The 136,018-nt window shown below is 61.4% G+C and overlaps 6 protein-coding genes across 6 annotated transcripts in view; 2 read left to right on the top strand and 4 right to left on the bottom strand.

Moving 5' to 3' along the window:
* Positions 1–31,194, top strand: part of GRK6 (G protein-coupled receptor kinase 6) — a 31,927-nt gene extending 733 nt beyond the window's left edge. The window contains exons 2-16 of the mRNA XM_065410012.1: positions 8,228–8,323; positions 12,341–12,453; positions 12,848–12,925; positions 13,220–13,320; positions 14,839–14,931; positions 15,333–15,396; positions 16,236–16,376; positions 18,894–19,084; positions 20,804–20,841; positions 21,024–21,113; positions 24,661–24,869; positions 25,503–25,640; positions 25,957–26,094; positions 26,438–26,572; positions 31,135–31,194. Coding sequence (XP_065266084.1) covers positions 8,228–8,323; positions 12,341–12,453; positions 12,848–12,925; positions 13,220–13,320; positions 14,839–14,931; positions 15,333–15,396; positions 16,236–16,376; positions 18,894–19,084; positions 20,804–20,841; positions 21,024–21,113; positions 24,661–24,869; positions 25,503–25,640; positions 25,957–26,094; positions 26,438–26,572; positions 31,135–31,185 — 1,676 coding nt within the window. The 3' untranslated portion in view covers positions 31,186–31,194. The remainder of the gene's footprint in view (positions 1–8,227; positions 8,324–12,340; positions 12,454–12,847; positions 12,926–13,219; positions 13,321–14,838; positions 14,932–15,332; positions 15,397–16,235; positions 16,377–18,893; positions 19,085–20,803; positions 20,842–21,023; positions 21,114–24,660; positions 24,870–25,502; positions 25,641–25,956; positions 26,095–26,437; positions 26,573–31,134) is intronic.
* An 18,783-nt stretch (positions 31,195–49,977) lies between these two features.
* On the top strand, positions 49,978–51,086 carry PRR7 (proline rich 7, synaptic). Its single transcript, XM_065410224.1, has 2 exons — positions 49,978–50,272; positions 50,707–51,086. Exons 1-2 carry the CDS (start codon positions 49,978–49,980, stop codon positions 51,084–51,086), a joined length of 675 nt encoding a protein of 224 aa, XP_065266296.1.
* Positions 51,087–52,475: 1,389 nt separating this feature from the next.
* Positions 52,476–80,622, bottom strand: DBN1 (drebrin 1). The gene is made up of 15 exons (XM_065409610.1): positions 80,537–80,622; positions 69,843–69,898; positions 69,467–69,579; positions 68,369–68,443; positions 67,309–67,455; positions 66,902–66,979; positions 65,554–65,705; positions 59,339–59,402; positions 58,949–59,011; positions 57,610–57,724; positions 55,054–55,194; positions 53,765–53,899; positions 53,093–53,673; positions 52,656–52,755; positions 52,476–52,546 (listed from the first exon to the last, which is right to left on the bottom strand). Exons 1-15 carry the CDS (start codon positions 80,620–80,622, stop codon positions 52,476–52,478), a joined length of 1,977 nt encoding a protein of 658 aa, XP_065265682.1.
* Positions 80,623–86,775: 6,153 nt separating this feature from the next.
* Positions 86,776–109,534, bottom strand: PDLIM7 (PDZ and LIM domain 7). Its single transcript, XM_065408966.1, has 15 exons — positions 109,495–109,534; positions 106,181–106,287; positions 97,934–98,085; positions 97,623–97,653; positions 96,487–96,653; positions 95,275–95,295; positions 94,453–94,530; positions 93,984–94,138; positions 93,445–93,481; positions 90,688–90,746; positions 90,210–90,450; positions 89,860–90,040; positions 89,344–89,464; positions 88,330–88,445; positions 86,776–88,036 (listed from the first exon to the last, which is right to left on the bottom strand). The coding sequence occupies exons 2-15, from the start codon at positions 106,283–106,285 to the stop codon at positions 87,950–87,952; spliced, it is 1,551 nt and encodes a 516-aa protein (XP_065265038.1). The 5' UTR covers positions 106,286–106,287; positions 109,495–109,534; the 3' UTR covers positions 86,776–87,949.
* A 7,751-nt stretch (positions 109,535–117,285) lies between these two features.
* DOK3 (docking protein 3) lies at positions 117,286–123,829 on the bottom strand. The gene is made up of 5 exons (XM_065409811.1): positions 123,039–123,829; positions 119,938–120,231; positions 119,104–119,197; positions 118,324–118,496; positions 117,286–118,140 (listed from the first exon to the last, which is right to left on the bottom strand). Exons 1-5 carry the CDS (start codon positions 123,093–123,095, stop codon positions 117,286–117,288), a joined length of 1,473 nt encoding a protein of 490 aa, XP_065265883.1. The 5' UTR covers positions 123,096–123,829.
* Positions 123,830–123,920: 91 nt separating this feature from the next.
* Positions 123,921–135,087, bottom strand: DDX41 (DEAD-box helicase 41). Its single transcript, XM_065409422.1, has 17 exons — positions 135,046–135,087; positions 134,857–134,955; positions 133,820–133,979; positions 133,647–133,721; positions 133,196–133,256; positions 130,881–131,017; positions 130,563–130,635; positions 130,206–130,359; positions 129,946–130,082; positions 129,434–129,596; positions 128,760–128,891; positions 128,501–128,572; positions 128,113–128,209; positions 126,278–126,427; positions 125,021–125,092; positions 124,446–124,556; positions 123,921–124,057 (listed from the first exon to the last, which is right to left on the bottom strand). The coding sequence occupies exons 1-17, from the start codon at positions 135,067–135,069 to the stop codon at positions 123,921–123,923; spliced, it is 1,854 nt and encodes a 617-aa protein (XP_065265494.1). The 5' UTR covers positions 135,070–135,087.
* Between the last annotated feature and the right edge of the window lie 931 nt (positions 135,088–136,018).

Below are 136,018 nucleotides of genomic sequence, written 5' to 3'. Positions count from 1 at the left end.
GTAGGGGATCGGGGGGGACAGGGTGAGTAGGGGGATGGGGTAGGGGACCCGGTGGGGGGGCAGGGTGGGAAGGAGGGATGGGGGGCAGTGGGTAGAAGGGGTGTTGGGTAGGGGATATGGGGGGGGCAGGGTGAGTAGGGGGATGGGGGTAGGGGACCCGGTGGGGGGGCAGGGTGGGAAGAAGGGATGGGGGGCAGTGAGTAGAAGGGGTGTTGGGTAGGGGATCTGGGGGGGGCAGGGTGAGTAGGGGGATGGGGTAGGGGACCCGGTGGGGGGGCAGGGTGGGAAGAAGGGATGGGGGGCAGTGAGTAGAAGGGGTGTTGGGTAGGGGATCTGGGGGGGGCAGGGTGAGTAGGGGGATGGGGTAGGGGACCCGGTGGGGGGGCAGGGTGGGAAGGAGGGATGGGGGGCAGTGGGTAGAAGGGGTGTTGGGTAGGGGATATGGGGGGGCAGGGTGAGTAGGGGGATGGGGTAGGGGACCCGGTGGGGGGGCAGGGTGGGAAGGAGGGATGGGGGGCAGTGGGTAGAAGGGGTGTTGGGTAGGGGATATGGGGGGGGCAGGGTGAGTAGGGGGATGGGGTAGGGGACCCGGTGGGGGGGCAGGGTGGGAAGGAGGGATGGGGGGCAGTGAGTAGAGGGGGTGGTGGGTAGGGGACCCGAGGGGGGCGGCAGGGTGGGTAGGGGGATGGGGGGCAGTGGTAGAAGGGGTGTTGGGTAGGGGACCCGGTGGGGGGAAGGGTGGGAAGGAGGGATGGGGGGCAGTGAGTAGAGGGGGTGGTAGGTAGGGGACCCGGGGGGTAGTGAGTAGAGGGGGTGGTGGGGAGGGGACCCGGTGGGGGGCAGGGTGGGAAGGAGGGATGGGGGGCAGCAGTTAGAGGGGGTGGTGGGTAGGGGATATGGTTGGGGATGGTTAGGGGTAGGCATCGTTAACGCCCTGAACACATGAATGCTGGGGTTTGGCCAAGCCACAGAGCACATCCAGGAGCAGCAATCAGCAAGGCACAGCTAAGGCCTGGGCATGTGTCTGTGGCATGCGTGGGCGATGCGGTGGGGCTGGGGAGAAGTCGTGTTTCTGCTGCAGGAGATGTATGGGAGGACTTGGGGTCAATGACAGGGTTACTGATGGTGGCGACGGTTGGGAGGCCAGAGTGGCTGGTCTGGGGGAAGCTCTTGTTGCACAAGCTTCTGCCTGTGAGATGCTATGCAGGAAGCTGAGCCCTAGCCACAAGCTGACATGGTTGGGGCAGGCAGAGAGGGGGGCATTCGAGGTGTCTGAAGAGAATCGGGGGGGAGTTAGCTAAGGGAGTTGTTGGGGGCTGTAGGGCTGTGCTGGGGTCAAGGATGTGCCTTGAATTAAGCATCTTCACTAGCAAAAAGAGGGTAATTATGCTGAGGGATCTGGGTCCTAGACCCAAAACCAGTCAGGGACGTTGAGGGGAAAAACCATTCCCAAGGGTTGGTGAGAGGGTGGTGGTCATGCTGGGATATAAGGTGGATAGTGGCACATTTTAGAGAGCCGGAGAAGGTTCCAAAGGCAAAGGAATTGTTGAGAGTGGAGACAGTGTAGGGAGAGGGAGCTGTGTTTAAATGACAGAAGAGGGAAGGGAGTTTGGAGAATGGATTATGTTGGGTGTGGCTGAGCATGTCGAATAGGTTGGAGTGTATATGGATAAACTGGGTGAGATTTATGGAGACATTTGTGTGAAGCCCCCGAGTGTGGGTGTCAGCCTGGCACTTGTTACCTGGGTTCACAACCTGGCATCTTGTTGGATCCTTTGCTGCTGGATATCCAGGTGCCAGTTAAGAGAACCTTTCATCACTTTTGCCTGGAGTCTGGGTAAGGGACTTAGCAGCAGGTATCTAGGGCTGTCATCTCGGAGTTGGGTCACTGCAGTGAGCTGTACATGGGCTACATCTTCAAAGGAGCCGGTTACGTTATGTTCAGCCCAAACTCTCCAGTGGGTGAACAAGGTTTTATTAAGCCTCAGACAAGTGGGAATGTTTGACATCTTAAAAGTCCAATGGAACAAGTTGTTTTTAAACAAATAACCCTTCTCCAGCAGCGTGTGCCACCCAAACACTGGAGCACTGAACTCCAGAGTGGGACTGACTATCATCGTACCAACTGAGCAAGCTGCATAAACAATGTCCAGATGTGAACTGACTTCTAGAGACTCTTTCCCTTCTGATAACTCTGAGTGCTGTTAGTAACACAAGGAGAGGTTTATTTCAGTCGTATGATTTTTGGTTGACAGTACCTTATCTGAGACCATCTGGAGATTGCAATTTATCCAGAACGTGGGCTTTCCCAGGGGAAGCATCTCTCACTGGTTTTCTGTGGCCTGCACTGGCTAGCAGCCCATTTTCATGGGATGTTTATGAAGTTGGCTTTGACCTATGAAGCCCTGGACAGTTTGGGTCTTGCCTCCTTTGGAGATTACCTTTCTCCTTGTATGATTCCACAGCAGCTGTGTTCACCAGGAGTGCACAAGCTCACAGGCCCATGGCTTAAGCAACAGAAGCCTAGGGCGGGGCACTTCTGGTGAAAAGTTCTTGACTTCCCTCTCCATGGTCTGCCATGTCCTGGGTTGGAGAGCCTGTCTGTATTCAGCCCAGGATTGCCATTGGGGAGGCTTTAAGGTGCTGCTGTGCCTAGTTTATCGTGTTGTCTTTAGTTTTTGTGCGTGTCCTAAAAAGGTTATAACTAAATGCCTCGAATGTCTGGGGTGGGTGAGGAAGGGGAAGGTATTAGGGATGCTCCGGTAGAGGAAATACCAACATGAATTGGATTTGTCAGCTTCAGAGAAGGAAGCCAACTCCTTACCCTACTTTTTCCTGGTCAGATGAATGTGGAGAAGAGGCTGTATGAGGTGGAAGAGGGAGCAAGAGTTGCAGCACTCTTGGCAGTGCTCTCTCCAGTCGGAGCTTTTAGTCTTACAAGCAGGGAGGCCTCTGTCACTGGCAGCCCACTGGAAGCATGCGTCTGCTCAGTCAGCATTGCAAACCTCCAGCTCTTTCTCCCTCACTGAGCTCATGATTGCATTATCAGGAGACCCCTTTCTAACCTGAGGTGTGAGGATCCTCTCCCCTCCCCTTCGCTCTCCCAGTAGGTTTTCTGCCCTGAGCCACTCTTCACAGGCCTTGCTGCATGGTCTGAGGATGGCTGGGATGTCGGTGAGCACAAGTATGCAGGTCAAAGCTTCCTGGCGTACAGTGCCACTGCGACCAAGCATGCACTCAGCTGCCAAGGAGAAGCAATAGTGCTTCTTTCAATAGGTGGCACAGGAGAAACTTGCACTTAGTGCCTAGTGGTCACTCTTGCCCTTCACCACTTGTATCTTGATGGATGCACAAACCAGCTACACAGTGAAATTCTGGTGCTGGGCACTCTCTCTTCATCCGCTAGCTGCGCTATAGGGGCAGAATTACTCACTCAGGGTTTGCTGCGGGCTGGGCATTATTAGATTTCCTCTGATGTATTTTCAGTCCCGGAGGCCAGCTGGCTTTTGGTTTCTTCATCACAGTCTGAGATACTAGAGAGTCTGAATATCTTATGCTGCTGGATGCTCTGATTCTGGATTGCTGCCTTGACATGGTTACCGAAGGAGAGGTGCAGTCAGGGCATCGTATCTGTTGATGCAGAGAAAAGCAAGAGCCAGACATGGCTAGCCATGTATATGGATTACAAGAATATGCAGTTATAACAGTTAATGCAACCAGAGTTTGGAAGGGATAAAAACTCATGGCTTTGAGGGTTAAACCTGTTAGGGACTAGGATGAGACCTACATGGTAGGTAGTTTACCTCACATCTGCTACTGCTGGGTTTCTTTTAACTTCCCTGAGGCGTCTGGTGTTGGCCTGTCAGAGGCAGGATACTGGACTAGATGGACTGCAGATGTGATCTGGCCTGGTGATGCCTTTGTTGCCAAAGATCAGCCTGGACCCTGGAATTTGAGTTCTAGACTTCTTGTATGTCATTCTGAACCCCGAGGATTGTGGACTTTACTGATTAGGAGGCTGGTGAACTCTGCAGGGCTGGTGGGATAAACTTGTCCCTAAATGAAGCCCCAGAACTTGGTGTCCAGTCCTGCACTCAAGTGGCTGTGAGACTGGCACACCTGTCTACTTGCCACTGTTCATTACTGCTGATGTTGCACCAGGAACACAAGCCCCTTTAGGGTTTCTGCATCTCTGCACAGCCGTTCCTCTGTCAGCAAAGCCATTTACACACCACACTGTGGATCTCAGTGGTTCCAGAGCCTGTCCCAGAGGCTGCTGCTGTCGTAAAGGCAAAGGAGCAAAGCCTGACTGCAGTCTCTTGGGCAAAATGGTAGAATTCAGCCTGACAATCCAACTGCCTCTGTAGTGGCTCTCCCCACCCCAGGGCTGACCCCAAAACTTTATAGGTGCAGGTCCCACTCCTTTGCTGATTCCTATAGTGACCATGGGCCTCAGCCCTCTGGAAAATGGAGCAGGCTCTGCCAGGTGCTGAGGCTGAATGCCAGGACTTCTGGGTTGGGTGGCAGGCTAGGAGCAACAGAATTGTGTGAAATGTGGAGCTCGCTAGAGGTGCAAGTTGACTGTGAGGGTGATTAGCCAATGGAACAGCTCACCACTGGAAGTGGTGAATTTGTTATCACGTGAAGCCATTGAATCAAGGCTGCTTGTCTTTCTAAAAGAGATCCAGTTCAACCACACACTACTGGGCTCAGTAGTGTCACTTATCGAGTGAAGAAGAAGAATTCCCTTCACTGCAGGAATGGGGGTGAAAGTCTCTGGCCTCTGTTATGTAGGAGGTCAGATTAAGTGAACAGAGAGTGGCCCCTGCTGGATTTAAAGTCTATGAAAAGGTTTTGAAGATGAGGGTTTTTGGGGGAAAAACAAAAGCTGAATAGGGACATGGGCAGAGAAACTTCTCAAGCTACTTGAAAATCAGGTTTGGGGTAGAAACCCCAGGCAAGGTAGAAGACTCAGGCCAGGTTATCCCAGAGCTATGTGCCGATGAGGTGGGGAACTGAAATCCCTTCAGTGTCAGACTTCGATATGGAAGGGTCCAGTGTCTGAAGGGAGATGCTATCAAAGCCTCCAGAGCAGGGCTGGGCACCCCGCGCCTGTCAGGGTAACGCACTGGTGGGCTGCGAGACACTGTTTACATTGGCCGCCCGCAGCTCCCATTGGCCGGGAACGGCGAACCGCTGCGGGCGGCCAATGTAAACAGTGTCTCATGGCCCGCAAACAGCGCATTACCCTGATGGGCCGCAGGTTGCCCACCACTGCTCCAGAGAAACTAGGTGGCAGTAATTATCTTGCTCCCCGACTCAAGAGACGTGAAAGGAACCCTGCCCTAAACGGCTGTCTTCCAGAGACTGGAGTCAGTTACTCGCACATGGGGGACTTACAGCCTCAGTTCTGGGCAACTATCCAGGAAGGAGCTCAGCCGGCCTTTCTGCTCTGCTATTAACGGTCACTTTCCATGGGCGTCTGGGTGCAGTTAAGCACACCCACAGAGTTAATGTCCTGTACAGTCTTTTATTAGAACCATGGAAAGCACCAATCCAGAGTTTGCAATATATGTGATTAGAGAATGGAAGATGCTGGGCTAGCTGCTTGGATGTGCCGGAGCAGTAGGGGGCTCTACCACCTTTCTGCATCCCCCTATCCTGGGGGTCAAATTGCAAAGCCCCCCTTGCGAGTGAGAGCAGCCTGTGCTGGTGGACAGAACCGCTTTGCTGGCCAGGATTGCTCGCCAGTCCAGCCCTCCCTGGAACACCACTTACACTGATGCAGATGGGATGGGGTGGCGCTGCCCTACCCCTATGGAACAGTGCGCTCCAGGGAATCCCCAGCTGCTGCCTGAAGAGCACTGCAAGTTTCCGTTGCCAGCAGCCAAGAGGGGCTGAGGATCTGGCCCACTGAATGTAAAGCTGTTCCCTACAATATCAACCCCTCCCCCAAATTAACTCCCCATCACTCACCCACTCTTGCCCCGATGCCTCTGAAAATAGGCCAGCTTGGCAGCATGCCCTGGAGCCCAGCTCCTTCAGGCTTTGGGTGGGGAAGAGCTCCTCCTGGAGAATGGGCTTCCCCTGGCTCCTTCCCCCTTAAGGCAGGGGCTGTTAGCTGAAGTGCCCCCACTGCTGGCTGCTGTGAGGCAGTTGTGCAGGGAGGGCAGCTAGAGCTCAGCTGGGCACCCAGGTGCTTGCTGTAACCGAGGGGAGAGCTTGGGGGGTGAATGCCACGGTTCCTTTTCTAAACAAACAAGTCAAAGGAAACCTGAGTTCTGCAGCTCTTCTCTTCTCCTCCTGCCTCCCCCAGCATGAAGTGGGGCTCTGGGTCTGCCCTTCATCAAACCCTCTGCATGGCAGGTGGGCTCTCCCTGGCTCTGTGGCCCACACCCCCCTCCCTGCCTTCGGCCTTGTCACTGATTTGTCCTTCACATTCGGTCACTGCAGGCTGTAGCTGAGAAGAAGGTGTCTGTGCTGCTGGCTCCTTCTCCCCCCCACTTGCCCGGGGCATTGAGTCACTTCCTTCCTGGGTTTGTAGAGTTGCACAGCGGAGCTGCTGATGTTGGGCAGATGCAATGCTGCTGCCCACAGAACATGCAGCAAACTCTGGCGTGTGCACCAGGTGCTCAGCTCCTTGGGCTCCAGCCTGCGTGGCTGCATGAGACACTCTGGGCTGGAATTTCGCTCTGTCCAGAGCCCAAGTAGTGTGTTGAGCTGGTGGCTCGTGCCTAGTACCGGAGGCAGCAGTGTCTCCTCCGGATGTTTGCCTCTCTGAAGCTTTCAGTGTTGTGCGTTTGTTGGACTGTGTGAAGTGAGCCTGGGGGAAGCTCTTTGCTGATTTAAACAGCTCTTGTTGAAGGCAGCAATACCACGGGCTGGCCAGAGCTGGAGGCACTTGGTCCTGCGCTGTACCTGGGGATTTTCTGCTGGGTACAGTCCCTCCCCCCACCCCTCTGCCAAGGCTTTTGTCTGTGTATTTAGTAAGTGCCCCCATCCTGTCCCTGTCCAGATGGTCTCTTATAGGCCCCCCAGTGGTGGCTGCAGGAAATCTGGCTGACGGGGGATGTGCAAACTGGCCAGGATCAACACTAGGGGTTGGCTCATGTGTTCAGCAGTTGTTGTTGTGCTGCCGCCAGCTGCTTTTTCACTAGCTGATCGATCAATCAGAAAGAAACATCTTCCCCCCCTTTTTTTTCTTTTGAAGAGTCCCATTTCTGTGCCTGAATCAGCTGGGTGTGGCTGAGGGGTTGAACACAGCTCAAGTGCACCTTGGCTGGCCTGGAGGAGAGACAGGTGTGCTGTGGGCTAGTTTCCAGAGTGGATGTCATACCCTGCAGCATTTTAATACTTGCCATTTACAGAGTATTTAGAGAGCTTCCCAATCCTGTCCCATGGCGCTGGGCAATTAACCCTAAGAGACCAATCTGCTTTTAACAGTATTGATGCTGTAATGATACCTGGCACTTGGATCCTGCTTTCCAGACATGAACTAACTCTCGCTCCCTACCTGGGAGGGAGGGAGGAGTTCGTTCCATTTGTAGGCGGGGAGGCTGAAGCGACTTGCCCAAGGCTACCCAGTGAGTTGGCTGCAGAGCTGGGATTAGAGCAGAAATTCTTGTCTTCCAGTCCCATGTGCATTTTTCGATAGCATGTTGCCTCCCTGTAGTGAATATATTTAGCCTTGGAAGACTAGGCAGCATGAACATCTCTGCTTGTGCTAGGCAGGAAATTCTGCAGTTGGGGACTTCATACCTTTGCAGCACTGGGTAAATGTTACCCTTCAGCTTACTTTCAGAGATGGGATCTGAAGACAGGCTTGGGAGCTAGAACTTCAGCTGATACAGGTTCTCTTAGGCCTTCTCCAGTCTATGCCTTAGTTTCCCCATCTGTAATAGCAGATAACTCCCTTGAAATGCTTGGATAGAAGAGCTCATTATTGTTGATTCAGTGACTTCCTGCTCTTCTCTAACGAGCTGGAGTGATTTATCTTTCCTTTAGCAGCAAGGTGGGGTCCTGTCATGCAGGGAGAAAAGCACCACTGCTGTCTAGATCCACAGCATGGGGCTCGGGTCCAGGCAGTCCGTTCCCTGATTCCTGCTGGCTGGGTGTGGCTCAGCAGGGGGGTGTCTCCTTCCCAGCTCTCTCTGCTGCCAGGTCAGACACTCTAGCTGGGTCTCGTTTGTGGCTGCCTCATTGTGATGTCTGTTCTGTGCCCCTGCAGGCGGCGGAGGGAACAGGAAGGGCAAGAGTAAGAAATGGCGCCAGATGCTGCAGTTCCCGCACATCAGCCTGTGTGAAGATCTCCGGCAAGCACTCGGTGAGGAATAGCTGTTTGTTGGATGTCGAGTGCTGCCCCCTGCCCTGTTTGCACGTGGGGCTGGCGGAGATACATGGTTGGCTTCCTTGGGATGACTCTTAGTTGCCTGGCGGGGAGTTGTTCATCCCTTGTCCTGTAAGCTCTGCCTAACTGCATTTGTGAGACTCAGTGTGTCATGGGAGAAACTAGGGTCACTGTGGTGTGTACGGGGCACAGACCTGCCAGACGGGGTAAGAGTTTGGGTGCAGAGAAAGGGGGAATGCTGGTAAGTCATGCTTTCTCCAAGCCCGCTGGACACATCCAGCAAGGTCCTCCAGGGTCCTCTAGACCAGTGGCTCTCGACCTTTCCAGACTACTGTCCCCCTTTCCGGAGGCTGATTTGTCGTGAACACCCCCAAGTTACATCTCACTTAAAAACTACTTGCTTACAAAATCAGACCTAGAAATACAAAAGTGTCACAGCCATGCTAGTACTGAATAATGCTGACGTTCTCATTTTTACCATATCATTATAAAATAAATCAACTGGAATATAAATATTATACTTACATTTCAGTGCATAGTGTATAGAGCAGTAGAAACAAGTCATTGTATGAAATTTTAGTGTGTACTGACTTCACTAGTGCTCTTTATGTAAAACTAGGCAAACACCTAGATGGGTTGATGTACCCCCGGAAGACCTCTGTGTACCCCTGGTTGAGCCACTGCTCTAAACCATGACAGGTTTCCCCAGAGACAGGAACTTTCTTTTTCATGTAAACAGCCCAAAGGGTGTAGCTGAGCCCCAAATCACATTTCAGGGCTTCCCCTTACATAGATGGAGTAGCCAGTGGATTCCTATGGCCAAGGTCCCATATATTCCCTGGCAAGCTGGGCCTAAATTCTTCACCACGGTCCCTGGGGATCTGATGCAGCAGCTTCATTCTGGTTACCAGTGGAGCTTTTCAGTGAACTGCAGCTGAGACAGTCACAGCTGATTTAGTAGCACTGGGTTGTTTATTCTGATACTCAGTTCAGTTTATTGTATGCTGTCCCCATGTTTTCAGTGCGTGAGGTGCTCAGGTTTTGGTACTGGCATTGCATAACTGCATCATCAAAGCCATGGAGGAAGCTGGAGGTTTTGGCAGTTGAGTAGGGGGCAGCTGGAGCTTTGGGCACCTGGGGTTGTTTGATGCTGTGGGATAAACGCCTTACAGATGAATATTAGTGAAATAGTGAAGTCACATTTTAAGTTGTCACCGTTAAATTTCAGAGTTAACAGCCAATTGAGATGAATTATGTAGTTCACCCCCCGGAGCTATTGTTTCAGGCTGTCTGCACACTAGGGCAGATGTCACTGCATCAGGTGCATTCAGGTCACATTAGGAAGGTTCTGTGTAACCAAGAGGCCTGTAAACTTGGGCCGTGATTCTGAGCACACTGGATGGTGGTGGCCACAGGGAGCTGGGTGTGGCTCCCTCATCGTGAGTGTGAGGCCCCACTGGAAGTTAGAGCAACAGGGGCCTACTCTAACTTCCATCCCGCGTGTGAGCTCCAAGCTTCTAGCTCAGTTCCATCGCACCCCGTCTCGCCCGGCCCTGTCTGCCGCACCCCCACCTTCCCCACAACTCCCTTTTGCTGGGGGTGGAGGGTGCCACTGCTGAACTTAGGACCAAATTCTCCTGTTTGCCTTTTTAAACAAAAGCTGAGATTTTGGAACAGTTCTGCCCCCCATTGCTGAGGATGGTAGCTGCCTTAGTCTCTAGCCTGTTCCATAGCCATCCCAATGTTCTGACTGTTGTGCTCGCTAAGCAGAGCTTTTTCTTCAGCTGGTCTCAGTGGTGCTCAGACCTCTATTCAGTGGGCATTACGAGGCATTTTGTTAGCAGTGCATTTCATCTGCTGTTGTGCTGCCTGTTCACTCAGGCTGGCTGTCAAAATTTAAATGTCCTTTCCACTGTCCTCTGGCACATCTGGCCAAGGCATTGCCCTTGGGTTGCTTTGGAAGACCTGGTTCCTGTCCTCCCTGCTGGGTCGCTCCCCGTGCCCCCTCTACTCCCTTTGGTGGGCTCCAGCTTTGTGCTTTACTGGCTGTAGATCTGTTCCAGGTAGAGACTCCTTCTCAGTTACAGTGAAAGGACTGAGGTACTGCTGCCCCTCTGGGGAGAGGTGAGGGGGATGGTAGTCCATGTTCAGGATGGGTCAGCATGTTTGTTTCCAGCAGGGGTTCCCGTATTTTCCCCTCTCACTAATGGCTTCAAGGCAGGTGTGGGCATTCTTATTTCCCTCTCCACACAACCCGAGGGGGTGGACAGGCCCCTCTACATCACTGAGCTAAAAAACCCACTGCAGAAATCCAGCCTCTGTGCATGCACTGGTAGTGCCAAGTCCTGCAAGCAGTGAGGCCTGTGCCACGCTGGGGCCAATGATGGCAGCGAGGAAGTCTCTGACCTTGCCAGGCTGCAAACCTTTCACCTTCCTCATTGGAGTGAGCTCATTTCCCCACAGAGAAGGAAATAGTGCAGCTAGTGAGGCAGCAGTGTGACCCCCTCCCCTGGGCTGGAGCTGTTGTCGCTGAGCTCTGCACCACTCAGGAAGCCGCAGCTTCCTCAGGAGAAACTGCTGCATAGGGGAGGGGAACGCCTACAATATGCCTGCCATGTAGGAGGGCGGGGCCCTGGCATCCTATGGAGCAGTGTGGGGACTTCTGTCCTGGGGATGGGCAGGGGGTATGTGCTGAATACAGTGAGATGCATTCTCCCCCCTCCCCCCAGTGCTACCCTTCCAGTGCCACCCTGCTCACCCCGTAGTGTGAGCAGAGCGAGGTCCTTCTGCTCTGCCTGGAGCAGGCATAGACCCCAAGGGCAAATGGAGCCCCCCTGCAGGCTGGGATGGCCAGGTGTCCTGGTCCCTGATGGCTGAGTGAGGGCTTTAAACATTACTGATTAATGGGGAATAAGCAATGAGTCTTGCAGGAATCAGTTCTCAGTCCACCCCTCAGTATTTTTACCAATGAGCTGAAAGAAAATATAAAGGCATTGCAGACTTAAAAAGAAATAAAGAAAAAAATTGCAGATGGCCCAAAGATTGATCGGGGTGGTAAATAAAGATGAGGACAGGTCACTGATACCGAGTGATCTGGATTGCTTGGTAAGTGGGGCATGAACAAATGTGTTTTGTTATGGTCAAATGCAAAGGCATACATCTAGGAATAAAGAACATAGACCATATTTTATCCTGAAATGCAGTGGCTCTGAAAAGGACTTGGCTGGAGTGGGGGAGGCAGTATGGTAGATAACCAGCTGAACATTATTCCCAGTTTAATGCGATGGCTAAGAGAGCTAACGTGATGCTTGGATGTACAAGCAGGGGAATATCAAGCAGATGTGGAGAGGTGACATTACCATTGTATACAGCATTAGTGAGACCGTTACGGGAAGAGTCCAGTTCTGGTGTCTGCACTCTAAGAAGCATGTTGAAAAATTATGAAAGGTTTATAGAATAGCTACAAGAGCGATTTGAGGTCTGGAAAACCTGCTGTACAAGGAAAGGGTTAAGAAGTTAAATAGATTGAACTTATCAAAGAGAAAGCTGTGGTGACTGGACCATGGACAGTAAATATCTCCATGGGGAAAAGATTTTGGATAGGAGGGCTCTGTAATGTAGAAGACAGAGGCAGACCAAGATCCTATGGCTGGATATTGAAGCTATCCAGATTAGATTAATGGAGGAAATAAGGCACAAAGTTCTAACAGTGAAGGGACTTGCTTGTTGGAACAGCTTTACCTAGGCTCATGTCAGGTGGAGTCTCTAACCAGGACTGGATGCCTTTTCCTAAATGCTACGCTTTAGTTCAGCTGCAAGTTATGGGCTCCATAGAGGAATCACGGGGCGCGATTCTTTGGCCTGTATAAGAGTAGATTGTTGCAGCGCCCCCTACTGGCCTGGTCTGTGAATTCTCATTGGCTGTGGCTATGATGGGCTTTGCTTATACCTACGTTTGAGGCAAGTGGCTCACTTCCTCCTTTGCATTTGCAGAGCGGGACTATCGCAGCCTGTGTGAGAAGCAGCCGATTGGGCGCCTGCTCTTCCGGCTGTTCTGCGAAACGCGGCCTGAGCTGTCACGCTGTGTCAAGTTCTTGGATGCTGTGGTAAGCACAGAGCTGTGTGCGAAATTCCTCCAGGACACTGTGACCCATGTTCGGAGAGTCGGGGGCCAAGGCCCAGTTGGCCTAGAGCCCTCAGTCTGTTGCTAAATGTAGGGCTGAGTGTGTGGGGAGACCTGAACTCTTGACCCTCCGCTTTATGCTGCAGCATTTCCCTGGGGAAAGAGTCTGTTACCTGCTGTTCTGTAAAGATTGGGGCTGTGCCCTGAGGTTGGGGGGCAGTTTGCAGGAGCCCCATTGTGCCAGTAATGGGAGAGGGGTATTATTGATGGCAAGCAGCTAATTCATGCTGTTCTGTGGCACTCCCTCTGCACGCACTTCCTGCATGTCTCCATGCCCAGGAGGGGCAGTCCTTACCAGCCTCGTTTTCTCTGTACAGGCAGAGTATGAAGTGACTCCAGATGAGAAGCGGAAAGAGTGTGGGCAGCACCTGATTGACAGCTACCTAAACCCCAAGGTAAGCGACCCGAGCAGGCTGCTCCAGCTGCTGGCTCCGTGCCGGCATGTAGAAGAGAGACGCTTGGGAAGCATTAGCACCCAGATGCTCACAGCGTGCTCGGGAAAGAGCACCAGCCACCCCCAATGCAGGGCAGAGGGGAGCAAAGAGTCCCTCCACTACCCCAGTAACAAACATCCTGGGGGCAGGCCAAGACCTGTGCTGGGTTCCTGCGGATTCCGTTCCCCTAGCGGCAGCCCATGGAGGCCCCTGGGGCTCAGCTCCCTGTGTCTGATTCAGTCCCTCCTCTCCCAGAATGTGGATCATGTGCCCGAAGTTCCCTTGCCGCTGGTGAGTGCTTGTTCTGAGAGGCTGGAGCAGGAGCCAGCCAAGGAGCTCTTCAAGGAAGCAACCAAGTAAGTTGGGGAGGGGCCCCAGGGCCTGGCTCGAGGTTACATTGGGTAGTGTGAATATTCCCAGGGGAATGGACATTACAGGTAACTGGCTGAGTCCAGTGTGGCCATCAACATATGCCCCTGAAGGAGCAATTTGGGTTGCTCCTGGGATTTGAGTCTTGCTCCCTAGCATTGCTAGCTAACGGGATCTGCATTTGCACTGAGCAGGCTGAGTCTAGCCAGCACTGATGGGGGAAGGAAGTGTGAGTGCAGGCCAGCTTCTGCGGTTCCTGCATTTCAGGGGTCCCTGAAGGCCACAAGGTGTGGTGCAGAATCTCTGTTCTTATGTGTTCTCTGTCTTTCTGGTGTTCGAGTCACCATCCTGAGTGGATCCTGTCTTATCTCCTATGGTCAGCTCTGGACTTGCTGACCTGCTTGTGGCTCTCGCTGGGCTCTCCAGCCTGTCTCTTTGGGCTGAGACTGGGACAGACCAAGAGTCAAATGCTCTACCTGCCCTAACGCTGTCTGCATCTGGATGTGGCTGTTGTGAACACATGGTAGCAACTGTGAGTCCAGGGACTCCAGGAGGTGGGACGTGCAGGGCCTGAGGCCTGCTTGATTGGGGGGGAACCACAGTGATGGTGCCTGGAGTTCTGTACCGTCTAAGTATGTAAAGGAAACCGTTAAGCAAGCCGATCCTCCTCCTCCTCCCCTGTGCTCTCCAGCCCAGACGTTGCCTGACTAAATATTGGGCCTAGCAGCAGGTGCGCCCGCTGCCTTTATGGAACATAACCAATGGTGTTGTATGAACAAGGAGTCTCCAGCCTGGGCCCTGCCATCTCTTGGCAGCCCCTGGAAAGGGAAGAGCCCATCTGCTGCTCTTGATGTGCGTCTGCAGTCCAGACGCTTTCTGCAGGGCTCATCGCTCTGCAGCCTGGCCTTGGCACCAGCCTCAGGAGCCGGTAATGGTTCAGACTGGTCCCCGGGTGGCCTGTTGTGGACCCTGCTCCGATCTCCGTGCCTGCACACAGCAACAGTGCCTCAGCAGCTGATTACGATGTCTGGGCGTGGCCTTCTGCAGGGGGCACCGCTGCTAAGGACGCTCTCCCAAGGGGCAGACAGCACCACATCCTCCTCGTGTGCATAGCCCAGTCAGCGCCTGGTCACAGGGGCCATGCTTGGATCTGAGCAGTGCCAGCCCAGCTCCATAAGCTGCTTTCCCCACAGGCGATGTCATTCCCAGGGTCAGCTTCCTCTTCCTGCAGCGGCTGCAGATCACTGAATGTCAGGACCGAAGGGCTGGAGTCGGTGGGAAAGGGCTCTCCTGGGGTGGTGATGGGTGCTTGGGGCAATGCCTGGCTGCCCTGCTAGGAGGGTGCAAGGGTCTCATTCGTCTTGGGTGCAGCTGTGGGGAAGGCCAGCTGCTGCTTAGATCAGAGGGGTCTTAGGCCCAAGTCTGGGCTGGCGAGCCTCTGGATCCTTTGAAAAGCATTTACAGCGTCCTCCTGCCATCGCTGAGTGGCTGTCCCTCTCTCCCAGGCTCATCCATGGCTATCTGAGCGTGGCTCCCTTTGCCGATTACCTTGACAGCATCTACTTCAACCGCTTCCTGCAGTGGAAATGGATGGAAAGGTAAGTCTGTCCCTGCTTCTCTCGGGGGGCAGTGCAGCCCAAGGGCCCTGCAGGCTCAGGGCTGGGGGGTGCTGCTCGAAGGGGACCCGCAGCCCTTCCTTGCTTTCTGGCCGAAGCCAGTCAAGTGGGAGCAGATGTTCTGATCCCTCCCATCAGCGCAGGGTGCTGTTCTCCTCAGCACCCACAGAGCCCTTTCCAGGCTTTAATTAAGGCAGCAATAGGCCCTGCTTTCCCTGTGGCTGCAGAGCCCAGGGTTAGCCCTCTGAGTTCCTGACTCTGTCGGCTAGGTCAGGCCAGGTGTGCCTGCTGCGCCAGGGTGGGTGGGGGACTTGTGCCACGCAGCCTGGTACCTCACTGCTCCCCCTCTCATCTCAAGTCAGCCTCTTCTGCTTTGTTCACAGGCAGCCAGTGACTAAAAACACTTTCCGCCAGTATCGTGTGCTGGGAAAGGGAGGCTTTGGTGAGGTGAGTGGCCTGCATGCTCTCCTGCATTTGAGTATGCAGGAGATTCAGGGGCCAAAGCTTTGTCCTGCCAAAGGGCCCCACCTGCCCCTGAGGATGGGACTGGGCCTTGCTTTCTGACCCAGTCCCCAGGAAAGCCTCACTTGCTGGGTGCACTCTGCTCTTGCTCTTGATCCCCTTTTCTGGAGCTGGGAGAGCACCTCATGTTGGACACTAGAGCTGCGTCTGGTGGGGAGGGAGTGGCTGGCATGGTGTGTGTTCAGGACAGGCAGTGCTGGGGGAGCACTTGTCACACCTGCCACTGCTTGGGCAGAGGGCCAATATCATTCTCTCCCATCTTACAGATGGGAAAACTGAGGCACACAGCTGGGATTCTCCTGAGTCGGTGGCAGAGCCAGGATTAGAACACAGGACTTCCTGACTCCCAGCCCCTTGCTTACGCCGTTGGGTTACACCTCTTTCTCGGGCTGTAACTGACTCAAGCATCCCCTCCATGGTGGCCAATGGGCTGCAGCCCTTGTCACGACTTGGTGACAGGTATCCAGGTTTCACTGCCATGTGCTCACAGGGGGACAGCTCAAAGTTGGGAGAAGTAGGTAACCAGAAGAGTCAGATGCACAGGCCACACTGGGGCAATGATCAGAGACCAGCAGGCAAGGGAGAACCATGTAAGCCCATCAGGAAAGGAGTTGATCTGGTGGCTTGCTTGGCTGGCAGACCCAGAAGTGCATGCCACTAATATTAGCAGTTTGGATAGGGGTGGAGTCTAATCCCTCGGCCTGCACCAGCTGGGTTCTGGGGCAGGGTTTGGCCTGCATGCTGAACCTGCTGGCTTCCTCCAGGTGTGTGCATGCCAGGTGCGAGCCACTGGGAAGATGTATGCCTGCAAGAAGCTGGAGAAGAAGCGGATCAAAAAGCGGAAGGGGGAGTCCATGGCCCTGAACGAGAAGCAGATCCTGGAAAAAGTGAACAGTAGGTTTGTAGTAAGTACATAGGAACTGCTTTCACTTTGCATCAAGGGGCTGAGAGGCAGCTGACCCACCTGCGGCCCACGCTCTGCGCTGCAGTGGGGCTGCACAAGGAGCCTGTGTGGGTCCCAGTGCTGCATTTCCCGAATGGCTGGACTGTAAATGTGCCATTACCCTGGCTGGGCATGAGATGGCATGGCAGCAGTGCTCTGAGGAGGGAGCAGGCCTTGCCCGGGGGAACCCTAGGGTTGCCAGGCATCCGGTTTTCACCTGGAACGCCTGGTTGAAAAGGGACCCTGGCGGCTGCGGTCAGCACCGGTGCCCGGGCTGCTAAAAGTCTGGTCAGTGGTGCAGTGGGACTAAGGCAGGCTCCCTGGCTCCTCATGGCTCCTGGAAGTGGCAACATGTCTGGCCCTGAGGCTCGGGGACGATCAAGGAAGCTCCACGTGCTGCCCCCACCCCCAGCCCCAGCTCCGCAGCTCCCATTGGCCAGGAACCATGGCCAATGGGAGCTGTGGGGGCAGAGGCAGCGCACAGAGCCCCCTGTGCCTAAGGGCTGGAAATGTCGGCTGCTTCAAAGAGTGGCGCGGAGCCAGGGCAGGCAGGGAGCCTGCCTTAGCCCCGCTGCGCTGCCGACGGGGAGCTGCCTGAGGTAAGCGCCGCCGCCCAGCTGGAGCCTGCACCCTGAACCCTCTCCTGCACCCCAACCCCCGTGCCCCAGGTCGGAACCCCCTCCCGCACCCAAACTCCCTCCTGGAGCCTGCACCCCAAACCCCTGTCACGGAGTGTGGGGGAGTCAGGGTCCTGCACCCCCGTTCCTGCGATTCACCATGACTCCCAGCCAGCCAGCCAGTAAAACAGAAGGTTTATTTAGACGACAGGAACACAGTCCCAAACAGGTCTTGCAGGTACAGACAACAGGACCCCCTCAGTCAGGTCCATCTTGGGGGGGCCCCAGGGAGGCCAGAGCCTAGTCTGGGATCCCCTCCATTTCCCAGCCAGCTCCAAACTGAAACTCCCTCCAGCTGTTCATTCAGCCTCCCCTTGGCTCCTCCCCCAGCCTTTGTCCATTTCCCTGGGCAGAGGTGTCACCTGGCTTCCAGCCCCCCTCCTGGGTTCTCATGTCACATGCTCAGGTATCCTCCCTCAAGGAAAGTCTCCATCCCCAATGGAGACAGTCCCAGCAAAACTCCCCTGCAACCTTCCCAGGTCAATACTCCCCTCTCCCTGCTGCATCACAGGCAAGCACATAGTATTCAAAGAACACATTAAGAACATTCCCAGTTCGTCACAACCCCCCCATCCCCGGCCCCACCCCCAGCCAGAGCCCACTCCCGCACTCCGAACCCCTCAGCTCCTGCCCAGAGCCCCCTCCTGCACCCCAAAACCCTCATCCTCGGCCCCAGCCCCTGCACCCCCAGCCGGAGCCCTCACCCCTCCTGTACCCCAACCCCCTGCCCCAGCCCGGTGAAAGTGAGTGAGGGTGGGGGAGAGTGAGTTATGGAGGGGCGGGAGGAGGGGGCTCGGAGAAGGGGTGGGACAGGGGGAGGGGCGAGGGCTGGGTTAGGGTTAGGAACTTGGCAACCTGAGAGAACCCAGAACCTGCTGATCTTCACTCCCCTGCTGTGGGGCAGGATAACGGGATTCAGCAGGGCTGCCCTTGCTGTTTGCTGAACAGGGTACAGTGATGGAGCTTCCCCTACAGGCTGGATGGTGTCACAGCATCAGTCGGGTTACACTCCGCTCACTTCTTTTTAAGGCTTTCTTCGTAACCCAAAGGGCTAAAGTGTTCTTAGCTAGAAGGGAAAGCTTGGCCTATGCAGGAGGCAAGCTGCAGCCAGCCCCACCTCTGAACTGCTGCAGCTCGGTGGGGGTGTGCGGCAGAGATCTACTGAGCAATTGGGGCACAGGAACGTGTGCTCAGTGGAGCAGGCAATGCGTGGTGTGGGGGGCTGCTGCTTCCAGTTGTAGGGAGGTGTTGGCCCTGTGGCACTGAGCAGTGTGACAGTTCCCATCAGGTAGAGCTTTGGGGTGAGGGCCCTGCATGAAATGCTTCCACCCAGCTGCTTCCTGTCCAGCTGTCTTGTTGTCCCAGCTGGGTAGCAGCTTTGGTTCTTCCCTGGAGGCGTCCCAGCTCCTTGCACAGACAGCACAGCCAGTTCCCTTTCAGTGTGCAGTGAAGAGGGAATCTCCTGTGAGCTGGGGATCTGCCTGGCTGGGCCCACTAGCTACTGCCCCATGGGAGACTTGGATTTGAATGGTTTTCCTCTCTGCAGTGTCTGCCCTGGCTGGCTGAGGGCTTCACAGCTGGAAGGCAGGTGAAGCCAGAAAAATAGGTGGGGTGCAAAAGCCCCCTGCCAAGAGATAATCCCCAATGTGTCTGATAGGAGATGGGGATATGAAACAGCTCTAACCTTGCCATCCAGGCAGCTGTGTCCAAGGCTGGCTGCCTGGGTGGGCATGGTGCCTGCCCGGGCCTCTATCTGCAGCAGCTCTGTTGTCTTCTAACAGCTTTTCTGCCCTGTCTTGCAGGTGAGCTTAGCCTATGCATACGAGACTAAAGATGCCCTCTGCCTGGTACTGACCCTCATGAATGGAGGGGACCTCAAGTTTCACATCTACCACATGGGTGAGGCTGGCTTTGAGGAGCCTCGGGCGGTGTTCTATGCAGCTGAGATTTGCTGCGGCCTGGGGGACCTGCACCGGGAGAGGATAGCGTACAGGTGAGTGACCATTTTCTGTGCTCCCAGGCAGGGGTATGGGCCTCCCTTACACTGGCAGGGCTCGGGATTTGTACCCCATGATGGTGGTGGGAGTAGAGGCTCACGTTTAGACACAATATGTCCTTTAGCGGGGCTGGTTCTTTAGCTGCAAAGGCAAGAGGGCTCTGGGGAGCTCTGCCTCTCCCAGCTAGTCCCCTCCCCATCCTCCATGAGGGTCACCCTGGAGCCCAGGTTAGTGGGAGTGGGGAAGGCCTTAGAGGAAAGCCTGGCTGTAAGCCTGCTCTGGATAGGTTTGGATGACTTCTCTACAAGAGAAGAGGGAAGCAGCCCAGTGGCTTTTCACTTCCCCTCTTTTCATGAGGCTTGGAGTCTGAGCTGTCAGCCACAGGGTGAACAGGAGCTGTGCTGGGCTTGCCTGGGGATGGGGATGTGACTGTAGGAAGGCTGCGCTCCTTGCCTGTGGGATGGGAGCTGCAGCCCATCTGCTCATAAGATGCAATATCGGCCCTTTGCACTGGGCTTGTGTAACAATGCTGGCTTCTGGTGGGACACAACTGAGAGTATCAATTCAGGGCAGTTACAGCCCAAAACTGGAGTTCCCTTACTATTAAGGCACCGAACCAGCCAAAGAGAGAGGACTTCGGTCTCACCCCACTGGCTAACCATAAGTCACACAAGCAATTCCCTTAGACACTCCAGTTTCCCAGTATCACCACCAGTGCCACTCGTTATGGGGACGAATGGTTATGAAAACCAATACCCCAGTAAAAGAAAAAAGGTTCTCCCAATCCCAAAGGACCAAGCCCCAGACCCAGGTCAATATACAAGTCAGATCTTATCCACAAATCACGCTGTTGCCAATCCTTTAGAATCTAAAATCTAAAGGTTTATTCATAAAAGAAAGAAATATAGATGAGTTAAAATTGGTTAAATGGAATCAATTACATACAATAATGGCAAAGATCTTGGTTCAGGCTTGTAGCAGTGATGGAATAAACTGCAGGTTCAAATCAAGTCTCTGGAGTACATCCACAGCTGGGATGGGTCATTCAGTCCTTTGTTCAGAGCTTCAGTTTGTAGCAAAGTTCCTCCAGAGGTCAGAAGCAGGATTGAAGACAAAATGGAGATGATGATGCTGCCTTTTCTAGTCCTTTTGCCATGTGGCTTGTGCTTTTTTTGTTCCAACCACAAGCTACCCAGCAGATGGCATGGAAAGACCTTAGAGTTCTGTCCGTAGGCATGTCCCTGCATACCTTGCTGAGTCACAAGGTGTATCTGCCTTCTCTCAATGGGTCAGTTGTATAGCTGATGGTCCTTAATGGGCCATCAAGCAGGCTAGGCAGAGCTAACACCAACTTGTCTGGGGCGTCACCCAGAAGTTTGAAATACAGAAAGTATAGAGCCAATACTTATGACTTTAAATATAAAATGATACATGCATTTTGATAGCATAATCCTAACCAGCAAATCATAACCTTTTTATAAACACCTCACACAACAACCTTTGTACAATATTTGCCGCAAATATATAACAGTTGTTGCAACAATGATCTATACAGTTACAGTTTATGTCAATAACGTCACAGCTTATATAGACAGTCAGACTGAAGTAACAGGCAGGGCCCTGGTGGGATGTTGCCTGTAGGACTGTCCCAGGCTGAGCTGAGGGTTTTGCTGCTTCAGGGCATGTCTAATGGAATCTGCTCTCTCCCACTCTAGGGACTTGAAGCCAGAGAACATCTTGCTGGATGACCATGGTGAGTCGAGGGCCGCAGGTGGGAGAGGAGCCAGGAGTGTGTGGCGGTGCTCTGGCCCTGTGCCTGGACTGTGGGTGCCTCTCTCATTTCCTTGTGTGAATCGGGGCTACTTTGTGCTCACCAACAGCCGTGGCCTAGCCCGTCGACTCCTGAGCTCCTAATGCTGTTGTTCCCGTATTCAGGTCACATTCGTATCTCAGATCTGGGGCTGGCTGTGCACGTGCCCGAGGGCCAGACGATCAAAGGCCGGGTGGGGACAGTTGGCTACATGGGTGAGTATCTCCTGCGACGGGAAATCTGGAAGCTTTGTCCCTGATTTGAAACGTATTCAATTTGCATAATACCTCCCTCTTCCAAAGTTTGCCCTGCCCCCCACAATGTCCTTCCTGACCATAGAGACCCTGCCTAGAGTATGGCCTCCAACAACCTGCCTATGGCCATGGAGAGATGGCTAGAGTGACTGCCTAGACCAGTGGCTCTCAACCTTTCCAGACTACTGTCCCCTTTCAGGAGGCTGATTTGTCTTGCACACCCCCAAGTTACATCTCACTTAAAAACTACTTGCTTACAAAATCAGACATAGAAATACAGAAGTGTCACAGCCACACTAGTGCTGAAAAATGTATGACTTTCTCATTACCATATCATTATAAAATAAAACAACTGGAATGTAAACATTCTACTTACATTTCAGTGTATAGTGTGTAGAGCAGTATAAACAAGTCATTGTATGAAATTTTAGTTTGTACTGACTTCACTATTGCTTTTTATGTAGCGTGTTGTAAAACTAGGCAAATCTCTAGATGAGTTGATGTACCCCCCTGGAAGACCTCTGCGTACCCCCAGGGTACATGTACCCCTGGTTGAGAACCACTGGCCTATACAATGCCACTCTCTTCATCACCCTGGGCTGCATTCTAGCCAGAGCTCCATGTCTGGGGGTGGACTGGGGGCTGTGCTTTTGAGCTAGGTGTCTATGGACAGAGCCCTGGAAGACCCTTGGAATCTCTGATTTAGAATCTTAGCAGTCCTTGAGGATTGCGTAACCATAGGGACATGGTGCTTCGCGCACACAGCTCCCCTACACTCCCAATGAAAACAGGAGACGGAAGCAGGGGTGCCCAAAACTAGGAGTCTACTGACAGATCTTAACAGCTCTGGTATCCTCAGCAGGGTTCAAGTGAGGGGATGGTGTGCGTGCTTACTGAAAATTAGACTGGAGACCTTAGAGCAGAACACTGTAGGCACTGGTTCTACATCCGGCCTGTGACCCGAGGTGCCTAGGGTAGCCCACACTGAAAATGCCAATGTCAGCGCAGGTTGCAAGGAGAGCAGATTCTCCCCAAACCAGTGGTTAACACCGTAGTTACATTCACCAACCAGTCACAAACTCTGCTCCTGATCCCCCACACTGGTTATCAAGAAGCCAAAAAAAGAAATCACACAGCCCCCTTTATTGCATTCCAGTCTCTGGCTCTTAATCAGCAAATAGGTCCAGTAAAGTGAGAAGTTATTTAAAACTCTATTTGCTGTACAAAATGTTCTTCTGATCCCCAAAGGGCCAGCCACATTCCCAGATCAATACTAGTTTGGATCTGACCCAAAATACCACGCTGCCAGCCAATCCCTTAGTATCTAAAACTAAAGGTTTATAATAAAAGAAAGGAAAGAGAAGAGAGTTGTTAAATGGTTGAAGTGGTCAGATACATACATATGACTTCAGAGTCCATATATCGGGTTCTTAGTGAGTTTGCTGGCTTGTAAAGTCCCTCTGGAACACACCCAAAGCTTGGATGGGTCTGTCAGTCCTTTGTTCAAAGCTTCAGTTTGTAGAGAAGTGAGTCCAGTAGTGAGAAGCAGGATTGAAGACAAAATGGAGAAGAGGCAGCTGCCTTTTTAGATCCTTTGCCATGTGGCTTGTGCATTCTTTGTCCCAGACACAAGCTCCCAGCACATGGGCATGGAAAAGCGCTTGGAGTCCCCTGTCCATAGGCACGTCCTTGTCCCTACATGTCCTGCTGACTCATCGGTGTAGCCCCTGGCTTCTCTCAGTGGATTCATTGTACAGCTGATTGCCCTTGATGGCCCATCCAACAGGCTGGATAGTGCTGATGCCAAGTTATCTAGGGATGTCACCCAGACACACAGCACAGGTTTGAGTTGCATGTACATCACACACACTTATAACTCGTGATACAAAGATACAGACATATAAACACGATTATCATACTTAGCAAATCATAACTTTTCCACTGAGACCTTACATGGCTATCTGGCAAGATTCATTGCAATATTATAATATTGGTATCTTCTAATATAAGTGGTCACCCATATTCATAGATTCATAGATTCTAGGACTGGAATGGACCTCGAGAGGTCATCGAGTCCAGTCCCCTGCCCGCATGGCAGGACCAAATACTGTCTAGACCATCCCGGATAGACATTTATCTAACCTACTTTTAAATATCTCCAGAGATGGAGATTCCACAACCTCCGTAGGCAGTTTATTCCAGTGTTTAACCACCCTGACAGTTAGGAACTTTTTCCTAATGTCCAACCTAAACCTCCCTTGCTGCAGTTTAAACCCATTGCTTCTTGTTCTATCCTTAGAGGCTAAGGTGAACAAGTTTTCTCCCTCCTCCTTATGACACCCTTTTAGATACCTGAAAACTGCTATCATGTCCCCTCTCAGTCTTCTCTTTTCCAAACTAAACAAACCCAATTAGAATATTCCATACAGCGTACCACCTACTGAAGATGATTGTAACATAGCAGTTGAGCAGTGGCACGCAGCCATGGCCGGCAGGTGGAGCCCCCCTTTGGGGAGGCTAGCCCCCGGCTCTGCCCACGCCCTCCCCATGGCCAGAGCCCTGAGACACCCTGCTTCCCCCCAACACCGGTGGCCAGAGTCACAAGCCCCTCCCCCACCCGGAGAAGCCCTGAGCTCTCCCCTGCCTCGGCTGGAGGAGCCCCGGGCTGGCCGAAGCTGTGCCGTGCCTCCCCTTCCTGGACCCAACTCGCTGTGTCTGTTAGAAGATGCTTTTGATCTGCCCCATGCAGGTTCCGGGGTGGCTGAGCAGGCGGTATGTGCCTCCTCAGCCGTCCCGGAACCTGCATGGGGCATAATAAAGCAAAAACTTTGTCGCCAAACCCCGCCACCAATGTCTGGTAGCAGTGCTGGGGGAGGCAGAGCCTCCCCTGGCCTATTCTACCTGCCGCCCATGCATGCAGCCCAGTATGCTGAGCACACCCCATCACAGGTGTCCCATAGCAAAACCATGCCCAGGTACTTGTGGTTGCATAGCCTCAGGGCTGGACAGGTCTCCTGTCATTTTTGACTGGTCACAAAAATCATGCTTTTCATATAGTGGCTATTCATCTTTTCCAAGATTCCTCCCAGACACAGGCAGGGCTGGGGCTGTGCCCACATACCCTGACCACGCCGCTCATTCTCAGACTCTGCGAGTGCCGCAGAGCCAGCCAGCTCCCTAGCTGTGGCCCCAGGACTTACCCAGGGGGGCTGGAACAATTTGTATAGTGGGGGTGCTGAGAGCCATTGAACCAAACTGAACCCTGGATATGATGGAAACCCCTTCAAGCCAGGGAGTGCAGCAGCCCTAGTTCCAGGGAGAAGAGCTGGGGAATTGCTAAGAGGTGGAGGAGGCTAGAAGCTGGCAGCCTGAAAGGAATCTCGCCCTGCTCTCCTGCCTGAGCCATTCCCAGCCCGTCTCTGACTAGCTTAGTCTCGCCCGGTGCCCTCGTGGGTCATTGTGCTGCATTCCAGCCTCATGTTCCACTTGTTTGCTCGCCCCCTTGCAGCTCCCGAAGTAGTGAAGAACGAGCGCTACACGTTCAGTCCCGACTGGTGGGCTCTGGGCTGCCTTGTCTATGAGATGATCGAGGGCCAATCTCCCTTCCAGCAAAGGAAGAAGAAGATCAAGCGGGAGGAGGTGGAGCGGCTGGTGAAGGATGTACAGGAGGAGTACTCGGAGAAGTTCTCGCCTGGCGCTCGCTCCCTCTGCTCCATGGTACCAATGCCTGAGTCCATAGGTGCCAACTCCATGGGTTTTCCAGGGCTGGAGCACCCACAGAAAAAAATAGTGGGTGCTCAGCACCCACTAGCCATAGCAGTTTGGCAGCTCGGAGAAGGGTTTGGGGGAGGGCGGAGAGCAGCAAGTGGGCAGGGGCCTTGGGGAGGGGGCAGAGCAGGTGCAGGAAGAGGCAGAGTGGGGGTGGTGGGAGCGGGGCCTTGGGTGGAGCACCCCTGGGGAAAATTAAGTCCGCCTATGCCTGAGTTTCCCCCCCCTTGCCCCTGCAGATGGCAGAGCAGCAGTGTCAGGCTCAGCTAACACTGCTCACGTACCTTTGGTTCCAGCTGAGTTGGCTGGGGATGGGGCTGCAGGCACAGCCTGCTGCCTGAACTTGGCGGGGGGTGGGGGAGTTGCACCCTGGCATCCAAAAACAAGGCATGTGGGGTGGCTGCAGGGTGCACTGACTCACCCTAGCACCTGCTTGGCTGGAGAGCCTGCCCTCTGGGAGGTCATTCAAAAGCCCAACCTAGCCCGCTAAGTGCTGCTGTTCCAGGTGTCTTCCTCCCCAGGCCCCTGCCGAAGGGTCCTGCCCTCTGCCTGCAGTTCTCACCCTGCTGTGCTGTGTTGCAGCTGCTGTGCAAAGACCCTGGGGAGCGGCTGGGGTGTCGAGGAGCTGGCGCCCAGGAAGTGAAGGAGCATCCCCTCTTCAGACACCTGAACTTCAAGAGGCTGGAAGCCGGCATGCTGGACCCCCCCTTCAAACCAGACGTAAGTGTCATTCCTGGGCAGATCAGAGGCCGTGGCCCTGTGTGGAGCTCTGCTCCCCATTACCTCTCTGTCCCATTTGTGAGGATCTTATCCCGGGTGAGCAGGGGCCCTGTAGCTAACGGGGTGGTCCCCCTGCTCCCCACGGTGGTTGGGGTGTTTCTGGAGCAGCTGCCCCGGCCTCCCCAACGTGAGGGAAGCTGTTGGAATGAGTGGGATAGGTGGGAAGGGAACTGCCTGGCAAATGGTGGGAGTTCTGGCAGAGCCCATGGGACTGGGCTCTGCTGCTTTGTGACTGCTGCCTCCGCTTCTCTCCCAGCCCCAGGCCATCTACTGCAAGGACGTGCTGGACATTGAGCAGTTCTCCACAGTGAAGGGAGTGGAGCTGGAGCCCACAGACAATGACTTCTACCAGAAGTTCGCTACAGGGAGTGTACCCATCCCGTGGCAGAATGAGGTAGGGGGGGCTCTGCACTGCAGGGGGGGCTCTGCACTGCAGGGGGGGCTCTGCACTGCAGGGGGGGCTCTGCACTGCAGGGGGGCTGCCTCCCATAGCACAGCACTTGACTAGGTCCGGGCCTTGGAGAAGGGGCCCCGGAGCCCAGTGACCCTGCTCCTCCGTGCAGTGACTGAGTGAAGGGTTCTTGGCAGTATCTTGTGCCCTGCGTGATCAGCCTTGAGGGGGGTGGATAGGGGCTTTTCTGGGCTGTTCCAGTCAGCGGGGTCCAGCGCCCAGGATCCTGTCTGCTGGGGCAGGTGGGTGAGTGTCTCAGGCTGCAGTCATCTCCTTTCTCTCCTAGATGATTGAGAGCGAGTGTTTCAAGGAGCTGAATGTCTTTAGCGTGGATGGCGCAGTGCCCCCTGACCTGGACTGGAAAGGACAGCCTTCTCCACAGCCCAAAAAGGGCTTGCTACAGCGCCTCTTCAGCAGACAGGTAAACCCCCTGGTGGGGAGCGGGCCCTCCGGGAATGGCACCCACCTCCCCTCTGCACTGCGACTGCCAGCACACCCACCCCCTCCCCCACCAGCAGAATCAATGGCAGGAGCCAGACGCTAGGGGGCACCAGAGGAGCACTGTCTCACACGTGGTCACCAGCATGAGTGGGCCGGTTTCCAGGGCAGCCGAGAGACTCTCCTGGGCATTCAGAGCCTGGCAGGGCCTCTGGCCTCCCTGCCCTGGTCCCTACGGGCTGGAGTCCTCTGCCGTGTCTGCCGGTGCCTGCAGCGCCCGCTCCTTTCCCTGGATTTTCAGGCCTGCAGTTGATGGAACTTTGTCCCCCTCAGGAGTTACCAGCCCTGACATCTCCAAGCAAGCTGCTGCCCTGCACAGACATCCCTGTCAGGGCCGGCTCTAGGCACCAGCAAAACAAGTTGGTGCTTGGGGCGGCACATTTTTAGGGGCGGCATGGCCGGCGCCAGAATGCCGCCCCTGCTGCCCCTAAAAATGTGCCCCGGCCACCCTAGCTCACCTCCGCTGCTGTTGCTGCTCGCGCGCCACGGCGCGCAAAACAGCTGATTCGCACACCACTGCTCGCCCTCCCTCCCAGGCTCTCAAACCTGGGAGGGAGGGGGAGATCCCGAGCGGCCGCGGCGCGCGAAACAGCTGATTCGCACGCCACTGCTCCCCCTCCCTCCCAGGCTCTCAAACCTGGGAGGGAGGGGGAGACTCCGAGTGGCCACGGCCCGCGTGCTGCTTCCCCCCTCCCTCCCTTCCTCCCTCCTAGGCTTGAGAGCCTGGGGGGAGGAGGCAGGGCTGGGGATTTGGGGAAGGGGCGGAGTTGAGGCGGGGCCGGGGGTGGGGTAAGAAAAAAACCGGGGGGGGGGGGGGGGGCGGCCAAAATTGTTTTTGCTTGGGGTGGCAAAAATCCTAGAGCCGGCCCTGATCCCTGTAGCGCACATGGCCTGATGGGGAGGGGGGGAATTGTACTCCTGCAGACTTCCTGATCATGTCGGCTCGTGCTGGGCTGATTGGGCTTGCATCTCGCTAGGGGAGCTCCCAGGAAATGGTGAACTGGTCTGGCAGGGGTCCAGCCCCATTTCTTCTCCTGAGCCCCATTCTTCCCATGTTTCCCACTTGATCCACACTCCTTGGTCCGAGAACAATACGTGTCTGTATCGTAGAGACTTGTCGCTTCCCTCTGCAAGAGGTGGCTCTGTACCTCCAGTCCTCGCACGATCCTGTGCACCTAGCCCTCTGACAGCTGAAAAGGGAATGCCAGCTGCACTGTTGCCAAGTAATCTCCAAGCGCTAGGTCCTAGGTTGGGGCAGTTCAGCTCATGTGAGCCCTAGTTCAGATCTGCTCGTGCGGACACAACCACTCAAGCCCCTGGATCAGGGGTGGGCAAACTTTTTGGCCCGAGGGCCACATCTGGGTATGGAAATCGTATGGTGGGCCATGAATGCTCACAAAATTGGGGGTTGGGGTGAGGGCTCCAGCTGGGGGTGCAGGCTCTGGGGTGTGGCCAGAAATGAGTTCAGGGTGCGGGAGGGGGTTGGGGTTGCGGGGAGGGGGGGTGAGGGCTCTGGGGTGGGGCAAGGGATGAGGGGTTGGGGGTGCAGGATGTGCTCTGGGCTTGGACCAAGGAGTTTGGAGGGCAGGAGAGGGATCACAGCTGGGGCAGGGGGTTGGGATGGGGGTCAGGGGCATAGGCTCTAGGCTGCGTTTACCTCAAGCAGCTCCTGGAAGCAGCGGCATGTCCCCCCTCCAGCGCCTATGCAGATGCGCAGCCAGGCAGCTCAGCGTGCTGCCCTGTCCTCAGGCGCTGCCCCCGCAGCTCCCATTGGCCGTGGTTCCCAGCCAAAGGGAGCTGCGGGGGTGGCGCTTGGGCCGGGGGCAGCGTGCAAAGCCCCCTGGCTGCCCCTACCCATAGGAACCGGAGGAGGGACATGCCGCTGCTTCTGGGAGCCATCTGGAGCCACAGCACACACAGCGCGGGGAAAGTCACGCACCCCGCTCCCCAGCAGGAGCTCAAGGGCCAGATGTGGTCCCCGAGCCATAGTTTGCCCAACCCAGCCCTGGATGCTAGTGAGAGCCTGTGGCTTCCCCGTGCTCTCTAGGGAGTCTACACGAGCCATCGACTGCCACTTCCTGGGCTTTGCCTTTATTGGGCACTTGAATAAAGGCAGGCTTTTCCCCAAGCCTGGCTCCTCTCCAGGCTCTTGGACACACCCCTTCTGATCTGAAAGGGTGTGGGGGGAACTGGAGCAGCAGGACTCCGGCCCCTGCGTGCATCTCTGCTTTGAGTAGATCAACGAGCGCCTGCGTCCCTCCAGAGGGTGGGCGATTGTCGGGCTCCTGCTGCAGGTGCACACGCCCTCCCGGTTCAGCTCCAGCCTGTCTGTAGGATGCTCCTATGCTGTGCTGGAGGATGACAGACTCCCTCTCCACCACCCTCTTTGTTAGCTCTTCCCCTGCATGTGGCAGTAGTGCCCAAAGGCTGCGCAGGGGCCCCATTGTGCTGGGTGCTGCCAGGGAGACAAGGACGCTGCCCTGAAGAGCTCAGTCTGGTCTGGAACACACGCCGGGCGGGGGTGGGCTGGGGCATGGCACCCTGTAGACCTAGGGACGGTGGGTGTTTCTAACTGCCCTGGAATGCCCAATCCCCTCTCCTGCCTGTGTTGGCATTGCAGCAGGAGTGGGGGGGCCGGGGCCTTGCAGACCAGCTCAGGGAGGGTGTCCCATGCAGAAGGGGGCAGTGGAGAAGGTGGAGAGGAGCAAGTGGAAGGGGGCAAGGTAGCAGACCTGACAAGGGGGTTGACACGAGAGAAGGCCAGATGGACATGGAAGAGCAGAGGTAGGCAGGGCCTGGATGGGTGAGGCCAAAAAACTTGAAGTGGGTGTTGTGCAGGGCCAGGGGGTGGCACAGTCAAAGCCCCAGGTCAGGGAGCTGATCTTGAATGGGTTGGAAGGGCTGCCATGAAAGCTGCGAAGGGAGCGTCACTGACGGAGGTGCCCAGGGACTGAAGCAGCTGGCTTTGGGAGGGGGAGGGGAGGAAGAAGTGGCTGGGTCAGATCTATCTGTGTAGTTTGGGAGGGGTGGGGGGGAGCTGGGGTGTGTGCCCCCATCCCAGGAAGAAGGACTCAGTGCGCAGACTCCTGAGTGTCGTCCTGCCAGGCCGAGTCCCCAGCGTTAATGGGGCTCCCAGCATGGCTCAGCCTGGAGCGGGAAGAGATGCTGCTTGGCGCACAGCTCGCAGGTGACAGTGGGGGCAGAACCACTGCAGACTCATGCCTCTATGCATGTTCTCTGGCATGGAGTAGCCTCGGTTTGTATCCAGGGACAGGCATAGCCCATGCTGCTGCCACTGAGTTCCTGCCTAGCAGCTGTGTGACCTGAACACAAGTGCACGTCAGAGCAGCCTGGCCCAGCTACCTCCTCTGCTGGTTCCTGCTTTCCCCTCGTAGGCTCTCAGCATGGCTGTCCCTCTTTGGTGCTGTTCCATGAGAGCCTCCGGCCAGAGCCACTTACCCCACTGTCCTGGCACAGGAGTGCTCTGAGCCAGCTCTGGGGCCTGGGAGTGCCTGCAGCTCCCTGTCCCTGGCAGGGGGGCGGGAGCTGCAGCAAACATGGGGCCCTGCCCAGTTGTGACTCACGGGCCTCTCATGCCACATCTTTTCTCTTTCCAGAGGTGAGCAGCCCCTCTCCCGGCTGCTCTGCTCAGGGAAATACCTGGTGGCCTAGACTCACCTGCGGACATGGCAAGACCTGGGGAAGAGGAGTCTTGTCCTTCAGTGCCTAACCCCCACCCTCCCCACCCCAACAGAGCAGATGCTGCTTGTGTGTGTGAATCACCCCGTGAACCACTAACCCTGCTTCCCTGCACTCTCGCTGCCTCACCTCCGTGTGAGAGGGGCTTTGCCACTGCTGTCCGCTCAGTCAGAGCTTCCCTGCATTACCACTGCTGTGGGCCCTGCTCCCAGAGAGGGGCTCCAGGAAGCCAAAGGCTCCTGCTGACCCTTGACCACCATCCTGGGCTCTGAGTCTCGCCTGTAGGGTTTGGTATATTTGTATAAGTCTGTATGTACTGAGGGCACAAGGATTGATTGTGATGGGCTCCGAGAGCTACCTTGCCCAGATCCCTGCCCTCTCCCTGCTGAGGGAGCCGGCTGCTTGTGGGCCCCAGTGATCCAGGGGCGGGGCCCTGTGCTGTGTGGGGTGCAGACATTGGGTCAGACGTGAGCTGGCTGCTGTGTGTCTTCTGCATCTCAATGGTTTTCAGTCTGGGCAAGGCCCGTGAGGTCCCACCTCAAGCCGCTGAGCTGGCCAGTATAGGATTGTTCCTCCACTCAAGGGCATGTCCCCTGGGAGAAGGCCCTGCTGGAAGGACTCCCGAGGGGGTTGGCTCTCTTCCCCTGGCTCTGAGTCCCTTCTCTCGCAGGCGGGGTTCCCGCCCTGCCCAGGGCAGCTGGGGGGTGTTGTTTTGTACCGTGCTCACCCTCTGCTTGCTGTGCTCCTCTCTCCCTCTCCTCCCTCTTGTTGCCCTTCTGACTTCAGGACTGTTGTGGGAACTGCAGCGACAGTGAGGAAGAGCCCAGCCGGCTGTAGAGCCCAGCCTGTTCTCCGGGCCTGGACCCTCTTGCCTCTCCCAGGCACCCAGCCTGATGGACAAGGTAGCAGCTGCCCTGCCACATGGGATTTGTTTACAGTTTTGCACATTTCTATGTTGAGACACTCGATGTACAGCCCCAGAAAGATGCTCTGGGCTGTGAGCAGCAAGCCCCACACCAGGGAACACTGCAGCAGGGCCTCGCTGTGCTTGGGGAAAGCACATGGCTGGGAAGACCTGGATGCTTCCGAATCTGCTGCTTGGGATTGCTCTTCTGCCGCTGCTGCTCCCCTTCTCAGCCCCGCTGCTCCCCTCCACCGGGAAGGGAGGGATCCCCCAGCGCATGGTGGGGCTGCCAGGGCGGGAGCTGGCAGAGCAGGTCCAGTGACACATTCCAGTAGCTGGCCAGTCTCGCAAGCCCCAGGTTTGATATATTTATATAGGTCTGTATGTATGTATATATCATGCATAGGTTTTTAATTTCTTGGGGGAGGGGGTCCTTCTGCATTACTCCTCCCCCTCCCATGGACTCTGGGCACAGAGGGGGAGCTGCTGTGCCTGCTCTGCCCTGGAAGTCTTGGTCAGGGGCCCCTTGGCCACTTCTGGCGCCTTAACGTGTCTAAAGCATCTTCCCTAGGACCCTCTGGGACTGCTCCTGAGGCAGCTTGTCCTCCTGGGGGCGTGCAGCTGCTGTCTCCTGCAGCACAGGCTAGAGGGGAGGTCCATTGTGCACACATTCCCGCAGCCCTTTGGGCACAGGAAAGCACCATGCCAAAGCATTTACCACTAAAAAGCCCAGCTGTGGGACCAATGCTTCGCCTCACCCCCTTTGCCCTGCTGGGCACCTTTCCTCCTTGCCCACCCTGGCACTCACTGCCTCTGGCCCCTCTGCTGGCAGCCAGGATCACCCCGGCGGTTTGGGGCTGCAGTTCAGCATCCGCCGCTCTCTGCAGCGAGGCGGGATGTGGCCTTTCCCAAATAGAGCTGCAAGCCAGGCTGGCTTCTGGATTCTGCATGTGGTGTGGGGTAACTGACCAGCTGCCCTGGCTGCTGCCAAGAGCCATCGCGGACAGCTTGGGGTCCCCTGGAGGAGCTGCGCAGGAGTCCGGCTCACTGCGCTGGCTGCCACAGGCCATCGGTGCCCAACGTGTCTGTTACCCTCATAGCTTTCGCTTTGTGCAGCCTCCATAGGACTGTGGCAGTGGGGCCGAGCCTGCGGCCTGTGTCCAGCTGTGGGTCTGCAGCTCCGCCCTGCTCAGAGGTACTGAGCTGCTTTCAGTGGAACGGCCCCACTCAGGCACCCCACCTCCAGGCGGGGCCCAGCTGGCTGCTGATCCCCAGGGCCCTGTGCCAAAGGCTAAGTGCACCTCACACTTTCTCCAGGGGAAACTCTTCCATTCAGCAGCCGGCAGCATCTGGAAATCTTGTGCCTTCAGGGGAATCAAAGGAGAGGGGCTCGGTCCCAGCTGGAGCCTTGCATGGCCCTATGTGGCTGCTTCAGCCCTCGGCCATGCTCTCGGGTCCATCCATTTGCTCGCGTCCTGTACAGTGCACACTTGGTCCTAGCGATAGCGGGACTCTTCCCCGTGCACTGGGCTGGCTGCTCCCCGGTCAGACCTGTGGTATCATTTGCTTGCATTGCACTGATGGTGGGAATATTTAAAGAATTTTTAACCTTTTTGTTTAATGTACGTTCTGTCATGTCTGTTGCTGTGCAGAGGTGAATACAGTGAGCACAACACACTGCCCGCTGCCTCCTCCTTCTCCCGCCGTCTCTGCCTAGCAGCCTGGGGGACAAACCTGCTCAGGGAGACCTGTGCTGCTCTGCCCAGGAGCACAGTTGCCAACTTTCACGCGGTAAATAAGCTCCCCGACTTTCACAATAAGCCAAAAATCAAGCGAATCCCATTTCAAAACAAGGCCAAAAAAGCCAGTCCCTAAGAACCCCAACACTCTGTGACTAGATCCCCCGGCGTGCACCCCGACTCTCTCCCCTGCTTGCCAGGAGCCAATCACCGTAAAGAAGCACCAAGCTGCTACAAGACAAAAACTAGCCAACAAGCAAATCACGAGCCAATTAAGCCAAAACCAAGCCCAACTTCTGCGTTTTTTCCATGGGTTTGCCATGTCTGCCCAGGAGCCTAGGATCAGCCCAGCCAAGCCACGGGCATGCAGAGCAGTGAAAGGTACTCGTCTCTCCTGGGCCAGGGTGGCTCCTCTAAATTCTGCCCTTCCACAGGCCTGGATCAGGCGTCTGCTGTGAACAGTGAGAGCCCTCCCCTGGGCATCCATCTGCCAGTCACGTTCTTCTCCCTGCTGCACCCGTGCTCCCCAGGAATCCTGGGTGGGGCCTGGCTCCCAAGCTCTGGGCACTGGGTGGGGCCCATCCCAAACGGCAGCATCCCTGCTTCTTCCGTCTGAGCCAATCTCTAGCAGCTCATCTGCAACTTGGTTTTGGGTGCTCCCAGCCAGCTTGTCTGAGCTGCATGCGGGGCCCTTGGGTGCTTAGCCCGTCCAACCAGCAGGGAGCGTTGGCCACTCTACGGAAAAGGGGTAGCGGCTTGATCGCCAGAGGGGTATGGGGGGACTGGCTTCCCTGGGGTTGTGGAGGGAGAACACAGTGGCTGGCTGACCCTCAGCACAGGGGCCTGCTCCAGCCTGAAACCACAGGGAGACTGGCTGGGCAGATACTCTCCTATCCCTGGGGCAGAGAAAAGTCTTGCACACTGGCACCCAGGCAGAGAAAGTGTTTCTCCCTGGGAACCCCCTCCAATAACCTCAGCTGCTGGACCGGCTCCATCTGGACAATGGGGATGGCTGGGTGCTAGTACTGCCTGGCTGAAGGGGGACTCGCCCCTGTGCTGGAAACTGCAGGCACGCTCCTGCTGAGGCCCTAGAAAAGGGAATCTAACCCGTGCCCTGCAGCCTCCTGCTGGGAGGGACTCCAGCTAGCAGGGGAGGGTGGCTGCGTACCAGGGTTTGCTCTGAATCCGTGCCCTTGTGGATGCTCAGCTGTAACACCCACCTCGCTATCTGATTTGCTCCAGCCCCTCTCAATGTGCTGCCAGGTGCTGGAGCTGGGAGGGCACAGGCTAGGCCTCCAGCAGCTGCAGTGCTAGTCAGGATCAGCAAATGAGTTCGAAAAGCAATTCCAGGGCCGGTGCAGGGTGCCTTCATTCTGCGCTCCGTGCAATGCCCCCTCTGCCTCCCACCAGCCTTTATGCTCCCCACATTCACTTGCTCTTTAATCCCTCCTGCCCTCAGTGCATCCCCTCCCTCCACAACTGCTGAAGTCTGTGGTTTTACCGTTGCATTTTCCTACATTTAGAAGCTGGTTGTCCATGCCCCATTGCTGTGGCAGCCCCACGTGCAGGGGGATGCACAGACCCGGCTTGACCACAGTGCTGTCAGGTACACCAAGGAAACACTGAGGCTGTGAACAATGGTGTTTAACTCCTGTTGAGCTGGTGCAGGCTTTGGGGCTTGTCAGCCATGTACTTGGTGCCCCTTTAATGGCTCCTAGCAGGAGCCACTTGCCTGCCGTGGCATCTGCTCTGCCAAGCTGTGACCTATGGGGGGCGGGGGGTTGTGTACGAAGGCCAGGGTTTGTTGCAGCACTTTAGCAATAGCTGGAGCCATTCTACTGTTGCTTTCCTCCCCGGCATGTTTGGGCTGCACATGCTGCAGGCTGGTGTGACAGCAGGGGGCTGGGGCTTGTTGGGTGTGTTTAAGGGGGTGGGAGGGGTAAATTAAATCAGTTTTGCACTGCCAGCTGGAGTGGGCTGCTTTTGTCCCTTTCCTAGTTGGAGTCCGGACACTTGGAATGAGCCACAAGCATATTCTGCTAGCCACTGCTCCAGCATGTGCGCTCTCAGGGTGTTACCGGGCTCCTACTTGGAACCACTGGCTAAAAGGACTGTTCCTATGTGCTGACAAGCCCCAGCAACCGCTGCCTTCGCACTACAGGGCACTCTGATGGTGGGAGCTGCGTCTCTCCCCTCTGTTTGCTGGAGATCAAACCCTCTATTCCTTAGGAGAAATAGGCACAGTGGGTGGGTCCCAGCCCCACTCCAGGCGGTGATGAAGTGGCTTGGAGAGCTGCCTGGGCACATGGGGACCTGCTGTGTGTGGGGGGAGGGGGGGGGAGGGAAGGCGGAGCCCCTTTCCATACAGGAAATGACTTGCTATCTGCTGAGAGCAGCACTGGTTTTCTTGGTAAATGTGTTTTGTTTTTGTTTTTTTTTAAGGAAATTACCCAATAAAAACTTTGAAACACGGTTGCAAATTGCTCTTTTCCAAGAACTCCTTGTCCTTAGTTGCACCTAAAAGCCCTGGGCTTCCAAGTTGCAATTACATTTAAAAACAAACAAATGAAAACCATTTAAAACTCTTGGAAATGCTTCACTGAGGGACCAGTAGCTGACTCAGGCACCACCACGGGTCATATGCCAGCGAGCACTTCCCCACTGGTGACAGCAGGCTCCCTCCTCCTGTGTTGACCCAAGTGGTTAGCCCGTTCTGTGCGCTGCAGGTCGTTTCCGATGACCAGGAGAGAGTGATGATGGCATCAGGTGTTTGTTTACAATGTCCTGTTTCCCTAATACAGGAGGAATCAAGCGGGTGTTAGTTTCTTTGCTCACAGTTCAAAGCCTCTTTTCACTAGCACTTGGCCCAAAAGCTCTTGCTCTTACATGGCCGTGTTGCCCGTGCTTCTTTTCTGCCTTCTCTCAGCTTCTCTGGGCTTTCTTGCTGTTTCTATCACAGAGACACAAACCTTCACCAAACAATAGCCTGTGAAATTTCCTCTGCCTGTTGGTTCAGATCCTGGGTTACATAAAGGAGTTTAATGCTTTTTACAACTATCTTAAAGGGTTGGTCCCAGGCTGAGAGAGAGAGAAGGTGGGTGAGGTAATACCTTTAATTGGACCAACTTTTGGTGGAAGGGACATGCTTTTGAGCCGCACAGAGCTCTTCTCAGGCCTGTCTTTCTCCAGACCTGAGGAAGAGTGCTGTGAAGCTTGAAAGCTTGTCCCCTCCACCACCAGAAGCTAGTCCAGTAAATGCTATTTGCCTGCTGTCTCAGCTATCTTTAATGAAGGGTGCTGGTTACACCCCCTGCTTTTAAACACATTTAACCAAACCCATAACATCCATCACCTCAAGGGATCAGTCTCCACATCAACCTGCAGTCAGAAATGCCTGTCTCCACTTTCTCCCTCTCACCAGAGGGAAGTCTGGCAAGATCTTGCCAATGTGGCATGTATGTTTCACATCAACTGGCAGGGTGGCACGGGATCCCCCTCTGGGTGCTGAAGCAATACAGTTATGGAATGGGTGCATAGACCATCGTCTTCACGTTTCAGCAATGTGCATTCCTGGAGCACACACCACCACACCGATGTTCACAGCAGACGCTTCTCCCAGGACAGAGAATGGGAGCTGGACGCCCCCCGCCCCCCCAGACGACTCATTTGAATGTGGGAATGGCCAGAGGTGGATATGTTTGACACAGCCCAAATGGGAAGTGTCATCTGTTCTGTTCCAGGGGGCCTAGGCCTTCAGTCTTTGGAAGATGCATTTCTCCTTCCTTGGACGAAGGGCCTATATTACACGTTCCCCCCAATAGCTCTGATTCTAAAAGTGAGGAACAAGATCAGGCAAGACAAAGCCAGGGTTGTCCTGATAGTCCCTGCATGGCTGAGGGAAGCCTGTATCCTGACTTGTTTTGATTGTCTCCTTGTCCAGCAGTCAATCTTCCATGCTTCCCTCATCTTCTCTCTCAAGATGTGGGCTGAGCACCTCATCCCAGCCTAAAGAGTCTAGGCAGGGCTAGTTCCTTAAGTATTCTAAATAGTCTGTAATGTGTTCTTTCCCTAGTTTGGCTTGCATTCTCCCCTTGTCATCTTTTATGGTGACCAGGTACTCGGGACAATTAACCTTTTTAGTGAAGACTGGATCAAAATAGGCATTAAACGCTGCAGCCTTCCTAAAGTTATCTGTTCTAGTTCTTCCCCACTAAGTAAAGGACCTATGCTTTGTCTTTCTCTTGCTCCTAATGTATTTAAAGAACCTCTTATCGCCTTTTATGTTCTTAGCTAGGTGTAATTCATTTTGTACCTTAGCCTTTCTGATTTTTTTCCCTATATGCTTCTGCTATTCTTTGGTACTCCTCCTTAGCAATTTGCCCATGTTTCCACCTTTTGTAGGATTTCTTTTTGCTTTTCAGGCCATCAAAGAGCTCCTGGGGGTGCTATATTGGCCTCTTACTATTCTCCCTATGTTTTCTTTGCATCGCAATTGGTGGCAGTTGTGCATTTAATGATGATGATTCCCTGTTTACAATTACATGTTGAGACCTTTCAGGTAGATGACTATATCATCTGCTTCCCCCTCCAGTATAGACCAGCAGTATGTATTGAACACGTCTTTACTGCATCATTATTGACAATTCCACCATGGACCAATCCCAGTGTTAGGATTTTCGTCATTTTGTTCCTAATATACTTTACAAACACCTTATTGACCATAACTCTGCTGGCCTTCGATTTTTGCCTTGTGTCCTTTTGATTCTCTTCTCAACTTCCTGCAGTTCCTAGCTTCTGATTTGTATTCATTACCCTCCACTTCCCCTTTCTCCCTTTTGTTGGAGATTGGGGGTTGTTTTTATAGCTGCTTTCACTTCCCCTATAAGCCAGATTTTTTTCCCTTTCTTTCTCAGTTGAGACTTTTTTGGTTTTTAAGCATCTAGTGAAATCTAATCCCATCCAAATCTGCTTAGAGTGTTCCCCCCACCCACCCCCGGCTGATTTCCTTTCAACCACTGTGGAGGGGCTTTTTTTAACCAAGCCCCTTTTGTGAAATATGCTGGTTGACATGGACCCTTCCCTTTGTATTTTACTGTGGAACTCATTACTGTCAAACTCTTGCAGCCACAGGAGGACACCTCTCAATTGCCTCCCTTTCCCTCTTATAAAGACAGACCTACTACTCACTTGTTGGCACCTGGCTGCCCCGGTGCGCGAGGCCCTGCTTGAGACAGATGGCAAAGCCTAGGAGTCCATTTTTTCTTTATGCATTCTGGGAACAAGGCTGTCTTTAATGTATTCAGAACTGGGCAGCCCACTCTACCTCCTTGGCGTGCGCCGTGGCTGTAATACTTCACACCACTTCCCTTAGTCATACCTGCTGTGGCAGGGGAGACATGGCTCCCTGCGGCAGGGGGCATTGCTTCTGCCCGTAAAGACGCCTGCAGCCCCCAGCCTGGTGTGGCTGGATCTTGCTACAGCGCTGTGGGGTCAGGGGAGATGTGCTCTGACCCTTGCGCAGGTGGGGTCGAAGCTGGAATTTCTTCTCTTTCCAAAGTTTGCAAGAGCAGCACCTGCCTGGCAGGTGTCCTGGCAGCGCTTGCGCTGGGCTGGCCCCATTCCCTTGGCTCTGGCTGGGTGTGGGGGAAACGGGCCACCCACGGGAAGGCTCAGGAAGCTACTGCTGCTTGCAGCCTGATGGGTCTTGCTTGCTTTAGCTGGGGCTGGGTCCGGCTGGGGAGGGGATGGACCCTCTGCCCGCTGCTAGGAGTTGAACTGGGCTGGTGCTGGCAGCTCTCCAGGGTCCTGTCCCTTCAGAGCCGGTCCCTGTCTTTCACAGCTGCACATGCCTGAGAACGGCAAGCGCCGTTTGTTAGCTTGGGAACCGTTGCCATGGGAACAGGCAAAGGTAGTGCTTTCTCGCCAGGAAAAGGAGCATCTTCGGCTCAAATCCCAGGAATTTTCTCTGCTGCAGCCTGAAGAACCACATCCCCCAGTCCTGCAGGAGGGGCCCTGCCCCCTCGTGGCCACCTTCCCCGACAGCTGTCTAGCCCCAATGGGTTCTCTGCGGGCCCTCAGCGGCTACGCGCCCCGGTGTGACTGGCAGCTGAAACCGGGCCAAGCCATGGCTGGGGCTGGTTCTCCACCCACTCTCTCTGGCTCCTTGGGCAAGGCCAAGTGGGTCCGATCTGGGAGCAGGGCTCCCCCGGTATCAGCCCCCTGCAGGCTGCTGGGTTTAGGCAGCCTGGGTGTTCATGGGCAGGAGCCTGGGCTATTGGACTGCAGGCCTGTACATGAGCTAGTCCCAGTGGGGTGGTGCTGGGGGGGACCCAGGCTCCTACAGCTGCAGAATCCCAGGCCAGCCACCCCTGTAAAACCAGGAGCCTGCTGGCTTGGGGCATGGATCAGAGCTCGCAGGCTCTAAGCTGCATCAGCAGAGGGAGGGCAGGGTTTTCCTCACCTCCCGGGGCCAGAGCCTGGGCTGAGCTAACGGGGGGGGGGGCGCCTCGGGCCAGTTCAGCTAGAACAGTGAGCATGTGACTCCTCCAAGGCTGACCTGGGCCCCCAGAGTGGTTCTGCCTTCACATACCCACTGCACCCCCCTTTCCCTTCCATAAGCCAGGGAGGCAACACGGCAAAGCAATTTTCAGGGGTGAGTGACGCTCTCAGCTGTTGCTAGGATAACAGCTCCTCCCCCAACCAACTGTGTGGCTGGCAGCAGCTTTTTGACTCTTTCCACCCTCCACTTTCTGGGCTTATTTGGGGGAGTTGGATTCTGTGCTGCTGCTCTGCCTTGCGATAATGGACGTGTTCTTGGCCTGAGCCTGGAGGGGTCTGGCCATCTGTAGCCCTGGTCTCTTGCCCACCAGCCCACAGTGGCCTTGGAGTAGGTGAATAACCCTGCCTGGAACAGAGGCAGTGAGCATCTCCCACCTTGCATCACTGCTGGCTGGGCCATGCTGCAGCTCCAGGAAAGCTGCGCTCGCTGGCAGCCTTGCAGCTGGGCTCCAGCATGGGAGACGGCTCTGAGATTCCATCTCAGCAGCCAAATTCCCCATTCTAGTGAGGGAGAGCCAGGCAAGTGCTGTGGGAGGAGGGCCCTGCCCAGGGGAGCCTGCAGGCTGATGGAGCCCTGCTTGGGCTGGTGGGTTTGAGAGCAGTGTAGGTGCTGTTGCAGGGAGAGCTGTCTGCAGCAGCTAGGCAGTCAGGACTGAGCCTAGGAACAAGGGCAGCAGGAGCTGCTGCTGGCAATGGGCTCCGTGTCCCCCTGACTTGAGCCAGGCTCTCTTCGGGGGAAGGGGAAATCCAGCATGTGCCAATCCAATGTGCTCTCCCACTGCCCAGCCCTGATTCCCAGTTCCAGGGGGCAAGGCCTGGTTCACAAAGGAGCTGAGTCAGAGGAAGGGATCTCCTGCCCCCTCCCCCCCAATAATGCATCTGCCAATACCCATCCATGGGACCTGCGCCTCCCCTCTGGCCTGAAGAAGAGACAGCCAGGCACTCACCGTTGTCCCAAGCGCCTCCAGCCCCTTGACCTGCACGACCTGTCCCATGCCCCTGCCCTCAGAAATATTCGAATGGTTCCTGTAAGTCACAGAACCAGCCAGAGAGTCCGCCTGGAGAGACACTGCAGTGACTGCTGGGGTATGACCCCAGGCAGCTCCCCCTGGCCCGCGAGCAGAGAGCAGGGAGGGCGGCCGCAAGTGAGACAAGCGCCTGCAGTGCAACACGGCAGCAGACCAGGCCAGTGCAATCTGGAGCAGAAGGTCCTGGAGGGAACAGGATGGAGGGGACAGACAGTCACCCTGGGAGGATGGGGTCAGTTCTTGGCACTTCCTGAGCAACCATGGAACTTACACTACAGCTCCTGGGCTGACTTGGGGCCAGACGCTCTGGCCTGGCGGGGGATGGGGGGGTTGGTAGCTTACTGACAGGCCAACCGACATGGGGGTAGCAAGGGGCTGACGTAGGAAGGGAACAGCCAGGCAGCTGTAATGGCTTGGGGCAGGAGGGCTTTGCCACTGGGGTGTTTAAAAGCTCTGGCCTGAGTCCAAGGGAGCGGTGGAGCCTGGGGATGGGAGCCTTGGCCAGCTGACTGTGATTTAGGGGGACTTGTGGGCCAGTCTCCATGTCTGACACCAGTGAGGCAGGGGCACTGGGGGCAGCTGGCAGAGAGGTGAGGCCTCCTGGAGAATACCCCTGCTGCAGGGCAGCCCTGCACCACAGCTGGTCCCCAGTGGGGCTGGACCGAGAGGGTCACACACAGGCAGCAAGGGCACAAGGTGGGGCTGCTCTAACCAGCCCCAGCACGGGGAGACCAAGCTGGCCCCACTCAGTCCCTGGGCCAGTGCTAGTGCCCCAGCACGCAGGCTTAGGCCCACAGGTGCTGGGCATGTGTCAGGCATTCCCAAGTCGCTTGGCCTGTTTGCATGTGAGTACCAGCCCCTGTGCCTGTGTGGCCGCAGGCTGGGCAGCGGGACCTCGCCGGCTCTTTGGGGAGAGCCCCCTTCCCACGTCTCTGCCCCCCGACTCCCCGAGCCCCCTCTACCACCATCCAGGCCAGGCCATCTCTGCCTCCTTGCCCCGAGGGGGGGGGGGCATCTCTGCTCTTCTCTCTTGCCTGGGGGTAACGCCTCTGGAATTTGAGTCCCACGTGGGCCAGTGTCTGTTTAAATTACCGTGAGCTGGCTCTGTGGCCTGTCCCTGCTCACTCCCGGGGCCCTGCCAGAGAAGAACGACACATTCAATTAAGTGGCAGCTTTGTGTGTTTCCCCCGGCGCTGTCACCATGACAGCAGCGCAGAGTGGCTGCCAGGTGCATTGTTCCTGCCATGGGCCCCACGGGCAGCGCTGCAGTCGGGATTGGCAGCTGGCAGTCTGCAGCGAGCACATGGGGGGGCAGCAGCAGGCTCTGCCCCATGCCCCCCACCAGCCCTGGCCAGCCTTGCCCAGGCAGCAAAGTAGCTGCTGAGAGAGGCAGCTCAATAGTGGGGGGCAGCCCAGTGCCAGCTCCCAACACCCACCCCGGAGCCTCGCCTGACCTGGCATCACATCTGTGCCACACACATGGGCAGTGCATCCTCATGGCACATTCCCCCTCTCCCGGTGACTCCACTGCCCCCCTTTCTGTCCTCACTCCAGGCCAACCCCTGGCCTGCCCCTCCCTGGAGCCTCTTAGGGGGCCAGAGTTTCCTCATAATCCACTGGACAGGAACCTCTGTGCCCCAGAGCCCTGCTCTCAAGCTGCACGGTGAGGGCTCTGATTGGACACAGCAGGTGGCAAATAATGGAGGGGCGGGGGGGGCAGGACACCTGGGTTCTCTCCCCGGCTCTGGGAGGGGAGCGGTGTCCCCGGTTGGGGGGGCTGGGAGCCAGGACACCTGGGTTCTCTCCCCGGCTCTGGGAGGGGAGCGGTGTCCCCTGGTTGGGAGAGTGGTGGGGCTGGGAGCCAGGACACCTGGGTTCTCTCCCCGGCTCTGGGAGGGGAACGGTGTCCCCTGGTTTAGCGGGGAGCCCGGACTCCTGGGTTCTCTCCCCGGCTCTGGGAGTGGAGTGGTGTCCCCGGTTGGGAGGGCTGGGAGCCAGGACACCTGGGTTCTCTCCCTGGCTCTGGAAAGGGAGCGGTGTCCCCGGTTGGGGGGGCTGGGAGCCAGGACACCTGGGTTCTCTCCCCGGCTCTGGGAGGGGAGCGGTGTCCCCGGTTGGGGGGGGGGGGGGGGAGCTCGGACTCCTGGGTTCTCTCCCTGGCTCTGGGAGGGGAGCGGTGTCCCCGGTTGGGGGGGAGGGGCTGGGAGCCAGGACACATGGATTCTTTCCCCAGCTCTGGGAGGGGAACAGTGTCCCCTGGTTTGGCGGGGGGGGGGGGGGAGCCCGGACTCCTGGGTTCTCTCCCCAGCAGCGCGGGTGAGGGTCCCTGGAGCCGGCAGGAAATGCCAGGGGGGGCTCCCGGGCCGATTCCCGGGGGGGGGGGGGGCGCAGCCCCAGCCGGTTACTCCCCCAGCAGCGGGGGGGGGGGGGGGGGAGGGGCGGCCGGGGGAGGGGCCAGCGGCGGGGCGGGAGCCGGGCGGGGCCGGGAGCTCGAGCGAGAGCCGGGCAGAGCCGGGGAGCGCTCGGCAGACAAAGGGAGCCGGGCCGGGGCCTCCCGCCATGGTGGGGCGCGGGGAAGCGGCCGCCCGGAGGGGCCCAGCCTGAGCGCGGGCCCGGGCTCGGCGCTGCACGTGCGCGGCCGCCCGGTGCGGGATCGGGGCCGCCGGACGCTGAGGCTCGGCGCGTCCGCGGGTGAGTGGGGGGGACCTGAGCGCGCGCCCCCGTCTGTGCGCGCCTGCCCGGCTGCGGAGGCGGAGGCCGCCCCCGCGCGTGCCCGGCTGGGTGCGGGCGCGCGGGTCCCTGGGCTGCGCGGGGGCTGCACGTGCACGAGCCGGGGGCGATCGGGGCTGGGAGACAGACCCCCCCCCCCTTGGCCCGGCCCGGCCACGTGCTCCGCTCCCGGGGGGCTGGAGCCGGGCCCTGGGGTCCCGCTGCCCGGGTCTGGCCCGGCCCCCGCCCCGCGCCGGGGGGAGCCGCCAGCTGCGGCCGGGGCTCGCCCAGCAGGACCCGCGGCGGCTCCGTACCGCACCGCACCGCAGCCTGGAGCCGGCATCGGGTGGGCGTCCCCGTCCCCCCCCCCGAGCCTCCAGGGAGCCAATCCTAGGGCACCCCCCAGAGCCTCCAGGGAGCCACCCCCCCAGTTCCCGGGGCACCCCCCCCCGAGAGCCACCCGCCCCCGTCAAATCCCGGGGCACTCCCCCCAGAGCCTCCAGGGAGCCAGCCCCCCCCATGCTGAGCCCCAGGGGGCCAGTCACCCCCTCCAAATCCCGGGGCGCCAAACCCCCCCCTCGAGTCCCAGGGCACCAGCCCCCCCCCAAATCCCAAACCCCATCCACCCACAGAGCCTCCAGGGAGCCAACCCCCCCCCCCACGAGTCCCAGGGTACCAGCCCCTCCACCATGCTGAGCCTCAGGGTGCCAGCCCTCCCCTGCAGCGCCCCCTCCCCCCCAGCGCCCCCTCCCCACTTCCTTTGGCCTTGCAGGCGCCTGGGTCCGTTTCGGGCCGTGCTGGACCCCTGCCCAGGAAGCCAGGCGCTCGGTAGCGGCTTAATGCTCCACGTGTCCAGCTGCTTGCACTGGGTTTGGCTCGGGTTCAGTCCGAGCCCAGCCCTCCTTCAGCGTGGTCACGGCTCACTGGAGCGTGGGAAGTGGCTCTGGCTTTCCCCCCCTTGGTTGTGTTTTGTGACTTCCAGCCCAGCCCGGTTGGGAGACCTGCCCTCGGGGAAGGAGCCTGCTTGTGCTGCATGCAGGGTATGAGGTTTAGGCCCTGTCCTGGGTCAGGCTTTGCCTGTTGCTAACCAGGGCCAGTTGCGTGTTGCTACTTGTGTGCTGAGCCCCCTGCCCCAAGGGGGATGACTCCAGGCCAAGAGCTAAGGGGGAGTCCACTCTTGGAATGGCTTTAGGTGCAGTTAAAACCTCCCCCATGCTGCTGCTGCCCTGGAGGTGTTGGCATAGCTGGGCAGGTACTGCTTCTTGGCCCTGTAGGGGGGCAGGATGAACACGCCGCGGAGTGTAGGTTAGCTCCGTGCCCCTGCTTTCTGTCCAGCACCCAACAACCTGTTAGGGCCAATACTGCTCCAAGTGGGGGCCTCCTTCTATGGCCACATCTGTGCCTGGTGCCAGAGATCTCCCCTGAGCTCAGAGCCTGGCTGGGGTGTGACACACTCAGGTGTGCGTTTGCTGGCAGGGGATGTTCCCTCTGGAAACGCAAGGGAAAGATCCACAGGCCCTGGGGGGGTCTCCCCTCTCAGCAGCTGTCCTTGCACCTTGAAGGGAATCTCTTTCTTGCCCGGTGGTGGGCCTCAGATGCTAGATAGAAAGTATCTGGCCCAGTCTCGCAGTCACGCCCCTGGGATCAGGGCAGGTTCCGGCTTGGTGATGGCTGACTGTGTTAGAGGAGGGTCTGCCATAGCCCCTCCTTCTGTGCAGGGACCTGCAGCCATGTGGCTTGTGCTGTTTTTGACGTGCTCTCCCCAGGGCTGGCTGGTCTAGAACCTTACATGGGTTTGGGGGAGGTTCCTTCCTTCCAGGGCCGGCTCCAGGGTTTTGGCCGCCCCAAGCAGCCAAAAAAAAAGCCGCGATCGTGATCTGCGGCGGCAATTCGGCGGAAGGTCCTTCGCTCCGAGCGGGAGCGAGGGACCATCCGCCGAATTGCCGCCGCATAGCTGGACCTGCCGCCCCTCTCCGGAGTGGCCGCCCCAAGCACCTGCTTGCCAAGCTGGTGCCTGGAGCCGGCCCTGCCTCCTTCATTGTTAGGGAGGCTGCAGTGCTTGAGCCTGGGGAGTGGATCGCTCCATTCAGAGTCTTGATGCCAGAGTGGACTGTTAGAACCAGCTGTGCTGAGCTCCGGCAGCACACAGAGCAGAGAACGTCCTCAACTGCTAGCGGAGCTAGAGCAGAGAGAGGCCAGTCTTGCTGTGAAGCCCCCAAGTGTCCCTGGGTGCAGCATGCAATGGTTAATCATTGACTGTATCTGAAACACAAACACCCTTAGTTCTACTCTGATTTTTGTTCCGCTTCCAGACATTGGATCTTGTTCTGCCTTTGTCTCAGAGTAAAGTTCCCTCTCCCCTCAAGTCTTTCTGCCATGTGGGGACTCTGACTGCGATCGAGTCACCTCTTAACTTTCCCTGGGAAACTAAACAATTGATCCTCCGGCTCTCGCTGTGCCAGACAGACACTCGTGCTTCTAGCTCTTTGGAACCTTTCCAAGTGTTCTCAGCATCCGGTGGGAAGTGCGGCCCCCAGAACTGGACACGGTGTCTAGTAACAGTCTCACTATGGCCGTCTACAGAGGTGACACCGCCTCCCTCGTCCTGCTGATAGTTACCGGTTAGAAAATATTTCGATAAGTTCCATGGATTCGAGTCAGCAGGGTCTGAGGAAGTTCATCCTAGGGTACTAAGGAACTAGCTGTCCCCATCTCAGAACCATTAGCAATTAATTATCTTGGAGAACTCAGAGGACTGGAGAAGGGCAGACAGGTTAAAAAAAGGAGAACAAAGAGGACCCAGGGAATTATAGACCATTCAGCCTAACTTCAGTACCTGAAAAGATACTGGAACAATTGATTAAACCATCAATTTGTGAGCATCTAGAGGATAACAGGTTATAAGGAACAGCCAGTGTGGATTTGTCGAGAACAAATCATGTCAAACCAACCTCACCTTTTTCTTTGACTGTCCTAGCGGATGGGGGGAAGCCGTAGACGTGATACCTTGATTTTAGCAAGGCTTGTGACACAGTCCCACATGACATTCTCATGAGCAAGCTGGGGCAATGCGGGCTAGAAGGTGGGTGCACAACTGGCTGAACAGTCGTACTCACTGAGGAGTTATCAGTGGTTTGCTGTCAAACTGGGAGGGCGGAGCTAGTGCATGCATCAGTCCTGAGTCTGGTGCTAATCGCTATTTTCGTTCATGACTTGGGTAATGAAGTGGAGAGGGTGCTTATAAAATCCACAGATGACACCAAGCTAGGAGGGGTTGCAAGCACTTAAGAGGACAGGATTAGAGTTCAAAATAACCTTGACAAATTAAAGAATTGGTCTGAAATCAATAAGATTAAGTTAAATAAAGACAAGTGCAAAGTACTATATTTAGGAAGGAAAAATCAAATGCCCAGCTACAAAAGGGGGAATAACTGGCCAGGTGATAGCTCTGCTGAAAAGGGTCTGGGGTTACAGTGGATCACAAATTGAACATGAGTGAACAATATGACGCAGTTGCAAAAAAAAGGCTCTCATCCTCCTGGGGGTGTATTAACAGGAGTGTCGTACGTAAGCCAAGGGAGGTAACTGTCCCGCTCTACTGAGCACTGGGGAGGCCCCAGCTGGAGTGCGGTGTCCAGTTCTGGGTGCCGCATGTTAGGGAAGATGTGGATCAATAGGAGGGAGTCCAGGAGGGAGCAACAAAAAATATCAAAGGTTTAGAAACCCTGACCTGTGAGGAAAGGTTAAAACACTGGGCATGTTTAGTCTTGACAAAAGAAAGTGACCAAGTGTGGGTACCTGATAAGTTTCATTATGTGAAGGGCTGTTCTAAAGAGGACTGATCAGTTGTTCTCCATGTCACTGAAGGCAGGACAAGAAGCAATGGGCTTCATCTGCAGCCCGGGAGATTGAGGTTGGATATTAGGAAAATCTTTCTAACTCTCAGGGTGGTTAATCTGTGGCACAGGCGTCCGGGGAGGTTGTGAAATCCCCGTCGTTGGAGGGTTTTATGAGCAGGTTGGACAAACACCTGCCAAGGAGGGTCCAGCTTTTCTTAGTCCTGCTTCAGTGCAGGGGCTGGGCGTGGTGACACGTTGAGGAGGTTACAGCCCTTCGTTTCTGTAATGCAGGGATTACTTGCTCATACAGCCAAGGATCACGTTCGCCCTCCTGGTGACAGCATTCCGCTGGGTGCGCACGTTGGGCAGGCTTGTCAGGACCCCAAGTCCTGGTCTGTGTCACTGCTTTCCAAGGTGCTGTCCCCCAGCCTGGGAGTGTGGCCTGTGCTCTGGGTTCCAGGCATGGGCCTAAGCCCACTTTACCATGTGATGCGGATCACTCTGCAGAACTGACCTGGCAGCAGTTACCACACCAACAACTTTTGTCCTCTGCAAACTTAGAGCAACCGCTTTATCTTCAGCCAGATCACGGAGGATGATACTGACCAGCCTTTGGCCAAAACCAGACCCCTGCGGGACCCCTCTAGAAACAAGATGTATGTAAAGGGCAGGCCACCTCCTCACTGCCCCCTTATGGCCAGGGGTGGCTCTGCAGCACCTAGCCTCCGTTTCCCCTTCACAGGTTCCCAGGAATGCTCCATGGAGGCTTACATGCAATACCAACCCCCTTCCTTGGGGACTGGTTCCTTAACAAAAAGCAAACCCAAAGGCAAATCTCTGCTCCACCAGCCTCCCCCGGGGCGCAGCACCTTCTCCCGGAGCTCTGGCAGCTCCCAGCCTCTCCATTCGGCCCAAGTTTCAGCCCTTCCAGGTTCTGCTCGGTCTGTCCCTGTGAGCTCGGGGGTTGCACAGGCCTCCCGGCTGGGCCTGTTTTTCAACTTCCTCCAACAGCTTCCCCAGCTGCGTCCTTCAGGTGCCTTTTCAGCAGCTCTCGGTCATTCTTCCCCTTCCCTCCCTGGGCTGAGGGGTCCACAGACAGCACCCCTCTCCCGCTGCTGGCTCCCCTTCAGGGCCCAGGGGCTTCCCGTAAACCCAGTTGGGCACCAAGTAATCAGTCATGGGTGCGCCAGCCCCGCTTCCTCTTAAAGGGGCTAGTCGCCCTGTGACAGCCTCTGGGGATGAAAATACCCCATTGGTAATTGCTTTTGGAATCTGTCAGCCAGTTTCTAGTCCATTTAATCTGTGCTTCTTTAAAAGCTAGCACTATACAAACGCAATCAATTAATCTAGTTGTAATGTAATCGAGGCCTGTGGGACTACCGCTAAATGCCTTACAGAAATCTAACGGTCATGTCAAGTTATCTTTACTAACTATGGTTGTAATCTCAAAACAATACCAAGTTTGTTTGACAAGACCTGTTTTCTGTGAAACCACATGGATTGGCATTAGTTATGCTGCTCTCCTCTTTATTCTTTACTGATTGCATTTTCTATGATTTTGCCCAGGATCAACGTCAGACTAATTGGCCTATAGTTACCCGGCTCATCCCACTTACCCTTTTAGAATATTGGCACAGCATACACTTTTTCCCCCTTCTCTGAGACTTACCCGTTGTCCAAGAATTATATTACCAATTACTCAGCCACTCCTCAGCCAATTCTTTTACAACTCTTGAGTGCAAATTATCTGTTCTTGTCCCTTTAGAAATGTTTCACTGCAGCAGCGGCCGCTGCTCACTGGCCTGGTCAGGACCAGGCTGACAGGCCCTGTGGCATCATGGTGAATCCTGGGATCCAAGGACACTGTCTAACCCAGCTTCTTCCAGTTCCCTCGCCTCCCTGGCTCCTTCGGTGAACCTTGAGAAGCAGAAGGGGGGTGGAGCTCATCCCATCCCCAAGCAGACAGGATCCGGGGCTGCCAGCTACAAGCCTCCCATTTCTAGAATCTTTCAGCTCGTTGCCATGCCAACCCCAGCCCTTCCTGGGAGGCTGGCGAGCCCAGTGCCCCCCTTCCCTTCACAATCCCCTTGGAGCGGGCTCTGCTGGCTTCTGCAGACGGCTCCGTAGCCCGGGCTGAGCTGGGCTCGGTGCCTCGGCCACCCTGGAGCACCAGCCTTGGTGTCTGGGGCAGGCATGGGACTCTGGCTGTGGAGGGGGGTGGAAACATGCACAGGATCGCAGCCCTTAAATGAGCAGGGGGGGAAGGGGGCCTGGGCTAATGGGGGGTGGTCGGTAGCGGGAGGGACCCAGCCAGAGGGAAGCCACATGGCTGTAGCCGGGAGCCGGCCTGGCCACCCTGAGCTGGGCGTGGGTGAGCGCTATGGGAACCGCGGTGCGCCCGTCATGCTGAGGTCTGTCTGTCTGTCTGCAGGGGGCGCCATCGGCTGCTCGGCCCAGCGATGGGAAGGAGCTGGGCTGGGTGCTCTTGGTTCGGACGGGGCTACCCAGCCTGGCCTGCGGCTCTGCAGATCCCTGCGGCGGACGAGCCGCTCCGGAGTGCCTGCCCCCCGGTCGTTCCTGCCTGGTGCCTGGGGAGCAGGGCAGGCCCTGACCCTCGCCCCTGAGCACCCCCGCCCCATGGACCTTGCCCCCCCAGCTCTGCCTCCCATCCGTCCCCAGCGCTTGGAGCGGGCGCCATGGCAACGGCTGCAGGCAGCGCGGGGGCAGCCCTGAGCGAGTGACGAGCCGCCGGCGCTGGCACCTGGGCACAGGCGATGGGCAGCGGGCGTGTGGTGCTCTGGGCCCTGCCTGCCTGCAGCTGAGGGGAGCCCCCGGCCCCCAGCCCAGCCACCATGGTGATGTCCCAGGGCACCTACACCTTCCTCACCTGCTTCGCCGGCTTCTGGCTCATCTGGGGCCTCATCGTGCTGCTCTGCTGCTTCTGCAGCTACCTGCGGCGCCGCCTGAAGAGCCAGCAGGAGGAGCGGCTGCGGGAGCAGAACCTGCGCGCGCTGGAGATGGAGCCGCTGCACTACGAGGGCTACTCGGGCAGCCCCCCCGGCATGGCCATGGCCATCCCCCCCCGGCTGCGCATGGAGCCGCGCCACCCCCCCGGCCCGCCCCCCCGGCCCTGGAGCTACAGGCACGGTGAGGGCTGCTTGTGACCCACGGTGCCAATTCCCTAGGCCTGGCCCATCACCGCCAGGGGCTTCCCAAGGCAGGGAGCCGCCGCCACTCACGCAGGCTCAGAGCCTGAGGCAGGGCCAGGCCGCTCAGCCGGCCACTCAGAGCCTCTCTGGCTACAGCAACCTCCATGCTGCCCCCCTGGCCAGGCCAGCAGAACCCCGGCTGCCTGGCCGTGCTCGGTCCCAGAGCAGAGTGCCCTAGGGAGCCTGACCCCCGCCCCACTCAGCGCCTGCTGCAGGGCACCTGTGGGGCTGGCTGGGGCCTTGCACCCCTCATGGAGGCTGTGGGCCAAAGGGGGGGAAGAGGCTGTGGTTCAGGCCCCATCTACACATGGAAGAAGTGGGAGAGCCTGGTGCGGCCCCTCACTCAGTGTGTGTCTGCTGCTTGCCTTGCAGAGTCGGACCTGTCCAAGCCCCCGTGTTACGAGGAGGCGCTGCTCATGGCTGAGCCGCCACCACCCTACAGCGAGGTGCTCATGGACACGCGGGGGCTATACCGCAAGATCAACGCCCCCTTTCTGAGCCACGAGCGCCCCGAGAAACAGGAGCAGCCCCCCAGCTACAAGCCCCTCTTCCTGGACCGAGGTTACAGCGCAGCCCTGCGCCTGCCCAGCTCTGCCAGCCAGGGCCCCGCCTTCTACCTGGAGGCCGAGCGTGCCCAGCGCATGTTCCCCAGCTGGATGGACTCCGAGCTCAGCAGCAGGGACACGTATGAACCTGGGGCCTGGCACCTCCCTGTCTCCATGCCCTTGTTTGGCAGGACTACGGCAGTTTAGGGGCCTGCCGGGCAGAGTGCCACACTGGGGCCTGCATGGACTGGGGCTGCAGCAGGGCCGGCCTGAGCCCAAGCTGCCCGTTCTCCTTGGGAGCCTGCCCTGGGCCCCACCTCAGGGCTAGTGCAAACCCTGCCTGGACAATGTGAAGCGCTGCCTGCTGCGGCCAGTGGGTGAGGGGCTGGTCCCCATCTCGCCCGTGGGCCCCTGCAGGCGCCCTTGGTGCTGACTGGGGCTCCGAGCAGGCCCTGCACTCGGCTCTTTCCTAGTTTGTTTGTTACAGTTTGAGAATAAAAGTTTGTGGCACCAGATTCATTCCAAGCAGGGCCAGGCTGCCGGGGGGGGGGGGGGGAAACTCGGGGCAGGCTCCACCCTGCCCTCCACAATGGGGGCTGGAGCATCCCTCTCAGCCCCACAGGGCTGGGCAGCTCAGCCTGGACCCACTCTCCCCCTGGGGTGCTTGTGGGCTGGCTCTGTCACAGCACAATGCCCAGAGCCCAGCTCCTGCAGCCAGGGCGCCTCCCCCATGCACTCGCTGCCCCTCCCCCAGAAAGCAGCCAGGCTCAGGCCAGGCCCGGGTGGAGGCAATTTATTTATTAACATACATTAGCACGTTGCCAATACACAATTTGTGCTTTCAAAAAAACCAGTTACTGTACTTGAGAAGGGGACCAAGCAAGGGGGGATAAAGCGGAGGGGGGGGCGCGGGGGGCTGACAGTCTGGGGGGTCGCCCCATAGTCTCCTACTGAGACTGGCAGGGTCCTTGCAGCTGAGACAACCTGGCACTAGCTCTCTCCCAGCCCCCACCCTAGGGGTGCGTAACACCTTCCCCGCGGGGGGCGGCTGCACAAGCACCTTGGGGCGCAGCTGAAGTGAGGGGGGCTGCAGCCAGCCAGAGCCGCACCCACACAGGGTCATTTTATTGCCATATTTATTTTTGATTCGTGCAAAGTTCTCAGGGCTCTGGGCAGAGCCGGCGGGGGAGAGGCGAACGAGGCCCCTGCCCCATGCACAGAGCACCAGCTGCCCAGCCTCCCTCAGGGCACCAGGGTCGGGGGAGCGGAGGGGCGCGCAGAAATATACAAGCTCAACGCAAAGAGGCAGGAGCGGCAGGGTGGGGGAGCAGGGAACTACGAGGGACGGGGGGCGGGTGGACCCACATGGCTCCTAGTGAGACAACTTTTAAAAAAGAGAGAGAGAGAGAGAGAGAGAGGAAAGCTGTAAAAGTTGCCCTGCGGGGGCAGGGGTGCCTCGGGGCTGGCCCGTCCAGCCGGGCCCAGGGGCACACGCAGACGGAGAGGGATGGGGCTGGGCCCCTCGCTGTGGCCGTCTTGCACTGCTGGGATCTCACGGTGGCGGTCCCGGGGGTCTGACGCGCACAGGGCCCAGCCTTAGACGCTGCCCCCAAAGCTCTCCTCATCCTCAGGCACCGGGTCGGCGTCCCAGCAGGTGATGTCGATCTCTGTGGGAGAGTCGGACGTGTTAGTGCCAGGCAGCCCAGTGCCCCCCTCGAGGGGGAGCAAAGCAGGGCTCTGGGCTGCCCCCCACATGCCCAGGGCTGCCCCACTCACCGGGGGGCTTGGCGTAGAACACAGCAGGAGGAGTTTTGGCAGACGTCTCCACCTGGCCGAACTCTTCATCCTGCGACTGGCTGAAGTAGCCCTCGCTGGCCTGGAAAGGAGAACGGAGCCGCCATCATCAGCAGCCACGGAGAAGCCCAGAGCAGAGCGAGCGGCCAGCAGGGACAGTGGTTCCAGCTGGCCCTTTACCACCTGGCCACGGCCCAGGGCTTGCGGCTCCAGGACACCCCTCCCGCTGCCACTGCTGCAGGCTCAAGCTGGGCTCTGTACCCAGGAAGGCCCAGGAGCCGGATCCCACCTGCCAAGGGGTCCACAGGGCCAGGAGGGCAGAGCCAGGGCCGCAGTGGGTATGGGGCAGGCGCCCCAGGGAGCCTCTTGCCTGGCCAGGTTGGGGGAAAGGGCACCAGGTGCAGCAGCGCCCAGCTCACCTGCACCCCTTCTTTCTGGGCCATCTCTCCGTTGGTCAGCAGCTGGGGCTCGGGGGCCTGCTGCCCGCCGGCGGCCTCCTGCAGGGCATGCTGGTAGCTGAGCGTCATCTGGTGCGGCCCCTCCATGGCAATGAGGCTGGCCGGCTCCTCGTCCTGCTCCGCGTCGCAGAAGGTGGCCGGTGGCTCGGGCAGCTCGTCGAAGTTCAGCAGGTTGTCGTCAGGGGGGGCGGGGGCCGCGGGGGTGGCTGGGGGCACGTCCACCTCCACCAGGAGGGGCGCAGGGGGCCCCGATGGCGCAGGTGTGGCCAGCTCCCAGGCAGCGGGCGGGGTGGTGCTGCTGTCGTTCTGCCACAGATCGATAAGGCTCTCGGGGCTGGGGCCGGGGGGCTGCGCGGGGCCCGAGGACTCGCCCTCTGCAGGCAGCATTGCCACGGGGAACAGCAGCGGCTCTCTGGGCTCCAGGAACACAAGGTCCTCGGTGGGGCCCAGCCCGCCCCCCTGCGCTGCTGTCCACTCAGGGCCCCCAGGCAGCTCGTCTGCCGTCAGCGGCGCTGGCGCCTCGCTGCTGGGTCCGGGCGAGTCTGCACGGAGGGGGAGAGAGCGCATCAGAGTCCAGCCCCTGCTCCCGCCTGCCCTCCGGGGAGGGGCCCCCTGGGCTCCCCTGCACCCCACCTTTCCACGGGGCCTGCTGCGTGACTTCGTCCAGAGCCCTCTCGATCTGCTCCCCGACGGGTGTGGAGGCCGGGCTGGAGTCACAGGGGCTGCAGCCCACGGCCGAGGCCTTTCTGTGAGCGTCCGACTGGCTGCCTGCGAACGAGCGAGACGGAAGCTGAAGGGGCCCCAGGCCGACCCCTCGCCAGCCAGTGCGTTGGCACAGGTGCAAATAAGCAGGCCCCTCGTTTGCAAATTAATATGCATCACCTCGTTTGCACGCATAGCCCCTCCCACCGTCAGCCCATCCTGGAGTTTCCTTCTCCAGCCAAGAGTCCCTGGGGGCGGCTCCTCCCTCCGCCCACTGGGGCATGCAGCAGGGTTAAGGCCGGAGGCCTGCCAGCAGGACACTCCAGCCAGGTGGCTGGGGGCCCCAGGGCCAGCCCTTGGGGTTCACAGACACGAGCGGGGTTGCTCCCCCACACCCCAAGGCTCTCCCCACAGCCAGCCCTCCCCACCCAGCCAGCCAGGAATTCAGGCCCCAGGCCTACAGTCACACCCCCGCCGGAGCTAGACACCCCATGGGAACTGGGCCCAGCGCCTAGCACATGCCAGGCCATGGAGCCCCCTCCCCTTCAGCCAGGCCACGGGGGCAGGACTGCAGCGGGAGCAGGCCCCCTGACGGGACGGGGACAATCCTGCGCCCACCTGACCCAGTCGCCACTTTGCCACTTTAGGGAGAAATTTCACATATTTATTCTACTGAAGCCAGCCCCTCGGCACGCCCCAGTCCCACAGCATACCCCCGCCCCCCAGCACGCCCCAGCCCCCCAGCACGCCCCGGTCGCGCAGCATACCCCCGCCCCCTAGCACGCCCCAGCCCCCCAGCACGCCCCGGTCGCGCAGCATACCCCTGCCCCCCAGCACGCCCCAGCCAGCCCCGGTCCCCCTGGCACGCCCCCCAGTATGTCCCGGCCCCCCAGCACGCCCTGGTCCCCCAGCACACCCCAGCCCCCCAGCACACTCTGGTCCCCCGGCACACCCCGGTCTCCCTGGCCCCCCAGCCCCTCTGACCCCCCCCCCCCCCGGCACGCCCCAGCTGTTGTCTGTGAAAAAGGAGGTTCCTGGCTCTCCCGTTTGGTCCCCACAGCTGCCTTCTCCCCCCATCTTCCTGGCCAAACCTCTAGTGCCCTGCAGCTGCCACCTCCCTCTGCAGAGACCAGGTGCAGGGGGGCTGTGGGGGGGGCAGGATGGGGCCTCCCCAATGCGCTCTCCCCCCAGCAGGGCGGGGCCTGGGCACTGCTACCTACATGGGAAGAAGGAGGACAGGTTTGGTGTGCGGTGGCAGGTGACATAGGGGAAGGGGGTCCGCGGGGGGGAGGAAGAGGAGGAGGAGGAGGAAGGCGGCCCACTGTCAGGTGTCTTTATGAAAGGACAGTGCAGACGACCTGCTGAGAGAAAGACAGACAGACGCACGGAGACAGAGAAAGCAAAGAGAACGGTCAGTCTCCCAGCTCTAGCGCCCAGCCCCCCTCCAGTGCCACCGTGAATGGGGAGGAGCAGTGTGGGTGGGGGCCGCACCCCGGGGGGCTCAGCTCAAGGGCATTGAGGGGACGGGGGGAAGCAGGGACGGGGGGGGTGTGGAAGCAGGGACGGGGGGAGGGAGGGACGGACGCTGCACTTCTCTCTTGACCCCATCAGCCCCGGCTCCCTGTGGTCAGTAGCACAACCCTGCATGGCAGGGACGGGACAGGATGCTGTGCCCAGCCACCAGCACACAGGGCACCAGCCCCATGTCCCCGGGAGCTCCAGGCAGAAGGGGGCAGTGACCAGCCCGGCCTGGCAGCTCCGGATAGACACGTCCCCTTGTCCTGCCCTGAGGAAACCCCCAGGAGTGGGCGCATCTCCAGCCCTGGAGCCCAGCAGCTTGTCAGAAAGACCCCCCCAGGAGTCACAGCCCAAGCCCAGCCCAGCCCTGGGCAACCTGGACTCCCCACACCCTTCCCCATCTGCTCAGACCTCGCCCAGGGCAGCGCTGCCCACCCCCAATTCCCCACTTAGCGTGGGTAGCCAACGTTCTACGGTCTGAAAACCGGAACCCCAGCCCCACCTCTTCCCCAGGCTCCGCCTCTTCCCCAGGCCCACCACTGCTCTGCCTCTTTCCCCCAGGCCCCGCCCCTGCTCTGCCTCTCCCCTAGAGATCCCACCCCCCCTTGCTGCTCTCCCCCCTCAACTCCAGCGTGAGCAGCCCCAAAGGACTTGCAAAGCCCAGCGCCAGCAGGCCGCCAGGGAGTGCAGGTCACAAGAGCGCTGCAGCCGCACCGGAGCAGCCAGGCAACCCCGCTGGGGAGCTAGGCATGGCCCTCCTGCCTGGCAGCCCCCCACCGGCCCTCCTGCCTGGCAGCCCCCTTCCCCCCATCCCGGAGCTGCCTGAGAGCGTGGCCAGGAGCAGCACCGGCTGGCAGGGCAGCTTGTGACACTTCCCTCCCATGCCCTTGGGAGCCCCTCACCCCGCTCGCTGTGGGCCCCCCACTCTGTCCTCCGCCGCAGCCCTGCAAACCGTGCTCCTCAAAGGGGCTGCCATGGCCCGAGCCGGTGCATGGGTCCGGGCTGGGCAACAGGCTGCCACTTCCCTCCGCCCACAGTAACCAGACTCCTAGTGTCCAGTCAGGACATCCAACCGGACACCTGGGAACCTTACTCCTAGCCCAGCACCCACACTGCATCAACACCCTTGGGTGGGGGGGGGGGGGCTGGCAGGGACTGGCCCAACACCCACAGCCAAGCCCCACCCCCCAACACGCCCCCCCTGCCTCCCCCAACGCCCACAGCAGGGCCCCACCCCCCAACATGCCCCCCTGCCCCCCCAACGCCCACAGCAGGGCCCCACCCCCCAACATGCCCCCCTGCCCCCCCAACGCCCACAGCCAGGCCCCACCCCCCAATACGTCCCCCCGCCCCAACGCGTCCCCCCTGCCCCCCCATGCCCACAGCCAGGCCCCCACCCACCCCCCAACACGCCCCCCCACGCCCACAGCCAGGCCCCACCTCCCCAATGCCTCCCCTGCTTCCCCCAACGCCCACAGCCAGGCCCCCCCCAATGCGCCCCCCCAACGCCCACAACCAGGCCCCCCCCAATGCCCCTCCTGCCTTCCCCATGCCCACAGCCAGGCCCCACCCCCCAACACCCCCCCTGCCTCCCCCAATGCCCACAGCCAGCCCCCCAATGCGCCCCCTACCCCCCAACGCCCACAGCCAGCCCCCCCAATGGGCCCCCCCTGCCCCCCAACGTCCACAGTCAGGCACCCCCCAATGCCCCCCCTGCCTCCCCCACGCCCACAGCCAGGCCCCACCCCCCAACGCCCCTCTGCCTACCCCAATGCCCACAGCCAGCCCCCCAATGCGCCCCCCTACCCCCCAACGCCCACAGCCAGGCCCCCCCCTGCCTCCCCCCCTGCCTCCCCCACGCCCACAGCCAGGCCCCACCCCCAACGCGCCCCTCCTGCCCCCCCACGCCCACAGCCATGCCCCACCCCCAATGCCCCCCCGCCTCCCCCACGTCCACAGCCAGGCCCCACCCCATGCCCACAGCCAGGCCCCCCCCCATACCCCCTGCCCCCCCCCACGCCCACAGCCAGGCCCCACCCCCAACGCACACCCCTGCCCCCCCCACGACCACAGCCATGCCCCACCCCCAATGCCCCCCCGCCTCCCCCATGCCCACAACCAGGCCCACAGCCAGGCCCCCCCCCCAACGCACACCCCTGCCCCCCCCAACGCACACAGCCAGGCTGCACCCACAACACCTGCCTGCTGCCCTTCCCGGCCCCCCCACGACTGCCCGTGCCTGCCCCCCGGCCCCTCACCTGTCCTCTGGCTGAACGGGGACGTGGCCTCAGAGCTGCTCGAGGCCACTCGCTCCTGCTGCTTGAAGAACTCGCGGGGGTTGTCGGGGCGCCGCGCGATGATGGCGGCAGCTTCCTGCCAAGGCAGAGACGGAGCTGTGAATGGCCTGCTGCCCCCCAACCCGCCCCTGTCCGCCTGCCCCCCGCAAGCCTGCCCCCAACCCGCCCCTGTCCGCCTGCCCCCTGCGAACCTGCCCCCAGCCCCCCACGAACCTGCCCCCCAACCTGCCCCTGTCCGCCTGCCCCCCGTGAGCCCGCCCCCCCACCCCAACCAGCCCCTTCCGGCCTGGAGCCTGCCCCCAGCCCACCACGAACCCGCCCCCCAACCCGCCCCGTCCGTCTGCCCCCCGCAAGCCTGCCCCCAGCCCCCCACGAACCCGCCCCCCAACCTGCCCTGTCCGGCTGCCCCCCGTGAACCCGCCCCCCAACCCGCCCCTGTCCGCCTGCCCCCCGCAAGCCTGCCCCCAACCCGCCCCTGTCCGCCTGCCCCCTGCGAGCCTGCCCCCAGCCCCCCACAAACCTGCCCCCCAACCTGCCCCTGTCTGCCTGCCCCCCGCGAGCCCGCCCCCCCACCCCAACCAGCCCCTTCTGGCCTGGAGCCTGCCCCCAGCCCCCCACGAACCTGCCCCCCAACCTGCCCCGTCCGCCTGCCCCCCACGAGCCTGCCCCCAGCCCCCCCGCAAGCCTGCCCCCAGCCCCCAACCTGCCCATGTCCGCCTGCCCCCCACGAGCCTGCCCCCAGCCCCCAACCCGCTCCCGTCCGGCCTGGAGCCTGCCCCTGCCCCCGCCGCAGCCCTGTGCTGCTTGGAGCCTACCCCCAATGAGCCCACTCCCCACGAGCCCACCCTCAGCTTCCAACCAGCCCGCCCCACCACCCCAACCCACCCTTGTCCTGCCTGGAGCCCGTCCCCACAAGCCTGCCCCACCCCCAGGCACCGCCTGAGCCTGCCAACATGCCCCGCCCCCAAAACCCCAATCCACCCGAGCTTGCCCCCCCCGACTCCACCCCACCACGGCCTTGCCAACCATGCCCCCCCCGCAACCCGAGCCCCACCATCCACACCCCATTGCACTGTGCCCTGCTCTGCTCACCCCACCGTCTGTGGCCAGCCCCCCTGGCCGCACCCTGCCCTGCCATCCGCCCCCCACCCCTCCCCACCATGGCCTGCTTCAGACCAAATCCCACCCTGCCATGGCCTGGCCTCCCAACACATCCCTAAACCCACAATTGCCCTTCCATGGGCTGACTCTGCCCGGCCCCCCCAAAGGGGGGGAGAGCAGCTCCGGGCCAAACACTCACCTCCACTTCTGACTCCGACTTCTTGAGCTCCTGCCCATTCTCCTCCTCGTGCTGCTGCTCGCCCTGGGGAGAGAGGCAGCGTCAGCCCCGACTGCAGCCCCCCAGCCCCGGGCACAGCCACCCCACAGGGACCCCTCCCAGAAGCACTGCGGGATCCAAGGGCCCCCTGCGGTGGTGGCAGAGAGGCAGGGGGGCTCCGGAGGGCAGGGGGGCTGGCCACAGACGGTCTGCAATGAAAGAGGGGCCGGGGCGACGAACCGCCTGGCACAAACTAAGCACTGGCCCCTGCCTCAGGCGGTGGCGCTGGGCTGGAGCTGGTACGTGCGCCCTGGGCGGGCTGGAGAGCCGCTGGCGTTCAACGCCGGGGGAGGACCCCAGGACGTCACTTACGAAGATGGACTGTTCCTGCAGACGCTGCCTGGCCTCCTCCGCCTCCAGAGTCTGCTGCTTCCGCCTGCCACGACAGCCAGCGAGGGGGCCTGAGCAGCTGCTGGGGGCAGCCCCCAGACCCGCCCCAACAATGCACCAGCAAGCACACGGCGCCCTGCCCCACGCAGCGCCCAGACCCACCTCTCCACACCACGCCCCCATGCTCCACTCATGCCGCACCCTGCCCCCCACCCCCTCCAAGCTCCATCCATGCCATGCCCGCCCCCCCCACCCCTCATGCTCCATCCGTGCCGTGCCCTGCCCCCCACGCCACCCCCCCACGCTCCATCCGTGCCGTGCCCTGCCCCCCACGCCACCCCCCCACGCTCCATCCGTGCCGTGCCCTGCCCCCCACGCCACCCCCCCACGCTCCATCCGTGCCGTGCCCTGCCCCCCACGCCACCCCCCATGCTCCATCCACGCCACAGTGCCCACCCACACCCCCCAAGCTCCATCCATGCCATGCCATGCCCCTCACGCCCCCCATGCTCCATCCGTGCCACGCCACCCCCCACGCTCCAGCCACGCCATGCCCTGCCCCCCACACCCTCCATCCACACTGCACCCTGCCCCCCCACGCCGTGCCCCGCCCCCCATGCTCCATCCACACCACGCCCGCCCCCCCCACCCTCCACCGCCATGCACGCAGGGTAGTGCGGGGTGCCCACAAACAGCCTTTGGCATTTTGCCCCCTATTCTTCATAGTCCTATGACGACGACACGAGTATGGCGTAATTCGGATGTATTTTGTGCAGGAGAAGGCACGTGAGGTGTCATTGGAAAGGGTACGAGTCGGGCTCTACCAAATTCACGGTCCATTTTGGTCAATTTCAGAGTCATAGGATTTTAAACATAGTAAATTCCATGATTTCAGCTATTTAAATCTGAAATGTCACTGTGTTGTAATTGCAGGGGTCCTGACCCAAAAAGGAGTGGGGGGGGGGTGGGGGGAGAAGAGAGGAAGGAGAGTCACAAGGTTATTGTGGGGGGAGGGTGGCCACACTGCTACCCTTACTTCTGCACTACTGCAGGCAGCAGCGCTGCCTTCAGAGCTGGGCAGCTGGAGAGCGGCGGCTGCTGGCCAGGAGCCCAGCTCTGAAAGCAGAGCCCCGCCAGCAGCAGCGCAGCAGTAAGGACGTCATGGTACGGTATTGCCACCCTCACTTCTGCGCTGCTGCCTGCAGAGCTGGGCTCTCAGTCAGCAGCCGCCGCTCTCCGGGCACCCAGCGCTGAAGGCAGCAGCGACGAAGGGTGGCATGGTGCGGTATTGCCACCCTCACTTCTGCGCTGCTGCCTGCAGAGCTGGGCTCTCAGTCAGCAGCCGCCGCTCTCCGGGCACCCAGCGCTGAAGGCAGCAGCGACGAAGGGTGGCATGGTGTGGTATTGCCACTCTTACTTCTGCGCTGATGCTGGCAGGGCACCGCCTTCAGAGCTGGGCACCCAGCCAACAGTCGCTGCTCTCCAGCCACCCAGCTCTGAAGGCAGCGCAGATGTAAGGGTGGCAATACCCCTAAAATAACCTTGTGACCCCCCTGCAACTCCCTTTTGAGTCAGGACTCCCAATTTGAAATCAGTCTAGTATAGGGTAAAAGCGCACAAAAGACCAGATTTCACAGTCCATGACGAGTTTTTCATGGCCGTGAATTTGGTAGGGCTCTAGTTATGATTTACTGAATAGGATTATCCTACTTGTATGCATGTATCTTTTTGGTATCTGAAGTTAGGAATATTGTCTATGCATCTATTACAAATGGGTTTACACCTGGGGAATGTCCGCTAGACAGAATGCAATCAGTCTAGATGGCAAGCTGGGAAGGGCCATTAAGGAGAACAATAGGTCTTAGAAGATGCTAATCTCCCATCCGGGAGCCTGCCTGAGAAGCCTTCCTGGGGATGCTGCAAACAGCCTTAGAGTCATGGCTGCGGTGGCCCTACAGAGACATGTGACCAAGTCACCTGGTACTGGACTCCACAATAGTTTTCTTTGACAGGGTAACAAGCCTTGTGGATGGGGGGAAGGGGTAGACGTGGTATATCTTGACTTCAGTAAGGCTTTTGATACTGTCTCGCATGACCTTCTCATAAACAAACTAGAGAAATACAACCTAGATGGAGCTACTATAAAGTGGGTGCAAAACTGGTTGGAAAACCATTCCCAGAGAGTAGTTATCCGTGGCTCACAGTCATGCTGGAAGGAATAACGAGTGGGATCCTGCAGGGATCAGTTCTGGGTCCGGTTCTGTTCAATATCTTCATCAGTGAGTTAGGTAATGGCATAGAGAGAACACTTATGAAGTTTGTGGATGATACCAAGCTAGGAGGGGCTGCAAGTGCTTTAGAGGACAGGATTTAATTCAAAATTATCTGGACAAACTGGAGAAATGGTCTGAAGTAAATAGGATGAAATTCAATAAGGACAAATGCAAAGTCCTCCACTTAGGAAGGAACAATCAGTTGCACACATACAAAATGGGCAATGACTACCTTGGAAGGAGTACTGCGGAAAGGGATCTGGGGGTCATAGTGGATCACAAGCTAAATATGAATCACTGTGTAATGCAGTTGCAAAAGAAGCAAACACCATTCTGGGATGTATTAGCAGGAGTATTGTAAGCAAGACACAAGAAGTAATTCTTCCACTCTACTCCGCGCTGATTAGGCCTCTACTGGAGTATTGTGTCCAATTCTGGGCACCACATTTCAGGAAGGGGATTGGTCCTGCTTTGAGCAGGGGGTTGGACTAGATACCTCCTGAGGTCCCTTCCAACCCTGATATTTATGATTCTATGGACAAATTGGAGAAAGTCCAGAGAAGAGCAACAAAAATGATGAAAGTTCTAGAAAACATGACCTATGAGGGAAGATTGAAAAAACTGGGTTTGTTTAGTCTGGAGAAGAGAAGACAGAGGGGACATGATAACAGTTTTCAAGTACATAAAAGGTTCCTACAAGGATGAGGGAGGAAAATTGTTCTTCTTAACCTCTGAGGATAAGACAAAAAGCAATAGGCTTAAATTGCAGCAAGGGTGGTTTGGGTTGGACATTAGGAAAAACTCCCTAACTGTCAGGGTGGTTAAGCACTGGAATAAATTGCCCAGGGAGGTTGTGGAATCTCCATCATTGGAGATTTTTAAGAGCAGGTTGGACAAACACCTGTCAGGGATGGTCTAGATAATACTTAATCCTGCCAGGAGTGCAGGGGACTGGACTAGATGATCTCTCGAGGTCCCTTCCAGTTCTATGATTCTATAATACTAGTGTTTTCCCACTGATCGGGCATGGGAATCAAACTGGGAGACAAGGGTTCCCGCCATATGCAAAAGCTATTTAAGGCAGGGGAGAGAGGACATCATGGTTCGTTCTTCACCGACTCCCTGCCCAGGGAAGAGGAGTGCTGGAAACACCGGAGAACAAAGAGACGGGTCTAGGGAAGAAGGGCTGAGCCCAGGCTAGAAGGAATACGAAAGGAATAACTGCAAGTGCAGCTTGCCCTCAAGAATCTCTGCAATCTGCCTAAAATAACATTTAGGGTGAGAATTTGCTCCACCTGCCCACTTTCCGTAGTATATTAACCTTGGATTGCGGTTTGGTGTATTTGCTGGGTAATCTGCTTTGATCCGTTTGCTATCCCTTATAATCGCTTACAATTAGGGCTGTCAAGTGATTCAAAAAAGTAATTGTGATTAATCTCGTAATTAATCGCACTGTTAAACAGTAATAGAATACCATTTAAATATTTTTGGATGTTTTCTACATTTTCAAATATATTGATTTCAGTTACACCACAGAATACAAAGTGTACAGTGCTCACTTCAGATTTATTTTTGATTATAAATATTTGCACTGTAAAAAAAAAAAGTATTTTTCAATTCACCTCATACAAGTACTGTAGTGCAATCTCTTTATCATGAAAGTTTAACTTACAAATGTAGAATTATGTACTAAAGTAACTGCACTCAAACAAAAACAATGCAAAACTTTAGAGTCTACAAGTCCACTCAGTCCTACTTTTTGTTCAGCCAATCGCTCAGACAAACAAGTTCATTTACATTTGCAGGAGTTAATGCTGCCTGCTTCTTGTTCACAATGTCACCTGAAAGTGAGAACAGGCGTTCGCCGACTTTGCAAGATCTTTGCCAGATGCGCTAAAGATTCATATGCCCCTTCATGCTTCAACCACCATTCCAGGGGACATGGGTCCATGCTGATGACAGATTCTGTTTGATAACAAAGCAGTGCGGACTGACCCATGTTCATTTTCATTATCTGAGTCAGATGCCACCAGCAGAAGGGTGATTTTCTTTTTCGGTGGTTCGGGTTCTGTAGTTTCCGCATTGGAATGTTGCTCTTTTAAAACTTCTGAAATCAGGCTCCACACCTCGTCCCTCTAAGATTTTGGAAGGCACTTCAGATTCTTAAACCTTGGGTCGAGTGCTGGAGCTCTCTTTAGAAATCTCACATTGGTACCTTCTTTGCATTTTGTGAAATCTGCAGTGAAAGTGTTCTTAAATCGAACATGTGCTGAGTCATCATCCGAGACTGCTAGAATATGAAATACATGGCAGAATGCAGGTAAAATAGAGCCGGAGACATATAATTCTCCCCCAAGGAGTTAAGTCACAAATTTAATTAACTTTTTTTTTTTTTTAAACGAGCATCATCAGCATGGAAGCATGTCCTTTGGAATGGTGGCTGAAGCATGAAGTGGCATACGAATGTTTAGCATATCTGGCACGTAAATACCTTGCAACGCTGGCTACAAAAGTGCCATGTGAACGCTTGTTCTCACTTTCAGGTGACACTGTAAATCAGAAGCAGACAAATTTATGTCCCGTAAATGTAAACAAACTTGTTTGTCTGAGCAATTGGCTGAACAAGAAGTAGGACTGAGTGGACTTGTAGACTCTAAAGTTGTGCATTGTTTTGTTTGAATGCAGTTATGTAACAAAAATAAATAAATCTGCATTTGTAAGTTGCACTTTCACAATAAAGAGATTGCACTACAGTACTTGTATGAAGTGAATTGAAAAATGTTGTTTCTTTTATCATTTTTACAGTGCAAATATTTGTAATCAAAAATAATAATATAAAGTGAGCACTGTACACTTTGTATTCTGGGTTATAATTGAAACCAATATATTTGAAAATGTAGAAAAACATCCAAAAATATTTAATAAATTTCAGTTCGTATTCTATTGTTTAACAAATGCGATTAAAACTGTGATGAATCGTGATTAATTTTTGTAATCACGATTAATTTTTTTGAGTTAATCGCATGAGTTAACTGCGATTAATCGACAGCCCCACTTAAAACCTATCTTTTGGAATTAATAAATTTGTTTTGTCTAAGACCAGTGTGTGTGTGTGTGTGTGTGTGTGTGTGTAAATCATAACTTGGGGCAGAAAGCTGTCTCTATTCCTCTCCACATTGAGGGAGGGGGCGACTTTCAGGAGCTTACGCTGTGCAGCGCGAGATGGTGTAATTTTGGGTTTGCCCTCTAGAGGGGGGTGTGCACTTGAGTGCTGGGCAGTTCCTTAGCTGAGCCTTCCCATGCAGAGCTGATCTCAGCATGTGTGTGAATCTGCAGCCACCAGCAGCCCCCGATCAGCTCCCACCCACGCCCCGGTGCCTCCTGCCCAGCAGTGGGCCCCATGGGTCAGCACCTCGCCCTCCCTCCCCGCACCTCCTGCCCGCCACGAACAGCTGTTTTGCGGCGTGCAGGGAGGCTGGGAGGGAGGAGTGGGGATAGGGTGCACAAGGGGGCGGGGGTGTGGTGGCAAGAGGTGGGGTGGGGCCTTGGGGGAAGGAGTGGAGTGGGGGCAGGGCCTGGGGTAGAGCCGGGGGTCAAGCACCCACCAACAGTTTGAAAAACCGGCGCCTTTGCTGGGGGGGTCCGCTGGGCTCAGTGGTGCCTCACGCAGCGCCCTGCCCCACACAGCCCCCAGATCCGCCCCAACAATGCATCAGCAAGCATGCAGCGCCCTGCCCCACACAGCCCCCAGACCCATCTCTCCACGCCACACTCCCCATGCTCCACCCACGCCGTGACCTCCTGCATGTCCCACAAACACCCTGACCCCCAAAGAACACAGCCCCTCATCCCCTGCCCACACACGGGGGGGGGCACAAATCCTCCCACACCTCCCCTGAGAACCAAGTCGAGCCCAGCCCTTGCCTGTGCTCCTCAATCTGCTCCTCGCGCTCCCGATAGCGCCTCTCCCGCTCCTCCTGCTCCATGCGCTCCTGCTCCATGCGCTCCTGCTCAAAGCGCAGCCGCTCCTCCAGCACCTTCTGCCGCTCCTCCTCCTTCCGCAGCTCCTCCTCCTTCTGCGGGGGCAGGCCGTCAGCCCTGCAGGGCCCCCACCCTCCCGCCCGCCCACCCAGGCCAAGGGGACCCTGCCTACCTGCCCAATGGGGACCCCATCCACCCACCACAGCTCACAGGGGCCCCTGCCTGTCCCAGGCCCTGCAGGACACCCCCACATACACCGTGGAGAGGCATCAGAGGCCCCGAGCAGCACCAGAGGGGTCATGCTCAAGGACAATCTCCTGCTCAGCAGCCAGAGCTGGGCAGAGTCACAGAGAGGTTTTTGGGGGGACTTGGGGCAAAATCTGACAGTGAACCCCTAATCCCTCCCCATTCCAAACCAACTGGCACTGCAGGGATGCTGGAGAGCAAGTCCGGCCCATTCACCCCGCAGCAGCAGCTCCTGTTCCCCGGGCTGGGCCCAGTTCCCCACTCTGAGCACCGTGCCAGAGTGTGTCCCCGGCTCCCGGCACCGCGCTCTGATGCGTCCCCGGCTCCCCGCTCTGAGCACCGTGCCCTAGTGTGTCCCCGGCTCCCGGCACCGCACTCTGATGCGTCCCCGGCTCCCGGCTCCCAGCTCCCCGCTCCGAGCACCGCGCCCTGGTGCATCCCCGGCTCCCGGCTCTGATGTATCCCCCTGGCTGGACCCGGCTCCCCGCTCCAAGCACCGCGCCCTGGTGCGTCCCCGGCTCCCAGCACCGCGCTCTGATGCATCCCCCTGGCTGGGCCCGGCTCCCCGCTCCGAGCACCATGCCCTGGTGCGTCCCCGGCTCCCGGCATCGCGCTCTGATGCATCCCCCTGGCTGGGCCCGGCTCCCTGCTCCGAGCACCGCGCCCTAGTGTGTCCCCGGCTCCCGGCACCATGCTCTGATGCATCCCCCTGGCTGGGCCCGGCTCCCCACTCCGAGCACCGCGCCCTGGTGCATGGGGTCGCAACACCGCTCAGGTTTGGCCTGGCTACCCCAGACACCACTTGGTTTAGGGGAGCTCTCAAGGGCAGGCCCGGGACAAAGGCAGCCCTGGGCATGGGCCACACATCCCAGCCACAGGTGGTGAGCAGTGCAGAGGACAGAAGGCAGCGTCTGGGCTGAGGGCATCTCAGGCTTTGCAGAGACCTGCGGGCTGGGCCAAGCCAGGGTATATGGGGTGGTGGTGCCCCAAGACTGCTGCCTCTGCCCCATGGCAAGCCCATTAGCTGGCCCCTCACTGGCCCTACCTTGGCCTGTTCCCAGAACTGCTCCCGGTTGAGCCGTTTCATCTCCACAGCCGCATCGGTCTTCTGATAGGTCGTGCCCTGGAACAGACGGGGGTCAGCGGGGTGCAGCAGTGCCCCAGCATCAGTGGGGGGGGGCAGAGCCTGGCGGTGCCCTGGGATCAGCCCCCCCATGCTGGAGCCAGGCAGCATGGGGCCACAGGGCTCTACAGGTGCCAGATAAGGGCCCGTCTCCCCAGTCCCACAGCTGAGAGCCCCAGATCCTGAGCAGTGGGTCTGGGCCAGGCGGCTGGGGATGGCTGGTGGGGCAGGTTCTCTAACCTGCTGGGGAGAGGGATGCAGGTGGGGGACCGGGCCGGGGCTCCCCCTCCAGCCCGGCTGAGGCAGGCAGGCTGGACGCGGGGCCTTACCACGGGCTCGGTGTTCTCGTCCTCTCGCAGCCGCAGGCGGTGCAGCACGGGGCTGGAGATGCGAGCCAGGCCGTTGGAGAGGCGCTGCCCGATGGCCCCCGGGTCCACGTCCTCCACGCTGCTGGCATTGACGATCACATCCACACCCTGCACCAGGAGAGCAGCATGGGAGAGCCGGGCCGGCTGACATGGGGGGGGGGGGTCTGAGCCGACAGCTGCACCGCCCCAGCCCAGCCTCTGACACGCCCCCAGCGTGGTGCCAGCCCCACTCCTGGCCCCAGCAATGCCATGCTCCTGCCTCTGGGCGCCTCAGGGTCAAGCTCCCCTGGGCTGGTCCGCGCCTGCCCCCCGGCTCCTCCCCGTGGCTCCGAACGAGCCTAGCTGTGAGCTGGCCAGTGGAGGGATGCGGGGTCCCAGCACAACTGGCGGCGAGGGGGAAAGACAGAGGGAATCAGTGCGAACCCAAAAGCCTCGTGTGTAAGGCTCCTGCCTGGGGACCGGAAATTCTGCTGGCCCAGACTGTCTCCCGCAGCACTGTTGCGAGCCGTGGCCAGTACATGTTTGCCAGGCCTCGCCGTGCTGGGCCAGGGAGGCTGCGTGTTTCAATGTCACTCCTTTCTCTCCCCTCTGCGCGTTTGCCTTGGTCCAGCCCCACGGGAAAGGGACCCGCAGCTCCGGCCCAGCCCAGCTCATGCCTCGGGTAGTTCCCAGCCTCGGGGCTGTCGGACAACGGTCTGCCCCTTTCCCGACTGCAGCCGGAGGAAGGGAACGAGGGACTGTGCAGAACGAAAGCCTGGCTTGACGATCACATTTCAAAGGCTCAAACTTTTCTTTTTCTGTCTCTTCAGCAAAGGGTCCCCAGGGGGCGGTTGATGGGGGGTAGGTGGGGGAGGGGCTCGGCAGGGCCTTTGCCTGGCACTCAGCAGCCCCAGAGCTCTGGATACCAAACCCAGCCCTTGTTTAACCCTGTTTAACCTTGGACAGCGGCAGGGTCACGTTAACTCCTCAGACTCTCTGGGCCTGTTACTGCACCCCAATTAATCCAGACCCCCCCACTGACCTGGAAGAACTCTGCGATCTTGGCCACGTGGCTGGCACAGGCGCACTTGCGGGCATCGGCCACGTCCTCCCCAACCTGCCAGGGCACGGAGAGCAGAGTGAGACGGGGGCTGCAGGGGGTGCCAGGGCCGCAGTGAGGAGTGGCCGGGCAATGACAGATGGTGCTTGCTCAGCGTCTCCCGTGACACTCGCTTCCTAGCCTTGGTGCCCCAGACAGGGCGTCCCCTGCCAGGCTGGGAATGGGCACGGGGCGGCTCAGACAATGGCAGGGCAGAGCCGTCGGAGCGTCGCTTTCTGACGGGCAGGTGCAGAGCTCCGTCCTGCACCTCAGGTGCTCGAGTGACGCTCCGCACCACCGCACCACACCCCTGCTCAGACTTGGGTGGGCCTGGATGCTACGTGGGTGGGGCGCAGCCCACCCAGGCTACACTCCTGGAGTCTGGAGACCCCACTCCACCCAAGCCCAGCTGGGTCCAGTGAGGGATGCAGAGGTCCACTAGGTGGCAGCACAGGAGCATGACGGGCACTGAGCCCAGGAGGGATCCCTGGGGCCAGGTGCATTAGGGCCCCACCACGGGGCCCCGCCCAGCCTCCAAGCCCAGGGACTCTGGAGATGGGTGGTGGTGGTGGTGGGGGGGTATTCCTGGATGTTCAGGCCATGCAGGACCGTCCCTCTGAGCTCTGGCAGGCCGGAGAGCACAGAGCCCCTGGCTCAGCCAGACAGAGGGGCCAGCCTGGATTTACAGACTCCAAGCAAGGCAGAATCTGCCCCAGCCTGCAGCAAGGACATTCCCAATGAACTCCAGTGGTCAGTTCCCCTCCCTGTTCCCCATCGGTGCCTCCGGGCCTGTCTGGCTTGTGTCCTGTCCCGTCTCCAGGCACCAGCTCTCGTTCTGCCTGGAACCCACACCGGACCCTGAGCCTCATCATCCCGAACGTGATGCTCTGCAAATGGGCTCAAAGGAGGTGTCCCTCCCCGCAGGCCTGTGCCGGTCCCCCTCCCCGCAGGGAGCCTGCGCCGGTCCCCCTGCCACCCCTCCCCCCCCCCCCCCCCGCAGGGAGCCTGCACCGGTCCCCCTCCCACGCTGGCCCTACTCACCCAATTGACCAGGACGTATTTGGGCAGTGCTGCCTGGGGCTCTTTGACACTGCAGAAGCCGTACATCACCTTCTGGTTCTCAAAGTGGCCAGCGAGCTCCTGCAAGCCGCCTCCTGGCAGGGCAGGGCAGGGAGGAAGCACAGTGAGTCAGTCTGTCCTACACAGGGGGCGGGGCAGGGAGGAACCACAGACAGTCTGTCCACCCCGCCCCCCAGGTGTCAAGTTTTTTAGGGGAGGGGTGTTTAGGCTCCCTCAACCCCCCAGAACTGCAGCCCCCAAGGTGCAGCCCCCCTTTGGCAGGAGGGAAGGAACCCCCGTGGGTGTTGGCTGGGTGGCAAGGTCAGCAGAGCGAGGTGGGGGGCTGGGGTCCCCTTACCTCCCGACGCAGCCAGCTTCAGGTCGTCAGACTCATCCTCGTAGGTGTACAGAGCCCTGGGGGAGGAGAGCGCGTGAGGGCCAGTGAGTCTCCAGCTGCACCCCCTGCGCCTGCACTGGACACGGGGGGTGGGGGGCCCAGCCGCAGCACCCACTAGAGCCCGCTCACCGGGGGACCTGCACCCCCTACCATACACAGCACACCTGCCAGCCCCGCCCAGAGGAGGGAACCCCCCCATAGCAAAGGGGAAAGACGAGGCTGGGGGGTGCCGGGCATGGGCCAGAAGCTGGCACACGCTGTCCCCCAGTAGCTGTGGAGACCTCAGCCCTGGGGAGGAGAGTCCCATGGGCGAACCGGGATGGGGGCGGGGAGCTGTGACCCCCGCACTGGGAACTCCAGGCCACGCTGCACGACCCCTCCCTCCACCCAGCCACCTGGCCTCACGCTGACCCTGCGGGCTCCCGTGGAGGGGAGCGCGGGGGCCCCCAGCAGAGCCCGGCTCCCAGCAAGTCTCTGCCACTGGCACGAGCCTTTCACCTCCCCCCCGAGCACAGCAAGTCTCAGCAGCACGGCCCAGCCCCCCCGGCAGCGCCCCTCAGCCTGCCCCAGCTACGTGGGCACCGGTCCCAGCGCCAGCAGGGGAAGGGAGGCACCAGAGGCCCGGGGAGAAGCCTCCATGTGGCTGCTCCCAGCAAGACGGGGGGCGGAATCCAAGTGCCAGCCACCTGGGGGCCTGTGAGCAGGGAGTGGGGGGTGAGCCACCCCCACCCCTGGGCTTCGGGCCCTGGCGGAGCAGCCAATGGCCAACAGGCTGGGGGATGGTGTCAGGGACAGGCAATGAGAGGGGGGCTGGGGCCTGGCTGCCGAGCAGGTCCTTCCCCCCCCCCCCCCCCGCCCCGGCAGCGTGGTGGCCGGACACCTATGAGCCGGGGGCATGGGGGAGGGGACCAGGAGTCACCCGTCTGGGGCCAGTCAGTGACTATTTACCCAGGGCCCCCTGGGACTAGGGCAGCAGCGCCCCCCGCAGGACACAGCGAGAGCTGCTCACGTTCCCGGGCTGCGTGAGCCCCTGGCAGGGAGCGGGAGGGAATTAAAGCAGTAGCAGCAAATCAATGAGCCAGGGTGTGATGGGGGCTCCATGGAGACGGTTTCTTGGATACCGGCCCCTCTCCGGGCTGTGCTGGGGAAGGCCCCCTCCCCCCGCCCCCTGCCCCACAAGAAGCCCTGCGGTCTTTGCCCTCCTCTGCATCCCCTGCACCCCACGGCGGCCCCTCCTCAAAGGCGGGGGTGGGCAGCCGGCAGAGTCGGTCCAGGACTGGTGGGCGAAGACAGGGAAATTTCAGCTTATCTAGGCAACCAGCATCCTCTGTCTCCATGGCAACCACCCAGCTCTCCAGCTGGGATGGCGCTCACAAGATGAGGAGATGATTAGTGGGAGAAGTGGGGGAGGCGCTGGTGTCTGGCAGGCGTCCGAGCGGGGGCACTAGCTGCTGTACTTTGCCCCCGCGGACTCCTCCCCTCCAACACATCTCGCTCCCCACTGCAGACTGGCCCCCCGGCCCCCGAGCTGGACACCTTTCCCCATCCCCCCAGGCGGCTGAGGGACACTCTGTGGAGCCTGGGGCATTTGCAGAATCACCACATTCCCCATCTGCTGAGCTGGGATCCCCTCCCCCAGCTCCTCATCCGCCTGAGCTTCCGGGGTCCGGGGGGGGGAAGGGCCACGTGGGCCCAGGGCAGCTTCGTGGCCCCCTGGACTCATCCTGGGAGGAGCAGTCAAGTTAGCCCCCGGAGGCCCAGAGCAGGAGAGGGGGAAATCACAAGCCCTGGCCTCAACCCCAGGCCCTGGGGGCCCCCCAAGGCAGGTCTAACAAGCCCCGTTCATCCCTCACATGCCCCAGCTCCATAGGTCCCCGACCATCAGCACTGAGGGCACCCCAGCCCGCGGCCCAGCAAGGGCCATGCCAGCAGGAGCCCCTAGCCCAGGGGAGGGCAAACTACGGCCCGGATCCGGCCTGTCAGGGCTTTCAATCCGGCCCGTGGGATTGCCAGCCCCATGGCACAGTGGGGCTAAGGCAGGCTTCCTGCCTGGCCCCGCGCCGCTCCTGGAAACGGCCGGCACCACGTCCCCGCGGCCCCTGAGGGGGGAGAAGAGGGCTCTGTGCGCTGCCCTCGCCTGCAGCTACCACCCCCCGCAGCTCCCATTGGCTGGGAACGGGGAACCACGGCCAATGGGAGCTTCAGGAGTGGTGCCCGCAGGCAAGGGCAGCACGTGGCGGAGCCGCCTGCCCCACCCCACCCCCAGGAGCCACTGCTGGACATGCTGGCCACTTCCGGGAGCGGCGCGGGGCCAGGGCAGACAGGGAGCCTGCCTTAACCCCCCTGCACGCCACTGCCACCCCAGAGCCGCTCGAGATAAGCAGCGCCGGGCCGGAGCCTGCAGCCAGAACCCCTCCTGCACCCTGCACCCCAACCCCCAGCCCTGGCCCTGCATGCAATTTCCCCACCCAGACGGGGCCCTCGGGCCAAAAAGTTTGCCCACCCCCGCCCTAGCCCCTCAAGCGGGATGCTGTTGCCAGGCCTAGTAAGCACCAAGCCCAAGGATGCGACACGCCCCCTCCCCCCCCCCGTACCGGGCGCTACCCCCCACCACCTTCCACCCCGGCCCTCATGCTGCTTGTGGCTCTTGCGGGCGTTCCCAGCCCCCCCCCTTTCACCAGCAGAGCCCAAACCCAGACGTGGCGCAGACTGCTCCCCAATTCCCACAGGACCCAGGCATGCCAAGCACTGGGTGGGGGGACAGGAGCAGCTGCACGACTGGGGTCCGACAGCGCCCAGGCAGCCCGCCCCCCAGTTCCTGAAGCAGTGCAGCGCTGGCAGTACCGGGAGCACCCCCCCTCCCCGAGACACAGATAATGGCATAAGGGAGATCAACGTTAACCCCCAAATCCAAATCTCCCAGATTGGCAGCTCAGGACACAGGCTCCTCCCCAGCCCAGGCTGTGTCCCCCCCTGCCCCCCTTCGATCCGGATGGTCCTGGACTCTGCTCCAGCCCAGCCGCAGGGGCGGGGGGAATCACAGGGACCCTTCAAATCCCAGCCCACCGCACCGGGGCACCAGGACACTGGCCTGCCTGGCAGTGGGGAGCCCACGGGGTCCTGCGCCCCGACGAGCGCCGCGAGCCGCGAGCAATTCCCTGATCCAGCCCCCGGCTCCAATGTGACCAGACAAAGAGCGGGCCCAGCCCCAGCCTGCACAGACCCCCGCCCCCCACTGGGGCCAGCCCCAGCCTGCACAGACCCCCGCCCCCCACTGGGCCCAGCCCCAGTCTGCACAGACGCCCCTCCCCACTGGGTGCTGCCCCCCATGCACAGCCCCTTCCCCCCCGCACCGGGCGCTGCCCCCCATGCACAGCCCCTTCCCCCCCGCACCGGGCGCTGCCCCCCATGCACAGCCCCCTCCCTCCCACACCGCCCCAGTGCCCTGCCTGTCCCACACCAGGGCACTGCCCCCGCCCAGTGCCATGCAACGCCCTGCCCCCCCACCACAGCAGGAAACTTTCTCTCCAGCCTTGCCCCTCCTCGCTGCATGCCCAGCCCTGGCATCCGAGGCCCTCCCCCCCCCCGCACAGGGGGGCTGGCAGATGGAGACACCCACAGGCTGGAGCCAGAGGAGACTCGAGGGCTGGGACGGCACCGCTTGGATTCAGCCAGCATGAGTGGCACTGCCGACGGGGGAGGGGCGGGCAGGGGGCGACACCAGGGGAGCGGGAGCAGTGCTGTGGGGAGAACATGGGTGCACCAGAAGCATGGGGGTCACCGTGGGGCAGGGAGCCTGGGTGGGGCTGAGGGATTCTGGGTAATTTCCTTCCCCCAACCCTTGCATGGCTGGGTCAGTGCCCAGGCTGCCTGAGCCCCCTCTTCACAGAGGGTGGTACGGATCTGCCCAATGGCACAGCACCAAGCCCTGCTTCCCGCACCGGGCCCGGCCCGGGGGGAGCGTGCCCGGGAGTCCGGCCTGGCCCAGCCCAATCACAAACCAGCCTGACCTTCCATTAACTCACACAACGGGCAGCTAATTTTAGCAGCTTCGGCTCCCTGTGCCTGGCCCTGGGCCAGCGGTGCAGTGCTGGGTAAGCGAGCCGCACGGGCACCTCTGCAGCCCGCCAGTGACGGGGGGCTCCCAGAGCCCAGGGCGGATGGGACGAGGTGACCGGAAGCAGCCGAGGAGGGAGAGACACAAAGCGCAAAGGTAGATGTGGGCAGAGCACAAAGGCCCAGAATGCGCCTGCCCCGCTGCCCTCCCACACCCTGCGAGCACCTGAGCTGCTCTGCCTCCCGGCTCCTGCAGCAGAAAGTTCCACAGGCCACCGCTGCCCCGTGCACCACATGGGCTGTCGGACCCCTCCAGCCCCCTCGCCCAGCCAGGCCTTCGCCCCATTGGCACCATCTTCTGCGACACGGAGACCTGCGTTCCCTCGAAGCCGCACGGCCGCGCACGGGGGCTCAGGGCTGCGGCGGGGAGAGATGCCCCTCCCCGCTGGCCCCAGCGTGGACCTGTCCCGGACTTGCCGCGGCCAGCCAGGGAGAGGAGCCCCTCCCTCAGCCCCACTGGAACTGCCACGGCTGGGGAGAGGCACCTCTCCCTGCCACAGCCCTGGGGCAGCCTGCACCCCAAGCCCCTCATCCCCAGCCTCACCCCAGAGCCCACCCACCCCCTGCACCCCAACCCTCTGCCTCAGCCCTGAGCCCCCTCCCGCACCTCACTCCTCTGCCCCAGCCCTGAGCCCCCTCCCTCATCCCCAGCCCTGAGCCCCCTCATCTCTAGCCCCACCCCAGAGCCCTCATCCCCCCGCACCCCAATCCTCTGCCCCAGCCCTGAGCCCCCTCCCACACCCCAAACCCTTCATCCCCAGCCTCACCCCAGAGCCTTCATCCCCCCGCACCTCAACCCTCTGCCCCAGCCCTGAGCCCCTCCTGCACCCTGAACCCTTCAGCCCCACTCCCACCACATGAACTTTGTTATGTGCACCAATATGAAGGTGATGGGTCACACACAAAATTAATTCCGCACATGGACGTAAAACATTAGAGGGAACCCTGGCGGAGATCCCTACTGCCACTGCCTCGCCCAGAGCTCCGGGGTAAGTCACTGCACAGCCAGGCCAGGGGGGTGCCCAGGATGTTGGGACCCTGCGGGGAGGCAGCAGGGACAGAGCTCCTGGGCCACCCCATGGGGAAAGGACCTGGGGTCCCCAGGGGAGGGGGAGCGTCCTCATGAGACCCTCCCTCGAGTGTCCCTTTGTCAGCCCCTCTGGTGCTTCTTGCACCCCAGCAGCCGAGCCAGCGCCCCCCAGTGGCCTGGGAGCAGCACCGCGCCCTGCCCCGCCGGCTCTCACAGCACATAGGACGGGGGCAGCACGGCACAGCCCGGGCTCAGGGCCCAGCAGCCAGCGAGGGGGGAAGCGGAAACCACGGGCCCAGGACATGCTTCAGACACGCCTGCGCAGAGTATGAATGGGGCATGGGGCAGCCCTGTTCCGACCCCCGCGCCCCATGGCCTGGAGGGGGAGAAGCCCCGTCCCCCAGCCCCAGCCCGGCCCAGGCAGCCCCCGCCTGCACACATGTGTTTCCAATGCAGCCCCAGCAAGTCACTGCAGGGAAAACAGCACCGAATTCCTTTCCTATGGAGTAATGGGCCCAGCCGCCTCCACCAGGCAGGGAGGGGGAGGGGCCGCTCTGACCCCGGACCCTCCGGGACGCTCAGGGGAGGGGAAGCCCCAGACTAAACATCCCCTTCCCTGTGCTGAGCAGCCCTGGGATGGGAGCCCCGTCTGGGCAACAAGGCCGGCCGTGCTTAGCAACGCTAGCTCCCTCCATGGCCCCATACCAGCCCCGGTTCCCTGCTCTGCCGAAGCCCCTCACGCCCGGCCCGCAGCCCCTGCTAGCCCAGCCCTGGGCTCCCCACAGCTCTGCCGGTGCCCCTCACACCCGGCCCTCAGCCCCTGCTAGCCCAGCCCTGGGCTCCCCACAGCTCTGCCGGTGCCCCTCAGTCCCGACTCGCAGCCCCTGCTACCCCAGCCCTGGGCTCCCCACAGCTCTGCCGATGCCCCTCACTCCCGGCCCGCAGCCCCTGCTACCCCAGCCCTGGGCTCCCCACAGCTCTGCCGGTGCCCCTCACTCCCGACTCGCAGCCCCTGCTACCCCAGCCCTGGGCTCCCGATAGCTCTGCCGATGCCCCTCACTCCCGACTCGCAGCCCCTGCTAGCCCAGCCCTGGGCTCCCCACAGCCCTGCCGATGCCCCTCACTCCCGGCCCGCAGCCCCTGCTTCTCCAGCCCTGGGGCTCCACCCCACAGCCCTGCCAATGCCCCTCACTCCCGGCCCGCAGCCCCTGCTACCCCAGCCCTGGGCTCCCCGCACAGCTCTGCCGATGTCCCTCACGCCTGGCCCGCAGCCCCTGCTATCCGAGCTCAACCCTGAGCACAGAGCATGATGCCCAGGCCCTGAGAACAACTCATGCACAGTCTCTCTCCCAGAGGATTGTGGAGTGCCCCCCAACCCCCCACACCACCTCACCCCATCCCATCCCCAGCCTCCTCCCCGTGCACCCAGCTTCCCCAGCAGAGAGCCCAGCCCCTGAGTTAGATCTTTATAAAGGAACAATCAGGCCCAGTGGTTGGGGCCGCTGCCCCTCCCAAGAAGCTGCCAGGTTCCCAGGGCTGTCAGCCCCAGAAGCACCACACGCCCAGCAGCGACCTAGAGGGAGGGGCAGAGTGTCCAAAGGAGGGAGCAAGGCCTAAACCCCAGCGAGCGAGTCCTGCTCCCGCCCCAGCCTGGGCAGCCGTGGCTGAAGCGGTCCTCTGGCCCCCGGGCGGGCTGCACTCACCCCAGCCACGGGAGAGGTTTCTGCAAGCTCCCGTGTGGGGCTGGTCTCTGGTCTGTGCTCCCCTTGGGCCCTGACCGGGCTCGTCCGGGTGGGTGGGGAGCAGGTGACCAGAGCACACTGCTGCCGGGGCTGTTGTTATGCAGCACACAGCATGGCTGGCTGGGGGACTGGCTGCATAAGGAGCCCATTGTTCAGCCCCTGGCCGGCCCGTGCTGCATGCGCAGAGTGTTTCCCGGGGGACCATCTCCAGTGGGCAGACTGGGCCCTGGCACCCCAGCTCTCGGGAGCGCTCCCTGCCCTGCCCCTGCCCTTGCCCCTGCCCCTTCCCATGGTGCAGCCCCCACTGCCCCCGGGGGCCAGACGGGCCCATGCGGGGGCTGCTCAGCTCAGCCTGAGCCACAGGGGGGCGGCCTGGAAGGGGAGTCCCAGCCAGAGAGCACAGCGGAGTCTGTCAGAAGCCAAGCCCCTGGTCGGTCTGAGCAGAGATTTGCTGCCCCCCTGGGGGTCGCCCCCCTTTGATGAGCAGTGACGAGGCTCAGCCAGACAGGCCAGAAGGGCCCCGCTGGACGGGGTCCTGGCCGTGACCTCTCAGGGACGGGGTCCCGCCAGCTGCTGGGGGAGAAGCCAATGCCCCTGTCTGCAGGATTAGCCAGGTGCAGTGTGCCCGCCACTCCCCAGGGGCCAGCAGGGGTGACCTCAGGCTGGAGAGGGACTGAGCAGGGCGGGACCTGGCTTCCTTTTGAGCCTGGTCTGCCCGGGTGGGCACTCAGCGCTGGGCAGGGGGCAACAAGGGTCTTATCCTGCTGCCTGGCACATGCCGCCTCCGGCCTCATCCAGCCTGTCTCGGGTAGGACACCCCCTGCCCAGGTGCCCGCGCGGCTCTGCCAGGCCCGCCCGACCCATCTCTGGTCTGAGCCCAGCCGCCTCCCATCCCACTTGGGCAATTGCCCAGCAGCCCCATGTGACATCAATGGCCGCTGGGCCAATCAAATGCCACTGGATCAATCTGCATCCTGCAATCAGATTGGCTGCAGGCTGGGCCTCACCCCACAGTGGCACCAGGCCCCATGTTTGGCGCGCACGAGGCAGCAGCCCCAGAGCCAGCCAGGACGTGTCAGGCCCTTCGGCCTAGGAGCCTCGCACTCCCGGGGCCTGGATCGCGTCTCGCCAGCAACAAGCCCCCTGCTCCATGCCAGAGCAGCCCCCGACCCCAGCCCACGACTCTGGCCATCTCCAAGGGCTGGTGGACGCCCGGCCCCTAGGTCGCTGCTCCCCTCGCCGCCAAACCCGGGGCCTTGGCTCCAGCCACATTTCCATGCAGCAGCCCCCGGGCCAGGAACAAAGTCTCCCCTTCGCCTGGGCCTCCATGCAGCCCTCCACCCACCACACGCTCAGAGCCGCCTCCAGAGCCCCAGGGGCTCCAGCCTGCCCAAGGCGGGGAGTCCACCTCAGCCCCAGGGGCTCCACTCCATCCCCAGCTCTGCCTTTAGCCTGGTACCTCAAGCCCCTCCTCCCTGCACACCCCACGGAGCTTCCCCACTTCGCCCCCCGCCCAGACCTAGCGCTCCAGCCTCGCGTCACAAAGCAGGTCAGAACTCGCTTGGGCCCACGCTGGCCCCGGCCTCCAGCTCCCCTCACCCCCCCTTGCCGCATCAGCCGCTCACTGGCCGTCTCCCCGCAAACCTCTGCGCCTGCTCCCTGACCCTCGCCCCAGCCCCCCGTTATTGTTCAATGGTAACATGGTTGGGGAGGGGGCAGTGGGTGGGGGCTGCTGCCCCTCCAAGCCCCCGGGGTCTGTGTGGGAGGAGAGCGGCTGACGTGCTGCTGGCCCTTTACCAGGGCAGGGCCAGGAAGAAGGGCAGCACCCCGCTCCTTGGCAGAGGGGCGAGAGAGGCAGGGAGCCGGCAGGGAGCGGAGCAGCAGGGGATGAAGTGCAGACTCGCTGGGAGGGCCTCGTGGGTGCACAGCGGCAAGGCAGGGAGCAGGCCCCAGGGCTCACTAACGGCGGAGCCGGGCTCCAGCCAGGCCATCCGGCAGCTGGAGGAAGATGCAAAAGGGGCCGAGGGCAAGATTCCTTGCACAGAGCGCTCAGCCAGGGCCAGCGGGCGGAGGGACCGAGCGGCCAGGCCAGGGAGCAGAGCCTCACTCATGTGCAAGCGAAGGCAGACTGATTTGAGGTCATTTATTGGGGGGAGGGGGCAGACCCAGCTGAGGGGAGATGCCAGGGAGATGGGTGTGGCTGGGTGGGCGTGGCTTCAGGGGCCAGACAGTGCAGATCCTTTTCCCAGGCCTGGTTGGCTCGGACCAGCGAGTGGGGGCAGAGAAAAGCTCCAGGCCCGACAGCCCAGGGAGCCGCCGGATGCAGCCATGGCCCTGCATGGCTGCTAGCCATTTGCTTCCCTCCATGCCCTGGACAAAGCCCCGACGCAGGCGTGTCTGGCCAAGGGGCTGCGTCGCTATTTCACCCCCGAAGGGGGGTGTCAAAACCAAGAGACTTTGCACCCTGAGACCCTGCTCCCACGTGAACATCCCGAGGCGCTGGAGCCCTGGCCAGCCTGCGCAACGGGGCAGGGAGGCACCAGCCTGGCACCTCACAGGCCATTGGGGAAGGACGACTGGAAAGAGAACCCACAGCGATGGGACACGTTAAGAAACCGGGGAGAGCCTGGGGGCAGGACCGGAGCCACGGGGCCTCTTTGCCCAAAGACAAAGACTCGGCTGCCCCGGAGCACGCGGCGAGGCCATTCCCCAGCCTGGCCAACACGGAGCAAGCGCCAGCCCCAGGAACGCCGAGTGAAGACCAACGGCACAAGGAACCCCGAAGGTGCCAAACTGCTGCCCAAGGTCCCAAGAGCCCGGGCTCCCAGCACCGAGTCCACCTACTGGGGCCCATTAGACAGAGCCGCCCGCCCCGCACCCCAAGGTGCTGGGCAGGTCTGGTGACCTCGCTGCCCCCTCCCGCTGGCTGAGGTCACAGCCCCTCCATGCCAGCCAGCAGGTCCCGGCACTCCCCATCTCCCCAGCGCAGGTGGAACCTTGCTGGCTCCGGTTCGGGGCCTGTGGGCCCGTCTCCAGCACGGGAACCAGCCACTCCAGCAGGAGGCAATGGGGGGGTCCCTCCAGCACAGGCAGGGGGGAAAGTGGGGAGACGAAAGGAAATAGGACCTCCAGAGCTGCCCATCCCCAGCGGGTGCCTGGTGGGCCAGGGCCTCCCCGGCAGGAGGCGATGGGCCTGCTGGAGCCGGACTGCAGGGCTGGGAACGGAGCCCACGGGAGCGAGTGACGGGGCCAGCGGGAGGATGGGCACGGCTGGCAACCTGACCGCCCCACCACCCCACCACTATCCCCCTCCCGCCTCCTTCCCTCCCCCCGCATCCCCCAGCCCCCCAACCGCCTCATCCCCTCCCCCCAGCCACACCCTCCTTTGTGCGGCTTGTCGCTACAGACACTTGCACCCCGAAGGCCCGGCAGCCCCGAACCGCCCGGGCCGGGCCGGGGGCGGCGCTGGGAACCGGGGGCTGGAGGCTCCGCGGAGATGGGCCGCAGCCGCGGCCGGGCAGCAGGAGCTGGAGCAGCCGGGGCAGGGCTCGCTCGGGTCCGGGGCCCCTGGAGCCGGACGCGTCCCCCGCCCCGCAGCGCGCCCCAGGGCCTGGCCCCGGCTCCCAGCCCGGCAGGTCCGGCCCCGCCGCCGCCCACGCACCATTTTGGGCGGCTCGTGGCCGCGGCTCGGCCCCGGCCGGGGACTCGGGGGGCTCCGGGACTCGGTCCCCCCGCGCCGCGCGGCCGCCCAAAGCGCCGCCGCTCACCAGTCCGTGGGGCTCCCCTCGCCGATCACCTCCTGGTAGGCGGCCAGCAGCGCCAGCCGGTGCGCCCCGAAGCTCACGCCAGCCATGCCGGGGAGCCGCGCGAAGGACCCGCCGCCTGCCTGCCTCGGAGACACTGCAGCAGCCGGGCGGGGCGGGCCAGGGGCGGGTCGGCTCCGCCCGCCGCCGCGCCCGCCCGGCCTCAGCGCCGCATCCCGGCCCTGCCCGCGCCCCGGACCTCCGGAACCGCCCGCCCGCCTCAGTGCCCCCCCAGCGCCCCCACTCACCGCCCGCACCCCACCACCGTCCGCCCCTCCCCCACCACCCGGACCCCCCGAACCGCCCGCACCCCTCAGTGCCCCCCCAGCGTCCCCACTCACCGCCCGCACCCCACCACCGTCCGCCCCTCCCCCACCACCCGGACCCCCCGAACCGCCCGCCCCCCTCAGTGCCCCCCCAGCGCCCCCACTCACCGCCCGGACCCCCCAGCGCCCGGACCCCCCGAACCGCCCGCACCCCCCCACCGTCCGCCCCTCCCCCACCACCCGGACCCCCCGAACCGCCCGCCCCCCTCAGTGCCCCCCCAGCGTCCCCACTCACCGCCCGCACCCCACCACCGTCCGCCCCTCCCCCACCACCCGGACCCCCCGAACCGCCCGCCCCCCTCAGTGCCCCCCCAGCGCCCCCACTCACCGCCCGGACCCCCCAGCGCCCGGACCCCCCGAACCGCCCGCACCCCCCCCACCGTCCGCCCCTCCCCCACCACCCGGACCCCCCGAACCGCCCGCCCCCCTCAGTGCCCCCCCAGCGCCCCCACTCACCGCCCGCACCCCCCAGCGCCCGGACCCCCCGAACCGCCCGCCCCCCTCAGTGCCCCCCCACTCACCGCCCGGACCCCCCAGCGCCCGGACCCCCCGAACCGCCCAACCCCTCCAAAGCCCCCTCCCCACCTCCCAACCCCCCCAGTGCCCCCACTCACTGCCCGGACCCCCTGAACCGCCCGAACCCCCCCAGCGCCCCTCGCCCACCGCCCGGACCCCCCAGCGCTCCCACCCACCGTCCTGCCCCCCCCCCCCCCCCGGGCTCCTGCCCAGCCCCCACACTCTGTCCCATGCACTGGTTTTCTAATCTGTGGTTCTGCTGCCCCATTGGGCAGCACGACACCTCTGGCAGGAACGGTGCCCTAGGCCCAGTACCCTCCCCGCTGCGTCAGCTGAGACTGGCCACCCTCATCCCAGCCCACATTCCTCCGGCTGGCACCTGGGCACGAGGCAAGCAGAGGGCAGGGACCACGGCGCCTCCTTTCCCCGCTGCCCTCTCCCTGCAGCAGGAGCGCGGGCAGGCCCTGCTGTGCAGTGAGTGGGTCCTGGCTACTGCTTTGTTTCAGAGCATCCGGGTGCCCAGCTCCCTGCCCCTACAGCGAGTGCGGCTGCTGGGCGGCCATGGCACCGTGCGTGGTAGGTGCCAACATGCCACTTCTCCTGTGCCACCTCCTGGCTTGGCAGGCGGGTGCTGTGCCCCCGGGGGAGCCCACGCAGTCTCCAGCACCATGCTCTGGCCGCAAAAATGAGCTCTGGACTTCAGCTGCCCTGCAGGGCTCCCTGGCTGGCCTCAGACGGGCACCAGGGTCCCTGCTGGTCCAGACCTGTTGGTTTCATACCCCCAGCCAGGGCTTAATTTGTAATGACAGAGTGGTCAGAGCTGAAGCTGGTTTCTTACATTCACAACTCACGTGCCAGGCCCAGGGGCGCCGGGGCTCAGCCCTTAGGGGGACCAGACAGCAAAGGTGAGAAATCGGGACGGGGGTGGGGGTAATAGGAGCCTATATAAGAAAAAGACCCAACAATCGGGACTGTCCCTATAAAATCAGGACACCTGGTCACTGTATCAGCCCTGCCAGGGCCGGGGGCGCCAGGGCTCAGCCCTGCCACAAAGGAAGCGCTGCTCCCAGCTCCATTGGCTCCTGACCAGCGTTCCCAAAGGAAAGGCTGGAGCCTACAGGTGCGGGAAGCTGCTAGAAGGCAGCCAATGGCCGTGCCCCAGATCTCAGTCCCCTGGAAAACAGCAGCCCCCCGGTGACCTACACATGAGCACGTAGGCAGGCAACATCCCCCCCCAAGGGCCAGCTCTTTGCTGCAGCTTGGGGCCTCCTCCCAAGCATTAGCCATCCTCAGGCTCTGCTAACTGGGCGCACGACCCATTGGGCCCTGCTCCCGCAATTCCACAGACTCCTGCCGCGTCCCACTGCCTGGGACCTCCCCCCAGGAGCCTGCCCCAGCCACTGGCACCATTAGAGCCAGGAACTGGTCTTAGCATCTTCCTCGGCAGGGAATCTGCTGTCCAGGCCCCTCCTCTGTCACTCACGCTCGCCTCCTGGCCGTGCCGCCCCCTCACCCAGCCCTGAGCTCACCCGAGAGCCGATGGCACAAGCTGGGAATCAGCCAGGACCTAAGGAACGCTTTCAATGGTGCTGCAGGGGGCTCAGGAGGGGGACGCTTCCTGCAGCCAGCACCGACTCCAATGCCCCAGCATGGTACCAGGGTGCGGCCCTGCAGGGGGCACTTGTCCCTGTGGTCAATGCTGCTGACCCCACTGGCCCAGCACCATGCGTCAGATCAAATGCAATGGTGAGGGGCTCCCGCCTGTTAAAGCCCCCTGGTGCTCTCTGCCAGAGGCAGGAAGGGCCCTGGGTCCTGCCTGGACTCCAGCTCCTCTCCAAATGTCCCTGCACACCAGCCTTTCCTGAGCTGACGCAGGCTCCTGCCCACAGCTGCTGGTTAGGGTCTGGGCAGCTGCCACCTCGCCCGGTGCCGCTTGCAGGCTGCTCTGGGCCCGCCGTGCGGATGCCGCTGGAGAGTTCAGCCTTTGGGAGCTTTGTTCTCTCAAGGCAGCTGGACTGGGCAGAGTCCCAGCCCTGGCTCCGCCCACCCCCTAGCTCCCCCCACTCATGCCAAAGCTTGTTGGCTTCTCTAGGTCTGCAGCGCTTCGAGCCGCTAGCCCCTGGCCTTGCCAGAGAGGGGCATCAAGAGCTCTGCCCCCTGTGCCGCTTGTGGCTCTGCTAACATGGGGAGCAGTGAAAGGGGGAATGCTGACATTTGCACAGCCAGCCGTAAGCAAATCAACAGGGGCCAGGCCCACCTTGCCGGGCTGCTGCATCCTGCTTGCAGTTGTGCTCCTGCTAGGGAGCAGCACGCAACGCGCACACGACCTGTGGAACTCACTGCCAGGGCATGTGAAGGTGGAGCTGTAACTAGACACGTTCATGGAGGACAGGTCCATCAAGGGCTATTAGGCCAGATGGGCAGGGATGCAGCCCCAGGCTCTGATTGCCAGCAGCTAGGAGTGGAGATCACTTGATGATTGTCCTGTTCAGTCCCCCTGAAGCACCTGGCACTGGCCACTGCCGGCAGACAGTCCCAATCTTGTCACTCTCACTTCAGAAGAGTTCTCCAGAGCCCAGCTCAGTCACGTCACTGTTCTCTGCCCCTCCTCTGGGGCTGCAGGTCCTGCTGGAGCTGGGCTGACCAGTACTGCGCACACCAGCCAGCTGCAGTGGGACAGTGATTTACAGAGTGGAGGGATAGCTCAGTGGTTTGAGCATTGGCCTGTTAAACCCAGGGTTGTGAGTTCAATCCTTGAGGGGGCCACTTAGGGATCTGGGGCAAAATCAGAACTTGGTCCTGCTAGTGAAGGCAGGGGGCTGGACTCAATGACCTTTCAAGGTCCCTTCCAGTTCTAGGAGATAGGATATCTCCATTAATTAATTAGAATGGCATTGTACCTTCCAGATTAGTCTCCAGCCCATTCTTTACCCAGCCCAATTTGTGCTTTTACCCACAGCATCACGTTGAGCAGGGGTCTCCACTGAGCTATCAGCAGTGATGCCCAGGGTGTACTTTCCAGATTAGTCTCCAGCCCATTCTTTACCCAGCCCAATTTGTGCTTTTACCCACAGCATCACGTTGAGCAGGGGTCTCCACTGAGCTATCAGCAGTGATGCCCAGGGTCCCTCTCTGAGCTGAGAGCTAACTCAGACCCCTGTAAGCCAGCTAAGCAGTTCAAATTTTTCCTTCCAAGGTGCATTATTTCCCTTTTTCAACATTGAGCTTAATTTTCCATCATGTGACCCATTCCCCAGGCCTGGTCAGGGCTTGCTGAAGTTCCTTAATCTTCTCTGAATAATTGTGTTATTGCAAATGTTGCTAGCTATCTGCTCACCCCCTTTCCAGCTTGTGATAAATGAAGGGGGGGGGGAGCTCCCTTTTATGGACACCCAGCCAGCCAGTAGCTATAAAATCCCTCTTAGTAGCTGTTCTCCAATTGCTCTACCTGTAAAGGGTTAAAAAGTCTCACTGTTGTGCATAGGTAAAAGGAAGTGAGTGGGCACCTGGCCAAAAGAGCCAATGGGAAGGCTAGAACTTTTGAAAATTGAAATAAGACTCCCCTTTTGTCTGTCTGTGGTGGTTCTCCGGGGAGAGGCGGACAGGACAGAGCTATGCTGTGAGAAGCTTGGGCCACGTATGAAAAATCATCAGTATCATACCTAGAAACTACGCATTTGAAACCCCAGATATTTAAGTAGATCAGGAAATGTCTAGGAAGACGTGATTAGATTTACCCCTTTTATTTCTTTATGGCTTGTGGATTCCTCTGTGCTAAACCCAGGTGCTTTTATTTTGCCTGTAATCTTTAAGCTGGACCTTAAGAAATCTATTCTTGATGCTTAATCCTTGGAGGGTTCCCCCAACCCCCAAATCTAGCAAATGCCTAAGTTCCCAGGGGGAATTAGCTTTCTTAGCTCTTCCCCAGAGGGGGTGTGTGAAAGGGCTTGAGGGTATCCCACAGGAAGGAATTCCCAAGTGCACCTTCCTGGGCTCTCAAAGTGGTTTTGCATTTGGGTGGTGGCAGCATCTACCAGTCCAAGGTCAGAGAGAAGCTGTATCCTTGGGAGTTTAATACAAGCCTGGAGTGGCCAGTATTAATTTGTAGAGTCCTTGCAGGCCCCCACCTTCTGCCCTTGAAGTGCCAGAGTGGGGAATCAGCCTTAACACAGCTCATTAGCAAATCTAGGACCCAACCTAGTCAGGAAGCTCCAGGCCCCACTTCTAACCTTTTGCTAGAATGTGAACTGTCTCCCCTTGTTCTTGGCTGTCTGTCTCCGGGCCAGTCTTTGCTCCATAACAATACTTTGCTCTCACTCCCTGAACACTTCACTTCGCTCCCCGCCTGGGACTTTGCCAAAGGTCTTTGAAATCTAAGTAATTACATCAGCTGATTCCCCGTCATCTACTAGTGTCACCACAGCCAAAAAATCCTCATAGATTAGCAAGTTTTCCTTTACAGAACCCCTGCTGGCTAGACCCGGTCACAGCACGACCTACCAGGTATTCGATTATTAATCCTCAGTCCAAGCCCTTCGCTAGGCCCAGAGCTACGGCTTACTGGTCAGCCAGCCCCATCTCCCTCCGAACCTGGCTGATGTCTGGGTACATTTACTACCCTCCAGTCCGGAGCTGTTCTTACAGCAGTTCCCTGGGTCTGGGAGCAGCAGCTCTGCTAATTCACGTTTACGCGCTCTGAACCCTTGGTTTGACCTAGCCACGGGGGCCTGATGACTTAGTGCATTTTAAATGATCGGTTTTGTCCGACCCCTCCCTCGCTGCTGGTGCCTCCCCTTTGCTGCCAGGAAAGAGCAGGTGGGAGGGAGGTGTCTCCACCCTCCTCAGGGGGGACGACTCATGCAAAGGAAGCATTCAGCATCTCAGCTACAGCCTGAATTGCTCCTTGTGCAACCAGCAGCCCCCTTCCCACACCTGTTTTGCTGCTGCTGCCCAGGCAGACATCTTGGATTAACCCCTTTAGCGAACTGCTCGTCCCACTCCGCTGGGGCCTGTCCCCTCCTCTGCTCCCTGGGGGAGCTACTGCGTGAGGCGCCGCCTGGACAGCCTGGATTTGTTTGGCTCAGAGCCGCGCCCAGGTGCTTCCCCCAGGCCCTGGTGGCAGACACCTCCTGGGACTCAGGAGCAGCAGTGGGGGATTGTCCTCCCCTGCAGCATCTCATGCCCAGACGAGGGCGTAGGTCCTGCCCAGCTCGGGACAAGGCAGCAGGGAAGATGGGGGGCAATTTCCCCCAGGAAAGCCACACAAGCCTTCAGCCAGTGGCTTGGGGAAGGACTCAAAGGCACAGGGGCCCTGCCCCATGCTCTGCAAGAACCACAGGCTCCAGGGCAGCTGACGCTTGCTAGATAAGTGTTTATTAAGGCACTAAAATCACGGTGGCTACACCACGTACTGCCCCCTACAGGCAGGGCAGCTCCGGGTGACGCAGCCAAGCTGCCAGCAAATGCATTTCCTAGGTCCTGTCGATGCCGGCTTCACAGAGGGCTCAGCTCCTTGCCCCACCAGTGAAGTAGCAGCTTCTGCAGGCACGGCGAGGGGCTTCCTCTTCCCCACGGGTTTCAGCTTCCCCCTCACCTCCGTGTTTGCAGAGTCCAGGTCAGTCCCACAGGGGCAGCAAGTCTGCTACTGCCTCGCCTGGGGACACTGCAAGGCCGGGAGCCGGGAAAAGCCTTTGTGCAGGGGCACCAGACAGCACGGGGGCAGAGACCCACCCCACCTCTCAGCAGCCCTCGGGGGGCTGTGGGGCCAGGCCCAGTGTGTAGCCCAGGCAGGACAGCAGCTGCGTGGTGGCAGGGAACAAGGCCAGTAGTATCCAGTGCAGCTATGGGGCTGGCGTGGACTAGCTCCTTCCAGGACAGCCAAGAGCAGGCACCAGGCAGGCCTAGGCTCGGGGACTGTACGTGTGCCCTGCCCATGAAGTAAGGGCTGCCTGCACAGCAAGCCTAGGGGCTTGCAGCAAGGCCAGGGCCCCTGATAAGGGGGAACAGAGCAGCCCTACAGGATCCCCCCACCCACCCCACAGCTTCCAGCCAGCTAGCAGCCTGGCCAGGTGAGAGGCACCAGTCCCATGTTGGGGGCGTGGGGAGGGGGAAAAGGGTGGATCCAGCTGGCCACCCCATAGGGTCAGAGCAGCCCTGCTCCAGCAAGCCTCTCCCCCCCTTGGGCTCAGCATGGGGTAGGTCCAGCCCCCAGGGGAGGTGCCTGGCTCCGTTGGCTGTGGGTACAGAAGGGAGGGGAGAGGTGGCCCCAGCACTGCCTGGTCCCCCTGTGGGCCCAGGTGAGACACCAGAGGGGTAGAGAACAGCCCAGACAGAAGACAGGCCATTGAGGGGCAAGAGAGCAGCAGGCTCCGCTTTGCCACCCAGGCAGGCCAGAGCAGGGCGCCGCCCAGGCCAGAAGTGGCACAGGGAGTGGCAGCTCCAGCCCCTGCTCCCTGGGGCCCCATGGAGCAAGAGAAGGGGCAGAGACAGGTGTGTGCAGGGCCAACGGGTGCAGTGTGGCAGCGGGAGCCTCCCCTTACACGTGGGAGAAGGCATGGCTCTTGCAGAGGGGTTTGTCCTTCTTGGAGTAGAACGTCTTCCCTTCCAGGCTGACCTGGCAGATCTAAGGAGAGAGCAGGAGGTCAACAGGGAAAGACCAGCTCTCCCTCCACAACACCCCATCCACACCCTTCCCCCCACACCCGGCAGAGACCTGCCGCAGCCCTCTGGGGGGGCACAGGGCAGCTGGAGCTGCCCCCAACACAGGCCAGCTCAGCGCAAAAAGCAGGTGCAGCCAGTCCTGCTCATGCCACCGCCAGCGAAGAGGCTGGCGCAGAGTGAGGAGCCCCCCCTGGCAGGGGCCAGCCCCATCGGCTCAGGGTGAGCAATAGCGCGGGGCCGCCGGGCGGCTCTTACTGCACACACGAAGCAGGTGTCATGCCAGCTGAATCCCAGCGCCTCCAGGAACCGGTCACCAGCATCGATCTTGAAGTCGCAGCCGCGGCATTTTGTGCCAAACATCTTCTCGTAGTCTGGGGAGAGAGTGGGCTGAGATAGGCCTCCCCAGAGCAACCCCCGGGAGAGCCGGGGGCTGGGGGGGAGTCCGGAGGTTGCTTTGTGGGTGGGTTTTATTTGTGCCTGGCTCTAACTGGGGCTAACGCTCAGGTAGTGGGTGGCCATCCCCTGCCCCATTTTAACAGCTCTGCCAGCGCCCCTCAGTCCCGACCCGCTGCCCCTGCCAGCCCAGCCCAGGGCTTCCCCAACGCCCCTCAGTCCCGACCCGCAGCCCCCTGCCAGCCCAGCCCTGAGACCAGGTTTGCGGAAGGGGCCCCAGGAGCCAGCAGCACGTCCCCATGCGCGTTTCCCTTCAGTCTGCGTGTGCTGCTGCTGCCACCGGCCCCCTCGCTTTGCGGAGGGGATTTCACTGCCGCCGAGGGCTGCCACAGCCAATCCCATCCCCAAAAGCCCCCCCAGGAGAATAGTGCAGGAAAACCAGTGTCTGTAGAATGGGGGACCCCATTTCCCAGGATGCCATGCAGCACTCTGCTTTGATGAGGTACTTCACTGTCATCACCATGGCAACCTGGGAGTTCTGGCACTGCCCAGCAGCCATCACTGAGGCCAGGCCGGCAGCGGAGGATGGGGGGGGCTCCCTGTAGAGGGGAGGATGCCCCTCCCTTTGCCAGGGCGGGAACCGCAGGGCATCTGGCTCAGGTGCTGCCTGCTTGGCTCCTGCTCTCTGCCCTGGCAGCAGCTGCTCGGAGAGTCCCATGCTGGGGGCGGCCCAGGGGCTGGAGCAGTAACTAGTGACCACAGCTTCCTCTCCCTACCCCACGCAGCTCTCAGCCCCACTGCGAGGCCACGGGGTGACATGGGGCAGCAGCAATCCCAGCATCCCTGGGGTGGGGAAGGGGCCAGGACACCCGCTACCTCTCTCGCAGTAGGGCTGCCCCTCCTCCATGTAGAAGGCGCGGTTGCGGATGGGAGTTCTGCAGGCAGCGCAGGTGAAGCACTGCACGTGCCACGTCATCTTCAGCGCATGCATGATCTCCTGGGAAAGGGAACGGCACCGTCAGCCTGGCCTCCCGCTGGGCTGCCCCAGAGCCCCTCCCCACCTGGCGCTCGCCCCAGAGTACCGCACCGCCCGGCCCCCGCCAGCCCTGCCCCCCGCTGGGCTGCCCCAGAGCACCGCACCGCCCGGCCCCTGCCAGCCTGGCCTCCCGCTGGGCTGCCCCAGAGCCCCTCCCCACCCGGCCCCCGCCCCAGAGCACCGCACCGCCTGGCCCCCGCCAGCCCTGCCCCCCGCTGGGCTGCCCCAGACCCCGCACTGCCTGGCCCACGCCCTGCCCCAGGGCCCCACGCCTGCCCAGGCTGCTGGACGCCCCCTAGCTGCCAGGGACCGGACCGGGGCCCCAAGGGGGGAGGGCTCCACGCAGACAGACTCACCCCACCAATCTTCTTCTTGCACTTGGCACAGCTGGGGGCGTAGCGCATGTCGTAGCACTTGGGGCAGAAGACCGAGCCCTTCTCCTCAAAGAAGCCCCCCTCGTCCAGCACCTTCCTGCACTGGCAGCACATGAACTCCTCCGGGTGGTAGTAATGCCCCAGGGCCACCAGGTAGCGTCCCCTAGAGGCGGGGCAGGGGAGAAGTTAGCATGGCTGAGCGCTACGTGAGCCAGCTGCCCCCACAGCCCAGCCCAGCGGGTTCATTCCTCCCTCAGGAAGCGGGAGCTGCCAGGCCACTCCCAGGTGACCAGCAGCCCCTGCACATGGCGGAGGGGCCCCGTGCCACTCACCTGATGACCTTGTTGCACTGGTAGCAGATGGGGGTTTTGCTGGTGCCCTCAGAGGGCTGCTGCGCGGCCTGGACGATGGAGCTGCGGTTCTGCATGGGCGTGGGCATGGCCGGCTGGCTGTGTTTGCTCAGCACGGTGCTGGTCTTGTCGGGCGCATAGCGCTCAGCAAAGGAAGGATCCACAGCCCAGGGGGGGCGGCTGGCAGGGCCCAGAGCAGCTAGGGGCCTGGGAGCTGCAGAACCTGTAACAGTCCCCAGAGGGATTCCCAGGTGATACAGCTGCGCTCGGCTAGCCTGGGGCAGAGCGTGGAAACAGGCACCTCAGCCCCACCCCTCAAGGGGCTGGCAGAGAAGGATCAGCCCCTAGCCTGGCCCAGGCCCCCAGCATGCACCCCACTGCGGGCACCAAGGCCTCACTCTGCCCCACAGCCGCAAGAGACGGCGCCATGCAGTGCCCATGCCCAGCACCCCCTGCTTACCGTGATCAGGCTCCACCTTCAGCGCCGCCACCGCAGACGGGTCCAGCCCAGACACCTGGCTACAGAACAGCCAATTAATGCAGTTGCCAGCTGGCCACCCCCCACCCCTCACCCACAGGCCTGGATGGGGCAGGAGCCCAGGGCCTGGCGCTCTCCTACCCCAGCAGGGGCTCACCCCAGGCAGCCACCCCCCCCATCCTGCTGTGCGGCAGCACCCCCTGGTGGCTGGTTTGGTTCATCAGTGACCCAAGATTGCAGAGCGGGGGGCACTTCCTGCTCTCCGGCCCAAGGCGAGGAGCTGCAGAACCAACCCTGGAAGGCTGGTGCCCTGAGCAGCCACGCGGAGTCCCCACGGTTGTGAGAGGACCAGCTGCCCACTCACTGTGGGGATCAACCCCCCCCTTACACTCACTCACCCTGGGGTAACATGGCCCAGTCCCACCTCCTCACAGGCCCTGCTGCTCCAATGGGACTGGAGAAGCTGCCCGCTCACTGTGGGGATCAACCCCCCCCTTACACTCACTCACCCTGGGGTAACATGGCCCAGTCCCACCTCCTCACAGGCCCTGCTGCTCCAATGGGACTGGAGAAGCTGCCCACTCGCTGCTCTACCCATTAGGCCCAGCCCCCCACAAGGGGTTTTTCTTGGACTCTGGTTTCTTCCTCCCTGTTGGCAAACCCAGCAACCCCTGTCCACAGGGAAGGGGTCCCATGAGGGGCCTGACAGCCCCTGACCCCAGGCACCCAGCTGGCAGGATGCCCAGACATGTCCCTGGTAGGATGCCTGACAGGACAGAGCAGCTGGCTGCAGCCCTGCTGGGAGATGCTAGGGGTGAGGGGAGGCACCAGCCCGCCTCCGGCAAGGGATGAGCAGAACGCACAGGCCCTTCCAGGCTGCAGGGGGGTAGAGAGCTTACCCCCAGCTCACGACAGTTCGGCCTTGCAGCTCTCAGCCTAGGCCTGGGGAAGGTGACAGGACGGGGTTGGGGGGGAACTCAAAGCCACCCCTTCCTCACCTCTCACCCCAGAGCCTCTCCAGCCAGCTCACAGGGGCCCAATCCCCAGGCCCAGGGACAGCTGGGTACAGCCCCTCCCTGAGGCAGCACTGGCTGCTGGAGCTGTGCCTGGCAGCCCAGAGGAGTCAATGGACAGCACCCTACGCAAGCCCCAGGGTGCACTGGAGCTGGGTTTGCTGCAGGGCGGGGGCCAGCACAAGGGGGAAAGGCTGCCAGGCTCTGCACACAGCAGAGCAGAGAGGTTCCCCCCGCTGCTGCAGCTCAGCCCGAGGGGCGCAGCATTATGCTGGGCTGCAGGCCCCAGACGGGGCCCAGGGCGCCCCAGGCACCCCCGCAGAGCTGGCAGCTAGTGCCCTAGCCAGCCCCTCCTGCCAGCAATGACGACTAGGAGCCAGTTACGAGAACAGGAATCTTTATTGTGCTACAGAAGGGTCCAGCGAGCAGCTGTGCTGGGCAGACCCAGGGCCCAGCCCCAGCCCACTCCCCAACACTCGGCCCACCGAGAGCACAGGTCACATCACATCAGCCCTTGGGGCGCACTGCAAGCCCATCACGGCAAGGCAATGGGCTCAGAGGGGCCCGCCCCACGGCACAGAACCCAGCAGCCTGGGCTCGCTCCCAGAGCCCTTCGCCACCCACCAGGTCACCTCTGCTGGGCCAGGCAGGTGGACGTTCAGTCTAGACCCACCCTCCAGCCTAAGGTCCCCGTCTAGTCTGGGTAAGTGAGGAGACAGCCCCAAGGAGGCGCTGGGTGCAAGCCAGGCCCTCACACGATGAGCACAGCCAGAGGGCATCTGGGAACAGCAGCCACTCAGCCTGGGCAGCTCATGGGAACAGGACGCAGCTGGCCCCAGTGCCACAGGCCCCCCGTGGGAACACAGGCCCAGAGGACACTCCAGGCAGCAGTCCCAGCTCCCACTTGCCCAAGGTTTACCCTGGGCAGAGCGAGGGCAGTGTAGCCACCCCAGGGGGCTCGGGCTCTTGGGGAAGCCTAGCGTGACAGGGCAAGGACACGCAGCAGTGGAGTCCCTCTGCTCCCCTGGGGTCTGAGGCCAGGGCCCCGGTGCTGACAGCCTCCATCCCAGCCTGCTCAGTGCCACACAATGCGTCCTGCCCAGGGCCGGCCCCTCCCCAAACCAGGTAGAGCAGACCGCACGGCGCAAGACGCTCCCAGCTGGGTACGTTTAGGAGCCAGGCGGATGCCCCTCCCCAGGCGAAGGCATGTGATGTGGCCGCGCCAGCCCAGGGCGGAGAGGTGCAGGCTCCCAGCACAAGGCCAGGCCCTGCTCAGGATTTCACGTTCAGAGAGACGGCGGAGCGCTGGTGGTGCCAGTCACGCAGGCCAGTGTAGCGAGGGCTCTGAAGCTCAGTGACAAACTTTTCTCTGAAAGGAAGGAAGGAAGGAAGGAAGGAAGGAAGGAGACGGACAGAGATGGGGAGGGAGGAGGAGAGGTTAACGCCAGAGGGAGGAAGAGGCTCCATTGGCAGAAATCAGGACAAGAAAGAGCAGCCACATGATATCATGCAACCAACCGGGGAGGGCGAGCGCCAGGACCCCTGACCAGCCTCTCCAGCAGAGGCTAAAGGCAGCACGAGGGCCTATGCGATGGCAAGGCCAGGCGAGGGCCTGCCAGCAGGGAGGCCGGTTTAGCCTCAAGGCCAGGAGTGGCAGAGTCCAGGGCAGCAGGGACAACCCCCAGACAGGCACCCATGCGGTAACCCGAGTGCCCACAGCCCTTACCTGGCTTTTCTAACATGCTCATCATCTGGATCTTGCACTGAGATCAGCAGGAGAGAAGAGACAGAGAGAAAAAGTCACGGTTGGACACCCCCCGAGGGGGAAAGGAGGAAGCCCACAAGCACCAACCCTCGGCCCCAACAACTGGCTCCCGCCGAGCCCGCGGGCCACTCCTGCCCCAGCCAGCTGCGCGGCGAGGGCTAGACTGAGGCAATACAAGGTGTCCGGAGTCAGCCAGACTCTGTGAGCAGAAGGGACTGGTCTGGGGCAGGCCCACAGAGCACACAGGTGGAAGGCACCTGGCACGCTGCTGGGAGCCTGCCCGCCAAGGGCAGCCCATCCCACACAGCTGCCCAAGAGCCGTCTGCACTCAGCTCTGCAGGGAGACTGGCTACTCCGTACCCTGCAGGCCACCAGCCGGCCCCCGGCAAAGAAGGGTGCCAGGCCTGACCAGTCCCATCAGAGCAGGGCTGCCAGCCAACCCAGGCCTGGCGTCCCATCCATCAGCCTGCACGTGCCAGGACCCAGAGAGAGGCACTTACTGAACTCTGTGCCCGTGAGGTGGGCCAGGATGCGGAAGGAGCGGGACTGGGTTGTGCCAGTGCGAGGCTGCCAGTCCTCCGTATCCTCAATCAGCCGCTTTTTGCTGGAGTCATTGGGCAGGCCGGTGGGGGGGCTCATTAGCCGCAGAGCGTGCCTGTGCGCAGACAGAAGGGCAGGACGCTCAGCCAGCACGCACGGCATACCCCTCGTCACACAGGACAGGGAGGGCCTGCCAGCAGAACCCCGTGTCCCCCTCCCCCGCTGCAACCCACAACAGGGTCTGGGCAGCCCATCCCCATGGGGCACATCACTCGGACACGAGCCAAACACCCCCCTTTTCCCACGGGTGTCCCCTCACTGGCTGGGCAGCCCGCTGACACCTTCCCTCAGGGGCAAGCAGCTCGGGGCCCAGTAACACAACAGCACAACATGCCAATGAGCAACAGACACCGAATCCCCCCCCCTTACTCATCCTCCATGTAGGAGCGGCCCAGGTCTCCACGGGGCTGAGTTTTCCCCTCTGGCGGGCTGGGGCCGGCACCGACCCTGGGGCCAGGAGAGAGGCAACAAGAGCACGGGTCAGTCAGGTGAAAATCCCAGCCCCGGCGCAACCAGGGAAAGGCCTCTGCTGGCAGCGGAGCCCTGTGCTGGGCCATGACCTCTCCAGGCACAGGCTGCTCCACTGCCCGCAGGTTACAGAGCACGTGCCTGGGCAAGGGACACCCTCCCACAGCCACTGGCCAGTGACACCCAGCTGCTCTCTGCAGACACCTGCCCTGGTTGCGGAGGGGTGGAGCAGCATCAGGGTCCCGAAGCCCCCTCCCCTGTAACTGCCCCAGCCAGGCCCTGCCTGGAGTCAGCACCATGCTCCCAGAGGAGGCAGCTGCTCCCCACTCAAGGTCAAAGCCAGGGAGGGGCAGCAGGCCAAGCCCAGGCAGCCTGTGGGTGCTGGGTCGGGACGTTCCCCTCAGCTTTAATTTGCTGCCCCCAGCGATCAGACTAGTCCTGAAATCTCCTCCCTTGGGCAAGGAGCGACCCCCTTGGCCAGGAACCCTCCCTCTGCACAGGGCCACCACCCAGCCACACCCCAGCATGGCACTTGGGGAGGGGACCAGACAGATACAGGGGTCGGCTCTAGGGGACACAGAGGCTATAGGTCCCGCCCCTCCCTGAGCAGAGAGGAGGGACGCAGCAAGGCAGCAGGATGGTTCTAGAGACCAGAGGGGGGTGGGTACTAGCCCAGCGACCCAGGGGAGGGGAGGGGATGCGGAGAAGAGGAAAAAGGCTTACTGACTTGTCAAGGTTCTGCACCTGCAGCGTTGGGGGAGGAGAGAAGGAGAAGAGGAAAGGAGGGAAGAGAGAGATTAGCCCCACTGCACCCACAAGAGACACTTGCAGAGCGAGACTGAGAAAGGCCCAACCCTCCCTACACCCAGCCCTCACTCGGACCCCACCCGGGCGGCTCTGGCTGCCATCTGCCGGGCCGGAGGAGAGGGTGCCCCAGAGCACAGAGTCAGCAACAGATCACAGCACATCGCCCACTACAGACCGGACCTGGCCAGGGGTTCTCTGGGGCACCAAGTTCAAGGGCTGGGTCAGGGCTCGGGAGTGGCTGGCCGCCCAGCTCTCTGCAGCCAAGCGCCAGGCTCCCGGTGGAGCATGGGAAAGGATCCCAGCTTGGCGAAGTAACTGCACAGTGCAGAGATGAGGGAACCAGTTCACAGGCCACACGCAGGAACCCCAGAGCTCCCCACACCAGCTCTGGCAGCTCAGCTCAACCCTGGGGGGACCCTGCTGCACCCCCACCCTCAGCATGCCCAGGAGAGCCAGGCCAGGCACATGCTGGTGGAGGCGGCACAAAAGGAGCCCCCAGCTCAACAGAACAGCCTGCAGCTCCACTGCACAGCCACTGCCCTCCCCAGATGGGTAGGAGAGCCCACGCCCGGGGAGTCCCAGGTACCCTGCCAGCAGCTGTTCAGGCGCGGGGGGCACCCGCAATAGCCAGTCAGCTGGCAGGAAGGCTCCAGGCTGGGCTCTGCTGAACATGCCCTGGCTCCTCAGAGAGTCTGGCAGCCAGAGCCCCATGGCCCCCCCCCGGAAGAGAACCCTGCCCACGGCAGGAAGGGGAGAGGGAGGAGCGCAGGGCCAGCGAGGCAGGTCGGCCAGTCTGTGTGAACAAGGTGTGCGAAGGGGCTGCTGCTTTTTTGCACTGCAATACCAGAACCAGCCACCAGGGGTCACTGAAACACCAGCCATGTAGATGCTTCCCCCAGCTGTGGGTGCTGCTCCCCAGAGGGGGCGCCAGCCCAGGCCCTGCCAGCGAGCGGCCCTGGCTCGCGGGGGCTCATGGCATGCACACGAGACATCCAACATGCAGGGTGCAGCACGGCCAGACGCAGGCAGGGCCTCAGGGTGGGAGCGACCAGGCCCGGCCTGCAGAGCAGGGTCCAAGCCCAGCCGGCCAGTCTGCAGTGCAGTGCAGTGTGACGGACAGCAACATACCCATTGTGCTGGGGGGTGCAGGCAGGGGCCGTGTACGTCACAGGTTTCGTCACCAGCCCAGGCAGCGAGTTGGGTGCGGGGCTGGCCCCAAAGGGCCGGGCCGTTTTGTTGAGGGTGGTGCTAGGAACGAAGTTATATTTCGGGGGCTGAGAGCAGGGGAATGACTCCTGAGCGGGAGACAAAACACAGCACACAGGCTTGCACATCAGGCAGCATGCGAGGAGCACCTAGCAGCCCCAGGCCAGTGCCCAAGAGCAGGGGCATCCCGTGGGGCAGCCATGCTAGAAAGCCAGGCCCATGCCTGGCCTCACAGGTGTGTCCAAGGGGGACAGCCTCTGGCACCTTGGAGAGCGCTCTGGGGTGGCACTCAGCCACCAGCTGCTTCTGGGCTCTAGCCGGTGCTGCTGTGTGCCTGCCTGGCACCCAGCAAGAGGCACAGAACAGCACCATGCACTGGGGATGAAGGGAAGCCGTGAGCCCAGGAACTAGGTCCGGGGGGCACAATAGCGAATTAGTGACAAGGAGGAGACACCTGGCCGAACGCACGCGGATGCAGGCCCCGCGGGACAGGCAGACTGCTGATGCGCTGCACTATACCACCTGCCCACACCATGCACCGGTGGCCTGCCCCACAGCCCAGTGCCAGGGAAACTCCAAGGCAGTGAACAAATACTGAAGGCGGGAGGCAGCTTCACGGCTGGGTCCAGCCCTGCCCGGCCCCTCATCGGGACAGCGCTTTGAGCAAGCCCCTGCAAGAGGAGACCAAAGCCCTGGTTCCCAGCAGGATCTGCGCTGGGAGGCGCATGGCCAGGCACCTAGCTCCCTGTGGGACGCCCATTGGCCTGCTGCAGAGGGCCCTTTGGAGGGAGGGGTCAGAGGTCACAGTGCCCCGTTACACCCCTCCTACATTCTGGGGTGGAGTGACTGGCATCTGCCCCGACCCACAGCCAACCATGCCTTTGCCACCAGGAACCCCAGCACCTGGTGCCCTCCAAGAGCAGCCCGGGGCTAATTCCAGAGCCTCCAGAAAAGGGCCCAGAGACAAGTTCTGCTGTCAAAGCAACGGGGACCCCCAGCCCTACGCGCCACGAGGCAGAGCTGGTGCCCACAGCCTCGGGGATAAGAGCAGCACATACCTTGTGTGGCTTCCCCAGGAGGCACTGGACTCTGCAGGAGAACAGATGGAGCTGAGGTGAATAGACCAGACCCGTCTCAGGCTGGGCTCTTCCCCCTCCCTGACCCAGGCCCAGGCTGACCCCTCTGCCAAACCAAGCACGGGCTCTTTATGGGCTCTGTGGGGCGGGACACAAACCTGTAGGCTCCGAGAGAGGCAGCCCACCCCTGCAGAGTGGGGCATGGGCATCAGAACTGGGTGCAGGGGCTAAGGAGGGGACCATGCGTGGGCGGTGGGGGTCCCTGTCCCAGGTGAGAGCAGCGCGGGCATTACCTGCTCAGGCTGAGGGAAAGCTGGTCTCCGCAGGCGCGGATCTTGTTCTGCGCTTCGATGTGAGTCATGCTACTGGTGTTCTCCCCATCAATGCTCAGCACCCAGTCGCCCACTCCCACGCCGGCCTGGGCTGCCTTGCCACCAGGGGTCAGCTGCAGGGCAGAGCCAGAGAGTCAATCACATGGCACAAGCTCCCCAGGTGCTGGGAGGGGTGGCAAGAGCCAGAGCCGCTCCCTGGAGCAGGACAGTGCAGGAAGGAGGCTGCTAAGGACACAGGTGCTCAGGGATGCTGTGCTGCAGGGAGAGGAGAGCGGAGCCACACACAGCCCTCGCGGGGGCTAGGGACGCTGTGCTTCAGGAGTCCTGTCTTTCAGCTACGGCCAACCCTGAGCATGCCTGAGCCAGGGGCCCTACGGCGCCAGAGGAGGGCGGTCAACTCCAGAGCCAGCCAGGGCCAGCCTCCCCGAACTCCTCCAGCTGGACACAACGCTCAATCTCCAGGCCTACGGGGGCCCGGCTGTGCACTAACAGTGCTGTCTTCCACCCCAGAGCTGGGGATGTTTTGGGGCTGGGGAGACCTCTGCTTTCGCAGCCAGCCCCAGGCCCCTGCACCATGTTGGGAGATGCCCATCTGCCAACACCCCCCAATCAGGTGCAGTGCCGCTTGGTCTCCTGGCCCCGCCCTCACTGCCAATGCATAGCTCTTGAGTGGGCTCCTTCCCCCGCCCCCAATGTAACCTCCACACTGAGCAGGGCAACGCCTGTAGCTGGAGAAGCTGCAGCGCTGGGATTGGGCAATGCAGGGCCCTGGATCCAGCTTCTGCTTGGGATCTGGAATTGAGGACCAGGGAGATGAGCTTTCTGCACTGCGCTCCGCACTCCTGAAGGCAGCAGAGCGGCTGTAGCAGCCTCGCTCCCGGGGACCCGGGTTGGAAATGGAGCGCCAAGGCAGCTCTGAAGTCTGTGCTCCCCCTGCTCTGAGCATCTCCGCTAGCAGGCCTTGATCCTCCCCTGGAAAAAGCTGCAAGTCCCACCTCCGGCAGCCGTGCGGGGCCTCACAGCAAGCACAGATCCAGGCACTCGCTGCACTGACGACGTGTTTGCAGCACAACCCCGGGGGCTTTAAGACCCCTTTGCAAGTCACCATTCACGAAAGCATCCATCCTCTGGAACACGAGTACAATGACACCTCCCTCTCTCTCCCCCCCTCCCCCCCCAGTGTGAGGGGTTTAAGGCTGCAGGATGTGGTCTGACCCGAGACCTCAGGCAGACAGAACGAGCCACATCTGCAATGCCTGGGTTCAGCTGGTCGGTTTGGGGGGTGTACACAACCCAGTGCAGATGTGAGCTGCACCCCGTGGGTGAGACCCCGGCTACCCACAGGAAAAGCCAGGCCCCGGGTCCCAGTGTCCGTGCCTTTGAGGTTCAGGAACAAGTGGAGGGGCAGGGAGAGAAGCACTAGCGGCCCTCGTGCCGGCTCCGCTCGCAGGGACAGCAAGGCAGCGCAGTTCCAGGTCTGCATTAGCTCTGGCACACAGCAGGGGAGGGGGGCCGCAGAGGGGCTGAGGCATCGCCTGCACCAGTTACCCAGGGGCAAGCTGCCCCTTCCCCTGCGGGAGCCGCTCCTGGCTCCGCCGCTAGCTCCCAGCGCCACCCGCTGACACGAGGAGGGGAGTTTGCTAGGCAGGCCAGGGCAGCACTCACCGCCCACCCCACACAAGGAACAGGCAGGCCACAGAACCAATTCTAGGGGCTCAGTCGCTTCCAGCCTCGCCAGACTGTTCTCCCCTCCTCTACCATCCACGGCTTGTAGGCAAGGCCAGGGCAGGAGGGGGCACGCACCTTCTCCAGCTGGTGCCAGCTGCAGGGCCCCAAGCTCCCAGGGCAGAAGTTGGGGGCAGGGCTTGCCAGAGAAACCAGGCGCCTGGTGTTTACACTCCCCTCCCCCAGGCCCACTGGCGCCGTGCAGCCCCACAGCAAGGGCCCAAGCCCCCGGCCAAGGAACCGGCCCCAGCGTGGGCAGGAATTGCGCTAGCGCGCCAGGGTCCCTGGGGAGAGCCAGGGAAGTGAGTCAGAGCCTTCCCTAACGCAGCCCATGTGTCACTCGCTCCGCCTTAGACCTGCAAACCACAGGCATTTCCTAGGCTGCGTCTGGGCGGGAGGTGCCTGAGCAGACCCCAGGAAGCGCTCCTCTCCTGCTACGCGGAGCCCATTCCTCTTCCTCCGGCAGCAGGCGGAGACGTTACCTCATCCCCAGCCCGGGGCAGGGAGACATTAACCCTGCTTCAGTGCCGGCAACATTTCTTCTGCTCCCAGCCCTGCACAGGGCCCGGTGAGCGGCCAGGCCTCATGCACAGGGGCACCCAGAACCAGCCAGGCTGCAGTCACAAACCCCCAAAAGCAGGGCCCTGGGTCAGCCCCCCTCAGCGTCCAGAGCTGGGGCACGCCGCTCAGCGGACAGGGGACACCGCTAAAGCAGGCCCCACTCCCTCCCTGCCCCAGAGACCGTGGGGCAGTCAGGTGCAGGCACAAGCGGCTCTGAAAGGCACTGTGGTAATGAGATGAGGCATCAGTGCATGAGCAGGCGGCCAAAGCCACCCCCTGTCGCCTCAGCTGCCTGGATGGGCAGGGAAGACTCTGCCTGCCAGCTGCAGGGTGCCAGGAGCAGGTGCACAGCACTTGCCATGCCCTTCCACCCCCGTGTGACCCCATCGCAGCTCCAGGATGCTGGCATGGAGACAAGCGGTGATACACGGCCTGGAGCCACTCCTGCTCCTCTGGGCTGGGACGCTCATGGGCCCTGCATTAGGACCAAATATTGCCTCACATCCAGTGCAACATGAGCATAAGAGGGCATGGCACCAGGAGCCCAGCTGAGTCGAGGGCTGGAAAATCCCAGCTGCCGACCAGACAGACACCCCCTTGCCTTCTCTGCACAGGGCCTTGGGGGCCAGTCACTGCACAGCACCACATGCTGACAGCCATGTGCTGTACTGGACACCAGGCCTGGCCTGAGCAGGGGGTCCAGCCCCCAGCCCCATTCCCTTGCTGCCACGAGTCAGCCTTGGGGGTCGCTGGTGGCAGCAGTGGGATGTCAGTGCAGATGAGCCCCAGGGGACTGGCAGCACTGGCCCCACACCATGCCGCCTGGCTGCAGCAGCGGGAGAGGTCTTCAGAAGGAGGGCACCCTCTCCTCAGGCAGGTCTGGTGAAGTGGGTAGAAAGCATCAGCCCAACCCTGGACAAGCTGGTTACAGGGCCGCCCACCAGCACGCTGGCGTCCCCACTGGCAGCAACAGCCATTCTCCCTTCCCAACCCCCCCTCAGCTCTCCAGCTGCTGCCTCAGCCCATGGGGGAGCTTGGGAGAGACCCTTGCAGGGCTTCGGAAAACAGATGCCCTCACGGGCCAGGACTGCCAAGGACACTGCTGGGCAACATGGGCACAAGCCTGCACTTGCTGAGAGCCAAGCAGCTGCCAGGCACAGGAGAAGGGTCTCCCACAGTGCCCAGGAGAGCAGCGGGTTCCAGGGCTGGGCTGGCTCAGGGAGAGCATCGCCCAGGCTGTGCTGGGGAGGTGGAAGGTCCCTGCTCCTGCTGAGTGACGTGCAAGCTAGCCAGAACCCTCCCCCATTACACACAGAGCTCCCACCTCCCCAGGCCAGGCAGGAAGTTCGCAGCAAGCTGTGCTGGAGGGGCCATGGCTAGGGGACGCCCTGGTAGCCGGGCCTGGCCCTCTGTCCAGACTATGAAGCTGGGGGAAGGCTAAGTCTTCCATTTCCTGCCGAGTGGGTGAGCTCCCCAACATGGCTGCACTCACCATGCTGCCAGCCCCTCCCTTCCCCAGGCAGGGGGCCCGTTCAGCACATGCTGAGCACCCAGGGTGCTTTGCGCCTGCAGCCATGGCCAGCTCTGCCCACGGGGGGCAGACACCTGAGCTGGCCATGTGCACCTGTGTTCCGAGTGAGCCACTGGGGGGTGGAGGAGTCCAGGGATTCCCCCCACTTGGCTCTCCAGCCCAGGGGACTCACTTGGGTCATGGGACTGCTGTGCCAGGAGTGTCCTGAGGCCCTGGCACACCCACCCTGCTGACAGCAAGGGCATATTTTTATCCTTTCTGTACCTGACCTCAGCATCTCTCCTTCACTGCCTGGGAACAGCTGAGACCGCCAGGCCTGAGTCCCCCACCTGCTCCCTTCTCTCACCCACCATGGTGTGCGCACACACACGGGTCTGAGGACGCTCTGCCTGTTGAGCCGCAGGCAGCTCCTCCAGCCCCTCACCTCAGGCACCCACAGGCCTGCCTCGAGGGAGGAGGAGGTAGGCGTGCAGTGTGAGCACCCTGTAAGCATGGGGCCACCAGGCAGAGCCCTGGCTGTGACCCAGTTATCGCTGCCTCCCATGTCAGCAAAGTTGCCCACAGCCAGCCTGAGGGGAAGCCAGAGCCCCTGCTCGTTAACTGGGAAGCATAACAAGCCATCCACCTCCTCCCTGCAGCACCAAAGCCCAAACAAGTGCTCAGCTCCCTATTCCCCTCCCCCAGTCTCTCCCCTTCAGCACTGACCCGGCAGTCCCCAGGGGTGGGGGGCAGGAGAGGCAGCACCCACCTCCCTTCATGCCAGAGCTACATGCCTCCAGCTGCCCCAGTGCAGCGGCCGTGCTCCAGAGCCCACCCACTGCAAGGAGAGAAGTCAGCCCAGGCAAGGCCCTCAAGGAGCCTGTCTACAGGTGAGTCAGTGAGCCCAGACAGGCCTCGAACCCCAGGCCACTGGAGGCCTCATGGCCAACGGGGATGAGTGTTCTCTGGTCCCTACCGGCTGGGCCGTCAGCTCCCCCAGTGCAACTTCTCCAGCCCCCGCCCCAGGGCTGCACCCCACCAACACCACGCACTGTGCGGGGATGGTGAATGGCTGCTCTGCAGCTCAGATTCCCGCAGGGACTGCACCATGCCTGGGGAGTCACTGCGCTGGCAGGGCACTGGCTCTGTTACAGGCTGCCTGCGAAGGGCAACCAGCCCAGCAACAAGCTGCCAGGTGGGAGAAGCAGGAATGCTGGCTCACTTGGTCACAGAACCCAAGGGAAACAGAGGGACAGGGCATCAGCAAGAGAGCAGCACCCAGTGAGCCCCAGGGAGAAAGCAGAGCTTCTTGCTGCATGGGCCATGGATGGCTCCAAGGGGCCCCCCCAACACAAAGCACACCAGCCCCTCAGCAGAGGGTGGGATAAGGGGGTCATGCTTCTCCACAAGAGGTGGAAAAATTCCCCCTGGCCCAGGAGCACCAGGCCTGGCTACAGGCAAGGGGAGCTCTGAAGGACGGGGCACACGGGCGGGTCGCTGGCAGGCAGCACTGAGGGGCCAAGGAAGTACCTGGGCACTGCAGAGCAAGGCAGCACCTGGGGGTGCCATTAAGCAAACTGCTCTAGGCTCAGCTTCAGCCTCGCTGCCAAGCCAAGCGAGGGAGCTGGTCTGGACAGGGCCTGTCAGCGCCAGTGGAGGCCGCCTTTTGGGCCAGCTGGCAGCCAGTGAGCAGGGGCAGGGCATGGGGTGGTACAGACACTACAGCCTCGAGGACGAGGAGCAGGGATGTTTCCAGAGAAGGGGTGAGAAGACAACAGCAAATCCACTCGCCAGGACACTGACACCTAGCAACCAACAACCCAGAGGGAGATGGACTCCCTCCTCCCCCACACACCCCCAGCTTGAGATCAGAGGACTGGAGGGGTGTGAGACGGCGGATGGGGGTGTTGCTGGAAGGAGTCAGGGCTCTCCCTCCATCTGATCTCCTTGGTCAGACCCCAGCTCAGACAGACGGAGCTTGAACCCAGGGGTTCCCTTTAGCTTGGCTGGGCTCGCCAGACTGGACTCTGCTTTACCCTTCATGTCTCTGGACTCTCCTAAGGGCTTCCTAGGTTGGGTCCAGTTAAACCCGCCAGTTGAGAGAGTGCTGTGTGCGCATCACTGCCCATGCCGGGCAAGGTGCATTAATCCAGACGAGCAGGCAAATCTCCCCAGGGTCCGTCTCAGCTGGACATGCTGCCCAGAGCGCACAGTGCAAAGCAGTGCACCCCCAGCCCGGGGGGGAAGTTTGCCAAAGACAGTGTCTGGGCCCCAGCACCTGGCCTGGGATTAACATGCCCCTGAAGGAAGCTGCACCTCCATCAGGGCCACACTCTCCAGGGCTCATAAAACCCAAACCCTAGGGCTGGCTGACCGCAAGCCAGGAACTGGCCTCCAAGCTGGCCGGAAGAGATCCCTGCCGCTTTGCCTTTGCAGCCCTCTGGCCCCTTGGAACAGCAGGGACTCATGTCAGGCAGCGCTGCTCAGGAAACCCCCCTCCCCCAGGCGTTCAGAGGAGCTGAGCGTAGGGCCCAGAGTGGTGCTGGCTAGCACAGCCCTGCGCCGCCCTCCTCAGCACTTCCCATGCAGGGCCCCTTGGAGCCGACGGGGGGCCGGGTGGGGAGGGGGCTCTGGCTCCAGGAAGCAGCAGCTAGGCTCTCTGCAGACCCCTCTGCCTAGACAGGCCCTGGTGCGCGCAGGCAGCTAGCCAAGAGACATTGTCTAGAACACGAGTTGAGGCTGTCTCTGCAAGGAGCCTACCGAGCACCCGCAGGGGCCAGTGGGCTGCAGGCAAACACCCCACAGGGCTGGGGCAGCACAGACAGTCAGAGCCCCCTCCTCACCCTCACCGCAGGCTCACTGCTGTGCACATGGGCTGCCTGACGTACAGCCGCAGCACGCGGGAGGGAGCCCTCACAGAGCCTGCTCCTGCCTCCAGCTTGTTGGGAAAGTCTCCATCCGCCAGCATCGCAGAACAGACACTCCACATTCCAAGGCTTATAAGGCAATTCCACACCGAGGGCCTTCTGCCAACAATCCAGTGACAGGTTCACGAGCGCCCTGTGCCCAGGCAGGACTGGGACCCCGTGGGGGGCAGCTTGCAAGGCCATGGAACCCCTCCCCACCCAGAGGCAGGGCCTGGGCACAAGGACCTGGCCCAAAGAGCCTTGAATGGCAAGGCCAGGGTGCAGTTACTGCTAGGCACCGATTCACAGCACCAGCTCCCTGTACTGCTCCGTGCCAGCCTGGGCCACAGGGGAGCACAGTCCTTGGCTTCCTCATGGCTGCCAACAAAACAGGGTGGGATGGGGCACCTGGCCACTAGGAACAGCACCAATACCCAAAGGGGTTTCCTCCAGATACTGCCACCCTGATTCCAGCACAGCTGCTCCCCCCAACGGCTCTAAGGCACAGAGCACATGGCTCGAGAGGGGTGGTCTCACCCACCTCCGAGTTCACCAGCAGCACACCTACCCCCAGTCCAGCCCTATGTTACTGAGGCAGCCCTCCTGCGCAGCACCCAACGCTGCAGGGGACAGATCCAGAGCTAGGGGCTGGCAGAGGGGACCCAGGGCAGACTGCAGAATGAGACTGCCAAGAGCCAGGAGAGGAGGTGGCTCTGCAGGATGGTCCCCAGGAAGAAGTAGCCGAGAACAAATAGGCTCAGCGCCCTACAGCAGCTTATCTCAAGGCCTGAGCCAACCCCAGGCTGTGGGGAGCCCTGCCCCAGGAGCAGAGCCCAACCCCACAGGGCTGGCACACAGCACAGCCCCTGAGCAGAACGGCAGGTGACAGTTCATCCCACAGCAGCACCCTGCCCCTGAGCTCCAGGCTGGCCCAGCTGGGAGCCACTGACTCACTTCTGAGCAGGAAGGCAGCCCCACTTTCTACAGGCAGCAGCAAGACAGACCTCACCATCAGCCTGGCCTGGAAACCACCACACCAAGACCCTGACCCACTGGCAGGATGCCCAGCATCCCTGCTCTCGTTGAGGACAGCAGAACCTAGACACGACGGGAAGAGACCAGGTGAAGGGCTCCAGGAGGGGAGCTGCCCCTTCCCCCACCAGACACATGGGAGCAGGTCTGGGTGAAGAGCCTTGTCCTGACAATGGCCAACCAGCCCCTCCACACAGCCCAGATGGCACCTCCTACTTCCACAGCTCCCTTGTGCCCAGGGCCCTTCACTGGCGGCACATCCCCAGCATGACACAGACGAAGGGCATCCCTCTGCCCCCCATTGCTCAGGGCCCATTTGTTAGATGAAGGCACCTCGATGCAGGGACCTCAGCTTATTTTGGGCAATGCAGCCAAATACCCAAATGCAGCAGCAGCGCCCCCCAGCAGCTCCAGGTAGGGGGAGAGGGAAGCCACAGCATGGCTGGTGCAGAGGTTTTCTGCCACAGTTCTTACCCTGGAGATGGAGAGGGGCATGTTGAAGTCCTTGCCCCCCTGCAGCCTGAACCCCCAGGGCGCCGGCCCATCCAGCATCACTTTATAGGAGTCCATGCTGCTCATTTCTGAGGAGAGAAGAGAAGATTCAGGCATTTAGGAGGAGCAAGGAGAGGAGAGCAGAGCAGGGCGCTCTCTCCTGGGGGCCAGCCCCAACTACCTACTGACATTCTGCCCCCATGGCTACTCCTGGGGAGCACGGGCAAGATTCCCCAGTGACACTGCTAGAGAAGATCCCAAGCTTGCTCAATCCATCGCAGGGAGAGGATCCAACCCTCTCCCAGCACTCGGCCCAGAGTCAGAGGGCACCCCCCACCCCCCAGTCACAGGCAGGCACCGAGCAGGTTGTGCATCCAGCCATACACCCCTGCACCGAGCACACAGCTGCAAAGCCACTGCCCCTGCAGCCAGGTGCCCATGGTACTCACCAAGCCACAGGCTACTCAGGACTCGGGCAGTGACAGCAGCGTTTGGAAACCTTTTGGTTGGGCAAGTCAGCACTGCCAGGGGGCCTGCTTGACACCCACTAGCCCCAATGCTGAAGTCAGGCAGACACTGGGAGAGACAGACCAGCTGAGAAGAGCAATCCCATATGCCAATGTGCACAGGGACAGCCTTTCCCTGCACAGCTGCCAGCCAGGGGGCCGGGACCAGCCCCAACCCTGCTCAATTCCAGGAGTCACCACCAACCTCATCCGACAGGAGCTGGAGCAAGGCCTCTGGCCTCTCCTCTCCCTCCAAACCCAGGGAGAGGCCAGCACCGAGGGATGGGGACTCAGCCCCCAAATCTAGCTCCACGCCCCTGCTGCCCCCATGGGTAGGTGGTGGGCAGGATCCTGCTGCCCTCCCCCAAGCTCTCCCCAGCAGCTTGCAGGCTATATAAGGCATGTAAGATGACACCGGCATGTTCCTCTAGCTGCTCATCCGGGCTGGGAGGGATACTCCAGAGCGACTGCATATCAGACATTCCCTGCGCTGGCCCATAAAACACACACACAAAACCAGCACTCTGGGCTGAGATCCCTCATCTCCCACAGGAGCTGCCTTGGGACAGTACAGCAGCCACCTGTGCTCAGACCCGATCTGCTCCCCCCACTCCAGAGACCCCCTCACCAGCAGGCCCCACTTCCTTCCCCTCCAAGGAGTCCAGCTGCAGCTGAAAACCCATCTCCACGGGACTGGGAGAGGAATGTGCAGGACTAGGAAGAGGTGGGGAGACTGAACCCTCCCCCCCTTCCTGGGCTGAGCCAAGCCGACAGGACAACATGCCTGAGCGGGGCCCTTTGCCACAGGCTGCAGCAGGAGTCTTGGCTCTGTGCTCCGGGATCTGTGTGGAGGATGTGATGGGGGGATGTCCCTGCCACACTAGAAGAGCTGCACAGCCATTCCCAGCCCCCCACCCTTGTACTGACGCTAACACCTCGCACTGCCAGCTAGGGCAGCACCCCCACACAACCAGAGCTACCCACTGCCCACTACCACCTGGCAGGCCCTTGACATGCAGATCTGAGTGAGGGCTTCCTGCAGGACTCCAATGGCATCTGGTTCACTGGGTCAGGCAGGCTGGGAAAAGTGCACAGGCCTGTTCAGATGCCCCCGTGACAGGCAGCAGCCAAAAATCCCGAGACACACACAGTCGGGGCAAGAGCCAGACAGCACACGGGAAAGGATAAAAGGCTCCTTAGCGGTAACTAGTGTCGGCCGCAGGACCAGGGATGGAGGCAGGTAGAGACAAGGGCACAGAAGGGGGGCAGCGCGCCTGGCGCCTCAGAACCGCCCATGGGGACTAGGGTCTGCACGTAGTGACCGGCTCCTCCGGGCACTGCCAGCGCGGGGGGGAGGAGGGGCAGGCCTGGGATGGCCGGGGGGGCCGTACAGCAAGGAGGGGTCGCTGCAGGACAGGGCCGACGTGCAGTATTCCCAGACCAGGGCATGTGGGGCCCAAGGGGGGCTGCCCAGGACCGGCGGCAGGTCCAGCACAGCCCCACAGACTGTTTGCACAACACCGTCCCACCCCAGCCAGGGCGGTTAGTCACCGCGCTGCGAGACGCGCTGGACTCGGGCCAGAGCCGGCGTTTTTGGAGGAGAAAAGCCTGTTCCCGGGTAGCACGGCGCGCCGCCGGGCGGGGAGCAGTCTTCAGGGGGGGGAAGCCGGGCCGGATCCAGCCCCTCCGCCACCACCGAGCCCCCCCCCGGGCCCCGGCTCCAGCCCCTCCGCCACCACCGAGCCCCCCCCCTCCCCCGGGCCCGGCTCCAGCCCCTCCGCCACCACCGAGCCCCCCCCTCCCCCGGGCCCGGCTCCAGCCCCTCCGCCACCACCGAGCCCCCCCCCCCCCCCGGGCCCCGGATCCAGCCCCTCCGCCACCACCGAGCCCCCGCCCTCCCCCGGGCCCGGCTCCAGCCCCTCCGCCACCACCGAGCCCCCCCCCTCCCCCGGGCCCGGCTCCAGCCCCTCCGCCACCACCGAGCCCCCCCCCCCCCGGGCCCCGGATCCAGCCCCTCCGCCACCACCGAGTCCCCCCCCCCGGGCCCGGCTCCAGCCCCTCCGCCACCACCGAGCCCCCCCCTCCCCCGGGCCCGGCTCCAGCCCCTCCGCCACCACCGAGCCCCCCCCCCCCCCCCGGGCCCCGGATCCAGCCCCTCCGCCACCACCGAGCCCCCGCCCTCCCCCGGGCCCGGCTCCAGCCCCTCCGCCACCACCGAGCCCCCCCCCTCCCCCGGGCCCCGGATCCAGCCCCTCCGCCACCACCGAGCCCCCGCCCTCCCCCGGGCCCGGCTCCAGCCCCTCCGCCACCACCGAGCCCCCCCCCTCCCCCGGGCCCGGCTCCAGCCCCTCCGCCACCACCGAGCCCCCCCCTCCCCCGGGCCCGGCTCCAGCCCCTCCGCCACCACCGAGCCCCCCCCCCCCGGGCCCCGGATCCAGACCCGCCACCCCCCGGCTCCAGGAAGAGCCCCCACCCCGCCGGGGGCCCCGCGGCCAGGCAGGGCGGGGCGGGCGCGGCAGGGAAACGGGATTATTTCTACTCCAGACTCGGGGGAGACCGAGCCCGGCCCGACCCAACCCCCCGCGGCCGGGAACCCATCGCCGCCCCCAGCGGGACACGAGCTACGTGCGCGGGGTTCGGGCCCGGCTCCCCCGGGCACCGCCGGCAGCAGGACGCGGCTCCCGTCCGGCCCCGGGCCCAGCAGCCGAGGCTGGCAGCGAGCCGAGCCGAGCCCAGGGAGAGCGGCCCGGTCCGGTCCGGTCCTCGCGCCGCGCCCCGACCCCACCTCACCTGCTCGCGCCGCCGGCTCCGGGCGGGGCAGACTCCCTCGCGCTCTGGCCGCGACCCCGCCCGCCCAGTTTCTTCTATACCCCGAGGGGGGCGGAGCGATCCCGCCCCCTCAGCCAATCAGCGCAGCCGCCGTGCACGCTCACGCGCCGCCTTGTGCGCCTGCGCAGGGCTGCTCAGCCTCACCCGGCTGGGCACCCCCTGGTGCCCAGACTTGGGCTCTGCAGGGACAACGCGTCTCCTGCGGGCAGCGCCGCGGGGCGGGGGCAGGTTCCCCGGGGGAGGGGTCTGCACGGCCAACAGGCCCCGCCCTAGCCCGGCCCCTATCTCCCAGCCCTCCCTCCAGCCCCCTGCCCAGCCTCACCCTCCCTCCTGCCCCCAGCCCTGCCCTCATTGGGCTTCAGAGTTAATGCCTAGGAGGCAGCAGAACCAGGCTGCTGACAAACTCAGGCACTTCCTCACAACACAAAGTAAAGGGCTAGAAAGTTAATGCAGGGGGGAATGTTGCATACGCTGACGGGGCCTGGCAGGACAGCGCAAGGACCAAGGGCACCCTCCTGGCTCACACCAGCCCTTCACCCTGCGTACTGGCAGCAGGGACAGCTCTCCCCCTGACCGCTGTACCTTCCTTGCCAGTTTATCACCCCTTTCCCACATCCAGGGCAAGATGCAGCTTCAAGCCCTAAACAGTTCTGCCCCCAATCTCAGTTCCTCTCCCTATGCCCCTCCTGAGCCCCACATTCTGTCCCCTCCTTTCCCTCCTAGAACAGCCTCTCTCTTCCTATGCACCGCCCCTTCCTTTCACTCCCTGCTTGAGCAAGGGCTGGGCATAGTTTGCCAATAAGACATTCTCGTGGGGAAATGGCCATTTCTCAAAAGCACGTGGTTTTGCCAAAAAATGTTGATATTTTTAATTTTTGCAAAGAGAAAAAAAGACAAATGTATCAAACCATGACATATTTTCCATTTACTGGAAAACACTGTCTGAAGGCAAAATATTTCACTACATGTAATATAAATCATTCACCCATCATTTCAAAGAGTCGCTTCATTTCGAAACTTTCAAAATGGAGCAACTTGGAAATTTCAAAGTTTCTTGCAAAACTAAGTTTTCGTTTTCCAATTAACGCTGCCCAGCCACCTCCCAGCACTGGCCCCAGGCTCCCCCTCACACCATCTTGCTCCAAACTAACCGGTGCCTCAAAGGGGGAGGGGGTTACAAGAAGTAGCAGGTCCAGCAAAAACAAAGGAAGGACGAAATCCACCCTGGAGCCGGGTCTCTGGGGGCACATGGTGAGCACTGAGTGTTTGACCAAAGCTGCTGCGGCAGATGCGGAGAGACCCACCCACCACTTTAAAGTGCAGACCCCATTACGCACTGCTAATAACTCATCTAATTCTTGTCATTAACCCCCCCACCTCCCGAGGCATCGCCCTTCCCCCTCCCCACAAGCTGCATCTATCTCCATGGCCTGGCACCGGCAGATATCTTCTTCGCCTAGCAAGTGGCATGCAGCGCCACACCTCTGTAGGGCTGGTCGCGCCTCCGAGCCCACTTGGCATGCAGCCCCGGGGCACCATGCAGTGGATGCTCTCTTCATGCAGGCAAAGTGCTGTTCTCTCTTCTCTATACAGCTGAGCCGGTGATTGGCAGGCGCCCCGGGCGCCCACAGATATGCTCAAACCTTTTGCATTTCTTAAGCCTAAAGGTGATCAACCAAAAATGCGAATCTGGAAATCTGCTCCTGAGCAAGGGCTCTACGCTAGCACTTACAGTGCCCAAAGGGCTGGGTGTTGGCATGATTATCACTTAGGCAGGGCATTACCACGACATACATTCGTGGAGTAAATCCAAAGACCAACTGGTATTTATACACATGCCTCAAAGCCTCTATGTCAAGCAATTGACTACAGCCCGTCAGTAACAAAACATTGCCAAGCGTTTGATGAAGCTCCTTACAAAAGGGCTAATGCTGGGCAGTTGGTTGGGCTGGTCTCAGGAGCGACCTTCCTTCCAAATTTACTCTTTGATACCCTGTAAGAAGCCAGTGATGTTGGTACCATTTGCCAGCCCTGCTGAAGGAGTTTCCTTGACAGCCAAAGATTTGCTGCCCTGTGGCCAGTTACTTTAGCCCAGTGCTCACCTAGGAGCACGTCATTCTGAAGGGTCACGCCAAGCTTAGCACCAGAACTCGGCTGTCTCCTGGTTTCACTCTCTTTGGTTCCATGCTCTGGCCCTATTGTTCATGCTAATCTCCGGACTCCATTTAAAGCCAGGGGTCACCCCGATCTAACAGGGGCCTGTGTTCCCACGCTGGGAAAGGTGATGCCTGCTCTCGTAACCCGGGGCCAGGAGCAAGACCTCACAAGTAGTGCTGTGCATTAGCTCCATGGCAGAGGAGGGAAACTAAGGCCGGCCACATGGGGCCGAGGTGTCGAAAGGCACGTGGAGGACTTGCAGTGCAGTTGTGCCAGCTGCGTGGCTGAAGGTTGCCTGCACGCGCTGCCCGTTGCACACGCAGGATCACAGTCATTGCACACGCACCCAGGAACTCCACAGCCTAATCTGAAAAGCTGCTCTCACCTTTTTAAACCCAACATCCTTACACAAGCCAGTGCTCCCCTGCAGCCCGGGCCAGCCACGCCAGCACCCTCAGCTCATCGTGGGGCCCACATGATGAGCCGCAATCACAGCAGCAGCCGTGGGAAGGCCCCAGCTGTGCACATGCCTGTTCTGAGTGACCGTGTGGTCTTGTTTCTGTGCTCCAGTCCCAGACCTCTCCCCCTGTTCACCACCTGGTGTCCTGGGGCAGCTCCGTGGGGAGCCAGGTGGAACCACTGACGTTTCAGACCCCGACGCTGGCTGCTCTGAACGGACAGAGTCCCCCACACCTGTGCCCCTGATGAGGAGAGGGGGATTGTACCATGTGCCCAACACCTGCCTGCCAGGAGGCTGCACGCTGCACTGGAGCAGCCCCAGGAGCCCCCGCGGCTGGCGAGAGAAGCCCTGGAGCCAGAGCCCAGCCTGGCTGCCCCCAGGATAAGAACCCCACGAGCCATGGGGAGCAGGGGCTTTGCTGGGGGCCGCTGGGGAAGGAGCATTTGCTGCTGGCGGCGGCGCGGCCCATGAAGTCCTGTGCTGAACTGCCAGAACCTGCTGCCTTTAGCAGCTTCCCATGCAGCAGGGCAACTGCAGAGCTCCTGCCTCCCAGCAGCTGACACCCCTGCACCAGGTGTGGGGGGCAGTGAGGCCTAGCCTGTGCTGCAGGGATCCGCGCGGCTCCTGGAAAGCAGCCGGCATGTCTCCGCTCCGGCTCCTACATGTAGGGGCAGCCAGGGGGCTCCGCATGCTGCTCCCGCCCCAAGCGCCGCCCCCGCAGCTCCCATTGGCCGGGAACTGCAGCCAGTGGGAACTGCGGGGGTGGCGCCTGCGGACAGTGAAGCACGCAGCAGAGCCACCTGGCCGCACCTCCGCATAGGAGCTGGAGGGGGGACATGCTGCTGCTTCCGGGAGCTGCTTGAGGTAGGCGCTGCCCGGAGCCTGCACTCCTGAGCTCCCCCCCCCATGCCCTAACCCCCTTCCCCAGCCCGGAGCCCCCTCCCGCACTCCGAATCCTCAGTCCCAGCCTGGAGCAACCTTCTGCACCCCAAACCCCTCATTCCCAGCCCCACCCCAGAGTCTACACCCCCAGCCAGAGCCCTCACCCCCCCCACACCCCAACCACCTGCCCCAGCACAGAGCCCCTCCTGCACTCCGAAACCTCAGTCCCAGCCCAGAGCACCCTCCTGCACCCCAAACCCCTCATCCCCAGCCCATCAGAGCCCGCACCCCCAGCCTGAGCCCTCAACCTCCCCTGCCCCCCAACCCCCTGCCCCAGCCCAGAGCCCCCTCCTGCATCCTGAACCCCTCATTCCCGCAGCCCCATGTGGAGCCCTCACCGTCCTCCCGCACCCCAGCCCCCTGAGCCAGCCCAGTGAAAACGACTGGGGGGGGGGGGGGGGAGCGAACGACAGAGGGAGGGGGATGGAGTGAGCAGGGGCGGGGCCTCGGAGGAGGGGCGGGGCAGGGGTGTTCGGTTTTGTTCGAGTAGAAAGTTGGCACCCCTAGGGCAGGCCGCAGGAAGGCACGTGTCCGGCCCTGCCCAGCCCTTCGGCGCTGGCTGGGCGAGGGGCCAGCCAGCGCCGAAGGGGGCTCAGCTGGTCAGGAGTCAGAATTTCCATTCTGGGGGGAGCAGGAAGCCTCATTGTGCCAGACCCCAGGGTTGGCCCTGGAGCTACAGACCCTGGGCGACCAGGCTCCCTGGCCCTGCAGCCCTCCAGGAGCGGGGGCAGGACGATCCCCTGTGGGAGTCTGGTCTGTGGGGCGCAGGGAGTTCGACAAACCCGATACACTGCCGCTAAGTATTTGGTGTTCAACGGATCAGCCGTTCACCAGGAAACCCCCCTTTTGCTCCCCTCGCTAGCTAATCCCCTAGGGCAGAGAGTAAATGCCCACCCCCAGGGCACAGCACCAGGCCCTGCCCCAGACACCGGACCCGCCTGGCTGCCCCTGGCCGTGACCCTGCCCTGATGGGATCCGGAGTGCCAGCGAGAGGCCCTTGTGAGCCACAGAGCGCCAGTTGCACTAGTCCGTGTCGGTGCCAGCCCTTATGCGGCCAGCAGCCTCTTCTAGAAGCCAGGCCCCGGGGGAACCCGCAGCAAGCCCCCTCCACGCAGCAGACAGCGAGCCTGACACTGCCAGCAGTGCCCTGGCAGAGCGCTAGGTGCTGCCTGCCCCCCCCAGCGGCGTGGCCCAGCGCAGCTCCCGGGGGCAGGGCACCCACCCGGCTGGGCTCAGCTTGACTGTGAGTCCTGCCAGCGGCTGGCGGCTCTGCTGCCCAGAGCTGGGCCCGAGCCCTGCGCGCCCCCACGGCTCCTGCGTGCTCACGGCACAGGGCGCAGGTCCCCTGAGCGGGAGCTGTCTACAGGGCGGCTGCTCCCACCATCCCTGTACTTCAGGCAAAGCGTCGCTGCATCTCTGCCCCTTCGCCTCCCTGCCAGGCCTGGCCGAGTCCCTGGCAGGCAGCGGCCCCCTTCTGTGCAGCCCTCCCTCCTGCAGGGGCTCCAGCCGGCCCCCAGCAGCCCCCTCCCACCTCCGAACCCGTCGGGCAAACTGGGCAGCTGGCTCCTTCTGCTGAGCACAAGGGGCCCCAGGTGCCGCAAGGGGTGGGCCCGGCTCCAGTCACTCCGGAGCCGCACCCAGGCTCTGCATGCCCGGAGGGGAGGGGAGGGACGGGAGCTGGCCCTGGGTTCATGTGGGCAGGGGCTGCTGGCAGGCTTCAGGGAGCAGCCCCCGCCCGCTCGGAGCTAGCAGCTAGAGATGGCTTGCGCTCATGATGCCCAGCAGCAGCCCAGCTGCGGAGATGCCCAGCACTGCACTGTTGCCTCCTGGGCTGAGTGAAACCCACCGGGCAGGGAGCTGCCGCACCCCAGCATGAGCCCTGCTGGCTCCACAGTGGCTGGTGCGGGAAGCCACCAGCAGGTGGGACCCACGTAGTGGGGTCCTGTGCAGCACAAGGCGGGCTCCATCCCACCCTACCCTGGCCCCCAGCAGTGCCCTTCTGTGACAAAGGGGAAGTTTTCTTAATGTTTTGTATGAACACAGTGCATGCCTCAGTTTCCCCTCTGTGTCGCACAAGTATCTTGGTGGTAGGACAAGGGTGTGTGATCGTTGCAGAGACCCCAGAGGGCAGGTGTGATGCCGCCTGGGCCCAGACAATGGCCGACACTGTATCCTGGCAATTGAAGGCCGGGCCTATCCTCTGCAGGGAGCCAGCCAGAGGAGCTGGAGACCAAAGCGAGAGGTGGAGGCCAGGGGCCCGGCTGGCCCGGGATGGAGGCGGGGGAGCGGGCGTGACTGAGGCTGGGCCGCTGGAGGCTGCTCAGTCTCCTGGGTGGGACACCGGGGGGGGGGGGGGGGGGGGGGGATTGGACTTTGCTGAATCTTCCTGCGCTCACATGGTCTGTCCGACGCTGTGCTCCAGGCTGTGCCACACGCTGGCTGGGAGTCACGGCTGGCTGCAGGGGTGAAATGGGCCCTTGCGGGGGGGACGTAAGCAGATGCAGATTAGGGGTTTGTGGGGCCCTGGGTCAGAGCAAGTGGGGGCCCCTCCCTACAGTCCCCCCACCTCTCCTCCGTGCTCCTGCCGGGGAGTGGGGTCGGGGCACAGGGGCTTGCCCCGGGTGGGCAGAGGGGGTCAGGGCTCAGGGGCTCCCATTTTTCCAGGGGCCCCCAATAAGACAGGGCTCCTGCCCCATTGGCTAATCCACCACTGCGTGAGGCTTCCCCAGGTGGCCCATCCAGAGGGACTTGCTGCGGGGAGCTCTCAGTGGGAACAGGGGGCTGAACGCTTTGAGTCAGACCAGGAGGTGCTGAAACCAAGGAGGCGTCTTGCCTTAGTGAACGTGTGCCTTGGGGGTGGCGCTCTACTAGCGGGTCCTGTCTGAACTTCATTGTGAGCAGCTCCAGAGCACCGAGCGCGGGCCTCTGGGACACCTCCTCTGGGGATCTGGAACAGCTTCCATAGGAGAGGTTAATAAGTCTGGGCCTTTCCAGCTTGGAAAAGAGACGACTAAGGGGGGATATGATAGAGGTCTATAAAATCATGACTGGTGTGGAGAAAGTGAATAAGGAAGTGTTGTTTACTCCTTCTCGTAACACAAGAACCAGGGGTCACCCAAGGAAATTAACAGGCAGCAGGTTTAAGACAAACAAAAGGAAGTGTTTCTTCACACAACGCACAGTCAGTCTGTGGAACTCCTTGCCAGAGGAGGTTGTGAAGGCCAAGACCATAACAGGGTTCAAAAAAGAACTAGATCAGTTCCTGGAGGACAGGTCCATCAGTGGCTATTAGGCTGGGCAGGGATGCAAACCCACGCTCCAGGTGTCCCTAAGCCTCTGACGGCCAGCAGCCGGGGCTGGATGCCAGGGGACGGATCACTTGCACTCGCCCTCGCCTTGTTCACTCCCTCTGGGGCACCTAGCACTGGCCACTGGCAGCAGACAGGACACTGGGCTGGACGGGCCTTGGGCTGACCCAGTCTGGCTGCTCTCCCCTGCAGCATTAGCGCCAGCACCGCCTGCCCGCTCACAGCTCGCCTGGAGGGCAGCGGGGCGGAGTCTGACCACTCCATCCACTGCCCAGCTTGTGCCCTGCACACAGAGTGGGGAAGGGGTGTGTGCCCAGAGACCATATGCCAGGGGGCTGGGGGGGGGGGGGGGAGGCGCTCAGAACATCCCGTGCCGGGCCCTGCCGCAGGGACAGCGATTAGAACAGGGAGCCCAGGCTGCCTCCCCTGACCCACAGAGCATGTCTGGGGTGTCTGTGCCAGGCAGCTGCCATGTGCAGGGGTTACCCTTCCCATCACAGGCACAGCCCGTTCATCCGACAGTGCCAGGCACCCCAGCCCTGGCATGAGGCCACGCTGGCTCAGTCCCTCCCACCCCCCCTCGTAGGGGAAGTTCAGGTCTGTACAGAATTCGTCCCTGCCCCTGTGGAGGGGCCCAGGTGCCAAGGGCAGAGCCAGCCTGTGCCAGGCTTGGGAGCAGCCACCATCCTGCTGGAATGACAGCCTCACCCCGGCACCTTCCTGAGGAACCCAGGAGTCCTGGGGCGGCCTTCGCTCCTGGGGCAGGGGAGAGCTGGGGGCTGCCCTTGGCTGACACGGCCGTGTGCTAGGGTGAATCTCAGTGTGGGGGGAGCTGCATGCCCCCCTCACCGCCAGCCTGTGCCTGGAGCTGCCCAGCATGGGGGGCTAGGCCTTGTCCAGGGCACTGGAGCTTTTGCCAGGCACCTTGGGGGCTACCTCTCGGCTGAGGAGAGTGACTAACTTCCTGAAGCCACTGTTAGGTCTGGCCCTGGGGAGGGAGCTGACGAGGGCATCCTCCTCCCCCTCCTCCTCCTCGCCTCGCTCCTGCCCATCCTGGTCCAGCAGCCGCCTGTACTGGGCCTCCAGGGAGGGGCTGGGCCCCGTGCTGGGAGCCAGGGGGCTGCTCCAGCGCTTGGACACCATGCAGCTGTTGTCGTAGGTGGGGGCCAGGTCAATGCTGCTCCCTTCCGGGGAGCCCCTGGAGCCCAGGCATGAGGGCCCCTCCTCCATGGAGCAGGAGCGCCCCAGGGCGCAGAGGTTCTCGTAGAGATGCTCCGAAACTGGGAGCCCCTGACCCCGGGACGCCCTGGCCACTCCCTGCTCCACCTTGGCCTCGCCCCAGGGCTTGAGCGAGGGCTGCAGGCCTCTGTGGATGGAGGCATAGACGATGGGGGGCTCAGCTCCTGTCCCCGCACGGCCTCCCAGCTCCAGGGTGCAGGGCAGGGCCTGTCCGCTCTCTGGACAGAGCCCCGCAGGGAAGGGCGGCCTCCCTGCACCCTCTAGGGCCCAGGTGGGCAGCGCTTCCTCCAGGCTCTGGGAGCTCCAGAGCCTGGGCTCCGTTCCCTGCCTGGAGCTCAGAGGCTCCGGTGCATGGGTGCTGTTCCTGTCCAGGAAGCTGCTGCTCTGGTGGGCGATGGCTGCGGAGACGAGGTTGCACAGCTCAGCAGCCCGGCTGGTGGCCCAGGTGAAGATGCCCTCGCCGGAGTCGCAGCGGCGGCCGGCCTCGAAGGAGAACAGGGCCTGCAGGGAGCAGACAGCAGCGTTACCTGGGGCGCTGGGCCACGGACGCCAGCCCGGAGAGCTCAGGTCTCCCCAAGGGGCCCAGCAGGCTTGGAGCAGGAGCCGCCCGGGCAAGGGCAGGCAGACGGCAGGGCTGGGCGTACCCCGGTGCTCCTGCGGCCCCTGCGGGAGGCAGCCCAGTACCTTGTCGTGGCCGAATTTGCGCAGGAAGGGGTAGGGCCAGGTGAGGAGGGTCTGGCGGGACTGGCGGGTCTTCAGCACGAGCCCCTTGGGCAAGGCAGCCAGCAGGTAGTGACCACTCAGGCCGCACCTGGCTGAGGCGTCCGTCCTGTTCACCAGCACCAGGAACTCATTCACTGCAGGGAAACGAACCCACACGAGAGTCGCTGCCCAGGCCCCACTGCGTTCCCCCACCGCCCGCCTGAGTCGCTGCCCGGCTCCACTGCGTCCCCCCCAGCCCGAGTCGCTGCCCAGCCCCACTGCGTCCCCCCTCCCACCAGTTGCTGCCCGGCCCCACTGCGTCCCCCTTCCCGCCCAAGTCACTGCCTGGCCCCACTGCATTCCCCCACCAGAGTCTCTGCCCGGCCCCACTGCGTCCCCCCTCCGGCCCACCCAAGTCACTGCCCGGCCCCACTGTGTCCCCTGCGCCCACCAGTCACTGTCTGGCCCCACTGCATTCCCCTCGCCCCCCAGAGTCACTGCCAAGGCCCACTGCATCCCCGCGCCAGAGTCACTGCCCAGCCCCACTACGTCCCCCCTCCCGCCCGCCCGAGTCACTGCCTGGCCCCAAGCCCCATCTCCAGCCACTCCGCTCTCCCCGAGCACCCCACGCAGGAAGCCCCTCCCCCTCCATTCCGAGGCCCCCAATCGCAGCCTCCCTCCAGTCGACTGGGGGGGTCTCTGGTCCCCTCCCCTCTGCTGGGGTCCCTGTGCCTGGCACACGCGGTGCCCGGCTGTACATACGGTCCTGCCAGGATGCGTAGAGGGTGTTTTCCTCCACATGGAGATCGGGCCCGGGGGGGTCCCTGGTGCTGCCAGGCGCTGGCTCGTTAGTGCACTGAAAGCAGAGAGCGGAGCAGCTGCAGCCCCCCGGGCACCTGCCCCTCCCCGGCCGCAGGGGCTGCACCCTCCTGGGACCCACATGTGAGCAATAGGGTGCAGCCAACTCAGAGCCCCTGGGGCAGAGACCATGTCAGTGCCCGAGGGGAGGGGGCGGGGTGGGCGGGGTGTTCCAGCACCTGGAGGGACGGGGCGGGGCCGTGCCAGAGCCTGGGGTAGGACAGGCGGAGCCATGCCAGCACCCGGGGGAGTGGGCAGGGCCATGCCAGCACCTGGGGGGGGGGAAAAAGCAGGGTGGGTGGAGCCATGCCAGCACCGGGGGAAGTGGGTGGGGCTGTGCCAGCACCCGGGGGGGGGAAGCGGGGTGGGTGGGGCTGTGCCAGCACCCGGGGGGAGGGGGCGGAGCCGTGCCAGCACCCGGGGGAGTGGGCAGGGCCGTGCCAGCACCCGGGGGGAGGGTGTGGGGTGTCCCAGCACCTAGGAGGAAGGGGTGGGGCCGTGACAGCACCCGGGGGTTGGGGGCGGGGTGGGCGAGGCCATGTGGCAGCTGGGGGGTGCCATTGCAGATGGAGTCATGCCAGCACAGGAGTGTTGTTTTGGTTTATGGCAGCCTCACTGCATCAGACCCCCCGCCCCCCGCCCCGTGTCTCCTGGCGCTGCCCAGGGAGCCCAGGTGGGTCAGCCTGTGGCTGGGGCCCATGTGCTGAGAAGGGTCCCCAGTGCTGGCGGGGGCAGTACCTGGAAGGCCAGCTGGCAGAGCTGTGCTATCCACTCGTCCCGCCGCTCGGCTGCCAGCACGTGGCTCTTCTCGATGGTGTTCAGGTAGAAGGCAGCCGTGTCCTTGGGGCAGCTGGGGGCGTCAGCCGGCCCCACAGAGACGCAGTCTGCGAGCCGGATGACCCGGCGCTCACACTTCCGCAGGGACGTCTTCTCTGGCCCGGAGCCGTTGTCCCGCGCATCACACGTCTCCAGCCGGGCAACGCCCCAGGGGCCGGTGGCAAAGAGCTGGGCCCACACCTTCCTCCAGAGCTTCTGGGGTGGGGGGCAGATAGGGCAGGACTCACCCCCGGGGCTCAGCGCAGCCCTATTCACCCCCAAACAATGCCCACGGGGCAGCCAGTGGGAGGCAGCAGAGAGCAGAGCGGGGGACTGCCAGAGGGCCGCAAGTCCAGCCCCCCGCACCGGGGCAGGACCAAGTCAACCTGGCCCCCCGACGGCTTTGTCCAAAATGGTCTTAAAACCCTTCCACGATGGGAACTCCACAGCCTTGCCCGGCCCCCTGGCCCAGCGCTGAACCGCCCGGAGAGTCAGGCGGTTTCTCCTGCTAGCTAACCCCAGGCTGAAGCCCATTGCGGGGGACAGCACCCTTTAGCAAAGCCCTCCCCAGACGGGGAGGCTGGTCTCAGGTGCCCCCTCGGTTGCTTTTCTCCAGACAAAACACACCAGTTTTTTAACCCTTCCTCACAGGGCAGATTTTCTAAACCTCTGATCATGTTTGTTGCTCTGCTGCCTCTGGCCATTTGTCCCGATCTTCCCTGAAGTGCGGCTCCCCCCCCCCCCCCCGACACAGCACTCCAGCTGCGGCCCCAGCAGTGCCCAGCAGCGTGGGAGTCAGCTCCTGTCTGGTAATACACCTGGACTGAGTCGCCTTTCTCACAGCTGCATCCCTGTCCATGTATGGCCCACGCTGGGCAGCCCCTTTCCCGGGTATTCCCACCTCGTCACACTCCCCAGTTGGGAGCTGGGCGTTTGATTTTTCCTTCCTGAGTGAAGCACTCTGCACTTGTCTCTAGTGGGTTTCATCTTGTTGAGTTCAGACTGATTTTCCCAGCAGGAGACAAGACTTCGGGGAGGGCCTGCTGGGCCCCTCCCCAGAGCCTTGGCGCAGGACGGCCCACTCCCGCAGGCCCTGATCTTACTCTGCGCGTGGAGCCTCAGCGCCAGGAGCACCAAGGGGCTGCATACAGGGCGAGGCAATTCCACAGGGCTGCCAAGCCTCACACTAGTGGCTGGCCAGCGCAGCTGCCCTCAGCACCTTAGCTTGGCTTCCGCGGGGCCATGCAGCGAGCCAGCGGGCTAGGCCCCGAGTCCTGATTCTGGCTCCCTGCTGTCCCCACTGGCTGCCCTCTCCACGGCTAGGCCTCGGCCTGGGCTGGTGGGGCTGTTTTTAGCCGCGAGCTAGATGCAAATTAAGACATTTTGAGCCATTTGTTTTCTCGATAGCAGCCCCACATCTGCTGCATGAGCCCAGGCCCTGGAGCCAGCAGCAGCCACATCCTCCCAGGGGAGGGTCTGCACCAGCCAGCACCTGGCCTGCCGGAGCACTGCGGGGGCGGGGGGGAGGAGAGAGGGGGGCGGCCCCCCCACCCCCAGGGGAGCAGGACAGAACAGTGTGGCAGCAGCTGGATCAGCGGGCCTGGCCCAGCAGAGACGATGGAAGGCAGGTGAGCCTGGCTCGCAGCACCCACCAGCCCACAAATACCTGCCCCAGCAGGGGAGCAGAGTGCTTTCAATGGGGGGGGGGGAAATGCACTACAGCCCCCCCAAGGAAGAAATCTGTTCCCGGCCAAGCTGTGTTGCTCATTGTAATAAAATGAGCTGTTCCCAAAGCAGTGTGACTTTTAGTTAATCATCCAATCCCTACACTTGGGGGGGGGAGGGGCTAAGGCCCCCCCCCCCCCCATGGGTGCCTATGCTCATGCAAGTGGTCCCCATGTGCATACAGGGTCCACCTCCCTCTTCCCAAAGGGGGGCGTTGCCCTGCTCTTTGTTCAGCTCATGCATGTGGGGCACCCCAGTAGGCACAGCTGGGGGGGCAGAGAGCACAGACAGGGGCACAACCAAAGCTGCTGTCAGGGCCCTGCCTGTTGTTATGGCCGGGCCCAGGGGGCTCAGAGCCGAAGGGCCAGGCTGGGGCATACAGTGCAGCCTTCCTGCGCCCTGGCCAGGGTAAAGCCAGAGGCAGGTTCCCTACGGGATGGGATGACGCCCCACGAATGGACCGTCCCAAACCTCCCCACACTGCTCCATGGGGCAGGCGCATTCCACAGCCCCAGCCCGGAGGGGCCAAGGCCAACACCTCATGGGCCCGGGCAGCCGAGCACATGGCCGTCCTGCCACACAGCCGAGATAGTAGAGAGGACTCCTGGCTCCCAAAGCCTGGAGGAAGCTGTGCCCACAGGCCCCCTCGGTAGCCACTGGGGGCCCCCCCAAGGCCTGCTCTTACTCCCCAGCAGGGCCAAGGCACATCGGTGAAGATGCCGCGGTGGGACCCTGCAGCTGCCCAATGGAGAATGAAACTTCTGGGGATCTGGCCTGAAACTGGCCCGAGGCAGAACGCACCTGCCCCAGCCAGCCCCTCCCGAGAGACAGCGCAAAGGGGCAGAGGGCTAGGTGACCCCTTTGTTCTCTCCCATAGTTCCCTGCAGCAATCACAACACCCAGGTCTGGTGGCAGAGGCAGGGGCCCCGACCCTCCTCCCCCGATAGTGCCCCACTCCCCCAGCACACAGCAAGGCGGACTCCCTGTTCAAACACCCTTCCCCCAAAGCTCTGGGTTTTGGTTGAAGTGTTTATTAACATTTCAGTGAGAGTTAAGCACATGACGCAGTTTAGAGCTGGGGCAGGCGTGGCTCAGTAACACGGGGGGGGGGGGCTGCCCAGGCGAGCCCCCCCAGCCTGCAGTTTGTGCCCTGGGGCCAGCAGGGGTTGAGATCAGACACAGCATGGCCAGTCCTGGGGCAGTGACTAAGGGCCACTCTGCTCCGCTTTGCTGGGCCTGGTCTGCCCCCCCACCCAGGCACTCCTGTGCCCAGTACTCTCAGCCCCTCCCCCCTTTACCTTTCCAAATTTGAAGTACTGGACATAGAGGATCCCGGCCTTCACGGGGGTCTCCATGGGCCCAGCCCGGCCTGGCAGGGGTATATGCGGAGGGCAGCGGTGCCGGTAATGGGGAGTGGTGGCCGCTGCAGTGGAGTGAGTGCGCGGGGAGACTTCCTTTCTCGCTAACTTCCCCTTTGTGGTGCGTGGGGTGAGGGGCAGGCAGCGCAGGGGAGCAACGGCCCCCAGGGAGACCAGCGGGGCCGAACGAGCATGGCAGAGGCAGCAGCAGCCTGCTGGGTTCAGGCAGCTAAGCCTGGAGACGGTGCCCCGCTGCCCAGCTCCTCCGCAGCCAGCGATGGCACCGGACACGGCCCGCAGCAGAGGGTCGGCCAGAGCCCCAGGCTGTCCTTCCAGCCCCGAGCAACTTGAGTGAGGCCAGCACAAGCACCCCTCAGCGCCCCAGGCCTTCGGCAGGTGTCACTGGGCCCAGCCCCGTGTGACAAGGGCCGGGGTTTGCCTCTGGCCATGGCTCTCCTGTGCCATGGGGCTTTGCAGGGCCCGCGAGAGGCTGGGGTTGGGGGCCCAGCTTGCCCCATGTCTGCATGGTGACACTGGCTGATGTAATGGGCCATTGCAGCATAGCTCCGGTGCTCCCTCTCCGAGCAGGAACCACAGGGCCTGGCCGAGCAGCACCGGCCCCTGGCCCACACAACACAGGTCATCTTACGACACGTCTGAGCCCAGAGGGAAGGGGCATGGCACTGCCTGCAGACAGCCCTGGCCCCACATGCTCTTGGGAAGAAGTGGGGCCAGCTGCCAAGGCTGCTGGGCTCCAGGGAACTCTCCTGCCTGGCCCAGCGAGCACACACCGCAGGCAGCAGCGCAGCCCAGGAGCCTGGGCTAGAAATCCATGGAGCTGTGTGCCAGGTAGTCCTTGCGGCCGATGTTGCTGACTTGCTTGGTCTGCATGGCTTCCAGCTTGGGGCAGTCGGTGATACGGTGGCCCAGGCCCCCACAGAAGGCACAGCCCCTCTCGCCTGCAATGGAGGGAGTGGGGTCAGAGGCAGCTTGCCCGGGAGGGGACGGGGGGGGACAGTGTGCACACCCCACGGCACAGGGGGAAGCAGCCCCAGCCCAGCCCCCCCAGAGGCAGGGCCAGCCCATCAAGTGGGGAGCTGAGCCCCAGACCGCACGCGGCAGAGCAGGGAACTGACCTCTCGAGTTCCAGGCTAGCGCTCCAACCAAGGGGAGCGCCGGGGGCTGGAGGTGCCAGCTCTGGGTGCTTTGCCCAAGGAGCGGCCTGCCAGCCGGGCAGTGCAGGGCTCCAGAGTGCCCTGCCCCCGCTGTGTCTGCGCCACCACACAGGCAGCAGTGCTCCGGGGCCCCCCGCCCCCCCGGGCTTCTGGGAGCTGCCGACCCCCTCACCTCCAATATCCAGCATGGTCTCGTCCCCACAGTGCAGCACCTGCAGCACCGGGGGCACCTTCTGCTTGGCCTCCAACAGCAGCGCCTTCAAGTCCATGAGCACAGACTCATCTGGGGCAGAGAGGAACGTGAGAGCGGAGCCCGGCTTTGCCCACCCCACAAGGGCCCATGGGATCTGGGTATCACAGCAGGACAGAGGGCAATTTTGGCTCACTCCAGTTGAGGCGGGAGGGGACAGAACCAGCCGAGCTGGGGACAAGAGGAGTCTGCGAGCGCCAGCGAACCCCGCAGGGCAGCACAGCACCCCCTAGCACACGGGCATCGGGGCAGCCCTACTGAGTCACCCGCCCTGCTCCTTGGGCCACATGGGGCCAGCCCTGCCTGCGCTAGGGAGCGCCCCCTAGTGAGCCCCGGCCCACTCCCTGCAGCACGTGAGTGTTCCTTGAGGTCTCCCCTCTAAGCGCTGAGCCCAGCCCGGGGGCAAGCGCTCAGGGCAGAGAGACTCCTGGCCCAGCTCAGCCCAACTGCTGCAAACCCAAAGGGCAGCGACAGCCCCGCTCCCGTGCGCCCCTCACCACAGGCCTTGTTGATGAAGGTGGTGGCGATGCCAGTGTTCCCTGAGCGGCCCGTACGCCCAATTCGGTGAACTATGGGGAGAAACAGAGAGTCAGGCCCAGGCCACTGAGCGCAGAGAGCCAGGCAGGAATCCAGCTGGGCACCCAGACTGGGGAACTCCCCACCACAAGGAGACCAGCCACTGCAGGGACAGGCCCAAGGACCTGTCCTCCCACCCCTGAACCGAGCCGTCAGTGTGAGCAAAGCAATCTGCCTGGCTCACCCTCCGTAAGGATCAGGCCTTCGTCTGTAGCCAGGTTAAAAAAAAGCAGCTGCCATGAGCTAAGAAGCAGGAAGTCACATCCCCACATTCCATCTACATGACATTAAAACAAGGTCATAGCCGGCTGTCCAAAAGGAGATGCTGGCCTCATAGTGCCCACGGCTGTTTAGGAGGAGACCCCGTCCTAATGGCCCCCACCATCACCAGATACAGAAAACTCAGTTTGATGCGTCCCGTCTGTCAAGGAACCACTTCAACAGTTGTGGTTGGGAAATCCTCGTTTCTTTATTGTTTATCATTATGGTCCCACTTCCCTATGGTTTGTCTGTAGGATCTGTCTGGTTCTTTGATTGTTTCTGGCTGTTACGTAATTCATTTTGCCAGGTGTAAATTCATGAAGGTGGTGGGGTAGGATTGGTTAGAGAATTTTGTTACAATGTTAGGATTGGTTAGCAAAATTTTAGAATAACGATTGGTTAAGGTACAGCTAAGCAGGACTAAAGTTTCACTATGTAAACTGGGGTCCAAAAGGAAGTTTTTGGGAACCAACTCCAGGACACAGCCCCAGGATCAGAGCTGCCAGACCTCAACACACTGCCAATGACACCGTGCAGAAACTGGGCCTGATCCTGAACCTGACTGGCCAGCAGGGAAAAGTTCCTCTCTCTTATTGGGAGTGGTGAGCACTGTCTGTGTAGCGTGTGCAGTCTGTTTTGGTGATTGTTAATAAATAGAGGTTAAGTAGGATATTACTGTGTGAGGCTCTTTCACTGGTAAAAGACCCTGTAAACCCGAAAAAGATTAAGCCCTGAGCCCACAGGGAAAGGGTGTTTGCCCGGAGCCCAAGGCGGGGCAGAGCCCAGAGCCCGTCGCCTGGAGCCCTAGGAATTGGGTAAAAGTGAGTGCCGTAGAACGTGCGAATAACAGAATTTTGTGCGGGTAACACCTCTGCCTGGCTCACCCCCCTCCCCCGCCCCTGAGCCCTCTGCCCTACCGTAGTTCTCGATCTCCTCTGGCATGTCGTAGTTGATGACGTGCTGGATGGCTGGGAAATCCAAGCCCTTGGAGGCTACGTCGGTGGCAACCAGGACATCCTTCTTCCCGTCCCGGAAGGCCTCGATGGCCTTCGTCCGCTCCTCCTGGTCTGCAAGGGCCCAGCCCAGAGGGTTAGCGCAGGCCCAGCTTTGCCAGCTAAGGGCCCCGCCCCCAAACCCACCTCACACCGGGGCGCGGACAGAGCGATGCACCAAGTACTAGTCAGACCCCTCCCCCATGCACCGGACGCAGAGGGCCACGTGGGTCAGCCACCGCGGCAGGGTCCCATGGGGGCCCGAGGGAGTAGCCGGTCCAGGGAAGGCTCACTCATCTCCTCGGCCCTGCACCCGGTGTGGCGACCTGCCTGGCCATGGCCCAGGGCAGATGGAGCTGAGCCCAGAACAGCTCGTCACATTAGGGAGCTGGGGCCAGATTCACAGCAGAGGCCTGGGAACTGGGCTGTCTAGTCCCTTCCCAGCACTGCCCTACAGGCATTCCTCAGAAGCCATCTCAGGGCCCCACAGCCCCTGCTTTCGTTCAAAGCCATTACGTTTCTACCCGCAGGGCTGTGGCAACCGGCTGAGGACTGTGAACAGAGGCTGAGCTGGTGCAGTGCTACCTGCTTGAGTCTGCTGAGAGCCAGAATTGCTAGCTTTGAGAGGGGATCCCACCCCTGCCCTTTCACACTCTGGGCTGCACCATTTCTGCTGCCAGGTGCCTGATGCTTTGCCTTCCTACCCCTGTCTTGCCAGGACCCGCCTGCAGCTGCCTCCTGCTCCCCCGCTCCCCTCGGGGCAGTCAGCTGGATTCCATGGCATGCTCCCAGCAAAGAAGCCCTTAGTTCCCAGCCAATCTGACCTAGAGAGAAATTCCTTCTCGAGCCCAAACCCAGAGCATGTCAGCAAGACCCACCAGTCTGGCATGCAGACACCACCTCGGAGCACTGGTCCACCTGGGAGGTGCCCTGTCTCCAGCTGTGGCCGATCCCTGGTACCCCAGAGGAAGGTGAGAAAACCCCAGAATACATCTAGGCAATTGTGCACCAACAGAAAAATCTCCTGCCTGACCCCCACAGGTGACCAATTGATGCCCTGAAGCCTGAGACTGGAATAGTCATTATCTTAATGCAGAGGGGCAGGGTTCTGAGCACGTTGAGGGCCATGCGTGCAACTCACCCCCTCCATGGGCCATTGGGGGAGCGGGGGGGGGGGGACAACACAGGGCAACTCAGAGTCCATGGCCAGAAGGGACCACGGTGACCATCCAGCCCAACACCCCAGGCATGCAGGCTGGGGGATTTCCCCCAGAAGCTGGATTCAAGCCTAACTTTTTAAACCATCTAACCTCACCTTCCAGACTCCAAGAAATGGTGAGTCCATCAGCTCCCCTGGTAAAAGCTCTATGACCCCCACAGCTGGGAAATGACCTCTCCTGGCAAGGCCTGATCTAACTTTCTCTGGGGATGCCTTTGTCAGCCAGGCTGTGGAGCACCCCGCTCTGGGGGAGCCTTTCCGCGGGGATCCAGTCGCCAAGCATCCTTCTCGGCGACAAGCTGCCCAAGCTGAGCGACTTACACCTCCCAGCCACGGCTGTCCCAGCCACGGCTGTTCCAGCCACTGCACGGGCGCTTCGCGGCCCTGGCTACCAATCCCCTGGGGAATGCACCTGACTGGCATCAAATAGCCTCAATCAGATTGGATGTTTCACCCTGTGCTCAGGCTGGGATCCCCGAAGCAGTGCATGCTGGGGCTGGCCGCCTGGGGGCAGCACTGCTCTCCAGCAGCTCTCACTGACCTTTCCCTCCGTGAATGGCCACCGCTTCCACGCCCTTGAGCAGCAGGTACTCGTGGATCGCGTCCACGTCAGCCTTCTTCTCCGCAAAGATCAGCACCTGCCACAGGGCCAGCGTCAGCACAGAGACCCCCATCGGACTCTCGCCCCCCGCGCTGCACAGAACCGACCAGCGCCCTGACAGCGGAGCCGCTGGCCGCAAGGTCTGCAGCTGAGAGCCTGGGCACAGCAAGGAGTGCTGTGGATCCTGAAGGGCCTGGGCATGGTCTCGTTCACTCCCCTCCCCACTCCATGGCGAGCCACAGGGCCAGGAAGAGTGGCCTGCATCAGGACGGCCTTCCACGAGCAGGAGCAGCTACAGTCCCTGGGGCAGCCGGTGTGCGGTACTCACGGGCGGCGGGGTCTTCTGCAGGCACTCTAGCAGGTACACCATCTTGGCTTCCTCCTTCACATACTCCACTTCCTGAACACAAGCACAGGGCTCCGGTCAGAGAGGTGAGGGAGCTGGGAGAATACGCACAGGGCCGGGACTGTCTGGGAGGCACAGGTCGCAGGGCTCAGAGCAAACCCCTCTGGCAGACCGTGGATTCTGGCAGGGCCAGCGGGACCCAGCCATGCTGGGGTCCAGCACAGGGCATTTGGGAACTCACCTGTATGACATCCAGGCTGGCAGCTCCAGCTCGTCCCACATTGATGGTGATGGGCTTCACCAGGGCACTCTTGGCAAAGTTCTGGATCTTCTTGGGCATGGTGGCACTGAAGAGAAGGGTCTGCCTCTGGCCCTGGACCGAGAGCCAAGGGTAGGGAGGTTAGCACGGCCATTCAGCCAATACACGAATGGGGGAAGCGGAGCTCAGCAACAGCCAGTGGGTGCTGGCAGGCACCCCGGACTCCCTACACAGGGGCCCTTGGAGAACAGCTTTGTGCCAGCAGGGCTGGGGCAGTACACGGTGCGACCAGAGCCCTGACAAAGGGGCACATGGGACAGCCGGCGTGAGACAGGGCAGAAATACAGTGCCAAGGGCTGGGAGGCCAAAGCCGTTACCCACAGTGAGAAGCTGCAGGAGGCAGCCCAGGGCTGGGGCAGCTGGGACCTGACAAGGAAACCATTAGTCCTGCCAGCCAGGACCCTGGCACTCCACACCAACCAGCGAGGCCCCGGCCAGGAGCTGGGCGCAGCGTTCCCCGGGCAGGTGGAGAGCTGTGCTGGCAACACACACCTCCGGGCTCCTGAGTGGGCCAGGCCAGGGACTGGGAACAAGGGAATTAAACCCTTCAGGGCAAAGGCTGCCCTGCACTCACACCTCCGCTACCCGCCAGCTACCTTGAAGTAAGAGAAGATGGTGCGGATGTCTCCTTCGAAGCCCATGTCGATCATCCTGTCGGCCTCATCCAGGGCCAGGTAGCGACAGATGTCCAGGCTCACCATCTTCTTCTGCAGCAGGTCCATGAGGCGGCCCGGGGTAGCCACCATCATGTGCACACCGCTGCAGGGCAGGGCAGGCAGGCGTCAGGGCTTCTGCGCAATCTGGCTGAGGGGAGGAAGGGCCCCGCGAGCTGCCCACCTCGCCAGGAACCCAGCACACCACACCGCATGTCCCAGCTGCATGCTGCTGGCGGCCACCGTGCCCAGCCCCCACCCCAGCCTTCTCACCTTCGCCTCAGACTGATCCCCTCCTGCAGGGTGCCGAGGCTGCAGGCTCAGAACCCGGCTCCCAAGCAGGCCTGAGGAGATGCAGCGCCCAGTGAGACAGGCTGCTGCATGCACTCCTCCCGGGGGTGCCCACACAGGGAGGGAAGGGTATTGCCCGCAGGTCCGCCCGGAGCAGGACTTACTGTTTGATAGTCTCCATCTGCTCCTTGACGGACATGCCCCCGATGCAGAGGGCACAGCGCAGCAGGGGCAGGCTGTCCTCATGCAGCAGGCGGCAGTAGTACTCAAGGATGCCGTGGGTCTGCCTGGCCAGCTCCCTCTGCAGAGAGAAGAGAGTCCATTATCCCCCACTACGCCCGCCTCTCTTCGCTGATGCCCAGATCTGACATCACCCCAGCAAGCCCCCGGCTCAGACCCGCCCGCGTGAGCCAAGCACACTTACAGAGGGGCAGATGATGAGTCCATAGGGTCCCTCTCTCTTGGAGAATGGCAGCCGTTTCTCCTGCTCCAGGCAGAACATGATGACGGGGAGCGTGAACACCAGGGTTTTCCCTGAGCCAGTGAATGCGATGCCGATCATGTCCCTGCCGGACAGGCTGCAGGAGACACGGGGAGCGGGTCAGCGGGAAGAGACTCCAACGCAGCGAGGAGCCCTGTGCCGGCCCCTGTGCGTTCCCAGGCAGGGCCGTGCCCTGCCCAGGGAGGCGGCAGATGGTGCATCACCGGGGCAGGGTGTCCAGCTCACCCCGCTGGCCATGGAGCAGGCAGCACTCCCAGAGCCGGGAAAGGCAGCACTCACATGGTGGGGATGCCCTGGATCTGGATGGGGGTCGGCTGCTGGATTCCCTTTTTCTTCAGGCCTCTCAGGATAGCTGTGAACAGAACGTGGAGGGAGGGGGGCGTTAGCAGCACAAAAGTGGCCGGACGTGGGGCTGTGACCCACCTCCCCTCCACCCAGTTGCCAATAGCATTTGTTTCGTCAGTGGCACCCCCCAGGCCTTGCCTCCAGACCAGCAGCTCGGGGGGCCTGGCTGGGTCCCCGCAATTGGATCTGTGACCTCCAGGCACTACACACCAAGGTGCCTCCCCCTGACAACTCCTCCCTGCCCCAAGTCACCTGCCGGGAACTTCATTTCCTTGAAGCTCTTGATGGGTGGGGGGATGCCCTCGCCCTCCACCAGGACGTGGTACTTTCTGCGCACGCGGTCGTGCCGTGCCTCCGACATGCCCAGGATGTAATGCGGCGCCTTCCAGCTGAGGAGAGGGCGGGGGAGGAGGGTCAGCAAGGAAAGGGAAAACCAAACTGACTGAGCTGCACTCGCGGGTGCACCCAGAGCTGAACGCTGCTTTGCTTGGGCAGGCAGCAGGTGGACCGGCCCAGCTGCGTACCCGCCGATCCCCCAGACAGAGGCCCGAGCCCCTCAGAATTCCAGGCTCCAATAGCACTAATGCAAAAGCTGGGGCCACCCACGAAGGGAGGACACAACCCCAAGCCTGCATCCCTCAGCATCCACCCACACGGCCCACTTCCAGAGCAGAGCAACTGAACTGTCAGCCCCCGAGCAGAATGGCCAGGCACCGCCTGGCGCTCCGGTGTGCTGCGGCCCGGCTCCCATGTGCGCTGGGGCACAGTGGGAGCAACTGCTCCACTCTGCAGCATCAACCCTAATTCCATGGCCAAGGCTGGAATATCCTTCGCTCCCAGGGAGGCGCTCAGGTTAACGCACCCCCTGGGATACAAGTTATTGAGGAGTATTTCCCAGGGCCGTGCTTCTGTTATACCCCCGGCGGGGCCTGGTCCCCCCCACAGGCCAGGGAAGGAGCTGTAGCCCTCAGCGGCTTATCTCGCCAGCTCTCTAGGCCTCAGATGCTGCATTGCTCTCTAGGCTGCCTATCTCGCCAGCACACGTGTCTGCCTTCCCAATTCCCCAGCTGGAGAGCAGGCTCCAGCTCTCACTCCCAGAGCCCCCAGCCCTGCTGCTCCGACCGTGGGACAGTGCGCACAGCTGAGCCCGACAGACACAACACGTGTGTGTGGGCAGAGCCTAGCACAATGGGGCCCTGAGCCACAACCGAGGCCCCCTGTGTGTTACCACAATACACACAGTAAACAGTACCACACCGTGCTGGGCACCTGGCTACAGCAGAAGGGTGAATCGCAGGGCATCTTGGGAAAATGCCAGGCTCCACAGCCAAAGAACTGTGGAGTCCATGGGACCCTGAATGAACTGACTGGGGCAGGTCAGAACTCCCTGAGCTACTCTTTCAGGCTCTCTGCAGATTCAAGCAGGCAGCACCTTTTGAGATTTGCTCTGGAATCGCACGGTCTAGCCATTTTGAAATGACCGGTCAGCGTGGAGCACAAGTATGCAGCGGGAGTGAATTCGGAGGCAATTCCATGGCCTCGCATCTGCAGGCCCGCAGCTAAGGCCCAGGGAGAACCGCTAAAGCTGGCTCCAGCACAGAAGGCGGGTTCCATGGCGCTGGTATGTGGGGAGATTTGGCTCCTGCTCCCTGCACTGGAGCTCCCCCCGAGGCTCAGCACTTAGCCCAAGGCTAGCAGTTTGCAGGAGCATTTGCTACCACTATTCATAGATTCTAGGGCTGGAAGGGACCTCGAGAGGTCATCGAGTCCAGTCCCCTGCCCGCATGGCAGGACCAAATACTATCTAGACCATCCCTGATAGACATTTATCTAACCTACTCTTAAATATCTCCAGAGATGGAGATTCCACAACCTCCCTAGGCAGTTTATTCCAGTGTTTAACCACCCTGACAGTTAGGAACTTTTTCCTAATGTCCAACCTAGACCTCCCTTGCTGCAGTTTAAGCCCATTGCTTCTTGTTCTATCCTCAGAGGCTAAGGTGAACAAGTTTTCTCCCTCCTCCTTATGACACCCTTTTAGATACCTGAAAACTGCTATCATGTCCCCTCTCAGTCTTCTCTTTTCCAAACTAAACAAACCCAATTCTTTCAGCCTTCCTTCATAGGTCATGTTCTCAAGACCTTTAATCATTCTTGTGGAGAAATTGGAGAGGGTCCAGAGAAGAGCAACATCTTTCTTGAAATGCGGTGCCCAGAACTGGACACAATACTCCAGCTGAGGCCTAACCAGAGCAGAGTAGAGTGGAAGGACCCCCAGTGTGGCCTGCAGTGCAGTAAGTGACAAGAATACCTAGCTCTGCTACAGCATGGACCTCACAGCCTGCTACAGAAGAAATCAGGGTCACCACCCAAATTTTACAGATGGGGAAAGTGAGGGACAGAGGAAATAGCTTGTCCAAGCACCCAGCTGCCAGTGCCAAAAATAAAACCAAGGCTCCCAATCCCCAGTCTAGTACTCAAGCCACTAGTTCACACTGCCTTGAGTTTCCTTCAGCTCGCACAGAGCTGATGCAATCCGACAGCCAATGTATCCCCATGGAGCGCACCTGGTTTTAATCGGATCGTCGTAGGTGATGCCCTTTGCCATCTCCTTCACAGACATCAAAGCTGCACAAAAACAGAGACCGGAGGATCAGTGCCAGCTCCTGGGAGCTAGGCCCAGGTCAGCTGGGCCCGTGGCTTTGACAAGAGGTTTAGCAGTGAGGCAGTCAGGACAAAGGATGTTTGGGGGAGCCAGAACAGGAGTGAAGTGGCGGGGAAGCGTCCCTCTCCGTGCATGTGGGGGTCAGCGACAGCGAACAGCATGACTTGCTCTCTCCGGGGAGAGCAGCAGGAGCTAGGGAGAGACTGGGACTGTGAAGCCCTGCACCAGTCAGCACGAGCACCGTCACCTTTTCCCTCTGTCACTTCGCCAGCAACAGGCAGGGAAGGAGAGTGAATGTCGCCTCACAGCCACCGTCACTTCCCCCCCCAGCCCTCAATCCCAGCACGACCCACCTCGACCCTCTGCCACGCTCTCCAGGATCTTTTCCTCCTCCTTCAGCTGCTTCTCCTTGGCCGACTCCTTGCGCGCTGTGGAGAGTCGAGAAGGGGAGTTACATGCTGCCCACAGATTACTCCCCAGCCACAAGCCACCCCTCAGGGACCCCTCCTCCTCATGCCGGCCCTACCTTCCGCCTTCTCTTTAAGGTGCTGGTGCTGGTCCAGGAGGCTGACGTTGGACTGGGGGCCCAGAGGAATATCATCTTCATCCCCCCTGTGCTCACTGCTGCTGTCCCTCTGCTCCTCGTCCAGAACCCCCTTCCTGCGCATCTGTAGCAGCTTCTGCAGCTACGGGGCACAGAGCAATCAGGGGCACACAGCAGCCGCAAGGGCCCCGTTACAGGAGACCGATTTCACCTGCCCTGTCATGCCCTTGCCAGTGAGGAGAGGAACGTCGGACCCCCCTTTATCCACCCACATGGCCCCCTGCAATCTGCCCTGGGGGACCACGATGCCATCCCCACTGCAGCCCCCGTGACTTGCCCAGGGCCACAGGAGCTCTGCTGCGGGGCGTGGAACTGAACCCACCAGCCCCACCTCTCATGGGCAGCACCACAGGGCCCAGGCCCAGAGGCAGAGCGCTCACAAGCCGGAGCTGGGGCCAAGAGCACCCCAGCAACTGGGGGGGTGAACCAGCCCCCCCCGGCTTCAGCCAGGGCCCCCGGCCCCCCCTCCGGCACGAGCCCTGACCTCACACCCCCCCCCCTCAGCCAGAGCTCCCGGCCTCCCCTCCCCGCCAGCCAGCCGCCCCCCAGGGATCCCGACCCCCGGCCGGGCCCTCAGCCCGCCCACCCGGCCCCCCTCCGGCACCAGCCCTGACCTCACACCCCCCTCCCCTCAGCCAGAGCTCCCGGCCTCCCCCCCCCCCAGGGATCCCGACCCCCGGCCGGGCCCTCAGCCCGCCCACCCGGCCCCCCTCCCGCACCAGCCCTGACCTCACACCCCCCCCCCCTCAGCCAGAGCTCCCGGCCTCCCCCCCCCCCCCAGGGATCCCGACCCCCGGCCGGGCCCTCAGCCCGCCCACCCGGCCCCCCTCCCGCACCAGCCCTGACCTCACCCCCTCCCCTCAGCCAGAGCTCCCGGCCCCCCCGCCAGGGTTCCCGACCCCCGCCCGGGCCCCGCCCCAGCCCTGACCTCAGCCCCCCCGCCCGGGCCCCCCCGTCACCATCTCCTGCTTGCGCTGCTTGACCGGCACGTAGGGCTCGTAACCCTCATCCTCCTCCCCGGACGGGCCCGACGCCTCCGCCGCCTCCTCGCGCGGCCTCTGCGGGGAGACACAAGGTCACGTCACGGGCCACGGGCCGCGGCCCCCCGGCTGGGAGCGGGGCGGGGGTGGGGGGGGTCGGGCTCGCACCTTCCGCTCGCTTCCGCCCTCCATGTTTGGTCCCCGCGGAGTCTCCGCCCCCGCGTCGGGCGAAACGCGCGGAGCCAACGAGCGCAGGCGCTGGGCCTGGGCGGGCCCTGTCGCTAAGCCACACCCCGCAGACGTACCACGTGAGGGGCAACGCGCACGACGGGCTGCGCCGAAGGACAAACTTAGCGACGCGCTTACGGAGGGTTAGCGCGGGGCTCGGGGGTGGAGCGGCCCGGCCGCCGCGCTATGGTCCCCGCCCCGCTCCCTGCACCACGTGTCCCACTCCCCCGCCCCCAGCTTCCCCCAGATCCCGATCTCCGCCTCCCCCCGCCCCCAGCTTCCCCCAGACCCCGCCCCCCCGATTTCCACCCCCCACCCCGATCTCCGCCCCCCGCCCCCCGATCTCCCCCTCCCCAGGCCCCGCCCCCCCAGACCCCGATCTCCGCCCCCCCGCCCCCAGAGCCCGCGCCCCCGATCTCCGCCCCCCCACACCCCGATCTCCACCTCCCCAGGCCCCGCCCCCCCAGGCCCCGATCTCCGCCCCCCACCAGCTTCCCCTCCGACCCCCCCACCCTGATCTCCGCCCCCAGCTTCCCCCAGACCCCGATATCCGCCCCACCCGCCCCCAGCTTCCCCCCAGACCCCGCCCCCCGATCTCCGCCCCCCCAGACCCCGATATCCCCCGCCCCCCGATCTCCCCCTCCCCAGGCCCCGCCCCCCAGACACCGATATCCGCCTCCCCCCGCCGCCAGCTTCCCCCAGACCCCAATCTCTGCCCCCCCCCGCCCCCAGCTTCCCCCAGACCCCGATCTCCGCCCCCCACCAGCTTCCCCTCCGACCCCCCCACCCTGATCTTCGCCCCCAGCTTCCCCCAGACCCCGATATCCACCCCACCCGCCCCCAGCTTCCCCCCAGACCCCACCCCCCCACCATGCTCCCCCACCCCGATCTCCGCCCCCCCCACCCCGATATC

The sequence above is a fragment of the Emys orbicularis genome, chromosome 8, assembly GCF_028017835.1.
Source record: "Emys orbicularis isolate rEmyOrb1 chromosome 8, rEmyOrb1.hap1, whole genome shotgun sequence".
NCBI lineage: Eukaryota > Metazoa > Chordata > Testudines > Emydidae > Emys > Emys orbicularis.
This window is presented reverse-complemented; position numbering and strand designations above follow the sequence as displayed.

Bases quoted from the DNA above. Each gene is read 5' to 3' on its own strand.
- PRR7 (XM_065410224.1), top strand. From the start codon at position 49,978: ATGGTGATGTCCCAGGGCACCTACACCTTCCTCACCTGCTTCGCCGGC. The intron at 50,273-50,706 runs GTGAGGGCTGCT...CTTGCCTTGCAG, and splicing joins GCCCTGGAGCTACAGGCACG to AGTCGGACCTGTCCAAGCCC.
- DBN1 (XM_065409610.1), bottom strand. From the start codon at position 80,622: ATGGCTGGCGTGAGCTTCGGGGCGCACCGGCTGGCGCTGCTGGCCGCC. The intron at 66,980-67,308 runs GTAAGGCCCCGC...CGTCTGTTCCAG, and splicing joins ACGAGAACACCGAGCCCGTG to GGCACGACCTATCAGAAGAC. The intron at 55,195-57,609 runs GTGAGGGGCCGG...TCTTTCTCTCAG, and splicing joins CCCGTTCAGCCAGAGGACAG to CAGGTCGTCTGCACTGTCCT.
- PDLIM7 (XM_065408966.1), bottom strand. From the start codon at position 106,285: ATGAGCAGCATGGACTCCTATAAAGTGATGCTGGATGGGCCGGCGCCC. The intron at 97,654-97,933 runs GTAATGCCCGCG...GTTCTCCTGCAG, and splicing joins CTTTCCCTCAGCCTGAGCAG to AGTCCAGTGCCTCCTGGGGA. The intron at 94,531-95,274 runs GTAAGCCTTTTT...TCCTGGCCCCAG, and splicing joins TGCAGAACCTTGACAAGTCA to GGTCGGTGCCGGCCCCAGCC.
- DOK3 (XM_065409811.1), bottom strand. From the start codon at position 123,095: ATGGAGACCCCCGTGAAGGCCGGGATCCTCTATGTCCAGTACTTCAAA. The intron at 118,497-119,103 runs GTATGTACAGCC...GTTTCCCTGCAG, and splicing joins CTACGCATCCTGGCAGGACC to TGAATGAGTTCCTGGTGCTG. The intron at 118,141-118,323 runs GTACTGGGCTGC...TGCTCCCTGCAG, and splicing joins GCAAATTCGGCCACGACAAG to GCCCTGTTCTCCTTCGAGGC.
- DDX41 (XM_065409422.1), bottom strand. From the start codon at position 135,069: ATGGAGGGCGGAAGCGAGCGGAAG. The intron at 133,980-134,856 runs GTGACGGGGGGG...TGTGCCCCGTAG, and splicing joins AGCAGCGCAAGCAGGAGATG to CTGCAGAAGCTGCTACAGAT. The intron at 130,636-130,880 runs GTGACTTGGGGC...TTCTGTTCACAG, and splicing joins GGAAATGAAGTTCCCGGCAG to CTATCCTGAGAGGCCTGAAG.